Raw genomic sequence first — 108508 nt, forward strand, 5'->3', positions numbered from 1 at the left:
CCAGTCCCGCTTGCTTCGTCGTTTGTTCTTGTGGGCCATTTTGGTTTGTTGTTTCCTCCTCTCTGCCGGTCAGAGAGTGCTGCCTCTGTGGGCGGGGGAGGGGAGCAGGGTTCTGCCGAAACCTTTATTCTTATATAAAGAATGCAGTGCAATATAAATAATCTGTATCTTATGGGAGACACGGACTATTTTGCTCTACAAAGAGTTATGACAGGGCGAGGTACTGGGAAGTATCTGAGTAGTGACTTTAGATTATGGAGTCTGGGGTGACCTGAGAAGGTAAAACTGCAGCTGGGATATGAATAACAAGGAACCTGACATATGAGCCTCAAGGGAACTAGCAGTGCAGGCAGAAGCAGGAGTTATGCGGAGACATTCCAGCTGTTTCTTTATCTCAAGTCCATTTATAGAATAGTATTCACCTATGTGGTCATTGATTCAATTATAACTTGAGTCCTCATTTGACCAGGTCCTGTCCTGGGCTGTACAGTGAAGAAAACGAAAGGAGGAGCTTTCAGAGAGCTCCTAAGCCTGGCAAAATGAGAGACTCTCAGGCATGCACTAGGGCACCATGCAGGACCACAGATGCCTGAGAAATCGCCCAGATGTTGAGGCTGCAGGGATTAGATGTGGCAATTATCAAATGCTTCTTCTGGATCATAGAAAAAGTTTGTTTTTTAATATCTGAGTGCTCTTTGTTTGCAAACCAGAAAATAATAGGATCTATCAGCATCCTACTCTCATTCCTTGAACTTTACTCCAACAATTTTGCTGAACTTTATACCTTTATTGTGCTCCCTAGCCAACTTTCAACAGTCCATATCTGTATCTGTTCTGGACAACTCTTTTAAAACTGGAAGTCTGCTTTGTCCAGGTGTAGTAGGCCAAAAGAAGCCAGGGGATTATCACCCTGAGCGCTGCCCTTGAACAGTGACTCAAGAGAGATGAGAGGATATATTAATATCCCAGCTCCTCATCCCTCCATGGGGAAAATTCTGAGATTCTTCTTCTGTACTGCTCGTAGAATTCCTCAGGATTTAGCTTCCGTGCCCACTGTGTTTGATGGCTTAATAGCACACACCTTGTTGACTACCTTCCTTGTTTTACTGCCCCACTCCCTAAAGAGTTTCCTGGGACCTCTTCCCAAATCAGCAGTTTGTACCCAAAATACTGCTTCAGAGTCTTCTTCTGAGGGAAACTGAAATAACCTATCAGTTATCTTAACGTCTTAAGACGTTTGTGGGTAGACCTGGATGGACTGGCTCAACTAATGTAGCTTCCATCAGCACCAGACAGATGAAATATTTTTATCCAATCTACCTGCAAAGACTAGTGTCTAGAAAAAGTGTCAGAGCCAAAGACTCAAAGCAGAAGTTATTGGACAAAGCCAGTAAATAAGTAGGGTCAAGATAAAATGAGTAAGCATCCCTATCTGATAAAAAAAGTGTTGCAGTGGGTTTCCATATGAATCTAGTGGGATCCAAACTCCCTCCTAAAGAGGATGAAGTAGCAGACATGGGTGAAAATAATCATATTTTATAATGAGTGGCAGCCATTGCCTCATTGGCCATCTGTGTGCTGTCATATACCATGTCTTTCTCCTGGTTCCAGGCTCCACCCTAACCTGGTCAGACATAATATTTGCGCATCGTCATGGCCTTCTTGAGAGTGATCTAGGGATAGGCAAATGAACATCATCAAGCCAATCAGAATCTTTCCCCAGGATTTTCTCACTTCTGGCAGAAAAAATGCTTTCCCCTCAGATTGCCAGGCTGTAAGGCAACATGCCTGAAGCTGCAATGTCCATGTCCCCTGCTACCCGCTCCAGGAGATAGTGACTAATACCATGAAGATGTTATTCTATTGAAATTCACATATTGCCATACCCCATCAAACAGTCTACTTCTTTTAACAAAAAAGACGATCTCCAATCTAAAAAAATGTGTTTTCAGATTTTCAACATAATTAGATTTCTGTCTCAGTATTATAGGTCCCAAGACACCTCCAGGTTTGATGATTCACTAGGACGACACACAATTCAGCACACAGTCATATTCACAGCTATGACTAGCAAAAGAATTCAAAGCAAAATCAGTGAATGGAAAAGTAGAGGAAAATGGGTCCAAACTTCCCTCTTTTTAAAAAAAAAAAAAAGATTTATTTATTTATACAAGCACTGGTACAGTCAGAAGCACGGGAGGGTGAGAGAATTCACCAGAGCCAGAGCAGGGAACAGAACAGGCAGACTGACAAAATACACTGCTGAGGGGAGCAGCAGGCGGCAGGAGAGGTCTGCACGCCATGTGGGACTCACCCGGTGGCCAGGGATCGAACAGGCGCTGCAAAGACTGCGGGCAGCTTCGCAGCCCAGCGCTCAACTGCTGCACCACCAGGGGAAGCCCCAAACTTCCCTCTTATAGTAGAGTCACACAGGACATGTTTATTACTCCAGAAATGAATTGTGACAATGTGAGAAAATTCATCAGGTGTTCATTTAGGGACTCGGTGCCCAAAGTTTTTATTAGGAACTGGTTATATATTCAACCTCTGCCTAACATATAGCAAAATTCCTGATTCCAAGAAGGAAAGAGAGTATTTGGCATAAACCATATTGTTTGCCCAAGTAGTTTTAGCCACTCTTAAGTAGTGAGTCACTCTTGTCACTTAGGGAAGGTTTTCTATAAGTGTAGAAAACTGATGACCATTCCAGTTCATTGCTCCCAGTCAAAGGCCTACCTTGTAAGGAAGTCTTTCTAAAGAAAGGAACCTCATATCTACTATATTAATTTTTTCTTGTACAATTTTCCATCCTGAGATCAAGGATATCTTTTTATTTAAAAAGTAGAATAAGCAAGTAAGTTAAAATTGTATATGTATCTTCCCATTGGATTACTTTTCCTTTGTTCACCTCTTTTCTCTGGGAGGCGGGGAGGGAGGTGGGATTGTATATTATGGGGGATATAGTAAAGGAGCTGAGAGGGAATAAATAGCCAAATGCACCATACATTGGAATAACTTTCTTAACCTGTTAATGTGGTAAATGATAGTTATAGATTTTCTGATGTTGAACCATCTTTTCATTCCTGAGTTAAAGTCAAATAGCTCCTCAACACTATGGGCTTTAAATACTGCTAAACTCTATTTTTAACATTTCATCATTTCATTTTGATTTTTAGGTCCATGTTTATAAGATTGGTCTATAACTTCTTTTTTTTTTTTTCTCAATAGAGGCATGTTTTATTTATTTGTTTGTTTGTCTGTTTATCTGTCTATACAAGCACTGGGCACAGTCAGAAGCGCGGGAGGGTGAGAGAATTCACCAGAGCCAGAGCGGGGAGCAGAGCAGGCAGAAGGACCGAAGCACACTGCTGAGGGGAGCAGCGGGCGGCAGGAGAGGTCTGCGCGCCATGTGGGACCCTCCTCCAGTGGCCTGGGAGCAGCCAGGGATTGAACCGGCACCGCAGAGGCCGCGGGCAGCCTCGCAACCCAGCGCTCAACCGCTGTGCCACCAGGGAGGCCCGGTCTATAACTTCTTATTGTCTTTTTTTTTGATACCACAAGATAAGTTAGGTAGCCTTCTCTTTATTTTTTAAATATTTTGATTGAGAAAAGGATTATTGATTCTTGAGAGTCTTGGCAAAATTTGTGTGTGGAACAATTTGAAACTTGATTCTTTTGGAAAGGAAGATTATATTTGTTCTTAATGATTTTGTTAGGAATAATTTCAATGATAAATAAAAGCAGAGGCCATAGCTCAAAATTCCCCATATTCCTATTATCTAGATGTAACAACTATCAATATTTTACCACTTTGGTTTCATTCATTATCCATTTAAATTTTTTTCATTTATGAAGTAATTTAAAGCCAATCCCAAGCAGATATATGCCTTTATCCCCAGATACTTCAGTATGCATCTCTAAAAAACAAAGAACATTTCTTACATATCCAAACTTTCATTATCACATCTAACAAAATTAAATAGATTTCCTTGGTTTCATCTAATGTTTAGGCTACAATCAAATTTTCCATCTGACTGTGTCAAAATGTGTTTCACAGTTATTTGGAGGGAGATTTGGGATTGCTAATTTAATTTCTTCAATGGCTACTGGTTTATTCAAGCTATTTCATTCATTTGAGTAAATTTTGGTATTTTCTGAAAAAACATTTCATCTAAGTTTCCCCACTAGCAGTTCTGATTAGTTTTGCCAGAGTTGTATCCATTGAACTTCCAAATGCTGATGTGATTCCACTTTATTTTTTTTTTTTTAATATTTATTTATTTATTTATACAAGCACTGGGTACAGTCAGAAGCGCGGGAGGGTGAGAGAATTCACCAGAGCCAGAGCGGGGAGCAGAGCAGGCAGAAGGACCGAAGTACACTGCTGAGGGGAGCAGCGGGCGGCAGGAGAGTTCTGCGCGCCACGTGGGACCCTCCTCCGGTGGCCGGGGAGCACCCGGGGATCGAACCGGCGCTGCAGAGGCTGCGGGCAGCTTCGCAACCCAGCACTCAACCACTGCGCCACCGGGGAGGCCCTGATTCCACTTTAAAAGGCTACACACCCAGAATCATTATCTGAAGATTCCACTGCCAAGGGTTCTCTTTCATGGTCATCATGGACACCAATTTTCTACCACTCTTAAGGATGAGGAGGGAAGTAGCAGTCAATTTTAGTGGATACTAGCTTTTGGCCTGCTATGGCCCAGCAGTTTCTTCATCTTAATCACAGACAAAATAGCATACCTTATCATCAAATCACCTGAATGTAATTTTAACTCACAGAAGGAAAAATATTTTGCGCAAGAAGGGAATTTAAGATAGAAAGTATTTCATCCTACTTACTTTACACGTGAAGAAACTGAACTCCTGAGATATCAAGGTGATTTACCCCAAGTAACATAATCATTAAGAGGAAATAGACTTTATGGGCATACTGAGATAAGAATAAACTTCAGGAGATACAAAGTACTCTAAGTACATCCCAAATTAAGTATTTTATTCTTGAGCTCTAAAGGTTACTTACATTGCAGCCAACTGTCCCACAGTAATGACAAAGCTGGCAGGGCTCCCTGCCTCTTCCACAAATTTTTGTATGAAAGTTAGCTTCACCAACCCATTTCATTTCCAAACAGACATGCACATCACGTTTTTCAAACCTGTAAGTGGTTAACTGTGACACTATAAGCAAAATCATAACCAAGATCACTAAAGTTTCTCAATTTAGCCTGTGTTACAAATGTGAAACTCAGGAGAATATTGCTCTGATAAAGATATTGTACTCCAGGGAGGTACAACCTGCTATCTCTGATAGGGCTAGCACTTTCCCTGATGGTGTATAAATGCCAAGAGTCTGATAGCACCTCTCACACTTGACACAAGTGACCCTGACACTGAAATTTACTATAAAGCTTCAGTAATCAAAATGATGTGGTACCTAGGATGGTGATTTTTTTTAAAAAAAGTGTTAGAGGGGATGTTGAGAAATTGGAACCCTTGTGCATGCCGGTAGAAATGTAAAATAATGCAGTTGTTATGGAAAAAAATAGTAAGGCGGTTCCTAAAAAAATCAAATAATTAAATAATTTTAAAAAATAATTTAAATAATTTTAAAAAATTAAATAATTCCACTCCTAGGTATATACACAAAAGAATTGAAAAAGGCCTTGAAGGGCTATTTTTACACCTGTATTCCTAGCAGCATTATTCACAGTAGCCAAAAGGTAGAAATCCAAGTGTCTATCAGCTAATGAATGAATAAACAAAAATGATACATACAGACACTGGAATAATACTTAAAAATGACATGGGTAAACCTCAAGGACATTATGCTAAGTAAAATAAGGTAGTCACAGAAGGACAAGTATTGCATGATTCCACTTAAATAGTCAAACTCACAGACATAAAGGTAAAAATGGTGGCTATCGGGCTGGCGATAGGGGAAAGGAGTTGCTAACCAATGAGTATGAAATTCCAATTAGACAAGATGAATAAATTCTAGAGATCTGCTGTGTAATATTGTGCCTATTGTACTCTTAAAAAAATCTGTTGAGTGTAGATCTCATGTAATGTATTCTTACCACAATAATGTAAAACAAATAAAAGAAGAAAAAAGTAGAGGTGGTTGCCAGAGTCTGGGGAGTGTGTGTGTGTGTGTGTGTGTGTGTGTGTGTGTTGGGGGGGCAATAGGGAACTATTGTTTAATGGATGCAGTTTGTTTTGCAAAATGAAAATGTTTTGTGAATGGATAGTGAGGGCTGAAAATGAATGTACATAATGCCTCTGAACTTTACATTTAACAACTGTTGAGGTGTAACTTTTACATAATGTATATTTGGCCACAATTAAAAATAATGGGCCTCCCAGGTAGCACAGTAGGTTAAGCACAGCGCTGTGCAGCTGTCCTCAGCCTCTGGAGCGCTGGTTCGATTCCCGGCCAGGGAGCTACCCACATGGTGCGGCAGACTTCTCCTGTCTCACCTGCTGCTCCCCTCAGCAATGTATTTCATCAGTCTGCCTGTTCTGCTCCCTGCTCTGTCTCTGGTGAATTCTCTCACCTTCCCGCGCCTCTGACTGTACTACAGTTCTTGTATAAATAAATAAATCTTAAAAAAAAAAAAAATTGGCACCGGCATAAAGATAGAGACATTGATCAATGGAACAAAATAAGAGTCCAGAAACCAGAACCACACAAAGTCAAGGTAATTCCATGGACAAAAGACAGTCTTTTTTAACAAGCAGTGGTGGGACTACTTGTATATCTGGGGAGGGGGTAGAGGAGGGAGAGGGTTGAACCTCAATCTCACACAATCAAGAAAAATCCTAATAGATCCTTGAACGTAAAACCTAAGACTATAAACTTCAAGAAGAAAAACTCTTAACGAGATGGGGTAGGCAGAGCTTTCTTAGCACAGAAAAAAACACAAATCATTAAAAAAAAATTCGATCAAATGACTTCACCCAAACTAAAAAAAAAAAAATGCTTTGCAGAAGCGACCATCAAAACACTGAAAAGACAAGACCTAGGGTGGGTCCTATATCAACAAAAGATTTGTATTCTTTTTAACCTTTGTAAAAAGAACTCTTACATTCATTAGTAAGACAAAGAAAGGGATTTTTAAAAAGCCAGGGACTTGAAGGAGGCTTCACAAGAGATGGGGACAAACGGTCTAATATAGGGGTGCTGTAAATGCACCCCAAGCAAGAGAAAGCAGGCCGAAGACCTAAGGCTTAATTCCATGACAGACAGACAAGCCGGGGCCTCGCGACCGCCGCAGCGCGCGGACCATCCACCCCTGGAGAGCCGAGCAGCGCGAGCAGCGCAGGGCGGGGAGGGGGGCTACAGAATCCCAGGCTCAGGAAAAAGAGGGGAGGGGCACAAAGGGCCGCGCTCTGGTACGGGGGCGCGGGCCGGAGGCTCCCCGCGGGCCCCCGGGCACGCCCACGTGTGCGCGCCCCTGCAGTTAACCAGCCCCTTCCCGCCCGCGCTCTCGCGGTACTTGTCCCGCCTCTCGCGGGATTTGGCGTGGCAGCGGGGCGCCTGGGCCCGGAGGAGTGGGTGGTGGTCCGTTAGCGGCGTTGGGCTCCGGCCGCGGTGGCGGCGCCTTCTCCTCCGCTCTCGGGGAGCCGCTCGGGCTGGAGGCCAGCCAGGTGAAGAGCGCGCCCGCAGGCGGGTGCGCGCGGCTCGGGAGCCGGAAGGCCCGGGGCGGGAGGGAGCCGGGGTCGGCCTCCGGGCTCTGTCGCGACGGGCCGGCGCGAGGCGTCCGTGGCGCGGGCCCCGCCCAGCCCCGCCCCGGCGCCCGCCCTGACCGCTCTCCTCCCTCTCTCTCCCAGCATTTGCCGCCGCGTCGGTCGAGATGGGGGCGCAGGACCGGCCGCAGTGCCACTTCGACATCGAGATCAACCGGGAACCGGGTGAGCCGGACACTGGGGGGTGCAGCTGGGCCTGGGCCTGCCTGGGGGAAGGGGAGGGGTCTGTCCACAGCAGCCCTCCCCCCCGAGCCTTTTTGGGAGCGGGTAGGCGCAGTCAACTCTCCCTTCACTCCTGAGCGCAAACCTTTGGAGGGGAGAGTGGCCCTGACACACCACTCCCACCCTACCCGGAGGCCGGGCCTCTCCTTTGCAAATTCCATGCCCTCCTGCACCCCTGCCTGAATGTTCATACCACGCCTGGCGCCAAGAAAAGGGATGCAGTCCTTGCAGGACTTTTTTTTCCAGGGACCAACCAAACACTGCAAATTCCGGTTTCGGTGTCTTGCTCTGTGCGGTGAGGTTTGGCCTCTTCTGTACTTCCTCATGCTTGTACATCACTCATAGATTAGCTCGCCTCCGTTTTCCCTCAAGTTTCTTTAGCCACAGTTTCTTGGTCCGTGGGTCTTTTCAAAGACATCTCCGTGACTCACCTCATCTCCTTCAGCTATGTGCTTACAGTACTGACTTAGTGTAGGTCTCCTGTGATAAACCAAAACATCCTGTAAGGACAGACTTGCAGTGTGCATGCACTTAGCGTTAATGTTTTGTCTTCAGGAAATGCAGCCATTCTTTCCTACATTTTGTTGAAAATAAAATGTTTTCTTCTAAAGAGTTGTTTCAGTCTAAGCAGATCATGCAGGATTCTGAACTGTTTTCATCCCTCTTCTTAGTATCCCTGACAAGCTTTCATGGGAGGCATATATAGTGTCTTTGTGCAGCATCTTGTTCAGCAGATTCTTATTGAGAGCCTGCTACTGTTGTAGGTTCTGGGATATGGCAGTGACTAAAAGAAAGGCCTCTTCTTCCTTGTAGTTTATAGTCTGTTGGGGGAAGACAGAAAACCAAGAAGAAAAAAAAAAAAGGTGACATGTAGGGAGACTATTTTAATGATAATGAGTTGATCAGGAAAGGCCATTTTAAGCACATGGCTGAAGGAGATGAGGTGACACTTGTAGATGTCTTTGAAAAGAGCATACTGGTAGAGGAACAACTAATACAGGGGCCCCTAGGAGGAAAGCAAGAAGCCCTGGGTGTCTGGAGTACAAGAGGGAGAGTATCAGGAAATGGCTTGTAGTTGGTAGTAAGGACTTTGACTCTGAGATGTGAAGATAGGTTTTGGGCAAAGAAATGGTGTGATCTTAGAAATTTTGTTGCAATCTCTTTTTAATATTTTGATGCTTTGTGGATCTTAATCCTTAGTCTACAGTGAATTCATTCTTCAGATAACAGGGCCTATGCTTTTTTAAAAGAATTGAAACCAGATTTCCTGATACATAGAAATAAGACCAAAAAAAGGTTCGGTAGCTGTGTACTTATTTTCTAGTACATGTTAATGCCCTAGATTCACAAATAACTTTTATTGTGAAAAATTTCCAGAATATGTTTGTAAATGTTGGATGAACTTCAGTCCTCAATATACAAGAAGATTGTATACAGGAGGATTGAATACCATTCTGGTAGAAGTGACTAGCACTCTTGAGAACATTGTGTTACATATAAAACAAGGAATGCTTACATTGGTTCCATGCTTATGTGCTTACATTATCATTGGTGAACCATTTATAATAGGTAATTTCATTTGTCAATCTCACATAATAATTCTAGCACTTTTTACTGTGTTATTTCATTAGAAGAGACTTGATTTTTGCACAACTTTTAAGTATCACTTCAGTTGTTTGAAGTAAGATATGTTCTGCTTTGTGGGATTTAACCTTTAGAACATGTCATTGAGTACTTAAATAATACTTTTGACTTCTATAGTTAATTATTCACTTGATGTAAAGTGCTATCTTTGATTTATTTTGATAAGCCAAGATCCTGTAAGAGGGCCTATCCTTTCCACACTAATGAGAGATCAAGAAGTACTGATAAAAACTGAGTTGAGGGCCTCCCTGGTGGCGCAGCGGTAGAGCGCTGGGTTGCGAAGCTGCCCGCAGGCTCTGCGGCGCAGGCTCTGCGGCGCCGGTTCAATCCCCGGCTGCTCCCCGGCCACCGGAGGAGGGTCCCACATGGCGCGCAGACCTCTCCTGCCGTCCGCTGCTCCCCTCAGCAGTGTACTTGGGTCCTTCTGCCTGCTCTGCTCCCTGCTCTGGTGAATTCTCTCACCCTCCCATGCTTCTGACTATACCCAGTGCTTGTATAAATAAATAAATAAATCTTTAAAAAAAAAAAAAAAACTGAGTTGAGTGAAATGCAATATATTTTCTTTTCCTTTACCATCACTGGATATCTGTGTATTTTATAGCACCAAATTAACTAAGCTTTTGAATTATAAAACCACCAAATGAATGCAAGTATGTATTAAAGTCTAAAGGTCTTTAGATGACAAGCACACCTCCTTTTATTGCACTTTGTGTTTCTTTTTATAATACCCTCCAGATGACAAGCACACCTCCTTTTATTGCATTTTGTGTTTCTTTTTATAATACCCTCCACCAGCAAAAAGATAACTTGCTGAAGGCTCAGATGCTGGTTAACATGTTTTAGAACAAAGTAGTTTAACTTAAGATACGTTCTTTATTTCCCCAACATAATGTTCTTGGTCTCTTAATAGACTACTATAAACTATTAGCTAGACTAGTGTAAACAGTTTCTGTGCACTGGGAAACCATAAGTTTCTGTGATTCACTCTATTGTGATACTTTATTTTTTTTTCTGTTCAGAGTATTTTCTAATTACTTAGAAGTGTTAATTTTCAAGTATTTGGCTATTTTGTAATTGTCTTTCTGTTAATGAGTTCTACCATTATGACCAGAGAACAGACTTCGTATGATTTCAGTTCTTTTAAATGTGTTAAGGTTTGTTATGTTTTATTTTGGAAAATTTCCACTGTGCATTTGAAAAGAAAGTATATTCAGCTGTTTTTGTGTAGAGTGTTCTATAAATGTCAGTTAGATCCAGTTGGCTAACAGTGTTATTCATGTCTTCTATAATGGCTAATTTTCTGTCTACTTGCTTTATTGATTACCAAGAGAAGAGTATTGAAGTCTTCCACTTTTATTATTTTGGATTTGTTTATTTCTCTTTTTAGTTCTGTTATTTTTTGCTTACTTTGAAGTTCTTTTGTTAGGTGGGTACACACACATTTTAGGAGCATGTCTTCTTAGTGTATTAATGCTTTTATCATTATATAATGTATTATCACCTCTTTTGTTCCTGGTAATTTTTATTTCTGTGAAACCTGTATTGTTGACAGGAATATAGTTATTCCAGCTTTCTCACTAGTGTTACAAACTTTATTACTGCTCACATGGAAAGTGAAATTTCCATTCTTTTACTTTTAACATATCTCTGCTAGTATACGTAAAGTATGATTCTTACAGACAGGAAATAGATGGGTCTTGCATCTATCCATTGTCACAGTCTTTGTCTCTTAATTGATGTGTTCAGACTATTTACATTTAATACAATTCATGATTTATATATTTAATATATATTTTTCTTCTGTTGTTCCCCCACCCCTTGCCCCATTTCAGTATCTGCATCACTGCAGAGATGCCATCTTTTCCTTTATGAGATTTTTCTGGTTCATAAAATGTTGGCAGATGTTGGAATTTATGTATTTTCTGTATTGATGTAATATAGTTCTGTATCTAGTTTAACTCCTGGAGAAATGTTGACTGTTTTATTGTTGATGCTGTTATATTCAGTGGTTAGCCCCTTTAGGTTCAGCTGCAAGTTCCTACCCCACCCTTTGCCTTCTGGGGTTAGATTCATACATGTGTGAATTAGCCCAGGAATTCATATACAACTATGGGATTGTTTACTTGAGTTCCCTCTCTGCTGAGATCTTCCCAACACATTCTGGCCCTAAGGGTTCCCATTCCTGGTCCAGTCCTCTGTAGAAAACCAAGGTTTTAGTTTCTTTCCTCTACTGTTCTCTGTGACTTTGTCTCTGAGAGTAAGAGGCAAGAAGATAGAGAGGAAAAAGCACTATGGATCTTCATGCCCATAGTTCCCCTGCTCAGACAAAAGGGTCCCTCTCTTTTAGAGTTTTATGTGCTTGCCTGCTCCCATGGCTGTCACTTGCATCTGCCACTGTAGAATTGCTTAAGGACTAGGACGGGAGAGAATGGGAAAAAATGAAACAGAAATTGAGGTTTTCCCCATTTACTCTGACCTGTAGAAGCCCTCTGCTTCCTAGATGATACAGAGGGTTTGCACATGCAGGTTTCAGATTGCTTTTGACTCTGCGTATGGGAGGAAAAACCAAATGGGAAATTCATAAACAATTTGATGGGCTTGTGTTCTGACTTAGTTTCCCAGTCTGCCTGCTACCATTTATTTTTCAGTCTTTAGATGATTGTTCTGTGCTTTCTATTTAAGAGGTTTGAGTTGCATTCAGTGAGAAAGAACATATTTACTCTGTCTTGACTGACCTCAGAATTTCTTACAAAATTTTTAAAGATGTTAACTGGTAGAAATTAGTTGATCTTTTTTGTCTTTAAAATACGTTCTTTTTTTATTTTATTTTTTTAAAGATTTATTTATTTATTTATTTATACAAGAACTGGGGTACAGGCCAGATGCGCGGGAGGGTGTATTCACCAGAGAGAGAGTGGGGAACAGAACAGGCAGACTGTTGAAATACACTGCTGAGGGGAGCAGCGGGCGAGACAGGAGAGGTCTGCCGCGCCATGTGGGATCGAACCAGCGCTGCAGAGGTTGCGGACAGCTTCACAGCGCTGCGCTCAACCACCTGTGCCACCAGGGGAGGCCCACATTCATGTTTTTTTTTTAAAGTATTAACATTTTATATGAAAAATGATACCCATTTTGAAAGTATAGATATGAGATCTTCATTGACAGTTCATTTTCTGACAGGTAGGCTTTCTCTTCTTCAGTTACATTTAATTTTCAAGAGTTGTTAATGATTGATTAAACTGAAGACCTCCCAGAGTAGTTAGGAAATAGAAATCTTGTTTTTTCCTCCTTTGGTGCCTTAAGACCTTGCCTTTTCCTTGCTGCTTTATTCAGATCATTGTACCAAGAACTGGTGTCTGCGAACCCATTGGACCAGGTTTTAGCTATCTATTGCAAATGGATTTAAGTCGCTTTATTCAAGAATGGCCATGAGGTTTTACATTTTAGTAGATACTGAAACTCCCAATAAGGTAGTTAAGGTTTGTAGATTGCCTTTGACACAGTCTTGCTACCAAAATGTAGCAAGAGCCAATCATACTTTGCCACACATGCTTGTTAGCAAGCAAGTATGACATACCTCTAAGTCATACAACCAGTTCTGTAAGTTTGATGAAGTCCCAATTCTGGTCTTTTCATTGTTCTGACTACTTATGTGAACGATTCCTACTCTTGAAAATTGTCACATGGATCTTTTAGTATTGGATACTAGAATCCTCCCGAATCAGAACTAGACCTAGCACTTATTGCCGACCCAGCCTCAACTTCTACTCCCTAGTCGCTAAAGGGTACCTCTCCACATTCATATGTTTTGTTAGTGCAAGGGTATGGCATATCCCCGAATGTTTTTATTCAGTCTGATTGGTCTTAATACCACTAATTTACCAATAAAACTCAGTTCTAACATTTTTCTTGCTAATTATAAGGCCTCTGATTGATTAAAGATAACAAAAGCGCTTTTAGTAGCTACCTCTGGAAGATAGCCTTTTATTGCCCTCCTTGTGGGACTATCTTTCTACATTAAAGATAACTTTAAAATTCACGAGTTCTTTATATCAGGATGTCTATGTAAATTGTTTTAAAATAATAAATTGTAATGTACTACATTATAACAGAATAATATTGGTTGCTGGAAAAGTCATGACTTTTCCAACAACCCAGTAATATAGTCCTTCTGTTTGCAAATTGTGAGGGGCTTTAAATGAGACCTGTTGGGTCAAATTCCATTTTTTTTCCTACTATTCTGTCAGTGGTATACAATATTGTTTTCTTTGGGCTACATGATATGATGATAGACTGAATGCAGGAGATAGAAAGGAAAGAAATACTATGTCAGACGTTATGTCACATTTGCAAAAATGTAAAACAGTGATTCTGATCTCATTAAATTTTTTTTTCATTTTTTAAAATAAATTATTAAAAACTGATGTTAACATGCAATGAGCTTATTTTGAAATGAATTAGTATTTCTTAAAATTTCTGTTTTAATTTCTAATGTGGTATAAATGTCAGTAAATATAACCCATTTAAACAACCTTAAGTGTCTGTAACAGTTGTTAAGAATTTAGAGTACAAGGTTTGAGCCAAAATATTTGAGAACTGATGTCGTAGACACAACAGAACTCAAACACTGGGCTTTATCTGCAGACTTTTAAATTGGATATAATTTAACATTTATAGTTGAAAAGTAGCCCTGAATAGTTAAAGCAATTCTAAGAGAAAAGAAGAAAAACAGAGGTATCACACTTCGTGTTTACCTGCAAAATATGAAAAGACTCCTGTGTTCATAGCAAAACTGTCCACAGTTGCCAAGTCATGGAACTCACCTGTGCCCATCAACAAATGAATGGATAAAGAAATTGTGGAATATATACGCAATGGAATACTACACAGTTATTTAAAAAGATGAAATACTACCCTTGGGGGCAAAACTGATGGATGAAGGGATTATGGCAAATGAAATGAAGTGAAAGATATCGGATAGTTTACTTGTCTTTGTAATATAAGTAAGTAGAAAACCAAGTCTAAACCAAAATATAGCAAAACCAAGTCTTGGACTTAGAATAAAAATAATTTACTGGTTGTCAGAAGGAAAGTGGGGAGGGAGGTAGGAATGGGACAAGGAAGTGGATAGGGCACTGGCACGGGTGGTTGGGTGGAGGGTAAGTGGAACACGTACATATGGAGTAATAAAAATGTAATCCCCAAATTATTATAATAAAAAACTTGAAAAATAAAAGCAGTAAAAAAAATTGCCCATGTATCTTTTACCCAGAGTCACCTTATTTGCGTTTTATACCACTTACTTATTAATCTCTTTCTGCACATATATACCATTTCTGAACCATTCAAGGATAAATTGCTTATATCATGTCATGCTACCCCTGAATCTCTCATTGTGTGTTTAAGAATAGGGATATTGACTTATGTAATTACAATGCAGTTGTCAACATAAATTTACATTGGTGGAATACCTTTTTTTTAAAGATTTATTTATGCATATAATAACAGGGGTGCAGGCCAGAGGTGTGGGGGGTGAGAGGACTCACCAGAAACAGAGTGGGGAGCACAAAAGGCAGATCTACTAAAATACACTGCTGAGGGGAGCAGCTGGTGAGACGGACAAACGGCCTGCTGCACCATGCCGTGTGAGTTCTCTCCCTGGTTGGGGATGATAGAGCTGTGTTTTTAACCCCTGCGCCACCAGGGAGGCCCTGGTAGAATACTTTTAATCTACTGTCTCTAATCTACTTTTGTGTTTTGGCCTAAAAAGTCAATTAAAGCATTCTTTATCCTTCCAATACAAAATACAGTCTCGCATCAGATGATATATTCAGCTGTCATGTTTCTCTATCCTCTGTTTTTAGATACTCCTTTTTTCTTTTATGACTTGGGCACTCTAGAGGACTACACCCCCTCTTCCATTTTAAAATAGAATGTTACTCACATTGTATTTGTCTAAGGCTTAAAGATGGATTTCAAAAGTATTGACCAGGGTGTTTATTTAAAGAAATGCTTGATTTTAGAATTTTTCTTTATGTGGGCCTCAGTAATATCGTAAAATCTTCACAATTTATCAAAATAGATAAAAATGGGGATGTAGTTGAAATGAGTGAGTTTACTGCTTACAATTCACATACATCCAAGAAACAGAATTGAAAATGTATCCTTAGTAAATTGAATAGTGCGAAGTATTTAGAAGTGATACCAGTAAGTTAGTTTTAAGTAAAGAGGCAGAGAAATGTTTGAGTACTACTTGTGATCTTGGAAAAAAGCTTCTTGACATCTTTGTAACATGGAAATGTACTATACAATTTTATCTTAATGTGGTTCTAAAGATAGCAGTATGGCCACATTTGCTAATATTGAAAATTTTATCCTGTAAACTTCAGACTCACTCAAGATAGACTAATCCTTGGGGAGAAAGAGTGAGGGGCATATGGTATCTGATTTGTACTGGAGGAACAGAAGAAATGCTTCTTCCATCTCGGTCTTACCCTGCGTCATAAGCTTATGAAGAGTGACTGGATACAGTGACCTGCATTAATTAAATGACTTCTTCACTTTTTAGATAATTATACATTAAGTAGAATTGCCTACATAATAAGTTTACTGGGAAGAATAAATAAACAGTACAATTTTCTTACAGGTTGTGTTTTTGTAGTATGCATTTAATGGGATGGATTAGGGAGCATGATTTTAATGACACTGCTATTTGTGTTACCAATCAGCAAAGCGGGGAACAAGAGATATGGAAGGGGCTAGTTGAACAGCACTGCTCTTCTGAGTATTTTAGTTTTAACAGTAATTTACCACAAAAAGTATTACATTAATGATAGCACTGGGAAAGTAGGTCTAAATAAAATGTGTCATATTAGGATTTCCTCAGTGATGTGTAAGTTTTACAATTTACTCTTTTTTTTTTTTTTAAAGATTTATTTATTTATTCATACAAGCACTGGGTACAGTCAGAAGCGCGGGAGGGTGAGAGAATTCACCAGAGCCAGAGCAGGATGCAGAACAGGCAGAAGGACCGAAGTACACTGCTGAGGGGAGCAGCGGGCGGCAGGAGAGGTCTGCGCGCCATGTGGGACCCTCCTCTGGTGGCCGGGGAGCAGCCGGGGATCAAACCGGCGCCACAGAGGCTGCGGGCAGCTTCGCAACCCAGCGCTCAACCGCTGCGCCACCGGGGAAGCCCTTACAATTTACTCTTTCAGCTAAAAACATGCATTTATTATTGATGCTACTAAAGAAAAAATTATTACTGCAAAATGAAAGTCTCTGGCCCCAACTCCCATTTTCCGATGGAAAGTTATTTTTTTTAAATATTTTATTTTATATAATTCTTAACATCATTTTTCATCTTTGTACAATATATGCATTTTCATTTTGGTTATATTCCCCATACAATTGTACCCCCCCCCTTATTTTGACTCTAGTTCTTCCTCTCCCTGCCCTCCCTAATCTCCTCCCACCATAGCGTGTCTCTGGTTTATAGTTGCTTGTTGATTTTGATTATTACTTTGCATTGATTAGTCTTTTTCCTGGTCTCCTATTTAGGTTTTCTAAATTCCTGCTATGAGTGAGACCATCCGGTATTTTTCTTTTCCTTTGTGACCTATTTCGCTGAGCATGATCCTTCTAGCTCCATCCATGTTGCTGCAAACTGCATGTGTTTATCTTTTTTGATTGCCAAGTAATATTCCATTGTGTATATGTACCACATCTTCTTGATCCGGTCATCTATTTTGGGGCATTTGGGTTGGGAAACAGTTATTTTATATGTGATTTTTGAGAATGGCAGTGTTTCTTAAAATTCTATTTTGTTATTGTAGAGTAAGCTACATTTGCAAAACAGCAAACCTAGTATCTGGCACTGTTTAAGTTTAATTATTGCATGAGCACTTCGTCAAATTAAGGAGTTTTCAGATTAAGATTATTATGCAGACAAACTTTTTGTCATTGACAGAGGCAGAGCTCTAACCCAGGTTTTCTCTTACAGTTATATCATGACTGCAGTACAAAAGCTAGGGTTTAGTATTGTGAAGCTCCTTGAAGAACAGGTCAGGTTTGAAGGGACTGCTGCATTAGAATCTCATTAGAATACTCCTTGACCTGAGAGTGGAACTAAGATAGGAAAGGGGATAGATATGACAATAGGAAATTCTTTTTTTTTTTTTTAAAGATTTATTTATTTATACAAGCACTGGGTACAGTCAGAAGCGCGGGAGGGTGAGAGAATTCACCAGAGCCAGAGCGGGGAGCAGAGCAGGCAGAAGGATCAAGGCACACTGCTGAGGGGAGCAGCGGGCAGCAGGAGAGGTCTGCGCGCCATGTGGGACCCTCCTCTGGTGGCCGGGGAGCAGCCGGGGATCGAACCGGCGCCGCAGAGGCCGCGGGCAGCTTCGCAACCCAGCGCTCAACCGCTGTGCCACTGGGGAGGCCCCCGACAATAGGAAATTCTTACATAAAAACTTATTTATCATACTATCTTCCATTATAATTTTTTTTAAAGATTATGTATTTGTTTGTTTGTTTGTTTGTTTGTTTATACAAGCACTGGGCACACAGTCAGAAGCACGGGAGGGCGAGAGAACCCACCAGAGCCAGAGCAGGGAGCAGAGCAGGCAGAAGGACTGAAGTACACCGCTAAGGGGAGCAGTGGGCGGCAGGAGAGGTCTGCGCGCCATGCGGGACCCTCCTCCGCTGGCTGGGGAGCAGCTGGGGATCTAACTGGCGCTGCAGAGGCTGTGGGCAGCTTCGCAACCCAGCGCTCAACCGCTGCGCCACCAGGGAGGCCCCATTATCATTTTTTACAGAAAGGGATGAAAAATTCAGCTTTTGCTTCTTCCGTCCTTCCTAGAATTTTGGCTAGTATTAGTTGTTTGATTAATCACATTGGTATTATGAAACAGGTAAGCTTTTTGGCTTGTTCCCAGAAGTGAACCACATTTATAAACACTGTTTCTATTAGAGCGTGCTTTCTAAGTACCAAACCACCAATTTAAAGATGATTTTTCAACATTTAATATTTGGTATGGATAGTAGGGAATATTAGGGACAGAAAGGAATATTATGAATATTAGGGAAAGAAAGGATTATGACCAATACATAGTTAATTTGCAAATTCTAAACTATGACCCAAACTCTCGTTGCATCTGTTTGGTTGTTTTAAGTTGAAAAGAACTTATTTAGTATGTGCTCATTATAAAAATATTTATTAAAACATAAATCTGCCTTAAAATCCTGCCATGCAGAGATGATTACTAATCGTTTCTGAATATCTTACCTGAATTTTTTGTACCTGTACATACACGTTTTAAAAAATAGTATCATGCAACACACTATTTTGTGGCCTGCCCTTTTTTTTTTTTAACTATGGAGAATGTTCTGGACATTTTCCCATTTCATTAAATTAAGCTTTATATTGTTACTTTATATACATAAGCTTTATATAATTTTCATGGCTGTAAAGCTTACCACACATGAAAGTATCTGTATCAGTTAAATTATATGATAGTGTTGGTTGCTCACATAAACACTAAATAACAATGACTTAAAGCATAAATTTTACTTTTTTTCTAGCACATCTTCTTGAGAGGCAGGGCTGATAATGTTAGGAACCCAAGATCTTTGTCTTTTTTACTCTGTCAATCTTAATGTGGGGTGGATGGGTGAAGCTCTTGACAGAATAATTCAAACTTGATCAATACAGATGAAATGATGGGATTAGAAGAGTGATTTCACAACCCTCAGTATAATAAGTGATTCAGGAAGGGATACTCAACAGCGAAACCATTGGATTAAAAGTTGTTACGGAACTTGATAAGCACATTTTCAAAGTAACATCCCATTGATCATTTAAAAAGGATTGGGGAGTACCTTTACAACTGAGAGAACTGGCTAATATTTTAGCATCACCAGTAATGAATCAGACAGCTGTGTTTCCTTATGGGTGCAAAAAAGGGATAGAGATGGAGACAGACTGTTTTGGATTAAAAGAAACCAAAGTGTGACAACCAAACTAATACATAATCCTTGATTAGATTCCCACATTAAAAAAATGTTATCAAGGGCATTGTGGAGACAGTTGGGTAAATTTGAATATGGACTATGTGTTAAACTATACTGTTAATCACTATTCTATTTCGTGGGTATGATAATGATACTGGAATTAAGTAGAATATAAATTTTTAGCCACATATATGCTGAAGTAATCAGGGTGAAGTGTCATAATGCCTTTTACTCTGAGTTTGTTTCTTAAAAAAAAAAAAATACATTGCAAGAGCAAAATAAAGTAAATGTAGCAAAGCACCTTCATAGATTTAAGTTTTTAATATGAAAGTTTGAGCATGGGGGATTGCATTTTCATTCAGATAACCTTCAGGATCATCTTGTTAATTTCATTTATTATAAGTCCCCTTAGTTATTTTGCTAGAGTAGAAACTTAAATGAATATAGGTTATGTTTGAAAAATTTGACACATTTGAGTCTTCCTAAGAATAGGATATATCCTTTTATTCAGGTTGCCTTTATGACTCTCACATTGTGTAATTTTCTTTTTATGGGTCCAGCACACAGCTAAGTAGCTGGAGTGCTTTTTTTTGTTGTTGCTATTAAGGATGATTTTTTTCTGACTAGTTCTTATAGATCTAGATCAAGAATTTCAATGTCCCTATTAATATTTCAGTTCCTTTAGGTTTTCTAGGTGTATGATATATCTTTCAAATAATGATAAATTTGCTTTTTAATTTGATAAATGCTTCTCATATTGTTCTCTTGTCTACTGTATAGGCTAGAATTTCTAGAACAACATTAAATAGCAGTAATGCTAACAAGCACTTTTTGAGTTGTTCCTTACTTTAATGTTATACAAGTGTTCCACCATTAAGTGTAATGCTGGCTGTTGATTTCAAGGTGTCTGAGCATATGTATTAGGTTAAGGGATGAATGTTGGCTTTCATTAAATGCTTACAGTTTTTCCTTCACTTGATAATTTATATTAATAGATTTCCTAATTAATAGTGTCTTTTTAAAAATAAGATTGATATATAGAGTATTTTGTTTTATATCTTCATTCTCAGGCTTTGATTTCAATTTATTTTGCTTATCTTAAGAATTAGTTGATGTCATTCTTTTGGATGGTTACTTAACAGCATTTTAGTTTCTTTCCTAGACCTGTTTTTTTTTTTGTTTTTTTTTTTGTTTTTTTTTTTTATAGAGGCATGTTTTTTATTTATTTGTTTGTTTGTTTGTTTGTTTTGTTTGTACATGCACTGGGTACAGTCAGACGCGCGGGAGGGTGAGAGAATCCACCAGAGCCAGAGCGGGGAGCAGAGCAGGCAGAAGGACCGAAGTACACTGCTGAGGGGAGCAGCGGGCGGCAGGAGAGGTCTGCGCGCCATGTGGGACCCTCCTCCGGTGTCTGGGGAGCAGCCGGGGATCGAACCGGCGCCTCAGAGGCCGCGGGCAGCTTCGCAACCCAGCGCTCAACCGCTGTGCCACCCGGGAGGCCCTCCTAGACCTGTTTTTAAGTCTATATCAGCATGGAGTTAGAAGCCATGCTTTCTTATACTTCTTTTTCTTGAGTTTTAGTATTCTTTTATTTTGTTTTCCCCTGAAAAGAACTATCTTTGGGATTGATGTATCAAGTCTAATATTTTTCTGTATTCTTATTTTTAATTTTCCACTTTCGTTTTTATTAAAACCTTCTTATAATTTCCTTAGGTTTGCTTATTGCTTTTTTTATCTTTTTAGTTGAGTGACTAATTTCCCTTTAGTCATATTCATTTATGAAAATATCTGAGGCTGTATGCATTGATTGGGGTAAAGATGTTTAGGGCAAAAATTGGGATATTTTTTGCCTTGTGAAACCTAGCAGCTCTAAGATCTGACCTCGTTCTCTGCCATCCTAGTTCCTACAACTTTTTGATTCTTTGCTCTATGCTACTAACTACATGAGCCAGTAAATTCTTTTGATTTTTTGCTTGCACACTCTGCAGGATATTTAGCTGGGTGTTGATTTACATGTCATGAAAAAAACTGTATATGCCCCTGTAGCTAAAAAGTCATTTTGGGTTTTACTTTATTTTATATCTTACTTGTTTTCTTGCTATTTCCTTTGTTTTATATCTTTTTACTATGGGTTGCTCTTCCACAGTAATTTGAAAGATGCTGAATATATTTTTGTTTCATGGGTGATTCCATGTTTAAGTGTGCATAAAACTTGTAATTTCCTCTTTTATCTACTTTAGCAAAGTCTACCTGTTGGCCCCATTATGAAATATGAGATGTACTTTCACTGACTCAGCCCCTTCCTTGGTTTTTAATAATACTGTGATTACCTTCTCACTCCCTCCAGTTTAATTTAGCTTTACACTGCAGACATAAAAAAATATCCATTAAGTGAATAAAGCAAGTATGATATGGCATATATGCTACTTAAAAAATGTATCAATGGGGGCCTCCCTGATGGCGCAAGGGGTTAAGTCTCAGCACTATGAAGCTATCTGCAGCATGAGTTCAATCCCCAGCCAGTGAGCTAACTCACATGGTGCAGTAGACCTGTCCTGTCTCGCCTGCTGCTCCCCTCAGCAGTGTATTTCAGTCAGTCTGCCTGTTCTGTTCCCCACTCTGTCTCTGGTGAATCCTCTCATCCCACTCCCCACCTTTGGCCTGCAGTTCTTGTTTGCATAAATAAATAAAATAAATCTTTAAAAAATGTATCATGTTTGCTTGTTTGTGTTAAAAAACTGAACACATACACATGAAGTTAATGAAAGTGATTTATCTGTTGATGGGAGTTGCAACAACACTTCTCATTCTTTACTTTTTCCACTGTTTGATTTGAATCATGGAAATGTTATCTATTCAAAAGAAAAGGAATATTTTTAAAAGTATCTAAGAATAGTAAAAAATTTACCATTATGGAACTTCGTTTCTTAATAGTATAACATTTTTATCTTACAATTATAATTACTATAGTTATTTAGGTTTAATCCTGTGTTGTAATGGATTGCCACTTTTTTCCTACAAGCTTTTCCTCATTAACTCTTTGAGTCATACCTCAGAGTTAAATTTCAAATAGAATTTTCAGGATAAAATACAATATTTGATTAGCCATATATTGGTTCATTTTCTGTGGTAGCAATGCTCTGTGGTCTCCAGTTTCTAATCTGAGGTATCTGAAGCCAGCCTGATTTTTTATTTTTTGTGGGTGACATGTGTCAGCTGCCTGGATGCTAGAAGGAAATTCTTTTTCTTTATATCTTTGAAAATAAATAGGTTTTATTAAGCCATGTCTTGATGTTGTTCCACTTGTAACAACTTGTGCTGGTATATAGTGAGTAGTTTGGTCTTTATTCTTAGGTATTCCTTCAATTATGAAAGTATTTTACTAATCTCTATCTTTGAATAATCTTTTATAGTGCTTTTATTGCTGATATTATTATTGTTCAAATGTTTATTGAACACTTACTCTGTACCAGGTATAGTACAAATCAGTGGAAATAGAATGGCATGTGCAACAGATATGGTCATTATTTCCCTGCCCTCACACACATCAGGCCTAGGTTAGATATAAGTGCACTTTGTTCATATCACTGATGCATCATCACTTTAGTAGCAGTATAAGTCTACCATTCCCAGCTAAGATATGAGCTCCTCAAAATGGCAGTGTCTTGGAAAACCTGACACTTGGAGAGAATCTCAGTAAGTAGTATTTGAGTAGATGACCCAATTTTCTTGAGTTGTTGCACCCATCTCTTACGTCCCTTTTAGCTCTTGCTCTCTGCCTACCCAGTATAATCTCTTCCTGTCTTTGCTCTTACCCTCATCCCTTACTTGTAATTGTACAGTGATATGTGTCTTCTGTAGTGTATCACCTCCTACAATATTTTTTCTAACCAGTGTTTACTTTACCAATTATTATATATTTATGTTCAAGATATGATGACTCATTTTTCACCATTGCACATGCAATTCCAGTCTGTTTCTGAAAGGTGATGTTTGATTTTATCCAGATTCTGAGTATTTGTTAATTTTATTCCTGCCACCTAGTGGCTAAATCAGAATCTACAACATGACAGACTTCTGTCTGCAGCCAGTTAAAAATGTGTTGATCAATGACTGATTAATCTCATATCATTCTCCTGTTTTAATTATTATTAAGGATCTGCATGTAGGTATGTTAGGATTAAAGTCAGAAGTCATTCTTCTCTCTGTCAATTTTGTCCTTAGCTATGTATTTTTTTAAAGATTTATTTATTTAAAGATTTTTTAAAAAGATTTATTTATGCATATAAGAGCTGGGTACAGGCCAGAGGTACAGAGTGTGAGAGTATTCACCAGAGACAGAATGGGAAGCAGAACAGGCAGATCCACTGAAATACACTGCTGAGGGGAGCAGCGGGCAACACAGGAGAGGTCTGCTTCGCCATGTGGGTTTCTCCCTGGCCGGCTGGGGATCAAACTCATGCTGCAGAGGCTACGGACAGCTTCACAGTGCAGTGCTCAACCCCTTGCTCCAGCAGGGAGGCCCCCTTAGCTATGTATTTTTTAACCCTATAAACATCATTTACTGATGCTTACACAAACCATTTTCAGTGTATTTGTTAACATAATAGTAATACTGACTGATTGTAAAAGATACTAAATCCCACTAAACTGTAAGTAGTGTTTGTTAAATTACAAATATTTCTTTTTTTCAAATAAATTTTTATATTCCCCATGCAATTGCACTCCCCTTATTTTGACCCCAATCCCTCCCCTCCCCACCCCCCACCCCCCATAGAGTGTCTCTTGTTCATATAATTACAAATATTTCTTCACTCAAAAGCAGTATTAGTTTCCAGAGAGGCTTCAGCAAAGTTTACCACATTATAGGAGAATCAGGCATTTACTGTTGGGAAATGATATTGCTGTCACACTTTTTTTTTTTTTAAGATTTATTTATTTTTATACAAGAACCAGGGTTAGGCCAGATGCGTGGGAGGGTGAGAGGATTCACCAGAGACAGAGCAGGGAACAAAACAGGCAGACTGATGAAATACACTGCTGAGGGGAGCAGCGGGCGAGACAGGAGAAGTCTGCTTCGCCATGTGGGATTCTCTCCAGCCATCTGGGATCGAACTCACGCTGCAGAGGCTGCGGACAGCTTCACAGTGCGGTGCTCAACCGCCTGTACCACCAGGGAGGCCCTGTCACACTCATTTTCTCCATCATTTTGGGAGCCAGAGAATCTTCTGTTATGCAAATTCACTACCAGTCTTCTGTAGGTAACTTTAAAGATTATATCTTCAGAATATTTTCTATTTTGACTTTCAAAAATAAAAGTATATGTTCTAGGGCCTCCCTTTGGCTGTACAGAAGCTTTCAGTTTGATGTACTACCAGGTGTTTATCTTTGCCTTCACTATCACTGCTTTGGGTGATGAGTCTTTAAAGATGTTTTTGAAATGTATGTCTTGTAGTGTTTTACCTCATATGGTTCAACAAAAACAAAATAAACAATCCAGTCAAGAAATGGGCAGAAGAACTTAAAAGACTTTTCTCCAAAGAGGAAATGCAAATGGCCAACAGGCATATGAAAAAATGTTCAACATCCCTTATAATTAAAGAAATGCAAATCAAACCACACTGGGGTACCACCTTACACCAGTAAGAATGGCACATATCAAATAAACAAGCAACAACAAATGTTGGCGAGGAAGTGGTGAAAAAGGAACTCTCCTACATTGCTGGTGGGAGTGCAAACTGGTCCAACCACTATGGAAAACTGTCTGGAGGTTCCTCAGTCTACTAAAAATGGAGCTACCATACAACCCAGCAATTCCACTCCTAGGGATCTACCCAAATGACACAAAAACACTGATTCAAAAGAACACTTGTACACCTATGTTTATTGCAGCACTATTTACAATAGGTAAAACCTGGAAACAACCCAAATACCCCAAAATAGATGACTAGATCAAGAAGATGTGGCATATACACACAATGGAATATTATTCAGCAATCAAAAAAAGATAAACTCATGCCATTCACAGCAATGTAGATGGAGCTAGAAGGGATTATGCTCAGTGAAATAAGCCAGAAGGAAAAAGAAAAATATCGGATGGTTTCACTTATAACAGGAATATAGGTGAACCAAATAAGACATAAGTGTAAAAAAAAAAAATCACAGTACAAAACACAACAAAGCAAAAACAATTATAAATCAGAGACAATGCAGGGGAGGAGGAGGAAGAGGCATCAGGGGGAGGGAGGAGGACAGGGGACTGTGGTGGTGGTGCATGGGTGCCTTGGGGAAGGAAACTCTATGGGGACTCAACTTGAGGGGGTGGGGGGAAGCAAATATTCAAAAAAAAAAAATTTAGGGCCTCCCCAGTGGCGCAGTGGTTGAGCGCTGGGTTGCGGAGCTGCCCACAGCCTCTGCAGCGCTGGTTTGATCCCCGGCTGCCTGTTGAGGGTCCCACATGGTGCGCAGACCTCTCCTGCCGCCCCGCTGCTCCCTTCAGCAGTGTACTTCATCAGTCTGCCTGCTCTGCCCTCCCCTCTGGCTCTGTGAATTCTCTCACCCTCCCGTGCTTCTGACTGTACCCAGTGCTGGTATAAATAAATGGATAAATCTTTTTTTTTAAAAAAAAAATCTAAAATAAAAAGATAAAAATTCTGAAATGACTAGATTCTCCCCTTTGCTTTTTCCCTTAACTTTTTCTTCTTTCCCTTAAATATGATGATCAGCTTAGAAGGTTTTGAAATTGTTTCACAATCCAAAGCTATAGGCAAAAAGTGTTGGCATAATAAAGTCTTAAAGAATGAAATTTTCGCACATTTTATTCCTTAAGGATGTATATTACTCAGTATCTTGGTCCTCAAAGGAACTGACTGACATGAACAGGAGTAAATTAAAATCTTAGTGATATGATAAAATAGTTTAGTGATCTTAGTTAATCAAGTCATTTTTCATCTACTGAACGCTTGACCCACAGTTAAATAACTTTTTAAAAAAATTGTTACTTTGAGTAAATAAAAATGTTCATAATAGAAAAGCTTTTGTAGAATAAGGGGAAAGGGACTCAGGAAATTGATTGTAAATCAAAACCCCATTTCTTGTTTTTTTTTGAGACCCTTTCAGGGATGTGCATAGTCAAAACTTATAATAATAGTATGATTTGCCTTTTGCTCTCTCATTCATAAGCTGAGTTTCCAAAACCTACACTGATAATGTAATGATGTTACTGCTCTGACTGCTGATGGAACGTGTGTGTTGTGTTTTAAAAATTTCTGGGTTTTAATTTATAATACAGTAAATAGCAGTAGATACAACACATTTTTTTAATATTTTATTTTATATAATTCTTATATCTTTTTTCATCTTTGCACAATGTATGCATTTTCACTTTGGTTATATTCCCCATACAATTGCATCCCCGCCTTATTTTGACTCTAGTCCTTCCTTTCCCTGCCTCTCCCTCCACACACACCCCCTCCCACCCCCGTAGTATGTCTCTGGTTTATAGTTGCTTGTTGATTTTGATTTTTACTTTGAGATACAACACACATTTAAAAAGCAATAATATTTAAGAGTTTGAAGGAGTTCTGAGACTAAAAAGTTTGTGAAACATTTTTCTATGGCTTAGTTAAGTAGAATTTGCAGGGTTGGTCTTTGTCATTTTTGTTTACTGTAGGGAGTTTGGTTTTGATCTGCTTGCTTGTTTGTTTTAAAGCCATAACCTTTTCTCTTTCTGTTCTCATGTAATTGAGTTTTAATTGTGGATAGTGCAAATAGAGTAGAGCTCTTGTTCTACTTGTTAGTTGGCCAGTGATTGCCCAGTTAAATTCTAGCCTGTTAAATCTTTCAAAAAAATTAAAATGAATTAGAAAATTGAACTACCCAGTTTGTTAATTCTATTTATTTCTCCCATTTAAAATGTGATATATTTAATAAACTTGCTTACCTTTTTTTCCCCATCTGTTTTATTTCAGTTGGTCGCATTATGTTTCAGCTCTTCTCAGACATATGTCCAAAAACATGCAAAAACTTCCTTTGCCTATGCTCAGGTAAGTGAATTATGAGATTATTTCTAATGAAAAGTCCAGGTTTATACTTTTACTTCGATTTAACAGAGTAGATATTTTCCTTTAAGAGTAATGGACTGTAGGGCCTCCCCTGGTGGTGCAGTGGGCCTCTGCAGCGCCCTGTTCGTTCCCCGGCCTTCGGAGAGAGTCCCACCAAAAAAAAAAAAAAAAAAAAGAGTAATGGACTGTAAAATGAGCATAGCAAGTAAAAAGCAATTTTCACTGATATGAAATTAGTGAAGGATTTCTTAAAGGAATAAGAGGAGAAGGAAATGGTCTTAAAAATGAAATAGTAAGTGCAAGTATATGTAATGAAATCTCTGTACAGTGTAATTTATTACATAGTAGCTATCAAAACTGATTTGTTTTGGTAGAATTTTACAAATTTCATTACTTTGAACAAATTTCACATTCCAGGCTTCACAAGAAATTTAGAACTAAAAGATGGAAAGGCAGAACATAATGAAATTCTTTATCTAATTGCATTTATATATATTTTTTAAAGATTTATTTATTTATGCATACAAGAATGGGGGTACAGGCCAGAGGTATAGAGGGTGAGAGGATTCACCAGAGACAGAGCTGGGAACAGAACAGGCAGAATGACAGATAGAGTGCTGAGGGGAGCAGCAGGCGAGTCAGGAGAGGTCTGCTGCGCCATGTGGGTTGCTCCCTGGCCGGGGATCAAACTTGTGCTTCAGCGGCGGCGGTCAGTTTCATAGGTTGCGACTCAACCCCTTGCACCACCAGGGAGGCCCTGGATTTATATTTTAAATAAGTAGAAAAGTTGGAGAGGAAAACATTTACAATGTTACTTTAAACATAGAAAAAACAAATTGAAAATTTTATCTTATTTTTTTCAAATTGAAAATTTTAAATCCATAGGTAGTTACACACACACACAAATTTGCACCAACTCTTTGAATATATTCTTTACTGGAGTGTTAACCTTGTCTAATCTTTTTTTTCTTAGATAGCATGTAGCCTGTTAGACATAATTTAACATTTACATGCTGCTTTGTATTTGCGTCAGTGTGTGAAATTATCAATCACACTGTCTACTTGTATCTCTCACATCATGTAGGAGGAATTGATACAGAATTAATTGGACAGTACTTTTCATGGAAGGATATGTTTGTAGCTAAACTTCCTTTCTTTTTTTTTCCAGGGGAGAAAGGCCTTGGGAAAACAACTGGGAAGAAGTTATGTTATAAAGGTTCTACATTCCATCGTGTGGTTAAAAACTTCATGATTCAGGGCGGGGACTTCAGTGAAGGTAGAGCTAAAAGTTATTTTCTTTATAATTTCATCTATCAGTTTCTAAAGTATCTCATTCACTATTTTAATTGTAAATATTATATCACTTAGTATGATGTAAATATTAAGTGATCCATGAATAGTTCTTAGGTGAATGAATGTTGTAGACCAATAATGCTTGGAAAAAACAAAAACCTAAGACATTTTGTTTTTATACAATTTTAGTAATATAATAACTTGGTGAATTCTCTTATAACAAATGTCAGGGTACTGTCTGTCTATTCTAGAGTTTTGTTGGTGTCATTACTGTTTGAAGCAAATAGGTTACGGAGACCATTTTTTAAGTAGCATTTTTTCTAATAGGATTTACTTATATTTTAAAGATGAGATTAATTGAGGATCCTTAGAATTTTGATTATCTGCTACAGTTACTACTTGTTACCTCCTAAAGCAAATTGAACCATACAAATTATATGTATTAGTATGTTGATTTTTATTATAATTTAATGTAGGTCATTATTTGCAGGTAATGGAAAAGGTGGAGAATCAATTTATGGTGGATATTTTAAAGGTAAGGTTTAAATTTTGTGGTCTTTTTCAATTCTGATATTAAAGCAAGTTTGATCATGTACTTTTAATGAGAAGCGGTTTTACTCATAGTTCACTTTTTGCATGAAACTAATGCTGCATGAAAATACTTTATTTGCATGAACTTGGGGATAAAACTGTATTGTAATATATATAACTTTTAATTGACAAGATTAATTAAGGCTAACTTTATGGTTAAACATGACTTTCAGCATGGAGGTTAGGCAACTATATACATGAAAACTCCTATCTTCCTGCCTAAAACTGTCAACATATTCTTTTGTTTATAGAGAATGTGGTCTTTTGCAAAATGAAAAGGTAAGAGAACGAAGCACAGTAACACAAACTCCAATTCTGTTCCCTTGCACCCTTCCTAATAAATTTATGGACAGTCTGGGTCAGGTTGTGGCTGGATTTCTATATTGCTTGAAGACTTGGAAAACTCTGTATACTATTTCATACTTCATGCTTCTATATCTTTTTTCTTTTCCCAATGGGTTACTACTTCCCTATCAGGGAAAAGAATATAGTTGTGTTTTTTTTTTCCTAAACCAAGCAGTTTCTTTGCATAAAAGTTGGTATTTCCTCCTTTCTCAAAGGTTTGTATGTTTTCTTTTATGTACTAGAACTATATGATTATGTTTTATTCCTACAGTAGTAGCATTTGCATAAATCTAACTATTGCACTTGCCCCAAAAAGCCTTAGAAAAGTCAGTTGCAGAGTTGTATAATGGGATCCAATATTACTAGGTTTTAACATAATGATAGCTTCAGTGTTATAATAGTCTTTTATATTTCTTTTGGGGGAAAATGGATTACTACTGTTTTTCAGAAGCCTGTTCCCAAGGTAATAATTTTTAAAAATTTTTTTCTATGTTTCTGTTTGTTCTAAAGAAAGATATGTTTGTATGACTGTTAAAAAAGAAACTTAAATTAGCTTTTAAGATAATATCTATTGGAGTTAGAATCATCTTTAACTGATCTATATGACAGTTTATCCTTAGAGCTAGTAGGAAACAGCTCTTTAGCTGGTTCTATTAGCATGAAACAATTTGAAACTAATGCTCTAGGCCACTTTAATGTGGTTGTTTCCGGTGGCAGATTCTTTTTTATCTTAAATTTGTATTTTGCCCTTGAAATTTCATTTTTACAGGACTTTCTTCCTTAGATAATTTTGTGATCCTGCTGATGAGAAGGAATTTAATTTAGACATATCCCTACAACTTACGCAATTTTTTGTTCTTTTGCTCTCATAATCTATCTTCAGTTCAGTTGAGTAATAAATTTACTGTGCAGAAATTAAACACAAAGAGGATTATTAAGCTTTTCCCATGTTCTTCCATTAGTCAAGATAATTAGAAATTTGGAGGAAATGAGCTTTATAATAGAGCTATTTCTAAAATTTCTTTACCAGTTTTTCCTGAAAGTTAATAGCTAGAACATCATCTAGCCAAAGTATGTTGCTACTAAAAGTGACTGTTCTAAGGCTGTTTGTATAAAGTATTAAATATATGTTCTTTTCCTCAAGGCTTAAAGTAGTATTTTTGGTCTTTTTTATGCTTATGTTATTTGATTAGTTAAAACAATTTTTTTAAATATTCAGTCAAGTATCTTTACTGACCAGAAGAGGAATTTCATCCTTTGCTTTCTGTTTATTACTATGAACATTACACTATAAAGGTGGTTTATAATTGGACACTGACGAATTTGTGTTTTCTTCAAACAGATGAAAACTTTATTCTCAAACATGACAGAGCGTTCCTTTTGTCAATGGCAAATCGAGGGAAACATACCAATGGTTCCCAGTTTTTCATGTGAGTAGGCATAATTCAGAGATGAGCTTTTCTTAAACAGAGAAGCGCTGTTCATGAGAAAGATGGTATAGTTAAACCAAGTTTAATGGTAGAATTCTGTCAACTTGGATTTTATTATTAATTTCTCGTGTTATAGTAACTGATAAGCTCTGAAGATTGCTTCAGCATTCAGCATACATCCTGCATTTAAAGAATGACTTAAAAGATATAGCTTGAAGATGTACATTATTTTTAGGATATGTAACCTTAAGAAATTGGCTTTTTTGATTCTTACCAAATTTGGGGATTTGATTTACCAAAGTTAGCTTGGAGCATAAACTGCCAGTGAATGTTTAAAATTGTTTATAGGCTTGGATTAAGTTACTTTGGAAAGCAGCTGATTTGAATAAATCTTTGTGTGGTTGCCTTTTCTCTTAATGTTGCTCTTTGAGTCAATTTGAGAGAGGTACCATTACAATATTTTCTGATATTGCATAGAGATAGGTGATTTGTTATTGAGGAAACATTAAAAACTCAAACCTTGTGAGATTTCTATGGTATAGTTTTAGTAGAATTAACCCAATGTTGCTCTCATTTCTACCAAAATTTATGAGAGTATCACTCAGGAAACTTTAGAATGCTCATTAGCTTTTCTAAAACACCTCTATATGTACATACATGCATGCACAACAAAAACCTTAATTTCTTACCTGAAAATTCTAAATGCCTTTGGCACACTATTAGTTACATTGTTACCTAAAATATGCCCAAACCTTTGTTTCCATTATTGTCCCATGATATAAAGTAAAATATAATTCTCTAGCTGAAGTTTATTGCTTTGGATTGAAAATAAATTTCTAAAGTTGTGCTATGTATGTTGGAGAAATATTTTATTAATGGTTTATTAGAAAAAACTTTTTTTGGTCATCTTTCTGAATGGATGAGTATGAATGGCGCTTCCCTGTCTTTAAAGAAGTAAATTATTCATATAAAACAATTCTCACATTTAAAATTTGTCTGAAAATTAGATTCTCAACATGATCTGATAGTTCAGATAAGGGTCATTCTGTTCCTAAGAATGTCCTAAAAATGGAAAGCTGATGAAAATGGTAATGCTTGGAGTTGTATGGGAAAAAAGAAAGACCTATTCCTGTATCTTGTTTTTAATCCCATAGAGTATTAGTGACTACATGTTTACTTACTATAATATTTTTTTAATTTTTAACCTTCCCAAGGGCCAAAATAAAGGGAGATGTTTTGAAACTTTTTGAAAATAATAATTTCATATAGAAGTTGTTTGCTCTTTGATTGAGGTTTCCCATTTCCATTTTTAAGCTTATCTGAACTGTGAACATAATGATTCATTGGTCAAGAAGCTACCATCTGAGGGCTCTAAAGTTTCTTTTAGATTTCCTTTTTTATATCAGTACATTTAAAATTTGATTTATCAGGTAGCAGCAGCTTCTTCCCATTGTTACACACTGCTTAGCTTGTTTATAAATGTTAGATTACAAACTGGTGCACCTACATACGTTAATTAAAATCCAGTATGTGAGATTCTTCATTCAAAAAATTTAAGTATCTTGTTTCTGTATTTAGTATTTGTTTAAGTCTTTTCTAGGAATGTTTAATATCAAACAAAGATCATTGTTTTCTACATAACCTAATTTGACATTGGATTGCTGTTTTTTATAATGCCAAATGAAAATTTTAATAATAAGTTAGGATTAAAAGTTTTTATTTGTTTTCATATTTAACTGTAGGTTTCAAATTGCACTAGAATCACTGGAAACTTATGACTGAAAGAAAATTTTCATTTTGACATTTACTTCTGGAAATCATTTGCTGTGAAAAGCAATCTTGAAGTAATTTGAGTCATTTTGCACAAAGAAATTCTTGTCCCTTTTTTTAAAAGAAGTTTTTATGAGTGCATTTTATGCTGGCTGTGTTCCCTGTGGATTACAGGATAAAATCAAAACTAATGTTTACATTTCTAAACAAAATATTTCCTTGCTTTTATAGGTAGGGTAGGTAGAGTGGAGATGATAACCCATAAAAGAAAAATCTTTCAAAATCTGTCTTGAAAGGTCAGACCCTTTAGACATTGAAAGTGATATAAAAACATATTCTCTTCAGGTTGTTTATATGATCACAGTTAATAGTGCTAAACCTTGAGGTTATGAGGGTTGATGGTTGCAGAGCTATCAGATGGTTTCCCAAGGGTGGCTCCTGCTTTTTTACCCTCTCACTACACTCCTCATGTGGCACTTTGAGCAGCAGTTCTGAATTTGAAAAAGGATAGTATAAGAACTGTGCCAAGAACTGCCTAATTATATGTTCCATTTTATAGACATAATTAGGACTTTTAATACATTTTTGCACAATTGTATTTGCAGTTTATTTCCAAATCTGTTATACCGCAATTCCTAAGAAGTAATTTTGGTACTATTAGTGTATTTAGTGTAAATTTGGTGCTGTTAGGGTATTTGTAAAATATTCCTCAAGAATTCTTCTTTGTGCCTTAACTGTTGTTCATTAGTTACATATTGGATACCTCCCCTTTTGAGGCATGCATTATTATAAAGCATAATTTTCACATATTATGCAATTTCCCTTTTTGGGTGAAATGATTATGTTTACAATGAAATCAGATTTTCTTCTGTAAAGCTACTTGTCATTTTTCCAATAACTGCTTATAGCTTCTACTGTATTGGTCATAATAATTTTGCCTTTGGGGACCTAAGTAGAAGAAAACTGATTCTTTTTGGAAATACTGCTCAAGAAATGTGAAAGAAGTAATAAATATGTGGCACTACCCCATGAATCACTGAGGAAACAATGGTTTGTTCTTGTTAAGTAATTCAAACGCCTGAGACCAAAGTAGTAACCAAGTTAGCTTGGTATTTAGTCGTTTTATCCTTTTTTTATTATTTATTTTTTAATCCAAAGCTAGGAAGAAGAAACAATAAATGCTATAGTATTTAAAGAGTGGAAAAGGATTTAGAGATCATCTAGTCCAAACTTTTGTCCTATAGATAATGCTAAATAATGAAGAGAGCATATATAAAGTCCAGATATAGAGTGTTTTTAATAACCTGGAAGAAATTGAATGCTAGAAATAGAAAGTTGCACACTGTCAGCCAGCTGTATAAATCATACTCACTACTCTGCTCTTAATTTATTTTAGTTAAGTATTAGAAGCATCAAGCATTATTGGAAAACAAAATGCTTAGGGAAACTTTTTTCCCTTTGTTACTCATAATAGTCTATTAATTCTGGCCCCATTTTCATTGTCTTTATTCATCAAAAAGATAAAGAAAATGTAGCATCAACTAATCTTAAAAAGATTAGGCAGGTGGTTTATAGCTTTGTATTAAATTACATAGTTATCAGGAAGCCTTGGTTCTAATTTTACTATACCTTGAGTTAGTTTTGTATTTCCTTTTCTGTATGTAAAATATTTAACCCACTTCCAAAGGTAAACATTTTGATGTGAAATGTGAACATGAAAGGAAGAAAGTCTTTTGTAGATTAATCCTAAGTTTCTGACTGGGTGGAATGATTTATATGCAAACATTATTTTGCCCCAAGGGAATAGTTGTTCTTTCCTAATCTTCATCAGTCTGAATGAAAGGTGCTGCAGAGAAGCAGTAGGATCAGCTTGCCTAGATCAGGAGCATCATCAGTTTCTCCATCACCTGCTGTTAGAACATTGGTGTGGTGGTTACAATTGTCCCATCTATACAGGCCTTTATATCAAACTCTGGAGGAGAAGGACCTGTAGAGCTTTGGAAAATAGTCTGTCAGTGGCCCCCTCAGTGGTCGTGATAATTATAAAAATATAAGAGGGCAAGATATGTAGAGAAGTCAAACTTTGAACTTTAAACAAAAAGTGTCCTATTTTAAGGGTCATAAATAGGAGTATAGAGGAAGAAAAGACCTTCTAAACTGTGGTCTATGTCTTTGAAAAATCAGACTTCCTAGTGGCTGCTCAGCTGAGTGGAAGAAAAGGCCGATCATTTCACAGAAGTGGAGCAAGGGGAGTTGAGGGATGGTTTAATTTTAAGTGGTTTATATAAAGGGCTTACATTTTGGGGAGCAAACTGATTTTGGTAGAAATGCTTTTTCCATCCACATACTCATGAATTTGTGTAAGAGGACAGGCTAGTGTTGAGAAGTTCTAGCTTTCCCCCCTTTTTGGGGTGATACCTTCATAGGGAATTTCAAGATTTTCCATGAACAAAGATGTTTGTGAAACTTAACGGAAAGCCGAATTCTCTGAATAATTAAGTATCATCCTTAATTTCTAATCTTAATATTATATAGTGTTTATGTGATATATGTATTAGTAATATGGCAGGAATTTTGTATCTAGTTCTGTTTGGTTTGTGTTATGTTAACATTAGTGCTGAATTTTCAGAAACTTTTTTGTCTTGGTAACTTTTGGTATACATAAGTAAGCCACTATGGCCTGGCTAATTTCCATTGCTCTTGAACAAGCTTTTGTCACTTCGTACAGTTTGGTGCCTTTTCCATGATGGTGTGATAGTTTCAAGAATTGGAAGAAAGAATGGCAGGTTAAAGGTTCATTAGACAGAAATAGAAACACTAAGAGTCATTGTTTCCTACAATATTCATTAAAAACTATTATTTACAACATATTCTTTTTTTACTGTAATTCATGTATCAATGTCTTTACAGGAAATTCATCTCTTGCCTTTTTATCTTTTGGGAAGTTTCCCTAACATTCTAGTTCTTTTGCTTTATTATTTCATTGTTATTTTCAGTGGCTTAACTACAAAGTACGTAATGGCAGTGAAGAATAACTGCAGTCCACACACATTTGCTCATTAATTCCTGGTGGTGGTCTGTTGTGATGGGTGACCAAAAAGGGTTTCCAATGTAGATGCATGAAAGGTTCTATAACTATTGAACTGAATTAGAAAAAAAATTCCCTGAAATTTTGATCTGAATTCTCTTGACTAAATTCTTTCTGTTGAATTTGTTGCTTTCTACTGATAGCTCCTGGGCATTCAGATTATTTCTCAATACTCAAAATATATTATTTTCTTTTTGAGAAAGTTGACGTAACTAGTTTCTGGGATGTGCGAAAAGAAATGCAGTGTTTTGTTAATGGCTATTATTCCTACTGTAGTGTTACAGTGTTAAAGATCAGAACAGATTCCCACCTCCACCACAGGCTTTTTTAAAGCATATTCAACTCTACATACATATTCTATGTGAAAGAAAATTTAGAGCCCTCCATTTAAAAAGCTTTCTTGCTTTGCATAAAACTTGAAAATATTTAATTTCAAAGTTATATTGATATTAAAACATAGATTCAGTCTTGTCTTAAAAGTGTATTACAATTTATTTCTTGCCATTTTTGTGTAAAATTTACAGAAAGAGTGTTACATCGTGCGCTCCAAAGGTAATGTCTCATTACTCTAAGGCTCTCTTTTTCTTTCTTTGCTTTTTTCTCTTTAATCTTACTGTTATGTGCATTGAACCATTTTAATAAAAAAAACTTTCTGCTTGATCTGTATGGCAGCAATACATGTAAAACAAGTGTGTTTTATTATTCATGGTTAATCCTGGGAAGTATATTTTAACTGAGTGGCTTGTTTCCATCAAATTTCCCTACATCTTTGGGGAGGGGGACTGTATTGTATATAATGGTTTTAGATCTCATTTCAGTACAGAACTGTTAATTTCTATAAAGGCTAAAAGTGTCTTTGAAAATGGTATAAAATATAGGTTGCTCTTTGGAGTAACTTGATACTTTTCAATTTCTAATATTTACAAGGTTTAAATGAACCCTTGGACATAATATTTTTATAGTAGATTAAGGGATGAAGGAAACTGGAAAGCTAGTGCCTGAGTGATAGGAGAAAATGGAAATGTGAAACTGTTGAAAGCTTTTATAATTTGAAATGTTCTTTGAGGTTGTTTTTCCTTTAGGCACATATTTACAAGCATGTGTAAACTTACACATGTATGATAGTCTCTGGTCTTAAGATGCTAGCTTACTGAACATATGTCACCAAAATTTTAAACCTGTATAGTTTTTAAAGTTCAATAAAGTTAAGAGCTGGCAGGCTGAGATCTCCTCACCCATTTTATGTAAAATTGAATAGCTTGGACTGAGCATACCAATTCTCCCTGCTTTTTTTGTAACCCCATTTGTCAGTATCCATGTCTGGTCAGCCCAGTGCCTGTGAACCTACTTTGTATTGGGATTCCTGGAACGTAGGCTGAAAACACTATAGAGGACTGCTTTTTGTTTAGATACTTTCAGTATTATAACAGTAGTATGTAGTCTAACCTAGTTAAAGTATAATTTGTATTTCTGCATTCTGAATTGCAGATGCAGTAGTGGACTGAATTAATCACACTAATTTAAGCATAGAGAGCCAGCTGAAATTTGTTCTTGTCTTAATTTCTCTCCTTCATTATTGAAATAAAGGACCAAGTTTGAGTTTAATGTGACAAAGGTAGCTATTCCATCCTTAAATTGAGTCTCAGTATATTGTTACCTTACTGCAGTTAGCTAGAATGTTTTGTTCTCACCATTTCTCCAAAGGTTTGCCAGAAGGTGAATTTTATAAACTCCTGTAGCCAAGGTAGCAAATTAAATTGGGCTCTGTGTTTTAGAAAATCTCTAGTCTTCTTCCACTACCAGAAAATTGATAGTTGTGAGAAAGAAGAAATCAACAAAGTAGGAGGAATATATCTATCTAAACAGTAAACCATTCATTCTTTTCACTGCTACTTACCTGAGAGCCCATATATCGTAGAACATTTTTATCTTTAAAATGTTTGCTTCTTTACATCTTTCATACAATAGAAGCACTATCTACCATATGTACTAATTTCTTCCTATTGTTAGTGTGCTTTGGTAAAGTTTTATACTTATAGGAGGCACATTTCTAACTTAAAGTTAGGTCCAAAGGTAGTTGCTTCTGGTTGCTAGTTTAATAATTTAAACATTAATCTCTCACCAGTTTGCTACATTTCCTTCCTTCCTGAACTTCCCGTCCTTTCGCCTGTTTTTATTGATTTGCTTGAATTACCAGTTCTCAGTCCTTAGGAAGAGTTTGAGACAAGTGGTTTTAAAACCCAAGTTTCCCTTTAAAATTCTGCAACTTCTGAAGTTGGCATTTTAATTTTTTAAATTAAATTCTGTAGTGCTCCTAGAAAACTGAATATTCTTAATGTAAGTACAAGTGTGACAGTTTCTTGTAAAATAATGATTTTTTTAGCATCATTATTTTAGGTTAAATTTGTGTTTTGCTGACTTATGTCTTAGAATTGCCTTAAAATGAATATAAAAATTAGAAAGGGAGGGCCTCCCTGGTGGCGCAAGGGTTTAAGCACAGCACTGTGAAGCTATCAGCAGCCTCTGCAGCACGAGTTCAGTCCCCGGCCAGCCAGGGAGCCTACCCACGTGGGTAGCAGACCTCTCCTGTCTCACCCACTGCTTCCCTCAGCAGTGTATTTTCAGTCAGTTTGCCTGTTCTGTTTCCTTCTGTCTCTGGTGAATCCTCTCACTCCCTGCACCTCTGGCCTGTACCCCAGTTCTTGTGTGCATAAATAAATAAATCTTAAAAAAAAAATTGGTAAGGGAACTTCTAGTACAATTAACTGTTTTAACATGCCCTGATACCCACTGACCTTTCTCTCAAATACCTGTTTCGCATTCTTACAAACTAAGATGTTTATGGTATATACTTCTTAGTCTAGTTACCTGCTTTTGATTTTTTTCCCACTGCAATTCACATAATGTGGAGATCTGGGAAAATGCTGTGGGAAAACCAGCTTGGCTTTAAAATATCCTAACCACATGTGCTACATAGGCTTCCTAAGAGCATTAGTTTGTGACTGTAGAAGAAGACTGTTCGGTGTTTTCTGGGTCATGGAAATATAAAATGCCTGTAATGCTATCCATCATCACTTTGAGTTGGCAGATTGAAGGGGTTTGCTCCCTGTTGCATTTTCAGAGGTGCTGTGTGTGGCAGAATTTCACCTTAATTGAAGGAAGAGGGGCAGGGAGTTCTGAAAACAGAACTTCTTAAGGCCTACCTCCATCTGCCTGCCAAAAAAATGCAGACTGATTCCGTATGAGAAATAAGAACTACAAGAACCCAAATTAAGTGTGTGGGGCAGGTGTTGGTCACACTTTTCTTTTTGTAGGGAGCTTTATGTTCTTTGTTTAATTACCTTGATAAATTTAGAAGGTTTTTTGTTGTTGTCAGTTTGTTGTTTTGGATTTGAGAGTAACTTAAATGTTTGTTTATGCTGCATATTTCAAATATGTGTGTACGTATATATTCACATTGGAGAAATAGAATTTTATAATTCATTATAATCTTGTGGGATTTTTTAATCAGTAAAATGGTTACAGTTACTGTTTTCAAGGTTTTTAAGTTTAGCTGTATATAATATTTAACTTTACCCGTCTTTTTATCTTTACCTCTGTTTTCTACATGCTGTGCTTTAAAACTTCTGCCTTGTTCACCTGAACACCTGGTTTTTGCCATCATCTTTGTGTTGATGTTATTGCACCAGTACCACAAAACCTGCTCCACACTTGGATGGGTAAGAATTATGTGTTCTTTTTACCTTTGGGAGGTGTTTGATTGGCCAACCTAAAACAGATTAGATCATGAGTGAACCCTGAAGGACACATTCTTGAACCTTGGATTAATCTCTTAAAACCAAGCTCTTCCTTAAGGATGAAAGGGTACAGTAGTTTTGAGACCCAGTGGCTTTCGTGTCACTGATATCTTTACCTGGGCACATGAATGAACTTGTCAGCCATGACCCTATGAGGAAGATTTCTGAGTATCAAATGCAGTCTGTCTATTTTACCATAAAACAGTCAAAAACTTTTGTTTTAAAGGCAGAAAACTTAAAGTCCAGTTTGAGTAATTGCTTTTTTCCTTTTATGATGCAGATTTCAAGTTCAAAATCCCTTTTAATTCCTTCATATCTCAGTTTGCTTTAAGTTTTGTGAACATGTCACTTATAACCATTTTCTTGATTACTGTTCAAGTCTTAATTATCATCAAGCCAATTCTTACATGAATTTTTATTGTGACAGGGTGCATGTTGTCTTTGGACTGGTTATTTCTGGTTTTGAAGTAATTGAACAAATTGAAAATCTGAAAACTGATGCTGCAAGCAGACCATATGCAGATGTGCGAGTTATTGATTGTGGGGTACTTGCCACGAAATCAACAAAGGATGGTAAGGGCTTTTTTTTTTTTTTCTTTTGAGGTAGAGGGAGCTAGAATACAGGTGACTTGTGTTGAAGACTGTAACTTAAAAATACTTCCTGATTTCAGTATTTCAATAGTGGAAAATTCATATGTGTATCCAGCGTGATGCCTCTGTATCATATCCTGTATCACAAATCTTTATTTCCACTGCTACGAGCTTGGCCCTAACCATCAATATCTCATACCTGGACTATTGCAGTTGCCTTATAACTGTTGACTTTGCCTCTTTCCTTGCTCCTCTTTTAGCAGCAATAGCCTCCTACTTGATCTCTTTGCTTGTACCTTTGGCCATAAACAGTAACCAGAATCATCCTCTCTAACAACTCTCAGAAATCTTTACAATGGTTTATAAAGCAGCCTGACTTTCTGCTATTTCTGTCACCTCATTCATGGTCTTCTAGCCATGGTGACCCTTATTTCAGACATGCCAAACTCTTGGGGGACTTTGTGCTGGCTGTTCCCTCTATCTGCAACATTCTTCATTCAGGTTTTTTTTTTTTTTTTTTTTTTATTGGGGTAACACTGATTTATCTTTCCTTTCAGGTAACGTTACCCATCAAGCCACCCTTTAGTTGACCACCATAATCCATTGTACCTTTTCCCCACTTTGTTCTAACCTTTCTGGTAGCCTAAGTTTTGTAGTGAACTTTCTGGGATTTGTTGTTGTTTTGCCTCTATCTGTATTAGTTTCTCTGTATTCCACATATAAGAGACACAGTTCAGTATTTTTCTTTCTCCTTTGGACTTACTTCACTTAGCCTACTTTCCTTAGGTCTCTGCTCAAATATCAACCTAAACTTCACCTGACTCTCCCTGGTTCTCCTGACACTCCTTTCTGTTTTAGTACTTATCATTTGTGATTTTATACAGTTATTACTTATTTTCTTATCTAAACCAACTATAATAAAGATTTCATGAGGGCAAGGGCTTTGTCACCTTATAATCTCACCAGCAGATTGTATTATGAACTTGAAAAAGAGCACTTGAATTTTTAGTTTATAGTAATACATAAAGCATGTTTTATGATACTCAGTAATCACAGTTTTTGCTCTGAAAGGTTTGTACTGAAATCCAGTACTAATACTTTCATTAATATTTCTTGAAAGTTTTTGAGAAAAAAAGGAAGAAACCAACTCATTCAGAAGATTCGGATTCCTCTTCCAATTCCTCATCCTCTTCAGAATCATCTTCAGAAAGTGAAATTGACCATGAGAGAAGCAGAAGAAGGAAACATAAGAAGAGACCAAAAGTTAAACATTCTAAAAAGAGAAGGAAGGAAATAAACAGTTCAGAAGAGCCAAGAAATAAGCATGCAATGAGCCCAAAAGGGTAAGTGTGAAACACCAGCATAGTGTTACCTAAAAAAAGCAAACATCCTGGAATGGGGTAAGTATGTAATTCCATAAACTTTATTATCTGTTGTTGAAAAACAAAGGCCTTTTTTAGACTTTAAATTGAAATCTGGCAAATCTAGGGATAACACAGACATTTTCTGTCAAAGACTTATGTGTTTGCATGTAAAAATCCCTGAAACTCTTAGAAGAAAATTAGAATTGACTACTTTCATATTAGAATTTTAATACTGTGGGCTTTTTACTGGGTTATTTTCTTAGAGAAAATTGTATAATCTTTTTGGCTGCTTTGTAAGAGCAGCTTTGCTGTTTTAACATCTAATTTTATATGCTTTTATAAATGTAATATTACAGTCTTGATCAGTGATTTGGTTTGTTTTCTCTAAGACGCTCTGAGAGGAGTGATACCAATGAAAAAAGGTCAGCTGATTCAAATGCTAAAAGAGAAAAACCTGTGGTTCGCCCAGAAGAGATTCCTCCAGTGCCCGAAAATAGATTTTTACTAAGAAGAGATATGCCACTTGTCACGGTGGAACCTGAACCGTAAGTAGAATAATTAATCTGTATGTTTTTGTTTTTCTGATTGATGATTTTGTCAGCTCGTTGCAGTCGCATACTCATTTATTGAATATGAGCCAAAGTGTCAAAGCAGTTTGAAAAATGCTGTGGGACATACCAGAATAATGAATGACCCACACCCTGCTTTTCAGAATTCACATTCTGCTGGTAGGGAAATGAGTTGGGCAAATTGGTCAAGGGCAAAGTTTCTTATTAAAGGTCTGGAAAGATTTCATTACCTGTTTTCTTTACCTTTCAGAATTAGAGTGAGATATTTGGTTGTCAGAATAGGGAATTAATTAAACTGTTTGTATCTAAATGAGTGATAAAATACATCTCCCAGTTTGAATTGCCAAAATTATTTGCAGTGGTGACTGGGAATATTAATATTAGTATTATAAAGTTACTGTTAACTTGGTTGTGGGGGAAATAATCAAAAAAAGAATGAATTTGATATGTGAAAATTCTATGAATTCCAGTTTCAATGTCCGTAAATACAGTTTTACTGGAACACAGTCACATTTGTTTGTGCATTATTTGTTTCCTCCATTTTTGGTGCTACCATAGTAGAACTGAGTAGCTGCAACAGTTTGTGGTACTTTTATTGCTTTATACTGTTCTTTAGTACCCTACACAACAGTTTGGGCGCTATGCAGTTACAACTTTCCCAGTATTTCAAATACTATGTATATAACTCATCTATGTGAAAAGATATTTTCAAAGATGAAATATGTAAAATCGCATTACAGATCTGCAGTAGGAGAGTACTATCTATTTTGCTAGGGAACACTATGAACCCTAATTAAGTGTAATTCAGAAAAGAATTACATTTCTTTCATTAGTACGTCTGTATTAGAAAAAGTGATAATCAGGTATATTTTGAATTTGATAAAACATTTGTGAAAACTTTCTTTTTCTACATAATAACCTTAATTCTTTATTTTGGACTCCTTACAGAAAAATTTTGTCAACCCCTGCTATCTGGTGTTGTTAAGGTAGTTTATACCAGTGTAAGTGTAAGTGCACTTACAATTGATTATTAGTAATATATTTTTTTGGTCATCACTTTTCTTTGTTCATATGACATCTTTGGAAGTTATGCAGAATTATTGTAAATCATAATCGGCTGTAGTTGCGTCATACAAAAATGACAAAATTGATCTTTTAGGGCCTTTGATACTTTATTTTTTTTAAAGATTTATTTATTCGTGCATACAAGAATCGGGGTACAGGCCAGATGTGCGGGAGGATGAGAGGATTCACTAGAGACAGAGCGGGTAATAGAACAGGCAGAATGACTGAAATACACTGCTGAAGGGAGCAGTGGGTGAAACAGGAGAGGTCTGCCGTGCCATGTGGGTATCTCCCCGACCGGCCGGGATCGAACCCGCGCTGCAGAGACTGCGGACAGCTTCACAGCACTGTGCTCAACTGCCTGTGCCACCAGGGAGGCCCGCCTTTGATACTTTAATCAGTTGTTTTGGAGATAGAATTAAATGTGCTTTGAGAACTCATCATATCCAAGGATAAAATAAGAATTGCCAGCCATAACTTAGCCATCTTACTGATGTATCAGCAGTAAAAATCATTATCACTTATAATTTGCTTAGCAGAAGCTAGGTTCCACTCTTACTCTATTTATTTGTTCTCAATCTCTGCTGTACTTTAGAGTAAATTGGCAAGCTTTTTAAAATGCCAGTTTCTGAGCCATGCAACAAATAAATCAATGTTGTAAGGAGGATGTGGAGGAGGCAGCATTAGATCAGAATAGAAGAGTGTCCTAGGTAAGCATCAATTCTTGCTGATAACCTGTTAGGCAAGTCATTTGGCATTGTGTGTTTTTTTCCTTCATGAGGTAAATGGGACTAGCAGTTGCCTACCAAATATTCCTACTTAACTAGTGTGGATCAAGTGATGTCATAAATATGAAATGACTGAGGAAACTATAATATACTTTTATAGTTAAGATTTTCTGTGTTAACTGTTTCATCTGGAGCCAGATCCTTGGGACCTCAGAAAACTTTATGCAGTGGTTATAAGAATGAAGTTTCATTTCTTCCTGTGATCTTAGGCAAAAATCTTTAAATTCCTTTTCTGTAAAATGAAGATGATAGTAGTATCTACCTCATAATGTTGTGACAGTTAATGAGCTATTAAAATGCTTATTAATGCAGCAGTGAATAATCTGAAAAGGAAATTTAAGAAAGCAATTTCATTTAAAATAACATCTTAGGAATACTTAGGAATAAATTTAATCAAGGGGGTTGAAAGACTTGTGTAATGGAAATTATAAAATATTGCTCAAAATTAAAAGACATTCTGCATTCTTAGATTGAGATATTAAGAAAATATTAAGATATTAAGAAAACTTAATATTGCTAATATGTCATTACTGTTCAAAGCAAGTTATAGATTCATTGTAAACCCTATCAAATTCCAAGTCTTGTTTGCTGAATGGAAAAGTCAATGCCCAAATCCATATGGAATTGTAAGAGGGGCTCCTGAATAGCCAGATAATCTTGAAAAAGGGCAGAGTTGGAGAAATCATACTTCCTGATTCTAAAACTCTCACTGCAAAGCGGTGTGATATTGGCATAAGAATAGATAGATCATTAGAATAGAACTGAGAAGTGGATCCACACATCTGTGACCAACTGATATTGCCAAAACCATTCAGTGGAGAAAGGATAGACAATTGGATTACCACATGCAAAAGAATGAGGTTGGACCCTCTACTTCACATCATATACAAAAATTAGCCCAAATTAGGTCAACAATCTAAAGAACTAAAACCTTAAAACTTAGAAGAATACATAGGGATAAATCTTCATGACCTTGGATTTGGCATTGTATGCTTATAATTTGGCACCAAAAACACAAGCAACGATAGCAAAGAGACAACTCAAATGGGCAAAACACTTGAATAGTTTTCAAAAAAAGATATACAAATTACCAGTAAGCACATGAAAAGGTGCTTAACATCATTAGTCATTTAGGGAAATGCAAATCAAACCCACAGTGAGATTATTACTTTTGTGCTAGTAGGATGGCCATAATAAAAAGACAAAAAAAAAAAAACAACCAAAAAAACTATGTTGCTAAGGGTATAGAGAAATTGAGATGGTCATACGTTGCTGGTAGGAGTATGAAAATGATACCACCGTTATGAAAAACAGTTTATTCGTTCCTCAAAAAGTTAAACATAGATTTACCATGTAACCCAGCAACTTAACTCCTAGGTATATATCCAAAAAAATTGAAAATAGGGCCTCCCTGGTGCGCAGGGGGTTAAGACGCAACCTATGAAGCTATCTGCAGCCTCTGCAGCACAAGTTCAAACCCCGGCCAGCCAGGGAGCAACCCACATGGCACAGCAGACCTCTCCTGACTCACCCGCTTCTCCCCTCGGCAGTGTTTTTCAGTCAATCTGCCTGTTCAGTTCCCCATTCCTGTGAATCCTCTCACCCCCCACACCTTTGGCCTGTACCCCAGCTCTTGTATGCATAAATAAATAAAGAAATCTTTTTTAAAAAAGAATTGAAATAGACTCATAGATATTTGAATGATAATGTTTATTGCAACATTATTCACAATAGCAAAACAGTGGAAACAACCCTAGTGTCCATCAGCAGATGAATGGATAAATAAAATATGATCTCTACCTACAATGGAATGTTATTCAGCCATAAGCTAGAGGTTACCAGAGGCTGATGGAATGAGGAAGGATGGAGAGTTATGCTTAATGGGTAGTTTTTGTTGGGATGATGAAAATTTTTGGAAAAGTTGTATTGATAGCTGTATATCGTTGAATATAATTGTACACTTAAATATGGCTGAAATGGCCAATATTAATGAATATTTAACCCCACTAAAAGATACTTTTGTGAATCCTTATTATCATAATGCCTCACACGATAGTAAATATTCAGTAAAAGCAAGCCATTATGGTAATAATAACAGACACAAAACAAACTGAAGTATGAAAAGAGTTCATGGAGGGCCTCCCCAGTGGCGCAGCGGTTGAGCGCTGGGTTGCAAAGCTGCCCGCAGCCTCTGCAGCGCCGGTTCAATCCCCGGCTGCTCCCCAGCCACCAGAGGAGGGTCCCACATGGCACGCAGACCTCTCCTGCCGCCCGCTGCTCCCCTCAGCAGTGTACTTCGGTCCTTCTGCCTGCTCTGCTCCCTGCAGAGCAGGAGTATATCAGGATTCCCTTTGAACACTATTTTGAAAAAAGACATCTATAAAAGGATTTTGTTTAAAAGTAATACTGTACTTAAAATAATAGGTGCTAGTATTGTGTATTTCTGTCCAATTGGGTCATATTTTTCCCCTAAGTTGGGCATTTAAAGGGTTTGCTTAGAAAAATAGATTATGTGGAGGGTCTCATTCTACAAATCTCAGTGAATTTTTTTTCTACTAGAGGATCTTATTCTGCATTTAAACATTGAGAAAACTGTCTAGCATTTGCTTATTTTTAATTTTACTCTTTTCAGGAAGATTCTTGATGTTACACCTGTTCTAAGTGATCAGAAACCATCTGTATCAAAATCTGGACGGAAGATTAAAGGAAGAGGCACAATTGTATGTGTTAAGACTTTTCTTTTTAAAAACCACTTATTTAGGGAGGGGAGATGACAAAAGTAAAGAGGGAGCACAGTGGACTATGGTGGAGGACTATGGGTATCTTGGTGGTGGGAGTGGTGTGGTAACAACACCTGAAGAGGGAAATCCTATCCCCCTAAAACACAAAATATGCTGTAAACCAGTGTTGCCTCAATTCAAAATATTATTCTAAGCAGTAAAATGTCTGTAAGTAAGACCCTAGCTTTGATTTTTAGGTATAGTTCAGACTCTCTTCAGAGAGCTAATTGTGTGCGATGGTACTGCTGTTTGTTGTCAGTTTACTGCTATGTTTGAAATGAAATTGTGAAATGAACTTGAGTGGGTTGAGAAACTTAGGATGTTCACTAAAGTAGACTAATAAATGTAACCAGTGTAACTCAAAGAGGAAATTTTCATGTGTGGTTACTGGTGAATTTTAGTCTTTTCCCCTTTCTTTGAGTCCCCTATGCTCAAATTAACTTTATATACCTTCTGTATTTCAGTCATTGGTGCCTTTGAATGGGGTTTGAGCTTGGGTCTTATATCTAGCTCTGTCCTATAAATGACTGTAAATGAGAGGTATTTTAAAAATAGCTATTCATTTGTTTTTAAAGCGCTATCACACACCTCCAAGATCAAGATCCTGCTCTGAATCAGATGATGATGATAGCAGTGAAACGCCTCCTCACTGGAAAGAGGAAATGCAGAGATTACGAGCATACAGGCCACCTAGTGGAGAAAAATGGAGTAAAGGAGATAAGTAAGAACTTTGAGTAAAAACACTCCTATTCCTTAGAAGACTATAAACCTACTAAATTTCTTATTCAATTTTAGTAATAACCAGAAGTTAACATTATATAGCAGATTCTTTCCTGGACATGTCTTTTAGTCACTGATAAATGATAGGAAAACCTATATCTAGCGTAGGCATTAACAACCCCAGGGACTGTTGCTTTTTTAGAAGTGTACACATCTCTTAATCCTCATTGACATCCACATCGGAATATCTATTTTAAAAATGAACTGACCCCAGAATAGTTAGTGAAACTTATACCAATGTATATTCATATACATCAGTGTATGTATAATTGTTCATGGTAGAATTCTTTTTTTAATCTGGGTGTCTAACAGTACAGTTTGAAATTGGAAGAGGGAGGAATAGGTATGCATCTGTTGTGTGAAAGTGGTTTAGAAACAGTGGTACTAAGAATTCTCAATTTTGAGCCCTGACATTACCACTAAGATTGTAATGCCTACATCTGTTTTCTTATACTTTTTTTTCCTTGCACTTTTCTTGTAATATTCATGTATAATTTCTGTAATAGGTGGTTTAACTAAAACTTCAGGAGAAAGTTTTTATTACCTCTATGGGGGTGAGATAAATTGGTAGTTATGCTTACTTCTTAAAAAAAAGAGGCTTCTCTTAAAGTCCAGGCAACTATTCTGTATCTGCAGAGAATCAACAGAATTGTTTGGGAACTTGATTTGACTCTCCCTCAAAAACTTCCTGGAGGCACAGAGGGCTATAAGCAAATCACAGCCAGGAACTTTTATGTCAACAATGCTCTTGTGATTAGTTTAGATTTCAAAACCAGTTAGTATCAAATTTGGATTTCTTTGCTTAGTTTTGAAAAAGTCCTTTTGCAAGTGAATCTGTTGGTAGATGTCATTGTGTCTCTGTGAAAGTATAAGGTCAAGATCAGGCTTATCAGTTTTTGATTTATTTTTCCTACATGTGCTTAAAGTGTTGATGGAGTCAATACTCTGTTGTTACCTAGGTTTATCAATACATTTGTTTTGACAACAGACATATTGTAATTTTAAGGCATAGAAAACATGCTTATATATAACTGCACGCATATTATTATGTTCTTTTCTATAGGTTAAGTGACCCTTGTTCAAGCCGATGGGATGAAAGAAGCTTGTCCCAGAGATCCAGATCATGGTCCTATAATGGAAATTACTCTGATCTTAGTACAGCAAAACACTCTGATGGTCATCATAAAAAACGCAGAAAAGAGAAAAAAGTTAAGCATAAAAAGAAAGCTAAAAAACAGAAGCATTGTAGAAGACACAAACAGACTAAGAAGAGGAGGATTATTGTACCCTCTGACATAGAATCCTCAAAATCTTCCACCCGACGAATGAAACCCTCTTGTGATAGAGAAAGGAGATCTCGTTCCTCCTCATCATCATCTCATCATTCATCAAAGAGGGATTGGTCTAAATCTGATAAGGATGACCAGAGCTCTTCATCCCACTCTAGCAGAGACTCATATAGGTCGAAATCTCACTCCCAGTCTTCTTCTAGAGGAAGCTCAAGATCAAGGACTCCATCAAAATCTTCATCACATTCTCGAAGTAGATCAAAGTCCAGATCTAGTTCCAAGTCAGGGCACCAAAGGACAGCTTCAAAGTCACCAAGAAGGACAGCCCCTCAGTTAAGTGAAAATAAGCCAGTTAAAACAGAACCCTTAAGAGCAACTGTGCCAAAAAATGAAAATGTTGTAGTGCAGCCAGTGGTGGCCGAAAACATTCCTGTAATACCACTGAGTGATAGTCCCCCTCCTTCAAGGTGGAAGCCTGGACAGAAGCCCTGGAAGCCCTCTTATGAGCGAATTCAAGAAATGAAAGCTAAAACAACCCATTTGCTGCCTATCCAAAGCACTTACAGTTCAACAAATATTAAAGAGATTGGTAGTTCATCAACCTACCATAAAAGAGGAAACAATTCAGAAAGTGATCAGAGTGCTTATTCAAAATACAGTGATAGAAGTTCAGAGAGTTCACCAAGGTCTAGGAGCAGATCTTCTAGGAGTAGATCTTATTCCAGATCATACACAAGATCTCGAAGTCTAGCTAGTTCACATTCAAGATCTCGATCTCCCTCATCTAGGTCTCACTCACGAAATAAGTACAGCGATCACTCACAGAGTAGTAGATCCTCTTCATACTCCTCTGATAGCAGTGATAATGGAAGACGAGCGAAGAGAAAATTTAAATCCAGTGGGAAAAAAAATAACACTTCAAATAAAAGGCGTAGCAGCAGCTCTGAGAAGACACTTGGCAATAAATATGTCAAAGGCAGAGACAAGTCTTCCTGTCAGAGAAAGTATAGTGAAAGCAGGTCATCTTTAGATTATTCTTCAGACAGTGAACAGTCAAGTGTTCAGGTTACACAGTCCACCCAGGAAAAAGAGAAGCAGACTCCCATGGAAATGAATAATAAACCAGAGAAAAACAGAGATGAAGAGAAACCCAAGTCTGAACGGGAATGCTCCTGTTCAAAAAAAAGAACTCTGAAAGAGAATCTTTCTGATCACTTTAGAAATGCCAGTAGACCCAAAAGAAAGAATTATGCTGGGAGTAAATGGGACTCTGAGTCAAATTCAGAACGAGATGTAATGAAGAACAGTAAAAATGATTCCCGGCAATCTTCCGATAAAGAGGAAGGTGAGGCCACATCAGATTCGGAATCAGAGTTTGGTGAAATTCACATCAAAGGCAAACCCACAGCAAAGTCTGCAGCAAGTGCTTCATTGCCTGATAGTAATGGCACTTGGAAATCGGGCAAACAGCAGTCATCAAGCTCTGTTTCTGAGGATTCCTGTTCAAATTCAGAAAATAAGAGAGAAAAGCAACGGAGGCACAAACACGTATCAAGGGAAAATCTTAAAAGGGACCACAGCAAAAAAGTGAAAGAAAAATTGAAAGGGAAAAAAGACAAAAAGCACAAACCTCCAAAACGAAAACAAGCATTTCACTGGCAGCCTCCACTAGAATTTGGTGAAGAGGAGGAGGAGGAGGTTAATGAAAAGCAAGTTACTCAGCAGTCAAAAGAAAAAAAACAAGTTTTTGAAAACACTGAAACCATAAAAGAAAATATTCCCCAAACTGAGAAATCCTGTGAAGATGGCAACCTTCCAGCCAAGCATAATATGACAATTTCATCAAATACTGATCAGCATGCTAAAGATGATAGTAAACTGAGCACTTCTCCCAGAGCCGTAAATACTGAGGAACATGTAGCCACTTCTCCCCCAGACATTCAGCATATTGAAGAAAGTGTCCCCAGCAGAGTGGAGGATGTGCTTCAAACAGATGACAACATGGAGATTTGCACTCCTGACAGGAGCTCCCCAGCAAAAGTAGAAGGGACTTCTCCTCTGGGAAACTCAAGGCTTGCCAGCACAGATACAAGCATTGTTCTAAAGCAGGACAAGCAAAGGGAATCCCCTGAGGCAGAGTTGCTAAAACAGGAAAGCAGTACGTCTGACAGCAAAGCAGCGGGGGAAGTGGGGAAACCGGACAGCAGTGCTGGAGAAAGCACTGTGAAGAGGGAGGGGACTGAAAAGAGCCAGATCGGCCTCATGGATAATAAATGGAAACCCCTACAGGGCATAGGAAACCTGGCAGCACCGACTGCTACCGCGTCCAGTGCTGTGGAAGTTAAGGCATTGACTACTGTGCCTGAAATAAAACCACAAGGCTTGAGAATAGAAATTAAAAGCAAAAATAAAGTTCGGCCTGGGTCTCTCTTTGATGAAGTAAGAAAGACAGCTCGCTTAAACCGGAGACCCAGAAATCAGGAGAGTTCAAGTGATGAGCAGACACCTAGTCGGGATGGTGATAGTCAGTCCAGAAGTCCAAGTAGATCTCGAAGTAAATCTGAAACCAAGTCAAGACACAGAACAAGGTCTGTCTCCTATAGTCGCTCAAGAAGTCGATCACGAAGTTCCACATCATCTTATCGGTGAGCAATAATATTCCTTCCTTTTTTTTCTTCAGAAGGAGGGTCTGTTAGAGTTTAGCCTGAAAGAACATCAGAATTAGGACCAGATCACTATTTCCAAATATCTGGAAGGAATAAAGAGAAGTCTTGTGCTATGTGACTCAGAGAGCAGATTGAGGATAAATGGGGAGTGATTTCAGGGTAAGAAATTTGGACTCAATATGAAAAAACGAGCTGTCCGTTCAAGCTTTCTGGCAGTAGAAATGAGCTACCATGATAGGTGACGAGTTCATCTTTAAAGGTGTGAGGCTGCTCTCTTGCCTGTTAGTGATGCCTCAGCAGGGATCCTGAAATTACAGAATATAGGGGACTTGATTCTAACCCACCATTTTACACATATGGAAGGTGGGAGCCAGAGATGCCCAAGGCGCGACTTGTAGTAAGGGGGAGAAAGGGTAAAAGCAGTAGGCTTTAAATTTTGTATTTTCTTTGGTTCAGGCTGTATCTTAACTTTTATCTTCGTAGACTATATTGGTGCAGAGCATGAGAATTTTTAAAAACAAAAACTTGGTGATGGTAATAAGAATAATGATTTGTTTACTTTTCCTTGTAAATATTTCATGGTTTTACGTCATACCAATAAGTATATTGTACTTCATTTTCATCATTTGAACTTAAAATACAGTAAGAATCTTTCATTTTTTTTCCTTTATAGCTATCAGGCTCTTTCACCCTTTATAGCTCTTTCTTCCAAAGCTATCTCTCTAGTTCAGTTTCCTACCTAGGAATATTTCAACTTCTCTCTGCTTTGATTTTTTTTTAATCCATCTACTGTTAATGGATATTTAGATTATTTCCTCATTTGTTACTAAAAATAGGGTTCTTATGAACATACCTGTGCCAGCCTTTTCTATTTTTCTAATTCTATTCCATATAAAGCCTCATTCTCTTTCGTTGTCACATGCACTGTGAGGACTTAGTGAGACCTTTCCAAAAACCTTTCTTGTGTTTCCCCCTTCCTTCCTACCAGCAATTAATTTTAACAACACTGTTAATTAATATAATTACATTTTTTCCGCTTTTAATTTAGATCCAGAAGCTACTCTAGGAGTCGGAGCAGAGGGTGGTACAGCAGAGGGCGCACAAGAAGCCGGAGCAGTTCCTACCGCAGCTACAAAAGTCATAGGTGAGTGTGGGGATGCACCCTCCCTACTGCTCAAGGCCTGCACAGGTAGAGTGGGGCAGCTATTGAGAAGAGTCTTGTCACTGCTAAAAGCTAGACTGGCCTGTTTCCTCATCTGACCCTTTCTTTGAAAAACTATTGGCTTCTTAATGGCTATTCTCAGGATGGCATCTAATCAAAGTGAGGAATGAGAAGTAGAAATATGTAAGAGATGCTCTAACTACTGCCTTCCCTCCCTTACCTCACCCCACTGCATATTCCTTAACCTGCGTTCCCCTCTGCAGTCACCTCTTGACTTGGGCTAGAGGCTGAGATAGGAGGATTGTTGGGAAATGGGACCAAAGTTGGAGAACCCTGGTTTCTAGTTCTTCCATCTTCTTTCCCCTTTTTGCCTCTCAGGTATTTTCCACTGCTGCAGCTTCATGTTATGTCTAAGTGTCCTGCCTGTGCAGACCTTTCCCCTCCCCATCCAGTTAGAGCCTCCCAGTGACTTTCTTTATGTGTACCTCCTAGCAGACCTGCAGAAAATGAATTTTTTCTTATTAAACATGCTTTAAAATTTATAAATTTATGCTTTGGTATAAAAATAAGATAACTATAGCTATTAGAATTCATTGTGCCTTCTCCTTGATGGGCAAAGAAATGCCTAGATTTTTTGATACCACCTGTCCTGTCCTGATCCACAAGATGATGATTCTTCATGTGGTTACTACTAGGACATCCAGTAGGAGCAGATCCAGGAGCAGCTCTTACGATCTCCACAGTCGATCCAGGTATGGACAGAGGTTGGGTAACTACTTGTGGGGGCAAAATTAAAAAGGCCTTATTTATTAAACCCTTCATTAATTCCCCTTTAAAAAGTGTTGTATTTTATTGAATAATTTAAATGGATGTATTTATCTCTCGAAATCATATCCTTTCTAAATGAGGTCTTTTTGATAGTTTTTACCTATTGGCCCATTAGACTCCAGTGTCATGTGACAACTGATGTCAGATTATAATAGCAGGTGTTTATTTAATATAATGACTAATAAGATCAACCTAATTCTTACAACTCAGTGCTTATTTTACGACATTTTTCAATGCAAAAAATAAATAACAGTTTTCTGTTTAATATGATAAGTCTGACTTTGGGCAATTGTTAAATGTTTTCCACTACTTACTATGCAGATGTATCCTCAAGTTGTTACATAATGTTTATGTTCTAAGCTAGAATACTCTTAAGATCCTAAAAAGAAATGTAATATATGAATGTTTGAATTGGAAAACAAGTGTTTGTTGTTGCTGTTAAAGCAGGTCCTACACTTACGATAGCTACTACAGCAGGAGTAGGAGTCGAAGTAGAAGCCAGAGGAGTGACAGTTACCGCCGAGGCAGAAGTTATAATAGGCGATCCAGGTGGGTGTCTCCTTCTGAGCACTGTAGATTACTGTGGGCACTTGGCGGGCCAGGTGATAAACTAGAAGAGAACACATAATCATCTTAGGACAGAGATGCTTCTGTCTATTCTTGAATTTCAACAGCTCATGGGCAGCTACTAAGAGTAGCCTTTGTAGTAAGAGTTGCCAGGTAATGTTTTGGGTTGTTTTTTAAATTTAAAATGGATTTTTATATATTCATATGTCCTTGGAAAGACATTTCTTTTTAAGGAATAAAGAAATAAAGTCTTTAAATAAGGCTAGTTGCTAGAAATGGAAAAGCCAGTTTGTCAGTTTTTGGTTTTTTGTTTTTTTTTTTTTTTTTTTTTTTCAAATGATTAAGTTTCCATGCTTGAAATTGTAGGTCTTTAGCTTTTTCTTTTTAAAGATTTATTTATTTATTTTATACAAGCATTGGGTACAGTCAGAAGTACGGGAGGGTGAGAGAATTCACCAGAGTCAGAGCGGAGAGCAGAGCAGGCAGACTGATGAAGTACACTGCTGAGGGGAGCAGCAGCAGCAGGAGAGGTCTGCACGCCATGTGGGACCCTCCTCTGGTGGCCGGGGAGCAGCCAGGGATCGAACCGGCGCTGCAGAGGCTGCGGGCAGCTTCGCAACCCAGCGCTCAACCGCTGCGCCACCAGGGAGGCCCAGTTTGTCAGTTTTTTAAATAAAAAATGTAAATCATAATAACATGTCAGTCAGTTCAGCAGCAGGATTGATTTGTATCTTCTCAATTATTAGTAAACATTTTTTATATATTATAGATATCTATAGATATTATATATTTTATAACATTTTGGGTACTACTGCAAAAGTGTTTATTGGTGACTTTTTCTAATGTCCCTTTTCTGGTGGCTTCCAGTCTTACCTTGCATCCATCATGACTACAATGATCCTTGTAGAATATCAGTGTGATCTGTTGTTTGAAACTTTTCAAGAACTCTCCACTGCCTTAAGGGGCAGGTCTAGACTCCTTAGCACACATGTCCTCTCTACCAACCAATTCCAGGTGGAACTTTTCTATCCTCTCTCCTTGAATTTACTAGAACCTTTCTTCTGACTAGAAACATATCATCTCCCTTCTTGCCTCTTGAAGTGACCCCCTTGGGCCTGCAGTTCTCCATTGTACCCATCACCTCTGGAAAACCCTCTCTGACTGCTAAATTTGAGGCACAACACTCCCACCCCACTCTGTGTGCCTCTGAGCAAGCCTTTGCCTATTTCAGGCCCTTTCTGCTCCTAACTTCTTGTCTTAGCCTTTATTTTGTATCATCTAGGATCCCCATGGAACTATTTTTGATCTATTTTTGTTTTGCTGCTAGCATCTAGTAAAGTGACTGGCTCTCAGTAAATATTTTTCAAAATAACTGAGTGATGACCATAGCCAGGTCCTCTTGGCTTATTATCCTAGTGTTCCTTTCCCTGCCCCTTATCTTCGCCTCTTAGTGAGCCCCTATTTTGATTGCCTTATCTTTAATGAAACTTTTTTCATGCACCTTCCTCAGTCTAAATTAATTCCTCAGCCTAACTAATTGTTGTTCATTTTATTTTTTTTAAAGATTTATTTATGTATTTATTTATACAAGCACTGGGTACAGTCAGAAGTGCGGGAGGGTGAGAGAATTCACCAGAGCGGGGAACAGAATAGGCAGACTGACGAAGTACACTGCTGAGGGGATCAGCGGGCGCAGCAGGAGAGGTCTGCGCAGCAGGAGAGGTCTGCGCGCCATGCGGGACCCTCGCCAGCAGCCGGGGATCGAACCAGCACTACAGAGGCTGCGGGCAGCTTCGCAGCCCAGCACTCAACCGCTGCGCCACCAGGGGAGGTCCTGTTGTTCATTTTAATGTGGAAAATTATTCTTAGTGAATTTCAAGTAATTACCCAAGATACGATGTTTATTTTATGTTAACCTACCTACCATTTATCACCCAAAACATTTTTGCAAAGTTCACCGTGTTACCACAGTCAGTACACCACTCATCCTACACCGACTGTGCTGTGCCAAATCAGTATTGCTTTTTTAAGCCACTTACATCAAAAAAGATGCTAGGTGAGCAATTCAGAGGGTTGACATTTTAAAGTGGTTTTGTGTATTTGTTTTGCTTTGTTTCACCCTTATCTGCAAATGCCTGTACTGTCTCTAAAAATCTGTTTTATGTGCTTTTTTAATATACAGGAGTTGTAGATCTTATGGTTCTGACAGTGAAAGTGACCGAAGTTACTCCCATCACCGGAGCCCCAGTGAAAGCAGCAGATACAGTTGAAATGTCCTTTTTTTGATACAAATTATATCTTAATTGTAAATATCTGGTAACTTAAAAGTTTAAGAAACTTAATGGCAATCTGTTCTATTTCAATATTAGCAATGAATTTCAAAGATAGATACTTGTTACTTGTTCATTTACAGTGTGCAGAATTTAAATACAGCTATGTCTCAGAAATATTTTTATGCCATATTCTACAGTAGCCAACTATGGAAATTAATTTTATTTTCTTGAATCAAGAAATCATGAAATTTAAATATAATTTACAATATTATTTTAGATACACTATTTCTCCTATCTCATGTATTCCCTAGAATAAAATTCTTTTTGATTCGCTATTAAGGCTTTAGCATATATGCTGCCAAATATCGAATCGTGAAGGTGAACTGTTAAACGTAGCCAAATATTTATATATCACTTACACAGAGTCTTATACATATATGCTCCGAAAAACAAACTGCCCAGAATTGATACTACTGGTTGCAAGGAGTATAAGACAGTAGCTCTGGGGTTCTTAATTCATTCCTTCCTTCTTTGTTGTCTCAGAGGATCAGGAAAGTTGTCATCATATATCCCACTGTCTGAGTTACTGCAGGCTGGCGGGAAAGTTCAAAATAATAAACCAGCCTTAACTATAAATAGCTGCATTGTCTCTAAGGACCCAATGTTTTATGTGCTTTTTTAATAAATACTATCAGAAGTTTTGATTGTAAAAAATTGTATTCCAGTTTCATGCTTTGGTGCTTGGCACTTTTTGGTGCCCCCTTAAGCATTGTTCTTATCTACTATACATTAGAATCTCATGAGAGGGAGAAATGAATTATTTTTTCTTTATTTACTAGCACCAAACATAGTTCCTTCTGGGCTGTAATCACTTTGAATATTTGGAGGGTTTCTGCAAGCACAGGTATGGACTGTGGGGCCCCCTGAGGCAGGCAGGATTGGCATAATAGCCACTCAGGGGTACTGCCCATAAGTGATGTGTATGCCTGCCTCTGAACAAGTGATTTGAAGAGTGGACTTTAAAAGTAACACCAAAATCTAACTGCCACCTTCCTGAAGACATTTCACAGGGCTGTATTTCTAAATCTTTTAAGGAAGAGATCTGCCACAAAGCAGTTGAACTGTTTGAGCACCAGCATGTTTGTTCCTGTTTCCATCGTGACCCACGCTCACTCAGCGAAGCTTTGCCACAGGAATAAACTGGGATAACAGATGACATAAACTACACATTTTCAGTTTTGGGTGGTTCCTCCAAAGATGATTTGATCTGTAAAAACTGGTGTGGGTTTGTTTTTGTTTTTTTTTTTCTTAACCTTTAGTTTGTTTCTTTCCCCAAGTGTACTTAATCACCTTAGTGCCAGTCCAAACCAGTTATGCAGAAGAAATTCATATTGGATGCTTGATGTAGAACTCTGTGCCATCCTACCTCAGGCCTCGCCTGGGAAGTAGGAAAGAACCCTCATTTTGAGGGATCTGACAACCCTTGATGGATGAAGGGGTGACTTTGGGGGATAACTATCACTCATAGAAGGTTCATAAACAGGGTTATGCAGTTAGTTGTTTGCCAAGTTGACAGGCAAGAGTACATTAGACTAGAGGGTTTAAATCAAACATACTTATTAGCGAATGTAAAACAATGTGTGATTCCTACAAAGTGTTTTCAAAAGTTGCCTGCAAAGGAGAATATTGCTTAATAATACTCAGTGGGGGTGGTGGGGACAAACAAACAGAAACTGCCAAATTAAGAATAGTTATCCTCGGGCAGTATAGTAGTGGTCTGTTGCTGTTTAACAAATCACCCCAAACTTAGATGCTTAAAACAACACCCATTTCCTAGCTCACAGTTCTGTAGCTCATGAGTCCAGCAAGGTGTGGCTGGGTTCTCTGCCCAGGCTCCTCACAAGGCTGCAATCAAGGGTCAGCAGGGCAGCATTCCTTTATGGACACTCTGGGGAGGACTCTGCCTCCAGGCTCATTCAGATTACTGGCAGAATTCAGTCTTGCTGGCTGCCAGCCAGGAGCCTCACAGCTCCTTAGACTGCTCACTTTCGCACTGGTATGCTCCCCTTCATCTTCAAGCCCAAATGGCCCATCACGTCGTCCTTCTCATGCTTCATCTCTCACTGCCTTCCTCCTCTGTAATAAAGGTCTGTGTGACTTGATCAAATCCACTGAGACATTCTCCCCATTTTAAGGTTATCTGTGCCATAGAATGTAACATCAGCACACGAGCGATATCCCACTTCCTGGGATTGGGGCAGGGAATGGGAGAAGCATTTTAGAATTCTGCCTGTACTCACAAAAACTTCGCCCATCTCAACTGTGGGTGGAATTTTTCCCTGAAAAAGCGGGCTCTAGAAACCTTGTTTTCTCTCTTCATGGAACAGAAGAGCCCTGAGCTGCAGCATTCAACTTGTGTGTTTACTGAGTGAACTACAGAAACAGCTTTTCTTCCTAAATGGGATTGTTCTGTATTTTGAGGTATTTTTAATAAAACTGAATTATGTTGTGTATTGTGCTTCTTAGAAAATGCATTATTGGACTGTTTTTGTAATGTCCTGTTTACTGCAGTGAAACATGATATAGCTGGTATTGTTCAAAAACTGTAGAAACACTTTTGTACATATTGGCAGTGTCTTAATTTGTATACACTACATTCAAATTTCCCTAAAACTGAAAAGGGGGACCCTTGTAGAAATTAAAATATATACTTAGTCTAAGGTTGAGTCTGTGCATGTTTCATCTTCCTGTGCTCATCCAGACTTCAGTAGTCTTTCTGAAATGGAAAAGAAAACAGTCTCCTCGCTGACCCAGCCAGTTTGAGATTTCATCTTTCTGCAGCTTATTTTCTTCTAGCCGAGTGGACGGCTGTTAGCATGCCATTCAGCTAGAGACAACTTCAGGCGGTGGTGTTCACCTACCCACAGAGGTACAGATGGCTCTTGGTCTCCCTCCCCTGCAGACTCTGGATTCCTCCAGGCTTTGATGTTGCTCGCTAGCTGAGGTGACCTGCAGACAGATGTCTTTGCTGAGCAAGGAATATGTCCCCTCCCACTTATGAGTTGCCGTGTAGGGAAAGCATAATTACCTGCTGACCCAACGACAGCCTCCACATGCCCTCCCTGACAGTGGCACACCGGGACATAGCACTCACTCCTGGAGAAAACATTCATGGTTATATTTTTAGCATCCACTTGAGAATTCATAGGACAATTACAATTAATGTTTTTTTCCCTCAGAACTCAAAGGAATTGGTATTTTTTTTTAAGTGAATACAACATCTACAGCAAGACTTGCGTTGTGGATAGTCTGCTTTCAAAATTAATAGTGGACCCCAAAGGTTGGCAGTTCTTGAAAATAGTTAAATTTGGGTGCATTGCTTTAAAATGTATAGGAAATTTTAGAGTCAGTTTGCTATATGGGAATCCCTGTACGCTGTCAGGGGCTTATTTTTCACGCAGCTCCAGGATCTTCATTCACATTCTCATGGTGATCATCTTTATCAGCTGGACAGTATTTGGGAAGGTGTCAAAGGCTTTGGTCAGACTTGCTCTGAATTAGCATGGCACTTACTAGCTAAGAGAAATCAGAGAAAATGCTCTCCCTTACGCAACCTTTGGTGCTGGCTGAGCACCACCAGAAGGGACCAGAGGCTGTAGAGGTAAAGTGAGAAACCTTGCATGCTGGTTGTGCAGACTGGCTACATAGGGTCTGGAAGCCATGTGTACACAGTTGAAAATCTTGGTTTCAGATTGCTGATTTCCAGAAGAGGAAATCCACTGCCTGCTGCCCAGACAGAGGGGAGAGAGCTCTGCGGGACTAGGATAGAAAGAGCTAGGAGAGTGCTGAGAGAACTGCTGTCAGAAGTCCTTTTAATGTTGTCAAGGGTTTGAGGGCTGTCTCAGGAAGGAGCTGGGGACCCTGGAGGAGGCCTGTACCTGCTGGCCTCAGGATGGCCTATGCAGCTCCAGTCAGTGCCTGATGGGTACAAGGCAACACCTGCCTGGCCACAGCACATGCATACAAAGGGGCCTGCAGCTTTAATGGTCTGGTTTGGGGACAAGTTTTGGTATAAAGTAAATTAGTGCTCACTTGTCCTTGCCTTCCCTCCTCCCTGTCAATCAAAGGCCTCTAGTGAGGCCAAGCTTGGGAACAAGCACTTGTGTCTGGTGGAGGCCCTCAGGCTCACCACTCGCTGTCTATGGCCCATCAATCTCCAGCTCCACAGACTAAGCCAAGTTCCAAAGCCTGCAGGACCCAGGCTAACTTGGGGAGGGTTTTATCTCTTCAATCAGCCTGGAGTCCTGAGGATATTGTTGTAAAAAGGAGTGACCTGAGCTACGGAGTCTGCACCTGGAAACCTAACCCTGGGCCTCTCACTGTTCATCTGTCCTGAGAGGCACGCAGTCCTTAGATAAGCCCCGAGAGAAGGTATTAACATGGTAGCCCAGACATGAGGACCAGCGTGGAGATCTGGCTTGCCACAGGGCCAAAGGAGCATAGGGCTTCTGTTGGCATTTCAGCCCCCAGAGCACCCAGGGCCTCCTGCAACTAAAGTCTCTACTAGGTCAGGGTCTCCGAGAGGCTGAGAAGGGCTCCCACTGAGTTCATTGCCTCACCTCCCACATTTGATTTTAAAGGAAAGCCCTCTGTTCTGTGGTACAGTGATTGGGGCCAGAGCCAAACCACCCAGGTTCAAATTCTGCCCTGCTGCTCCTAGTTGGGTAACTAGATAAATTCTTTATAATTAAGTTCATCTGAAAAACTGGGATACTAGGAACTCTCCCTCCTAGAACTGGTTTGAAAGAAATAGAGCCCAGCATACATCAAAGTGGCTGGGGCGCTGGCCCCTGGGCTTGCCTCCAGGAGGAGGGGAGGAGTCCTGCAGGCTTCACGTGGAGGGCCAGGCTCAATCACTCATGAGGCCCAGTCCCTTGAACCAACAGGGTGGGAGAGGATCCTGGAAGCTGCCAGGGAGGCCTCGAATGCCAAGGCCATGACGTGTATGGGGTGGGGAGTTAGGGGCAGTGGGGGGGGGGGACTGGGCAACCTGCTGGTTTGCATTAACCACCCTCCCCCCAGCTCTGCCCCTGCAGCTGTGGGCTGTTTGTGTGCCAAGCTCAGTGGAGGCAGGAGACAGAAGCAACACCCCTCCAACCCCATACCCAGAGGTCTATGCTCCCCTACCCAGCAGGGTCCTGGGCAGTATCTAGTGGGTAGTTTGAACTTCCCTGCCACCCCACTGACCCCAAGCTGTCTTACTGGCTCACATTTTCTGGCACTGCCCACTCTGCTTTCCCTCCATGCCCCATTGGCTACAGCAGCTACACAGTTTGATGTCACACCAAATCACTTCCAGTTCCAGATGCTGAGCCGTCTCCTGCAGCCTGGTCTTTGTGGGTGCTATTTTTTACCTGGAGCACCTTCCTTTCTTTGCACTAGTTAATGTTAACTTACATGCTCCAGCTCTGTGCAGCCCCATTTGAACCCACCAGACTGAGTTCCTCAAATAGCTCCTTCCTGTGGAGTCTAGTGGGATCCAAGGGCCAGTCTCACAGAGCTCTGCCTGTGGCTCCCCCTGTGGATGGACTGTAAGCAAACTGGGATCTTCAAGGAGAATCGGCTTCTCTTTCCCTCTTGTCTCACCCAACCTCCAGCCCCCTTCCTTGGCATGACTGCCATACCCCCAACCTTGCTCACGCTGGCCACACCCCTTGCTAACTAGGCCTTGGCTAGGAAATGGACTGAGAAGTGTCCTGTGCAGGTGTCTCAACCAGGCTCCACCCAGCCTGTGGGAGAGGCCGCTGTCCTAGCCGCTCCTATCCCTGGTTCCCATGCTGGTACTTGGCTGTGTGATTTATCCTGCTCTGGGCCTCACTGTCCTGATCCAGCCAGCAGGTACACAATCCCTCCCTTGCCACCTTCCGGGCCACTATGTTAGATGAGGAAGTGGGCTGGGTAGGAGGATGAGGTAGAAGGCAGTCTTGAGGTGACAGGCTGGGTAGGCATGGAGGCTCTGTGACCTGGTCTCAAGCTTGAGACCCCCAAGAACTGAGTAAGCTATCTCTGCTTTCCCTATGGCCACTCAAGTGCAGGATATTTACTGTGCCCACCTCTATGTCCCTCTGTCCCCATCTGCGCCCCTTGTCTGTTCCCATCTCTTTTTCCAGCATGGTCTCCTCACCCTTCACCAGGCTGTGTGCAATCCTCCCCTTCCTCTTGGCATTCTCTGATCACTCCTGGCTTTGCCCCTGATAGGTTCTCTCCCTGGCTCTTGGCTGCTTTGTCTTGCGGGCCTCCCCATCCTGGCCTCAGGGGAAGTCCTTGCAACGTTACAGGATGGCGCATCAGACTATACATGTGGCCTGCTGTGATCTTGGCCTCTGCCCTATTTACCACCCTGGCACCCAGAACTGAGACACCTGGAGCAGTCCCCAGAGTACCTGTTCATTCATAAGGGGGCATACCCAGGAGATACTGTTCCAGCAGGGCATGGGCTGGTGTGCAAGCATAAGTGCATGCACGGGGGGAGGGCCAGAGGGTACTGTGTGGTATTGCCAGGATGAAGGCCATGTGAGTGACCAAAAATGGGGAGTAGTCAGCTTGGGGTGTGGTGGGGGTGGGGACATGGAACCGGCATCTGAGTGCATAAATCACATGAGAGGCCCAGAGACCCCCTCCCCACAGCGGGAGCCCAGTCACCACCTGGGTCTGCCGAGTCTAGCAGCCCGGTGGTCCCCCACCCTGTTGCCTGCTCAGCCTGGCAGTTCCTTTGCAGCCTCCTGCCAGCACAGCCAGCCCCCTGCCCCCACTGGTGTCCATGCCAGAGCAGCATTCCGCAGGCCTGGCTGCATCTCCCCAGCAGAGCTGGAGCTGGGAGGCTACTCAGCAGCAGTTGGGTCAGACAGTTGGGGGGCACAGTGGGGCCCGGGCCTCTGGCCTCACTCCTCCAGCGTTCTCTTCTCTTGGCCCTGTCACCATAAAGGATTTGGCGGGGCCCACTGGGGTCCAGGTTCTTGCAGCTCCTGCCCTGGGCGGCCCTGTGCAGCCAGAGGAGGCCACTAGGTAGGTACGGTTCCCCCACTACCCCGTCCTGCAGAGAGAGAGCCCTGGGTTGCCCTAGGGTAGAGACAGGGGGCTGGGCCAGATGGAGATTCACACTCACCCTCAAGCCAGAGCAGCCCAAGCCAGAGGGGGATTCGGCCCCTCAGCGTTGGATCGCTCACGGGAGCAGGTGGAAACCTTTTCCGCAGCTGGTTGGGGGCCCGGCGCGACCAGCCTCGCCATTTCAGGGCCGCCTCTGGCTCCGACCCCGCCTCTGTGGCGCAGCTGGAGGGCACGCAGGTTAGACTCCCGGCGAACTTCCCGGGGCCGGGGCTCGGCGCGAGAGTGAAGCCGGGGCGCCAGCGCCGGGGAGGGCGCCGCGGGGACGCCGGTCTGGGCGCCCTGGCGGCCGGCGGCAGCGCGGGCTGCCCCCGGCCGGCGCCCACCACGCGTGTCCGCGCCCCCCGCCGGCGCGCAGGGAGGCCTGGCCCTTTAAGCGTCCAGACGGCGGCCCCAGCTGACGCGCGGGCTCCAATCGGCGCCCCGCGCCCCCCGCCCGCCGCGCCGGAGGCTCTGGGGCCGCAGCTGCTCGGCGGCTGGACTCGCCGCGGCCCTGCGCCTCCGCCCGCCCGGCCGCGCCCCCGGGGGCCATGGTCGCGGGCCCCTGCGCGGGGGCGGCCCCCAGCGCGGCGCTTCATGGAGCGGCCCGGGCCCGGCCGCCGGGGGCAGCGCGATCCCGCAGGGCCCTGTGAGCCCCCAGCGCCACGGCACCATGGTACGCAAGGCCCTGCCTGTCCCCCCTCTTATCCGCCCACCTGCGCGCGCCGCCCTTCCGGGCGCCCCGCGGGCCGGCGCGCGTGGAGGGGCCGAAAGCATCTGCCCCCGCTCCCTGCCGCCCCGACCTCGCCGGGTCCCCTCGGGCCGGGACTGCGGCGCCCCGGCGGGGCCCTCGGCGGAGAGAGGGTTAAATTCCTGGGGTGGGGGCGCCGGCGCGAGCGGCTGTGGCCGTGCCGGGCACCGGCGGAGGGGGGCGCTTCTCGGAGCCCGGGACGGCGCCGCCCTCCGGCTGGGTGATGGGGAGGGGGGAGGTCGGATTCCCGCCTGGGCCTTGGGCCACGTGAGCTCTGGAGCCGCCCTGCCTCGGATTGGGGCGCCCGGGCCAGGCTGGGTGGGGGGGCGGGGACGCCCGCACTTCTGGTCCAAACTCCTGTGTGACCTTGGGCCGGTCCTGGCCCTCTCTGGGCCTCTTTCTCCGGGAAGGAGTTGGGGGGGCAGGAGCGCAGAGAAGGCTGACATAGACACCTCCTTCCCCAAAGGAGGAGCCTGGAAGTCATGAGCCTGTGCCCCTTGCTGGCCCGAGAGGAAAGGTGGGCCTGGGGTTGGGTGTACAGATGGATGCCAAGGAAGGCCCTGAGACAGGGTGGAGGGCTTGTGGTGTCCAGTCGGAGGCAAGGTACCCCTCGGATTTAGAAGGTTGTGACCAGGTGAGCAGCCTCAGCAGGTGTCCCTGGCACCCGGTCTCCTTCCTCTCCCTCATACCCCAGCCTTCCTTGGAGAGTGGATTTGAGGACATGAACCCCCTGGTAACTGGAGTGCCTGACCTCTCCTCTGGTCCTGCATCTTAACTTTGCTGGCCTGGCCTGGATGTGGGGTGGGGTGCACTGACTACAGCTGGCACAGCCAGATGGGGAGGGCTGTCTGTAGCTTCAGGGAACTGGCACATCTGGCTGGGAAGGCAGGCACAGCTGGTGGGCCCTGTATGGGAGGTGCCAGGCTAGGGGGCGGCTGTGCCCTGCTGAGAGGCTGCCAGTTATGCACTTAGGCAATATCAGTGTGTCCTGTCAAGGAAGTCCCCTCAGGCTGTGAGGTTCTCAGGCCCTCCAAAGGCCAAGGATGGTGCTCCTTGCCTGGGGGTGCCATCTTGGGGATGTCTTTTCCCTTGCTGAGGTCAGAGGCTTCACCTGGATCCTGAGACCAGATCTGCACCCAGGAAGGTTGTGCATTGCCCTTTCCCTATGACAAGCTGGCACTGGAGGGCATTCCATAAAAGGGGAGCAGGATGGACTGGGGTCCTGTGGCCTGGGTGAGATCCCACAACAGGCGTAACTGACAAACTACTTTGCCTGCCTCTATATGACCCCTGGAGGCTCTGAATTGCCTCTCTTACAACCCCAGTTGTACCCTGAACCCTCAGTTCAGTACCCTGAACCTGCAGGTCACAACAGCTCTCAGGGGAGGTGGCAAGTGGGGTTGGGGGCTGAGTAGTGACAGGGTCTGGGGAACATAGGTGATCCCCTGGGAAGAGGTTCTCTAGATGCCTTCTTCTGCTTTTCATGTCATTAGAGGGCCAAGAAATCTAGCCACGTGAGTAGTGTCCATTCTTAGCAGGGAGGAAAGGGGATCTCAGCAGTGCTGGGAGTCAGGGGTTCTGCTGCTCACCATGAGACCCTCCCATTCTGAGCCTTGATTTCCCCATCTGTGCAAGAGTGTTTGGTCCCAGAAGATGAATCAGAATGAGTCAGAGGAAAGAGATGGGAGGGCCTTGGCACTGTATTCCCCGTTAGATTGGCCAAAACTGGATGGGCCTATAGCCCTGAGACAGGGGCACATGGGTGGCTTCTTGGAGTAAGTGGGGAAAGGTGTGATGGTGGGAGAACTCAAGGAAGATGGTGTCTGTGGCTGGGGACCTGTGAGACTGAGATCTGAGGGAGCACGGGCAGGCGCTGCCCGGGGACGTTGGGTGTGGAAGGTGGAGCCCAGGGCAGATTCTTACTCAGGTGACTGAGAAGTTGAGCACAGGCACCACACTGGCCATCTTATGCTCCACTGGCATGGGCGGTAGGAGTGGACTGTGGTGGACAGGGCCAGAGTTTCATCCCAGGGCTTCCAGGGAGCAACTTGGGGGAGAGGAGCTGATGGCTTTGTGGCAGCAGGGCAAGAAACGCCTGGTTGGACACAGCCTGAGGAAGGTCAGAACTTGGAACTGGAAGGCTTGGTCCAGCTAAGCAGGTAGTCAGCAGATATTAATTGGACATCTGCTGTGCTGGACTGATGCAAGGGACTGGGCAGCCTTGCCTTCTGTGCTGCCTGCCTTCTGGGGCTGCTATGGTGGATCCAGAAATAATTAAGCAGCCACTGTTCTGAGCAATTCACAGGTACAGGACTTGGCCAAAGGGCCTAACAATCTGATCTGTCAAACTTTGAGGGCCTTCTTGAGGCTCCAGAGACCTCAGGTGGTGTGACCTCCAAGATAGAGCCATCTTGGAGCCTCTTGCTCTGGACTATCCCTTATCTGGGGGCCAAGCAGTAAAGGGTCTAGGGCAGGCCTTGGGGGCCTCCTGCCTCCTAGCATGGCAGAGAGGTATCACAGTTGTGTTCGCCTACTCCTGCAGAAGGCCCATGGGGGGAGTCGCTGGCAGCCAGGTCTGAGGCTACAGGCAGGGGGAGGGCCTGGCCCAAGCACTGGCTGAGTAACGAGGGGCTGGCTGACGTTCACCATTCACCCTTAGCAGGGCAGCAGGACCAGGCTGGGGAGGAGTTACAGGCCCTGGGCCTGGATTTTGTCACTAAAGTTTCTCCTGTAGCACTCGGCCTCGGCCTTGGGGCCCGCTGCTGGCAAGGTGAGGTTCCCTCAGTGGTAAAGTGAGGGAGTGAGCCTGATTTCAGTTCTTGGGGCAACTGGGGTTGGACAGGCTTGACTTTATTTGTGAGTGTGAGGGAGAGAACCCACAGTGCTCAGAAAACGCCCAAGGAATTGCTGTGTCCTTTCTGGGGTGTCTGCCTAATCCTGATTTGCCCAGAAAGGTCACCCCTGGATGGTTGGTCACCTTCATCCCTTTTCCTTCCTCTTCCCTTCTCTTCTGGAATGACTTTTTCTGTTTCACGGGGAAGAGCTAGAGGCCCAGGAAAGTTAACCCACTAAACCAGGAGTCTCATGGTCAGAGGCCGGGCTCTATGGGACTCAAATCCTGGTCCCCCCATGTCCTTGCTTGAGCGTGGGCCCTTTTTGTGCCATGTGGAGCCAGGAGTGGTGGGTGGGCTGCTTCCCGGATGGGGGCACCGGGCGCGGCCGGCCAACCTGACGTGTGCCTTCCGCCCCGCAGTTGCTGGTTGAGAAGACGACCGACTCACCGGCGGCGGAGTTCTCGCTGGTGGAGGACGTGGCACTGCACTTTGCCTGCTTGATGGGCCGCCTGAACGAGCAGCGCCTCTTCCAGCCTGACCTCTGCGACGTGGACCTCGTGCTGGTGCCCCAGCGCAGCGTCTTCCCAGCGCACAAGGGCGTGCTGGCCGCCTACAGCCAGTTCTTCCACTCGCTCTTCACCCAGAACAAGCAGCTGCAGCGGGTGGAACTATCCCTGGAGGCTCTGGCTCCTGGCGGCCTGCAGCAGATCCTCAACTTCATCTACACGTCCAAGCTGCTGGTCAACGCAACCAACGTGCACGAGGTGCTCAGCGCTGCCTCGCTGCTGCAGATGGCCGACATCGCCGCCTCCTGCCAGGAGCTGCTCGACGCCCGCTCCCTGGGCCCCCCGGGCCCTGGCACTGTGGCCCTGGCCCAGCCTGCCGGCAGCTGCACCCCAGCCGCGCCGCCCTACTACTGCGACATCAAGCAGGAGGCCGACGCCCCGGGCCTGCCCAAGATCTATGCTCGAGAAGGCCCTGACCCCTACTCGGTGCGTGTGGAGGACGGGGCGGGGGCCGCCGGGGGCACAGTGCCTGCCTCCATCGGGCCAGCCCAGCCCTTCTTCAAGGAGGAGAAGGAGGGGGGTGTCGACGAGGCCGGCGGGCCCCCGGCCAGCTTGTGTAAGCTGGAGGGCGGCGAGGAGCTGGAGGAAGAACTTGCAGGCTCTGGCACCTACAGCCGCAGGGAGCAGTCCCAGATCATCGTGGAGGTGAACCTCAACAACCAGACACTGCACGTGTCCACGGGGCCCGAGGGCAAGCCGGGCACTGCCACGGGCCCGGCCGCTATGATGCTGGGGCGGGAAGACGGGCTGCAGAGACACTCGGAGGAGGAGGACGAGGAGGACGAGGACGAGGAGGACGAGGAGGAGGAGGACGAGGAGGAGGAGGAGGCCGGGGGTAGTGGAGGAGACGAGGAGGAGGGGGAGGAGGGAGAGGAGGCTGGCAGTCAGGGAGAGGAGGAGGACGAGGAGGAGGAGGGAGAGGAAGGGGAGGAGGGGCACAGCGGGCAGGAGGAGGACGAGGAGGAGGAGGAAGGACACAGCGAGCAGGAGCAAGAGAGCTCGGAGGAGGAGGAGGACGAGGAGGAGGAGGGGGACGCAGGGAGCAGGCAGGGCCCCGGGGGGCCCCGGGGCGGCCGGGCAGAGCCCCCTCCCCACAGCCGCATGGCCACTCGGTCCCGGGACGGTGCCCGGCGCCGGCCGCCCCCTGAGGCTGAGGAGGCCGGGAGGCGGGGTGGGAAGCGGCCCAAGCCACCCCCGGGAGTGGCCCCTGCACCGGCCCGAGGGCCGCAGCCCGCCGACGGGATGGGGGCCAAGGTGAAGCTGGAGGAGAAGCAGCACCACCCGTGCCAGAAGTGCCCCCGCGTCTTCAACAACCGCTGGTATCTGGAGAAACACATGAATGTGACCCACAGCCGCATGCAGATCTGTGACCAGTGTGGCAAGCGCTTCCTGCTGGAGAGCGAGCTGCTGCTGCACCGGCAGACGGACTGCGAGCGCAACATCCAGGTGGGCGGCGGGCGAAGCCGGGCAGTGCAGAGCGACCCTGGGCCCCGGGTGTCCTGCTGCCCACGTGGCCCAGGGGGTTTGGGGAGATCAGACTTACCCCCCAGATGGTGAGCACAGCCCAGGCCCAGGATGAGCCAGGAGAGCTGGGCCCAGGTTCTCAGGGCGCAGACAGCTCGGGGACAGCATCAGGAGAGCTTCCTGGAGGAGGGAGTAGACCGGGCTTGGGCAGGCAGAGGAATGTGTAGATAGAATTGAAACAAACTGCACCCTTGGCCAGAGGGGCAAAGGGGAATGTGACTTGGAGAGAGGACAGGAGAGTTGGGAGCCCGTGAGGCCCAGGGACAAGGAGGAGAAGCAGGCCTTAGCACAGCCTCAGGCAGCCCAGCGAGGCCACTGTGAGTAGTTTCAGACTGCGCAGTGCACAAAAGCCCTGAAGACAGGAGAGAGTGTGCCTGGGGTGGGGTGTGGGGCATCATTTTCCACTTGCCACAAAGGCTGGCTAGAGCAAGGGCTGGTAGGAAGAAACCCCTACATTCAGTTCTGGTAAGATGCCAGCTGGCCTGGGCCTAGAGAAGGGCTGGATGAGAAATTTGGGGAGAGTAGGTGGAGCTGGGGGAGCCCGAGGGCTGCCAGGCCTTGGGCCAGCCTGAGTTATTTTGTGGCGACCTGGCCTCCCAGGGCGGGGCTCACACAGGGCTGCCAGACAGGGTTTTACCTTTTGCAGCAGGGAGAGGTATGGGGGCAGGTAGGCGGGTGCTAATTACTTGGAGTAATTGCTAATTGCAGTGCTCCAGGGAGAAAGTGTTGCTGGAGGGGTTACCTGGTCTCTGCCCCACCCGTGTGCACTTGCTCCCACTTGCCTGCCCTCACGGCTACCCTCTGACTCTACCTGTCATACACCTGAGCCTGCCCCCTGAAGGGGAACGACTCTTGTGCCCCTTCCAAACCGGGCAGTGTCATCCAACTTCGGCCAAGCCGCCAGGCCTCTGGAGTGGCCCTACTGGCATGGGCAGGACAGGGGCCCCAGGGAAGAGGAGCAGGGGAGTGTGCGCCCGATGGTTTACACCATCCTCCACTGTTTGATGGGCTCCAGTGCCTCCTGCAGTGCCCCCGGCCTGCCCTTTGGGCCTCTCTCCTTAGGGATGTCTGTGCTGAGAGGGCATCAGTCCCCACTGGGGGAGACAGTGGCGATAAGGCACCATGTGTGCCGGGACCTGTTACCGGGGAGGGTCTTCCAGACTGCATAAGCTCCACACTCACTGTGGCCCTGCAGCCAGTCAGTGTCTTCCTTCTGTAGAGATGCTTGTTGACTTGAGAACAGAGGACGTGGTCCCTGACCCCAGTTGAGTTCAAGGTTGAAAATGGGCCCAGGCTGCAGCCCTGGGTGAGTAGGAAAGTGTTCAAGGCATTAGTGTCCCCAGCTCAGACATCATGTTCGGCTGAACCTTGGACATTAAGAGCTCTTTCCAGCTTAGTTCGGGGGCTGGGGGGGTGAAGGGGACAGGGAGTGGCGTCCTAGAGAGGGGCCATGACCTGCCCTAGGTCACATGGTCCTAGTTCAGAACCCAGGGCCTAAAGTGCTCTCGTCCCACAGTGTGTGACATGTGGCAAAGCTTTTAAGAAGCTCTGGTCCCTCCATGAACACAACAAGATCGTGCACGGCTACGCAGAGAAGAAATTCTCATGTGAGATCTGTGAGAAGAAGTTCTATACCATGGCCCACGTGCGCAAGCACATGGTTGGTAAGTCTAAGCTGGTAGGGATGGGACCCGAGGACAGGACTGGACCAGCTGCTGTGTGTGTGCTGGGGAGGATGTCATATTCAAGGGCAAGGTGAAGGGGCGAGAAGGCCCTGTCAGCTGGGAGGCTGGTTGCAGTGGCAGGCGTGCCTGGGCGGGCTCTGGGGCCAGGACTGCCGTGTTCGGTTGGGCAGGTTGCACACTGTACAAGGGCTCTTGGAAGAGATGACAGGTGGGGGCCAGCATCCAGCTGGCACACTGCTAAACAGACTGTGCATCCCGGCGTGGGGTAAGGAACACCTTTTCCTAAATTACACCAAGTTCCGTGTGGGCTGGCACTGGCTCTGTCTCAGTTTGAGGACAGCTGCACCTCTGATTCTCACCTTCTAGCCCTCTGTAAAAAGCTGCTTAGCCTTGTCTGAATGCAACTCTCCTCCAGGGGGTGACACCTCGACATAGGAAGGAGGCCCCCCAAGTGTATTGGGCCACCCCTCTGCCATAGGCCTGGCTGGGAGTCTGGTATTCAGTTGACCCTCCCTTCCTTGCCTGTGCAGGAACTGAGGCTCAAGTGAGAGGTGACCAAGTTGGCAGTGGGTTCCTGGCCAGGTCTTACCCTGTTTCTTCACCAGACAGTGCCAGTGGCCTCCAGTGTGAACTGACTAAGAGCTGGGGTCCTAGGGTCTGAGTGATCCAGGAGCATGCTGGGTAGTCCAGAATTAGGGTCCTTTCTTGCATTGGACTCTCCAGCTCAGAGTTCCAAGGTGGCTCTCCCTATCTCCAGTTGCTTCCTCCCATTTCTTGAAGAGTTTGTTGGTCCTCACCATGGTTCATGAGACGCCCTCTGAACTGCTTAGAGCCCGTGGCTGGGGCCCTTACGAGTGTCATTCCCTGTAAAGTCTGGCACCTTCCCAGCCTCTCTCATAGAAGAGGATACTGAGTTCCAGAGACCACATAGGGAGCCAGAGGCTGGGTCAGGATTTTTTTTTTTTTTTTTTAAGATTTATTTATTTATTTATTTATTATTTATTTTATTTTATTTTATTCTGGGTACAGTCAGAAGCGCAGGAGGGTGAGAGAATTCACCAGAGCCAGAGCAGGGAGCAGAGCAGGCAGACTGACAAAGTACACTGCTGAGGGGAGCAGCGAGTGGCAGGAGAGGCCTGCATGCCATGTGGGACCCTCGCCGGTGGCCGGGGATCGAACCAGTGCTGCAGAGGCTGCAGGCAGCTTCACAGCCCAGCGCTCAACCGCTGTGCCACCGAGGAGGCCCCTGGGTCAGGATTTAAGCTGAGGACAATCCCACTTGAGATCCTCTAATCTTTCTCAGAAGCTTTAGGGGTGAGGCAGCCTAGGCTGTTTCCCTTGGCCAAAGGCTAAGAACCAGGAGGCCCTCCCTACTTGTCTGAGCCAGACTTCAGAGCAGACAGAGAGACGCAACCCAGAGGGAAGGGCAGGGGTCAAAGGCTATGAGACAGGTTCCAGGGGAGGTGGTGCCTAGGAGGCTCCCACAGGGCTGCCCCAGGAGGTGGGGTGTGGGCCCACTGTGGCGAAAGGTCAGGCAGGGATCCCTTGGGAGGAGTCCGCGGGTCCCCCTGAGACATGACTGCCATGGTGCCCACTTCATAGCCCACACCAAGGACATGCCCTTCACCTGTGAGACCTGTGGGAAGTCCTTCAAGCGCAGCATGTCTCTCAAGGTGCACTCACTGCAGCACTCTGGGGAGAAGCCTTTCAGATGTGAGGTGAGTTGTCTTCTCCACCTGCCCCAGGGGCCACCCTGACAGAGCACAGCAGGGAGGTGGGGGAACAACTACTTAAAAACCAGAAGGGTTAGAGGGAGTTGAGGACGGGGTTCAGAAAGAGTGGTGCACTTTCTTTCACCTCCGCCTCCCACCTTGTCCTTACCTGGTGGTCCACTTACCCTGCCTCGCCCTGTTTCCTCACACCTTGCCTGACCCTCACACAGTCCGGGTGGGACATCTGCATGGGCTGGAACCATGGGGCAGGCAAAGGGAGGAGCATCTCCAGCAGAGCCCAGAGGTGGCGCTGCAAGTGGGCATGAGGGGGCCTTCCCTCTAGGAGGAGGAAGGAGAGGTGCCTCCTGCCTTCAGCATGAGACTCCCCTGAGCGGCAGCCCTTCCAACTTCCTGACTCCCATTCCCACTTGGGCCCTGTGTGCCCAGGGCCTTTCTCCTGCCTGTTCACCGCCCAGCCCCAGGAGCACCTCCTGGCCCAGGATCCCCTCCCCTGTGTGTCCTTCCTGAGCCCTGCCCACAGGAAGGGGTGAGCCCTTCCCTCCCTGAAGGGGCTCCTGCTTCTGCCCCTGGACCTCACCCCCACCCCACCCTCAGAACTGCAACGAGCGCTTCCAGTACAAGTACCAGCTGCGGTCACACATGAGCATCCACATCGGCCACAAGCAGTTCATGTGCCAGTGGTGCGGCAAGGACTTCAACATGAAGCAGTACTTCGACGAGCACATGAAGACCCACACAGGTATGGATGGGCTGGCCACGCGCCTTCCCTGCTCGGATCCTCCCTTGACCCTCCTCTGGGAGGCCCAGCGCCCAGCTCTCCGCCTCCCAGGGTAGGGACAGGCTGGTGCAAACGTGCTGGGGACAGGAGGAGGGGAGCAGGGGGGGATGCCCGCCTGCGCCCCGGGGCACCTGGAGGCCAGGTGTGGCGCCCCTCCCGCCCCCCGTGACGCCCCGCCGCCCATGCCGACCCCAGGGGAGAAGCCGTACATCTGCGAGATCTGCGGCAAGAGCTTCACGAGCCGGCCCAACATGAAGCGGCACCGGCGCACGCACACGGGCGAGAAGCCCTACCCCTGCGACGTCTGCGGCCAGCGCTTCCGCTTCTCCAACATGCTGAAGGCGCACAAGGAGAAATGCTTTCGCGTCAGCCACCCCCTGGCCGGCGACGCGCCCCCCAGCGCCCCGGGCCTGGCCCCCGCCCAGCCCCAGGCGCACGCGCTGCCCCTGCTCCCCGGGCTGGCCCAGACCCTGCCGCCCCCGCCCCACCTCCCGCCCCCCCCTCCGCTCTTCCCCACCACTGCCAGCCCGGGCGGGAGGATGAACGCCGGCAACTAGCTGCCAACCTGCACCGCGGACCTGGAGCCCAGGGGCCCACCCGGGAGCGACCCGCCGGGCCCTCCCCTCCCTGGGGAGGCAGCAACACGGGCCTGGAGCCTCCCGCACCCCCTTTGGTGGCTGGACTTGCTCTGCTTGAGGCCTGTGACCCTGGGGGCTGTGCTGGCTGGAGGGCCCCCTGAGCTGGTGGGGGACGCCTCACTCCCAAGTACCCCCCTTTCAGTGACTCCTTGAAGCCTTTACTTTTTTGGGGTTTTTTTTTGGGAAGTGAAGGAAAAAGAGAAGAAACTATTTGCAGCACACCCCTCCAGGTGAGGGGGTGCGAAGGTGGCAGGTACAGTGGGGAGGAAGGGGTCTGGGCAGCAGGTGTGACTGGTCACGCCTGCTGAGGCCTGAGCCAGAGGGGTTGGCCAGGTCGCCCCTGAGTCTGTGTCAGCAGTTCAGCCCCACATCTGTACCCCCTAAACTGTCCCCTCATCCTAGAGGGTTTGGGGAGAACTTGGGGTGCCAGCCCCCCTTGGAGGATTTATGGACCTGCTCTGAGGGCTGTGGACACAGAGACAAGGGCTTGAGACTGGAGGCTGGTGAATGTGCTGGGTGGGGAGTGGAAGGGTGTGGGGACTGTGGGCCCAGCTCTGTACCTTGTGGAGTTGGGCAGGCAGGGGCTGGACCCCAGGGATTTGCTTTCTCTACCCACACCCCTGCTAGCAGGCACAGGGGACCCTGAGGACCCTGAGTCCTGGCGAGGACATCCCCAGAAGCTGCTGGGCCTCAAGGTCCTACGGGCCAAACCCTGGGTAGGCAGACGGGCTGGCTCCCGCAGCACGACTCCCAGGGCTGCAGTCAGAATCCCTGTGGAGGGGACACCCCAGGGGCAGGGCCCTAGCAGGAAGCTTGCGCAGATGTTTTAAGGTTTCAAGGTGCTATCAGTGAGGGCAGGGGGTGGGCTGCTGTACACAGAGCACCCTGTCCCTCACAGCTGCCCTGCTATTTCTCCCGCGCCAGAAGGAGATGTGTGTGTGTTTGTGTCCATCTCCACCCCCAAAGGCAGCACCGGGGCGCATCCTCTCCGTGGGCCTGACCACAACCAGGCTCTGGCTGGTGTCCAGCGCCCCAGTCCCTCCTGGGCCTCTGCACCGGCGGGGGTGTGGGGCGGGCACCTGCAGCGCTACCTTGAGAGGAGCCTGCATTGCAGGCCCAGGGGCAGGGTGGAGTCCCTGGGGGGGCCCCCCTTCTGCACCCAACTCTTGCCCCCACGAGGCCAGCACTAATAGGACACCCTTTTTTGTTGTCATTTAACGTCCTTATTTCCTGCCTTTAAATTGGGGAGGAAGATTCCATAAGCTACATGTTTCCTAGTTAAGCTCTCTCCTATTGTGTTTATATGGTTTTGTTTGTTATACTCTTTGCACCTTAACCCCAGGACTACCCCACACACCACCTTCCCAGCTTGTCTGGAGTGGGAAAAGGCCTGACCCCAAGGGGGACAGAGGGGACACTGGGCCCCAACAGCTCGAGGGCTGAGGGGGTCGGAGCCCCACTGACCTCCTTGTGAGGCCCATGGCACTGGGGCAGGGGGCTGGGATCATTTTAATCATCAATAAACTAAGCACTTTATTCTGTACAGATGTGGGCAGGTCCAAGGAGCCCGAGTGATGTGAGGATTTATAATCCAAGCTGCACAGCCCCGACTGTTCTCTGGGCTTGGAGGGGGCAGTGCCCTGGCCTGGTTGAGTTTGGGGCTGCAGAGGGTGGGTACAAGCCAGAGCCTACAGACTCTCTCAGGCTCCCCCGCTGTCCTCTGGAGACAAAAGATGGGCCCCTCCCTGGAAGAGGATGGCCCCCTGCCCTGCAGCCCCCCTACCCCAAGGCTAGGGGTCCAATCTCTCATGGGGTCAGGCTGGGCCTCCCAAGCTCCTGCTTTACTGTAGCTCTTCCCCCCCTTGCACCCCTTGATCTCTTGGCTTCCATGACGTCCTCAGGGTCCCCCCTCCCCCGCCCATCTCCTTCCCTTTGCAATTTCTAACCTCTGGTCCCAGTGCCTGGCAGCTCTTCAGAGCTGGCTCACATTTTCCAAAAAAAAAGTTGATCTCCCCAGTGGGCTGTGAACCATGACCCTCATGGTCTCCAATCCCTGTCACTGGCACCAGGGTCTCCCCTAGGGGATGGTGGCCTCGTCACCTGCTAGCCTCCCTGCGGCCTTTGAGAGCCTGGGGGGGGTCTGGTCTGTCAGGCCAGACTGACACACAGGCCAGAGATGGGTGTGGTGGGGCTGGCACACGTGAAACCCTGTCCCAGGACCTGGATCTCCTCTTCACGTGCACTTCCCCACAAGGGCAGGAGAAGGACCTAGATGGCAGGATGGGCACCAGTCAGAACGGTCACATAGCTGCATGAGGCGTGGCCAGTCCCTCTCCTGGAAGGCCCATGTCCCAGTGGGGACAGGAACCCTGTGTCCCTGGTGCTAACAGCTCTGCCTTTGGGTCAGTGTTGCTGGGAGCTCCTTTCTGGCCAGACCACAAGGGTCTGAAGCAATAATGGAACCTCAGCAGTGCCAGTAGGGATAGGGATTCTTGTTTTACCAGCCTTTACATTTACTTTTTATTTTTTAAAAACAATTTAACAAGCACTTGGATCTTGGAGTGAGGCGACTACAACATCACCCCACTTTTCAGGGCTGGTGGGGGCCAGGGGCTCAGCATCATGGCTTCCTGCTAGAGATCTGCTGGGGTTAGGTTTCAGGTCCAGAATCTGGGCCTTCCCCCTCCTTAGCAAACTCTGGGCTCCCTGGTCCTGGGCCAACTTGGTGAGGGGAGTGACCAGAGAGAGGTGGGCCTCAAGCCCCATATCCATCATCTGGGATGGCACGTGGGGTCACAGCTGCCATGATGCCCCTCACAGGGGCTCAGCAATGAATAAAACCTGCGCCCAGGCTTGTGGACCCTTGATGTCTGGTCACACGTGGCCACCCCACAGACCCCGAGAGTGTGGGGAATGCAGGCGGGTGAGTGAGGAGAGTGGAGGGGAATAAAGTCAGTACAACTGTCCCTTGGTCCAGCCTCTTCTTTCCACTCTGCCTGCCTGACTACTGGCTGGAAGGATGTGCAAAGGCAGCATGGAGCCCGACAGTTCGCGGCAGAGCACGTGGACATGTGTCCTGGAACATCTGCACGCCCCATCTTCCTCCCTTAGGGGTGGTGGGCTTCAGGAAACACCCAGAGTCGGGAGCTGAGGCTAGGACAGAAATGCACCCCTGAACAGATGCTGGTGCTTGGGCAGGATGCAGGCAGAGGGTCGTGAGGGAGGAGCGGTTCTGGGGCAACTAAGGTTGAGGCCCCAAAGACAGTGCCCCCTGCAGGCCACGCTCCCTGCAGGTGCGGTTTTCCCTGAGCACCAGGCATGTCACCCAGGGGCCCCACGACAGCACGGACCAGCTTCTCCTTTCATGTGCTCTGCTCTGGAAGTGCCCGCTGGGCTATATGAACCCATCAGAAGCCTGATGTCAGAGGTGCTGACGTGAGCACCCGGCAGGACAAAAACAGACAGAAGACAGAGAGGCCTCCCCAATGAGGGAGAAGGTGGCGCCCTCTGGGGACCTCAGGATTCTTTCATTGTGTGGCTACTGTATGCAGCACTGGCTGGAGTGAAGTCTAGGCCCAGGAGAGACATGGTACATGGGGCTCCTGTGTCTGACTTAGCCCCAGATATATGGAGAGGTCCCCAGGACTGGGAAGGGGCTGCGAGAGGAGGCTGCTGGGTGGCCCATTAACCAATTAGGCCAGGTGCAGGTTCCCAGGATGTGGACACCACCTTTCCATAGTCCATGTCTTTGACTGGAAGGAACTGGTCACCCTAAAAAAAGGGGCCTGACTGCTCCTGGTCTCTTGTGGGTCTCTGCTTCTCTGTGTGTGCTCTCCTCCTTGCTACCCACCCCTTTGCATGAGGCCTCTCTCCACATTCTTTCTCCTTCAGTGCCACCGCCACCCACCTCTTTCTCCTACTTCATGCTCCAGAGAGTCTGGGACACACGTCACTTTAGGCTGGGAAGCAGAGGCCGCCAAGTGGCCATGGGCTGTGGATGCAGGCACCAAGGTGGCATCTCTCAGGCACTCACTGTCTCCAGTTTTGTTCTTTGGGACGAAATGGCTTAACTCCTCGTGCCCTGGAACTCGAGTCAGAGCAGCGCTGGTCTGCTGGAGAAAGCTGGGCTTCCTCCCCCGGACAGCACAGCCGGGGTCAGCGAGATGAGGAAGCAACATACCAGCGGCTTAGCTGTGCCCGTGGGCTTACCCGGAATACATGGCTTTCTAGAGCCCTGACTGGAGAGTGAGTCAGGACAGACTGTGTCCTGACAAACCACTTCCCACCTCAGCACTCAATACCCAGCAGGACAGCTTTGATCTGGTGTCTCCACATGGGCAGATTCTCTTACTGACCACAGCTGTCACGTCCTGAAGATACCCTGCAGTTTCTCTTCACGCACAACTTTCTGAGGAAGCTGACGACCTGAGGACACGGAGTCTTGGAGAGGTAAAGTAACTTGTGCTTGGCTGGGAAGTGTTGGAGCCAGGACTCAAACCCAGGTCTGCGTGATTCAAAAAACCACTGAGCAGGGCCACATCCCCACATTCAACTGGGCAGAGTGTGACCCCCAGCAGCCTTCAGAAGAGCATGGTACTGGATGGTGACCAGCGACTGGTGGCAAACGGGGCCTCTAGCCAACCTAAGCAGAAAACAATTTAATGAAAATATGTTAATTAAATCTCCAAGAGAACCAGAGATTCAGCCAGGAACAAACCCAAACCACTCTTCAGGGCTTGCCCCAAGGGAGGTGTGACTGCCGCCCCAGCTGGGAACTAGTGATGCCAGTGGCTATACACAAGAAGCTGTTTCTGCTGTTCCCTACATCTACACACCCCTTCTGCCACCTCCCCAGACCCTGCAATCTATGTGGTACCTATTTCCTTGCTTTCCTCTCCTCTGAATCATGGCCTTGCATGGGCGTGACTAATTGGCATATTCAGGCCTTTCACCACCTGATAGCAGCATGCACCCTCTCCCATTCAACAACAAAAGCCCTTAACAACTCCCCTCATATAAATAAAAATGTGCTCATCCCCTTCTTCAAAGGGGACATTGCTTTTTGTGTACACTGACGCTGTCTAGCCCCAAATCCAGGATCTGCAGTGCTAGCTGCTGTCTCTGTATTCAGCTGTGATTCTGTTCTGGTGTTCTTACATGTCTGGACTGTGTTGTACATGTCACCATCACCACCAGACCCTTTATAGAACAGAAGAGGAAGGGGAGGTGGGAAGAAAACTAGTTCAAATATCTGATACATGCCTGCATCTTACCCAGCAAGGAAGAAGACAGGAAGATGCTCCATCCTCCTTTGCTCCAGGCATGAGGTCAAGATGGTGTTGATGCTTTTTGCTGCTCTCCCCCTTTCACGTTCCCCTCGGAGCTCACAGAAATGCAGTCTCGAAGGATAGGAGGCCCGGTGGTTCGGTATCGGGGTTGCTCTGGTTGCCCACTTTTTTCCATTTTTATTGAGGTGAAATTCACACAACACACAAGTAACCATTTAAAATGAATGTTAATGACCGTAAAATTAAAGTGAACTTTAGTGGCAGTTGGTGCATTCACAATGTCGTGTAACCACCATGTCTAACTAGTTCCAAAACATTTCGTTGCTCCAGAAAGAAACCTCATAACCATTAAGCACTTGCCCCCATTCGCCTTCCCTTAGTCCCTGAAACCATCAATCTGTGTTTTCTCTATGGATTTCCCCATTCTGAATATTTCACTAAATGCAATTATACACTATATGGCCTTTCATGTCTGACTTCTCTCACTTATTGTGATGTTTTTAAGATTCACCTATGTTGTATCACCTAGATCAGTATCATTTCATTCCTTTTTATGGCTGAATAGTATATGCCTTTGTCTTTCATCTCTCAGTATGGGGCAAGAGGAATCTCCCAAGAGGGTCCAGACTTGCTGCTTCCTACCCCAGTGTGGCAGCAACCAGATTTCTGCTTCAAGGCCGGGACCAATTACAGTCCTCACAAGACCCTATTTTTTGCCTGCTTTTCCAGTGTCGGAGCTCAAAATCACTTGGGTAAGTGGATTTCTCAGCTTCCAGCTGAATGGAAACATGATTGAGGCCCCGTGGAGAGTCCTCCCTTGGTTACTGTGACCTCTCAGTCAGCAGAGTCCAAGATGCAAGAACAAGACGCCAAGTTCTGGGAGTGGACTGTAGCTCGAGGAGAGAGCCAGGCCCTCCTCTCACCACGTCCCTTGGCCTGGGCCTTAGCCTCGCTAAGGAACCCACACCACACGTGTACCGTGCCTGGGCTCAGAGTGGATTATGTGTCCTGTAGGAAGTTCCTCAGCCTTGCAAGGCAGAGTCTCTGTACTGCCGCCATAGCTGACCCTTCCCTGGCCCACGCCACTTTCTACAGCGGCCTCTCTGGGTGGTGGGCAGGGCCTGTGCTCGCTGTGTGCACCAGGCCACGCCACTGGCATTGTTTTCTATAGAATCCCTGGAAAAATACTGATTTTTTAAAAATTTAAGTCTTGAACATAATCTAACAAGTCAAATATTTCTAGAAAGATTTTTTAAAACAAAAAAATGCAGTCCCCTGTACCTCCTCCTGTCCAACTCCCAACAGGCAACAAATTCCGATTCAGTTGGTAATTTTGGTATTTTCATGCCTATAAAACACACTTCCAGCAGTACTTCCTGGCTTTGTCAATATTAGGCATTAACTATTGATTTATTTCCTCACCACTTCTCTCTCTCTCTCTCTCTCTCTCTCTCTCTCTCTCTCTCACACACACACACACACACACACACACACACAGTTTCCCCCTCCTCTTTCCCCCACTATAGTTGTGTTATTATTTTGAAGGTAGATTAATATTCCATGTATATATTATAACGATTTATGTAAACACTGATCTCCACTGAGCCATCTAATAGAAAATGGCTCCATTTCCTTTCTTGCACAAATTTTCATTTTTATCTCTTTTTAAAAATTATTTACTTTGGTTCCTCCATGCTGCATCCCAAACTCGCTGCCAGAATGTAATTCTCCTTCCAACACGTGCAAACACAGAGATGTCCCATCCGTTTCATCCTCGCATTCTCTCTTGCTTGGATCTGAGCTGGCTGATGTCTCCCCTGTCAGCCTGGGATCTCCCTCTCCCGCTCCTGAGGAGTTTTTGCCTAGTTCCCAGGTGGATCTGTCATTCCCCCAAATCCTCCATCTTCCTTTGTCTGAGCTTGCTCCTTCAATTTGATGCAACACTGCAGTGGCTGCCAGTGGAGGTGTGGGGGGCTTGTGAAGAGTTGTGCCAGGCCTGACGGGACTGCTGCTTCCCAGGCCTAGGAGCAGGGGAAACAGCAGAGCTGGTGGCAGCATCACGCAGCTGCAGGGTGACCACACAGAGGACACTGGGCCATCACCAGAACCCACGAGCAGTGCAGCAGGAGACCCCGAGGTACAGGAGTTTGAACCCATTTCCCACTAGGAGACTTGAGAAACCCCTTCCCTGCATCCCAGCCAGGTTCCCTGTCACACTCTGCTGACATGGTGCCCCTCTACGTTCATCGCAGAAATCTCTAATTTCTAGAGCCTTATGTTGCAGTTGACTTCATGGAATTAAATTCTAAAGATCCTGACAGTTTGTTTTACCCTCCTTACACAGGAACGAGTTTGCCTGGGTAGAGAATCTGGATTGGAGATCATTTCCCCTTAGAAGTTTGGATGCTGGTGTTTCTGTTGCCATTTTGATTCCTAATCCTATCTGTGTGGCCTGTTTATTTTCCCTCTGAAGCTTCCAGGGCCTTTGTCTGTCTCCAGGGTCGTCAGTTCTCACAACCTGGTGTGAATTTTTTCTCATCCGTTGAATTGGATGCTTGATGAAGTAGTCCCCTCAGGTTGGAAACTTTCTTTAATACAGTTGAAAAATTTCTTTTCCCTGTGTTTTTCTCTGCTCTCTGTTAAGCTTCTGTTATGTAGATATTGGACTTCTCTAATTCTCTTACCTAGTCTCTTATATTCTTCATTTATGGTTTTATTTCCTGAGAGATTTCCTCAAATTTACCTTCTATTCCTTCTATCAAATGATACATTAATTTCTGTAATGACAGTTTTTAATTTCCAAAAACTCTTCTTTGTTCTATTTTTAAATAATGCTTGTTCTTTTATTATATAAGCATCTCATCTTTCTGATAACACTAATAGCAATATTTGAAGTTTTTTTGTTTCTTGTTGTTTTTTCTTGGTTTCTTCTAACTCCTTTTCTTCTCCTGTTTGTTTTTTATGTAGAGATTTCTAAAAAATTTTGTTCTGTGATCTTTAATCATTTTTTTAAAGATTTGTTTTATTTATTTATGCATACAAGAGCTGGGGTACAGGCCAGAGGTGGGGGGTGGGGGTGAGAGGATTCACCAGAGACAGAGCAAGGAACAGAACAGGCAGACTGACTGAAATACACTGCTGAGGGGAGCAGCGGGCAAGACAGGTGAGGTCTGCTGCGCCATGTGGGTCAACTCCCTGGCCAGGGATGGAACTTGTGCTGCTTTGGCTGTAGATAGCTTCATAGTGCTGAGACTTAACCCCTTGTGTCACCAGGAAGACCCCAATCATTTTTTTCTTTTTATTGAGGTGACATTATTTTATAATGTTCCAGGCATATAGCTTCTCATGCCAGCTACTGTATGTATCACACCATACCCACCACCAAATGTCCAATTACCACATCATCATTTTAATTGACAGTTTTATTAAGGTAATTATAGATTCACATGCAGCTACATGAGAGTTTTCCTATACATTTTACCAAATTTCCCCATAATATTCTAGTAAAATATACAACCTATATAAAACATTGATAAGGATATTGATATTGACACAATTCACCCATTTTATCTGATTTTCCTAATTTTACTTGTCCTCATCTGTGTGTATTTCATTCTGTACAATTTCACCATGTGTGTAGGTTCATGTATCCACAACTATAGTCAAAACACAGAACCATTTTATCACCACAAAGATCCTTCTCTTGCCTCTTTTATAACTACACATAACTCCCTCCTGTCTCTCTCCACTCTGTTCCTAACCACTGGCAGCCACCAATCTGTACTTTTAAAATCTCTAGTCCTTTCAAAATGTTATATTAGTGGAATCACATAGGATGTAATCTTTGGGACTGACATGTTTTACTTGGCCTAATTCTGTTAGGGGTTGATCCAAGTTATTGTATATATATATATATCAGCAATTTATTTGTTTTCATTGCTGAGTGCTGCTCCATGGTTCTCGTGTACAACATTCTACCATCGAAGGAGGATAGGGCTGTTTCCAATCTTTTGCTATGATAAATATAGCTGCTAGAGTTTTGTATGAATATACATTATTATTTCTCATGAATAAATAATAAATAATAAATGCTCAAAGGGGCAATTGCTGGGTTAAATCGTAGTTGCATATTTAGTTCTATAGGAAACTGCCACAGGATTTTCTACAGAAAACACTGGCCATGAGGGTTTGTTTCTGGACTATGTTTTCTATTCCACTAGTCTATAAATCCAGCTTTGTGCCAGTTAACACACTGTTTTGATTACTTTTGGCTTGTTGTAAGTTTTAAAACTGATCCTTATTTGCTGGCCATCTAAATGTCACTTTCAGTAAAATGGGGGAGATAATACCTCCCTCATAATTTTGGTATGAAGAGTAAATGAGTGAAAATTAAAAGGATGAAGTGAGGTGACATTTTCCTAGGACTCAGCTAAAAGCCGTGAGGTCATGCTTTCTCCCCCTCTGTCCTGTACCCATATCTGATCCCTGCGCATCTCCCTGGCTGAGCAACAGAGTGGGTGGGGACAGAGATGAAACAGTATTCGTCACCGCCAGATGACAACATCGAAATGGGGTGATGGATGCATGAGAGGTCAATGCATTATTCTACTTTTGTATATTTTTGCTTTCCCCAGAATTATAATTTAAAAATAAATACTGGCTCCCACTTCACTGTATACTCACCCACATGGCCTTACATGATTCCCTCAGCCATTACTTCTCTTTTTTTTTTAAGATTTATTTATTTATGCATACAAGAACTGGGGTACAGGACAGAGGTGCAGGGGGTGAGAGGATTCACCAGAGACAGAGTGGGGAGCAGAACAGACAGACTGACTGAAATACACTGCTGAGGGGAGCAGCGCGCGAGACAGGAGAGGTCTGCTGCGCCATGTGGGTTTCTCCCTGGCTGGCTGGGGATCGAACTTGTGCTGCAGAGGCTGTGGATTGTTTCATAGTGCGGTGCTTAACCCCTTGCGCCACCAGGGAGGCCCATCTATTATTTCTCTTATCTCCTCCTACTCACATCCTTCTTCAAAGCCTCAGTCCCACTGGCTTCCTCACTGTTCCTGGAATTGGCCAGGTGCTCTCCTGCCTCAGGGCCTTTGCTCCAGCCATTCCCTGGCCTGAAATCTTCTTTTCCCAAGGCGTGAACCTGCTCAAATGCAGTCCTTTTAATGAGTCTATCCTGATGATTCCAGCATCAGCGCCACCTTTCATTTCCCATCCCCCATCTCCGATACTTGCCACCCAAGCTGTTATCATCATCTGACATCCTTCTGTATAACTATTTATTTGTTGTTATCCCCACCCACCCAACCCCAACCTCCAATGAACATAAGCTTCATAATGACAGGAATTCTTGCCCGATGTATACACTGCTCAGTCCTCAGCATTTTAAGCAGTGCACAGTAGGTTCTCGATGAATGAAGGAGCCACATATAAATATTCTAGTGAAATGCTTTGGTAAGGAGATAGCACTATGGGATTCATCATGATCTAAAAATACATCATTGAGTCACTTGATAAATATCAGTTAATTGTTCAGTCAGTACCTTCTGTCCTGGTCTTGGGAAACGGCACTATGATTAATGGACATTTTTGGGTTCATTTGTGGGAAGCAGGTAGAAGGATTCCCAGTCTTGGGAGGCAGGCAGATCTGCTTCACCCGTCTTGGCCACTTGCCAGCTGTGTGGCTTGGCCAAGTCACCTGGTCTCTTAGAGTCTTCACATGGAAGGTGCTTGTGGGAAATGCCCTGCAGCCAGGGCCCAGCACCTGCCCTCTTTAGGTGGGCCTTTGTCCTTTCTGCAAGGTAATGAAGGAGCCACAGAACTATTTCCAGGACCTCGCTGTGTGCTTTTCTCCTGTTAGGCCTGTTTGGGCCAGCGGGGGTGGAGGGGCGTGCGGGGGAAAATGGGGATACCATTCAGCAGGGACAGGCAGTGATATTGCTAAGATCACAAAGGGGAAGGTGACTCAGTCCTGGCCCAGCCTGAGAGATCCCCTCTGCAATCCCCCAGACAGCCAAACCTGAGGTTATAAACAAATGACTCAGAGGAATGATGGGAGAATGCCCCATAACAGTTCCACCAGCACCCCGGGGGCTAAATTTAACCCACAGCTGCAGCCTCTGGCACTTTGGGAGCAAGTTAATTTTGGTGACTGAGGCTGGTATGTGTGTGTGTGTGTGTGTGTGTGTGTGTAAAGGGGGGTTGTCAGGAGTCCAGAGTAGGGTGGTTATCAGGACTGGCTATTCTGGGGCCCCTATTCTGACCCCTTAGACAGATGTGAGGGCCCTGAAACTAGGCTGGCTCAGGTCAAGCTCAGTGTGGAAGGAACCATGAGCACAGACAGCTAGAGTCCTATCAACAGAATATTACACTCTTAGAGTGTTACTTTTTGAATACTGGAATCTAGAAGGTCACTTCCCTAGATAGTTGAGATGTCTACGAGAATCAAATACTAGGAAGTTAGTTTTCTAATGTGTCTGACACCTTGTGATGTTAAAGCCACGTGAAAGGGAATCCACAGGGACACATGTTTCTGGATTTCAGCAGAACTAAACTGAGGTCCTTAGAGCCTAACTTGACCTCCTCATTGTTCAGGAAGGGACACAGTTTCAACAGGGAGATCTGACTTTGCCCCAGATCCCAAAGGAAAATGAAGACCTTGTTTACCTAGGGCACCTTCTTGCTTTTCTACACAGTCCAAGGAGGGTCTCGGAGCAGGTGGAGAAAGCAGTAAAGGATTTCCATTTTAAAGGTGGGGCAACCAGGTCCCCAGTGAGTGAATGACATGCCCCAGGTCACTGGGCAGGAAGCCCAAGCGCACTGTAACAGCAGCAGCTGGAGTGAGTTATTCCAGGCGGGGAGAAGAGGCATTCACGGGGAGGCCTAGAAGGTATAAAGGAAGGAAGATATTAGAAGAGGGACTCTAATGCTGCCCGTCCTTGAATTGAGGGTCATCTCTGTCCCTGAGAGGCACTGCCCTACCAAAGAATGCAGAATCCCAAATAGATAGATAGATAGATAGATAGATAGATAGATAGATAGATAGATAGATAGATAAAAGAAACAGGATGCTCTCTTTCTTCCCCAGTGGGCCCAGACACCCCTCAGGGGGCCCATGAGTCCTGGGGGCTGAGTCAAGCCTGCTCTGGGAAGGGGCATCTGACCAGCTGTCACCTCTGTGTCATGTGCAGAAGTCAGGCAGCTCATCTTACAGGGCCCAGCCCACCTCTATATATATCCCCGCGAAGAAGACAGCTGCCTAGACCCGGGGAGACCCAGCAGGAAAGCCGGGGACTTGGGAGAGGAACCCGCTGCTAAGGTTGCGGCACCCAAGGCCACCCACCATGGCACTGGGCTTGGAGCAGGCGGAGGAGCAGCGCCTGTACCAGCAGACGCTCCTGCAGGATGGGCTCAAGGACATGCTGGACCACGGCAAGTTCCTTGACTGTGTGGTGCGGGTGGGTGAGCGCGAGTTTCCGTGCCACCGCCTGGTGCTGGCCGCCTGCAGCCCCTACTTCCGAGCTCGCTTTCTGGCAGAGCCGGAACAGGCGGGCGAGCTGCGGCTGGAGGAGGTGTCCCCGGACGTGGTGGCCCAGGTGCTGCACTACCTGTACACGTCGGAGATCGCGCTGGACGAGGCGAGCGTGCAGGACTTGTTCGCCGCCGCACACCGCTTTCAGATCCCTTCCATCTTCACCATCTGCGTGTCCTTCCTGCAGAAGCGCCTGTGTCTCTCCAACTGCCTGGCCGTCTTCCGCCTCGGCCTCCTCCTGGACTGCGCGCGCCTCGCGGTGGCCGCCCGCGACTTCATCTGCTCGCGCTTCGCCCTCGTGGCGCGCGACGCCGACTTCCTCGGGCTCTCGGCCGATGAGCTTATCGCCATCATCTCCAGCGACAGCCTCAACGTGGAGAAGGAGGAGGCCGTGTTCGAGGCGGTGATGCAGTGGGCTGGCTCCGGCGACGCCCAGGCGCAGGCGGAGCGCCAGCGCGCGCTGCCCACGGTCTTCGAGAGCGTGCGCTGCCGCCTGCTGCCGCGGGCCTTTCTGGAAAGCCGCGTGGAGCGACACCCTCTCGTGCGGGCCCAGCCCGAGCTGCTGCGCAAGGTGCAGATGGTGAAGGATGCGCACGAGGGCCGCCTCACTGTGCTGCGCAAGAAGAAGAAGGAGAAGGGGAAGGAGGCAGCAGGTGCCAAGGCAGACAACAAGGGCACGCCTGAAGCCAAGGCCGAGGAGAATGAGGACGACGCGGAGCGAGTCCTGCCCGGGATCCTCAATGACACTTTGCGCTTTGGCATGTTCCTGCAGGACCTCATCTTCATGATCAGTGAGGAGGGCGCCATGGCCTATGATCCCGCGGCCAACGAGTGCTACTGTGCATCCCTCTCTACGCAGATCCCCAAGAACCACGTCAGCCTGGTGACCAAGGAGAACCAGGTCTTCGTGGCCGGGGGCCTCTTCTACAACGAGGAGAACAAGGAGGACCCTATGAGTGCTTACTTCTTGCAGGTGCCTGGCCAGCCCCGGGAGGAGGCAGCCAGTCCTGGAGCCTGGTCATAGGCAGCAGCCTTGAAGCCCAACAGACCCCGCTGTCTACTTGTTGCACAGCGTCCCTGGGTCTAGGGTGAGCTGTAGACCAGGGAGGTTCACTGACAGCCGGTTCCCTAAGACTGAAGACCGTCTTAGGTGGTTGATGCTAAGCTGCATAACTTTGGTGTGTCAGTTCAGGAGGATGTTAATCCCACAAGTGTCTGATATGGAGGCCCTAGCACTGAACAAAGGCTGGGGGCAGGCCCAGCGAGAAGGAGGCAGAAGGGCAGTTTAAAGGGCAGGGTCCTTACCTGAGGGCCAGGATAGTGTCCTAAAGGGCCTATCTTGTAGTCCTCCCATTGTACAGATGAGGAAACTGAGTTCCAACAGGGAATCATTAGGGTGGGGTGCCCAGGGTGACTGTGGGACCTCCAAGGGCAAAAATGCTTTTCTGAACTAGCTATGTAGGTTTCAATCTTGTCAGTTGGGGGAATTAGGAGGCAGGAGAGGAGAGCGGTAGTGCCTGTGGCCAGGAATGGTGAGCAAGGGACAGAGATGGGAATGAATGAGCTGGAGTGCCCAGGGACAGCCCGCCATGTGAGAGGTGAGGGGTAGCTTGGTGACAGGGTTAGCCTGGGGGTGAGGGTGGGGTGCAGTTCCACTATTATGAGTCAAACATCGAGGTCCATTGTTTATTCTTTAGGAGCCTCTTTGTGAATAGGGGTATTATTCCTGCTTGACAAGGTTGTTTGAAAGTTAAATGATGCTTCTAAAGTATTCATTAGCGGACTGATCAGCCCTCAGAAAGCCTTCCAAGAACATAAACCACTGAATCACTAGTATAAGGCTGTGGAGTGGATAAACTTGCCCTGCAGAGCTTAAGGGCTGAGTGGCAGGGCTTACTGGGAAGTTCCCTCTGAAGCGGCTGATGGAAACCCAGAGTCGCCAGCCCTCACTGGCAAGCTGGGCTGGGGGAGGCCTAGGGCCTCAGCTGGACCTTGCTCTCAGACGCCCCTTCTCAGCTCTGACCAAGGATCCCAACATGGTACTACAAGGGCCGTCTCAGCGGCCTCTACCTTGTGTGGGGAAGAGGGGCGCCCTTGGCTGCTCTGTTTTATGAAAGGAGGGCGCTTCTCCAGGGACAGCCTCCCCGGGAGGCACATGCCCTGCCAATAGCCCCTCTCCTCCTGTGACCAGGGTTGGGGCACGGGCTGGCCTTGGGGGTGGGGGGGGCTGGAGCTGGGGTGGTAGCTGACTCCACGCCCGGTCCGCAGTTCGACCACCTGGACTCCGAGTGGCTGGGGATGCCGCCGCTGCCTTCGCCACGCTGCCTCTTCGGCCTGGGAGAGGCCCTCAACTCCATCTACGTGGTCGGCGGCCGCGAGCTCAAGGACGCGGAGCTCAGCCTGGACTCTGTCCTGTGCTACGACCGGCTGTGAGCGGGGCTGGGGCGGGGCCGAGGATCCGGGCGGGAGCCTGGAGTCCCGGGGCGGTCCGGGGCCGCGGGGCGGGGCCGCGGGGCGAGAGCCCGGGGCCGGGGCCTAGACCGGGTAGGGGCGGGGCGGGGCGGGTAGGACGTCGGGTGGGCGCGCGGCAGCGAGGGTCGGGGGAGTTCCGGTGATGCATCGGGGCGCCCTGAGCTGCCTCTTGTGGGTGGTGAATGCAGAGGCTGGAGCTGCGCCTGAGGTGGGCGCTCGCCCTATTCTCGTCCCTCCCAGGTCTTTCAAATGGGGCGAATCGGACCCTCTGCCTTATGCCGTGTATGGCCACGCCGTGCTCTCCCACATGGACCTGGTTTATGTCATTGGTGGCAAAGGCAGCAACAGGTGAGGCGCAGACCTGGAGGAGCGCTGCAGGTGGAAGACGCTGGCCCCGAGGCTGAGGCGGGTCAGGAGGCAGTGCAGGGTTGGCCCAGGGGAGAGGCTGCCCTGCTCCTGCCACCTCCTGTTTGCTCACTGTCCCCCACCCCACAGGAAGTGCCTGAACAAGATGTGCGTCTATGACCCTAAGAAGTTCGAGTGGAAGGAGCTGGCACCCATGCAGACAGCCCGATCACTCTTTGGGGCCACCATCCATGATGGGCGCATTTTTGTGGCTGCTGGGGTCACAGACACAGGGCTGACCAGTTCTGCAGAGGTGTACAGCATCGCTGACAACAAGTACGGCTCCTGCCTCTCTCTCCCCAGCCAGGACAACCAGGCACCAAGGGTCCTATAAGCTCTGGGCTGTGGGACTCTGGGCCTGGCTTGGCCTCCGCGTCTGCCCTGTGGGAGCCATACACACTGTCCTGGGTCTGCACTGTTGAGCCTGGTCCTCTGCATGCGTGCACGAGAGGGCTTCCCCAGCAGTCTGGGGCGAGGGCTTGGCAGACCTGGTCTGTGGCACAGAGCACCCAGGTGTCAAGTAGAAGACATCAGGCTCCTCTTTCTGACTCACACCAGGCACTGGCCTGGTGCTGAGGAGACCTTGGTGAACAAAACAGAAGCAACGCTGTCCTGGGAGGTCAGGAAGGAGAAAACTGAGCTGGCAGCCAAAGGGGTGGTGAGAGAAGGATGCTTCAGGCAAAGAAAAGTCAGTGGCAAGACAGGAGAAAAAGGTGGGCCCTTGGAGGCAATGTCTTTGCTCAGGTCCCATGGGGTGTGGGGAGGGCGGGAGGTGGGGCTGGAGATGGGCATGGGGCTGAGGGGCTGTATCCTGAGGGCAATGAGATGCCTCTGGCAGGCTTTCAGCTCCCATCTATGGTGGCAGCTGTTGTAGAGCACAGAGTAGGGATTGGGGGAGCCGGGGTGCAGCTGCACAGCAAGAGCTGATGGTGGCTAGGGCTGCAGTGTACAGTGGAGGTGGGGCCGAGAGAGGCGCTGACACCTGACCCCGGCTTCTCACACTGGGCAGTGAGCCCAGGTATCTGCAGGGGACCCAGTGAAAGTGCAGATTCTGATTTTCAGGTCTGGGGTGTGGCTGAGGAATCTGCGTTTCTAACAACCCCCGAGGTGGCGTTGAGCCTGCTGGCCCACATGCTATACTTTGAGTAGCAAACGTTTAAGAGACAGAAGAAATAGAATTTAGCAATTGATTGGATGCTGCTGAGAGAAAGTTGGGGATGCTTGTCAGTGAGGGTGGAGGGCCATTTATTGGAGAACCGTCTGCTTAGGTAGGGAAAGTGAGGGTCTACTTAGGACTTGTGCATTTGAGGTGCCTGGGGGTGTCCAGGAGGAGCCCACGTGGGCAGAGACAGGTCTGGGCTGGAGGGAGAGATGAGGTGTCAACAGTGCACAGATGGGAGAAGCTGAGGCCCAGGCCTGAGGGACAAAGGGGCGGATGACTCATCGGACGGAATCTGAGATGGTGACCTGGTGGGAGGTAGAAAAGGGCTCAGCAGAGGTGTGCGCTGGGGTCCTCTGGTGGTTGGGCCCCGGAGGGTGGGAGCCAGGAGAGAGGAATGAAGGAAGCTTGAGAGTCAGGAAACAGAGGTTGTGCAGGGAGCATGGGAGCGGGGTGCAGCGGAAGCTGTGGGTGCAGCTGAAGTGGATGCTGAGGGCGGGAGACAGCGACTTGACTGGCTGAGACCCCTGCCCCCTTGATATTCCTCACACGCTCTTCCCTCCAGGTGGGCACCCTTTGAAGCCTTCCCGCAGGAGCGGAGCTCGCTCAGCCTGGTCAGCCTGTCGGGCACCCTCTATGCCATCGGCGGCTTTGCCACCCTGGAGACAGAGTCCGGGGAGCTGGTTCCCACAGAGCTCAATGACATCTGGAGGTGAGCCCGCCCTGGGGAGGTGAGGGAGAATCAGGGCACCATGGATGGGCACCCGGGTGCCTAAAGCTCCCCTGGGGGCAGAGCTGATTCCTCTTCCAGGGAGCCAGCAGCTGGGACAGCATCTGGGACAGCAAACCCGCCCGGCTCAGCCCTGGCTCTGCGGCTGGGTGGGAAAGTCTGGGCGTGCACACACGGCACTGTGCCCGACTGTGGCGCTGCCCCTGCGTGGGGCACAGACCCATGGAACTAGGCCCGGGGAATAGAGGGGGCCACGGAGAGGCAGCCAGGCCTTTCCTCTCCCCTCTCTCTTGGATGCTCGCTCTGGGGACAGGGCTGGGGTCAGGTTTGAGAAGTGGCTGGACCCCAGTTTCTCCAAGCCGAGGCTCTCCATGGCTGGTCCTTCCTTAGGGTGGGGGGAAGAGGTTTTGGGAAACTGGGCACCTTTGGCTGTCCCTGCAGCCACCCTGCACAGGGGAGCAGCACCGCCAGGAGAGTGGGGCTGGGGGGACTTCTTAGAGGGTCGAGTGGAGAAATTCTCAGGAGCAGGGAGGTGCAAACCTTCCTAGAGGGAGACGGACTTCATGGAGGTGGGAATCCTGAGAGTGGCCCTTCCTGGAATGTGGACTGGGTGTCCTTTGGACCCTGTGAGGGGATCCCTTCCCAGAGCAGGAGAATTCTCTGGGGACAGACCTTCCTGGAGATGGGCCTGGGGCTGCGGGCTGATCCTGGGGTGGCTTCCTGCACGCAGCCATCCCTTCCTGCTGGGCCCCACTCTGGACTCTGCTGACCCAGCTCTTCACCCCTGTCCCCGCTGCGATCCCCAGATACAACGAGGAGGAGAAGAAGTGGGAGGGCGTCCTGCGGGAGATCGCCTACGCCGCCGGGGCCTCCTTCCTGCCCGTGCGCCTCAACGTGCTGCGCCTGACCAAGATGTGACGGACCCAATGGGCCTGAGCTAAGCTCCGCCGCCACCCCAGGCCGCACAGGCCTGGCCCTCTGGGGCTCCAGGCAGGAGTCTGGGAGAGGCCGGAGCCCATTATGATGCCTGAGGGGCTGTGTGAAGGAAGGGAAATGACTGCCCAATCCTAGCTTTTTGGGCAGGGCCAAGAAACCTCAGGCCTCTCCATTGTCTCCTGTCACCCGGTTTTCTTGAGCCAAAACCACAGGGACGAGTGTCAGGCTGCGTGTGCTGGTAAATTTCTCCTCAGGACTATTTCCTCACCTGTCTGATGGTGTCCCCGTCACGTGCACCTTGCAGCATGAGTCATCTCCTTGAAGAAGAATAAAGTGCCTTTCAAGTCAGCAGCTCAGGGTTTGGAATCAGGTGCTCTGAGAATCAGTGACCAGGTGTTTGCAGGTCTAGGGCTTCCGTGCTTAGCTGCTGGGTGTGGGGTCCATGGTCTCTGCCTTCATGTGGGTGCCTTCTCACACTCTGTGTACCAAGAGCCTGACCCCCCCTTGAGGCCCAGAACCTTCTCTCCTTATCCAGCATGGACCAGGAGCCAGAAGACTGCCTGGGGCAGGACAGGGAACAGCCAATCTGTGGTAGAAAAGTCTTTTATTCTACTGGTCAGGCCCCGTCCCCCTGACCTGAGCCCTTTGCTCTCCCCCCTCCCACCTACTCTGGCTTCTCTTTGTCCTGCTTCTCCTCTTCCAGTGCCAGGGCTCGCTCTCGCTCCTTCACCAGCTGGACACCACAGTAGGTGACAAACAGGAGGGCCAGTGTCGTCTGGGGGAACCCTGTGTGGGATGGGGGCTGTCAATCCCTGGGAGCAGCACGCCTCCTCTCACATGTTTCTTCCCATGCCTCCCCCCCTCACCTGGCCCTCCCTGCTGGGTCCCTGGAGTGCCGGGGTGGGGTGGGGGCATTTCAGAAGGTCACAGCCCTTGGGGTCATGCCCAGCACACCTGTGGGTAGCACCTCACCTGTGAGTAGCAGGCGCCGGGCGACCAGCTCTGTGAACTCGAGGCTGTTGAGGCTCACGAGGTTGTACATGATGAGGGCCCAGAAGTTCACAGCCCCAAAGAGGGCCCGGACCCTGCGGGACATCTGCCCCGACAGAGAGGACTGCCCAGTCCAGGAAAGCATCGGCGATGGGGCAAGAGGCAGAGGAGAAAGAGGACATGATTGTCAGAGACCTTGCCCACATGGCCGCCCAGGTCCTGAGCCTGTGCCTGTGTCTCTGAGAGCCTCAGGTCAGCTCTCCTTTGTTAAAGAAGGGGAAACAGGGGCCTCCCTGGTGGCACAAGGGTTAAGACGCAACCTATGAAGCTGTCCACAGCCACTGTAGCACGAGTTCAATTCCTGGCCAGCCAGGGAGCAACCCACATGGTGCAGCAAACCTCTCCTGTCTCGCCCACTGCTCCCCTCAGTAGTGTATTTCGTCAGTCTGCCTGTTCTGTTCCCCACTGTCTCTGGTGAATCCTCTCACCCCCACCCCCCACCCTCCTGTGCCTCTGGCCTGTACCCCAGCTCTTGTTTGCATAAATAAATAAATCTTTAAAAAAAAAAAAACGAAGGGGAAACAGTCCTGGAGAGAGGGCAGGCCTAGCCAACACAGGCCTGAGTGTCCCACAACCCCAGAAGTGGGGAGAGCAGGATACCCACTGCCCTGACAGCCAGGAAGCTGGTGGTGAGGAAGTTCTGGACTGGGGGCCAAGTATGACTGGAAGACTCCGGAGAGCAGTACCACCCCATCCAGTGACCCAGTAAACCCCTCTCCAGTCCTTCCCTGCTCACCTCAATTTGTGCTAGGGGCTCCCACTCGGCCAGCTTCTGTACCCAGAGCTCAAAATTGAGGCCAAAGCAGTTAAGGAGTGACCACAGGTAGACAATGTCACAAGGCCCAAGCCACAGAGTCGTGACGGCAAATGTGGCCACAGAGGCCACCAGCTCTGGGATCACCTCAGAGTGCTCCCCACCAATGTAGTCATACACATACCTGTGGGAAAGGCAGAAGAGGGGACAGCTGGGAAAACATAGGTAGGAAAAGAGCAAAGGATACATAATAGGAGAGCTCCTCTCCACACCATCAACACTTTCAGCCTCCCCTACCCAGCTTCATAACATGGAGGCTCAGTCTTCAAGTTCATCTCTTCTCTAGTTATATTTGTTCACTTCTCAAATGATCTCATCTAGAACCAAGACTCTGAATACTGTCTCTATGCTGATGAGCACCAAATCTGTGTCTTTAGCCCAGACCCATATATCTGACTGTAGCTAGACAGCTCACTTGAATGACTGATGCCCCATCCTCGCCAAGCCCTCCTCATCCCCATCTCAGTTAACGATACTACCATTCATTCAGTTGCAGGCCAGAAGTGTAGACACCATCTTGGATGCTTAGTTCTGGTGTCCAGCCACATCCAAGTCAGCCAATCCTACTGGCTCCCCTCAGTCTCGACCACTGCGTGCCACCTCCACTACCACCATCCTAGTCTGCGCGAGCCCCTCGCCATAGATTATTGCCAGTCTTTTAAATCATCTCTCTCCTCCTGCCTTCATTGCCCACCGCGTGTTCACCACCTGGCAGCTAGTGGCATCTTTTAAGAATGCAATAATGGGGCCTCCCTGGCGGCCTAGGGTTTAAGTTTCAGAGCTATCACCACAACAGGCTGAGTTCAATCCCCGGCCAGGGAGCTGACCTACCTGGCGCAGCAGACCTCTCCTGTCTCACCCACTGCTCCCCTTAGCAGTATATTTTAGGAGATCCACCTGTTCTGCTCCCCACTCTGTCTCTGGTGAATTCTTTCACCCCCACACCTCTGGCCTATACCCCAGGTCTTCTATGCATAAATAAATTAAATCTTTAAAAAAAATAAAGAAAATCTTATAAAAAAACTCAGTAACTCAAAACTCAATAACTCAAATCACATGATCAATCTCCTCTCCCCCCAGTAGCTTCCCATTACAATCAGACACTTAATCCCCTCATTATGGCTAGAAAACCCCACATTGTCTGGTTTCTGTCTCCCTCCTTGACTGTACCACCTGCCATTCTCCCCACTCATTCATTATGCTCTGACCTTACTGGCTTCTGTCCCTCCAACACACAGCGGATTCTTGCCTCAAGGCCTGCGGACTTGTTGCTTCTACCTGAATTCTCTTCCCCAGATTTCCTTATCACTCAGGTCTCAGTTCAATCTCATCTCAAAGGCCTACCTAGATCCCAACCAAAGAAGCTTCTGCCCTGTGGCCAACTTCTGTCCAATCCCACTGTTTCACTTTCTTCATAATGCTAACTACTCTCTGAAAGTATCTTATTTACATGTTTGTTTGCTTGTTTATGGTCTGTTTCTCCCCACTAAGCTATAGGCACCATGAGGTCAGGATCTTTGCCATGTTCACTGCTCTATCTCCAGTGCCTAGAACAATACCTGGCACATAGCATGTGCTCAATAAATATTTGTTAAAGGAATCTGGTAGAAGACCCGTGAGTCACCGACCTCTCCATTCCTTGACCTCATTTCCAATGGTTTCCTCTCCACACCGCCTCAGTCACTGCTCAAACCACAAATTTGTCAGCGCTTGAAATTTCACTCCTTCCTAATTACCATTCCCTACCCATCCCTCCCTGAACTGTAACCCCAGCTCCAGTTATTTAATCTCATTGACACATCCCAACATCTTCATATTGTGACCCCTTCTATCTTCACCACCCTCTTTGCCAGGCTTATGTTTAATGAGCCATTGTTATAAATAATCTGAAAGACTCACTCTTTCCGTCTCACCCCTTGGGGGAGACCGCTCACCTACTTTTTCCTCAAGAAGCTAAGCCTTGGGCCTCCCCGGTGGCGCAGAGATTGAGCGCTGGGTTGCGAAGCTGCCCACAGCCTCCACGGCGCCGGTTCGATCCCCAGCTGCTCCCCGGCCACCGGAGGAGGGTCCCACATGGCGCTCAGACCTCTCCTGCCGCCCGCTGCTCCCCTCAGCAGTGTACTTCGGTCCTTCTGCCTGTTCTGCTCCCTGCTCTGGCTCTGGTGAATTCTCTCACCCTCCCGCGCTTCTGACTGTACCCAGTGCTTGCATAAATAAATAAATAAGTCTTTAAAAAAAAAAAAAAAGAAGAAGCTAAGCCTTGATGGGGAAGATCTCACACCTTCACATATTACAGACCATGAATTTACCATTTCTAACTTCTGCCTGGGTTCTCAGTACCAAGATTTCTCTTCTCAGCTTCTCCTGCTGTGCTCTGCAGTGGCTTCTTCACCCTTTTCTCCTCTTGCCAATCCTGAGTGGGTGTGGTGGGGGATTAGGCAGCTACATGGGCACACAGATGCTGCCTCCTCCAACCTTGCATCTCTCAGCTAGACCTTGCCTCCTTCTTCAACCTCTGGGTAGAATCCCTCACCTTTCTACACTTGCCTGCCACCCTGCCTCCACGCTGGCTTTTCTTCTTCCTTCTCAACCTGAGTCCAGGCCTCTGCTTGGCTCTGGTTCCATGACCTCCCTCCTCAGGAACCTCACTCCATCAAGTACCCTCAGTCCTGTATCATCAGCAACTTCCTCTCTGTGCGATAATTGCTCTTGGCTCCAAGCATGTCCATTGTTCCCTATCTTTAACGTACCCCATTTCTTCCTTCAGCCACTCCCCCCGTCTTTCCCTTCAGTGCCAGACTTCTCCCAGGAGTTGTGTGCACTGGGACCCTGTGCAGTTCCTAGTTTCCTTTCGCCCCCGCCCGCCCTGCCTCTCCAGTGAGAGACTAGCCACCACCACTACTGCTCAGTTTCCCTAGCTCCCCTGCCACAGCTGCCCCCAATAAACCTGGATGACCCTCCCTAACTTGGCCTTCACTTTCCTGTTCCTCTACCACTCCTGTCAGTCCCTCACAAGCAGAGTCATTCCAGGCCCCACCTCAGCTATCCCTTCTCTCCTCTCTGCTCTCCTTGGGACTTAATCATTTCCAGGGCCTAAAGACCATCCACCACATTCATAGTGCTCACACCTACATGAGTCCTCCAGACTTCCCTGCACCTCAAGCCCCCAGACTCTAACACCTGAACCTACATGAGGATGTCTCCTAGATTCCAACAAGGCATTTGTCAAACGGATGCCCCCTCTGAAAACTGCCCCACTATCCCTCCTCCTTCCTGATACCCCCAGTAGTCAAGTCCTCCCTGCAGCGCCACTGTGGCCAAGTCCTGTCCAGGCTGCCTGCTGTGCGTCTCTACTCTGAACATGTCTCTCCACCTCTAGGGCCTGCACGCAAGTCTGAACCTCTATGTGTCTTTTGCCCCAAACCTTTGCCAAGACCTCACTACCTACCTTGCTTCCTCTGGGCCAGAGGTGAACTTTAAAATGGTGGCCCCAAGGCCTCCCAGGTGGCACAGCGGGTTGAGCACAGCGCTGTGGGGCTGTCCACAGCCTCTGTGGCACGGGTTCAATTTCCAGCCAGCTAGGGAGATTCCCACATGGTGCGGCAGACCTCTCCTGTCTTGCCCGCTGCTCCCCTCAGCAGTGTATTTCAGTCAGTCTGCTTGTTCTGCTCCCTGCTCTGTCTCTGGTGAATCCTCTCACCCGCCCGTGCCTCTGGCCTGTACCCCAGTTCTTGTATAAAAATAAATAAATCTTTAAAAAAATAAATAAAATGGTGGCCCCATCTGGCACTGCCCTGCTCAGACACCTGGCAGGTTGACCATCCCCTATGCCACCCCCCAACTCACTTGCAAAGCCAGTCGTTGATGCCGCGGTCAAAGTGCCTATGGAGGAGAGCAGAGGGGTGTGTATTAGCCAGGAGCAGGGCACCTGGGGGGTTGGGGAAGGGGCTAAGGGAATGTGAGGATCCCAGGGGCACAAGCCCACGACCCTGTACTCACGTTTCAGAGAAGACATAGAGCGCTGTGATGCACTTGGGGGCCTGGGGCGGGTCCAAGTGGTCCAGGCGTGCCACTGTGTTGACCACGCCGAAGAGGACTGCTGCCTTCACCCAATCGTATACCAGGTTTGAGTAGGCCAGGCCAGCTGGGAACAGTGTGATGTCACTGCCTGGGGGTCATGTGGCCTCCCCTGCCCAGGTCCCAAATCCCAGTGGAGGCACTGAGCCCAGAACTCCCTTTGGGATACTCTCCCCAGGTCCTGGGAGAGGTCTTTGCCCCTAGACTGCTGCCCAGAGACCCTACCTCCCGCTTCCAAGGGGTGGAACTGGGCCTGGCCTACCCCAAGGAGGTCTCTTGAGGGCTCTGGAAATCAGGCCCAAGCCCCAGTGCAGTGGAGTGAGTGACTCTGCAAGATGCCCCTTGCTCTGGCCTCACAGGACAAAAATATCTGCAAATTCCCTGCATTTCAAATTGTATATTCTGCCCCCACCCCAGGTGCTGTGCCCTCACAGCAAGTCAGTGTTCCCAGCTGTGACACGGGGGAGCAGTTCTGTGTCCTCATACCCACCGAGGGCGCTGTCTGAGAGGCGAGTGGCGAACTTGAGGTCATTGGGAATGGTGAGGATGTAGAAGAAGTGAAAGAAGATATCCACGGCTATGATGGACATCACACTGAGACCCGCCTGGGCCTGGATGCGCCACAGCTCGCCCTCGCGCCTCACCGGCTCCACCTGGCTCACCTGGGTGATGCGAAGTGTCTGAGACGGGCGGCAGGCCCTCCGGAGGGGCCTGTCTGAGTGGGGAGTCACCCATTGCCTGGGAAGGTCCCGGCAGTCCTGCCGGAGACTGCAGTCAGGGCTCTCTGGTGTCTGAGTTGGTTCAGGGCCTGCCAGGGGCTACCCAGCCATGTCTTGGGAACCCCATGAGGGGAGGCAGGGCCCTGTCTGAGGGAGATGTCGGAGGGGAAGTGTGTCCCACCCCAGGATCTGAGGAGGGAGGGAGTCTGGCTGGGCTCTGGAGTCCTGCTCACGGATGAGGACGCACCCTCTCTGCCATGGGAGCCCTGTCTGCAGAGGGAGGCGCTGCCCGGCTTTGGGCGGCTGCAGGATCTCCTCTCACCTGGTCGTGGAAGCGATCAAAGGTCATGATGGGTCCGAAGAAGAAGAAAGGCAGGTAGAAGTTGTATTTGAGCAGGTCCGCCAGTGAGTAGCAACGGTCAGGGTGGGCACACCTCTCCAGGGCAAAGCTGGCGCAGCGCAGCACTGTGAAGCAGCTGCCCCCATGAAACAGCACCTCTTGAAGATCAAAAGTGCCTGTTACAAACCCGCTCTGGATGGGAGAGAACAGGCCACCAGCTCACCAGGCGTCCCTCATCTCTGGGAAGCTCACCCAGCTTCCCGCAGGGCCCAGCCTGGTCCTGCCCCTTCCTCTCCTCCAGAGTAGTCCCACTGGCCACTGAGGGCCAATTCATGTTCCATGCTGAGAAGAGGGAAGGTGCGGGATGCGTCCCCGCTGCGATGGAGACGACCCCAGGTGGGTGAGGCATACTTCATGGGCCGAGACTTGGAGGCAGGTGGGAAAGGGACGGAAATGCTTGGGGAGATTTGGGAGGCAAGGATTTTGGACGGGGTGAGAAGTTCAGGGCCCTCTCCCAGCACCCTGCACCCCTGCTCTGCCCTACTGCACACCTGCCAGGAGATTAGGGGGTCCAATTTGAAGGAGGCAAGGCTGGCCAGACCAAGGCCAAGGCAGAGCCAAGGCTGACCCAAGAGGGAGGCCACATAGAGACCCAAGCAGTGACCAAGCACCAGTAGCAGGTACCAAGGGCCCATCGTGCCCACCACGGCCAGGATCCCGTACACAGCATACATCCAAGAGCGGAGCTGTGGACAAGAGAAAACCTCATGTACCTGTGCATACAATTGGGACCCCACGGTGGATCTCCCATCAACCCTGTAGCTGGGGAGAAGCTGGCAGGGCAAGATAGGGGTTGCTCGGGTCTGGCTCACCTGGGGGGCAACCATCGTGCAGAGTTTAGCAAACAGCACATGTCCAGAGAGGGCAAAGACGATGACATTGCGGAAGGAGGTGAACCACATCACCCATTCGAAGTCAGCCACGTCCTGGCAGGCCCGGGCAGGAGGAAGCAGGCAGGTTAAGGTGAGGCAGGGGGCAGGATGGGCTGGCATTGGGCTGGTGAGAGGCCCAGCACCTTCCCGGTCCCCATGCTCTTCTTATGAATTTGAGAGGGCATAGCTGGAGGTCCCTGCCTTTCCCCTGAGGGAAGTTCCAGGCAGATAGGTAGGGAGGAGCAAGGGCACCATGAGGCCCCCACTGCCCCTCTAAGATCCTGGCCTGCTCAGCGCGTTGTTGCATGGTTCCTGGGAAAGGTGGTATACGAGGCCCCTGTGGAAGCACATCTTGATTTATTTACTAAACGAGCAGGACCTGGGGTAGAGGGCACAGGAGGGGCCAGTAGAAAAAGTAAAAGTCCTGAATCCCAAGCCAGAGCCCCTCCCCCTCATGAGCCCTCTGTTCCATGGGACCATCTGGGGTTGGGGAGAGGCGGGGAGGGCTTGGGATGGGAGTGATGGGCCAGGGGCCAGGGATCTCAGTCAGGCACCCTGAGGTGTGGGGCACGTACCATCTTCCGGCCAATGTACTCCCAGCCAGGTCGCACAGACTCCCGGAAGGCCTTCCTGTGGGCCCCATCTGAGAACAGAGTATAGTTTCAGGGAAGAGGGGGCTACACATATGTCCCCAGCCTGCCCTTACAGCAAGGGTCACCCCCATCCTAGGGGGAGAGGAGCGGGTCTGGGGTTCTTTCTCTGCCTCTGCTGTTCTCTGGGTCTCGCTATGAATGTGGGTCTCTGTCAGTGCCTCTGACATATTGGTCCCTGGTGACTGCGCCCAGCTCAGTCCACCCTCCAGGGCCTAGGAAACAATACCCTGGGTCTGGAGCCTCTAAGTTTCTGGCCTTGCTGGCTGAAATCCTGCAGTCTCCAGGGGAATAAGAGCCCCACCGCCTACCCCAGGGCCCTGCTGTTACCTTGTGAAGCCTCAAGGAGGCCCTGGCCGGCGTAGGCCAGGGCCCCACTCAGCACCAGGGAGTACAGGCCCAGTTCTGCCGCAGGCAATGCTGTCTTGATGCCCATAGCCTGGATGGGGCTGGGGAGACGGCTGGGTGAAGCCACTGCTGTCCTCTGTACTGCCTAGCCTCACCTCATGGCCCCCCACTAAGGTGGTGGGGACCCCATTCTAGAGACAGACCTCATGCCCCTTGGAGATCTTGTGTGATCATTCTCCCCTCTTTCTTGCCCCCACCCCAGGTCTCTCAGGTCTCCCAACATCCAGTGCCCCCTCACAACTGCTGTTCTAGCTCCTACTCCTACTGAAGAGTCTTAAAAGGCATCATCTCACTCTCAGCCTCCCTCACCTTCATCTACTCCTTCGTACCTTTCGGGTGGGCTCTACTCAAACAGCTCCTGCCAAGTGCTCAGAAGACCTTGGTGTGGAGAAACCCCATCTGCATCACCCCAATCACCATTCTGACCCCCAAGGCTCCCCTTCCCCTCAGTAAGCCTCTCTCAGCTCTTCACAAAGCCCAGGCCTTCTCCATGCCTCCCTCTCTGATTCCCACACCCCTTGCTGAGTTCCCTTTACTTCCCTGAGCTCTCCTAACCACACCAGGTCTGTCCTCCGGTGCTCAGCCTTCCTCTGTCTCATTCAACCTCCAGCCTCTCCCTGAGCCTCGCTGCCCCAATGCGTCCCTGAGCTCCAGCCTGCCGTATCCCTGTGTCTGTGGCCACACCAACCCCCTCTCCGTGCTCCATGCATTCAGGTCCTGGATGCTGGTTGAGCCTGTGCTGCTTGAAGAGGTGCCCTGGGGTAGTAGGTGTGGGGCCAGGCAGGGCCAGGTGGGCACCAGGGAAGGCACTGGATACTGTCCAAGGTGCTGATCAGTATCAGGCTCAGGGTGAGCCCAGCCACTCCTTCCTGCCAACTCATCCCCAGGAGACCCGATGGCCGTACCGAGAACCGCAGTCAGCAGCTACGCCCTTCCTATCCTGCTCCAGCTTCACCCAGGCAGGGCCTTCCCAAGGACCTCACCGGTAATTCGGAGCCCAAATTACAGGGAGGACATGCCTAGGGGCTCTTCCTGGCTAGGCTGAACCAAGAGGTGGCCTGTCTCGCACCCCAGACCCTCCCCCAAATCTTCCTTTCCAGTCCTATAACCAGCTTTCCTGGGCCCCCACCTTCAGCGTTCTCTCATTACACAGACGGAGGGGTCATGGGTCAGAGAGGGGCAGGGGTCTGTCAAGGTCACACGGTCAACCTGGGAGGGGATAAGTGTTCTCAGTGGGCCCCTCTGGAGTCTCAGAGAAGAGAAGACCGTCTGGGGTTCCTGCCCATGTCAGGGGGCTGCCAGATCTGACTTCTGCATTGCTGGCCTGAGGGCTGTGGCACCTCCTCACCGGCCAGGTGGGGGAAGGGAGGCCCTGAGGATCGGGTTATTGGAGCAGGAGCTTGAAACCGGAGCAGAGTGAAGAGCCCGCGAAATAGCTTTGTCAGCTGCCTCCCACTCGCTACTTTCCAATTTTAGCTCTCCATGGCCGGTGCAGGGTGTCCCCGGCGAGGCCTCTGTGAACAAGGCCAGAGCTGGCCCCCAACCTGGGGCGTCTCCTGACAGACCCACGGACCTGAGCCATCCTATTGATGTAGGGGTGCCCCTGGCCCCCCGGCCCTGCCTGCCTCAGGTACACGTGGGATAAAGCCCACCTTGGGGTCTGGGTGTAGGGTGGGGTCTTAGGTAGATTCCATGGGTCTCAAGGACCCTAGAATGGCTTCATCCCCAGTTGGCACTGACCTTGAGGAGGCTGTGAGGGACCCTGGCACACTGCCCACCTCAGGGCTCCGGGGTCCTGCGTCCGACCGTGTCCCGTCCGACCAGCTGAGTTCTGGGGCTATGCTGGGGTGTGTCCAGCTCCGGGGTCCCCACCCCCTTGAGGCAATGAGCGGTGAGTGGTGACAGCAGGAGGAGGGAGAGGAGGAGGGCAGGGAGGAGGTGGCCTTCCTGGAGCGGAGCTGAGCAGAATGGAGCAGAGCCGAGTGCTGCAGAGCTGCTGGCCACAGGGAGCCGCAGGGAGGATCGTGGGGGGGTGGGGGAGGGTGAGGGTAGAAAGCAGTGGCCAGTGGCATGAGCTCAGACAGGGATACCTGGGCTTCACTTCAACCTGTCTCACCTGGTTGGTAGAGCCTGTGCCTCCCACTCACAGTGGGCCTGGACTTCTCTCCTCCAGGAAGCCTTCCAGGTGGCCCCAACTAGCACCTCCAGCCTTATGAACCCTGCCCCAGGGGACCCCAGGAGACCCCTCAGCTCTGTCCCATAGGGAGTTACCTAGGTGGGTGGATGCTAATGGGATCAGCTTGAGTGGACACCTGGAGTGGCTGGCATCCCCTTAACTGGCAGAGAAGCAGATAGGAATGTCCCTAACCAACTTGGATTCCTCTGGGAGGGACAGAGCCCCCCCACTGCACAGTCACAGGTTCAGTCCAGGCTACCTGATTGGCAAGGGTATCCTGAAGCTCCCCCTAAAGGGGTGAGGACCTAGTCCCGCTTTGTGACGAGGACCTCAGTGTCTGGGGAACTGTATGTATTTGTACGTATTTGCTGTATGTATTTGCCAAGTTCGTGTACGGACAGTGGGACAGGGCTGGGGGCTTGGGGTTGCAGAGAGCTGTGTGATTGGAGCTCCAACTGATCCCCACCTCAGCCACAGGCTCAGCTGAAGACTGGGGGGGAAGGGGCTGCTCTCCCACCAGCCAGGTGCTTCTAGGGCCTGAGAAGGCTTAGGAAGGAGAGTCCTTTCCCTCTCTCCCCTCCCCCCATGGCTTTCCAGGGTTTCTCCCTCGACATGCAGACACCTGCTCAGAGGAAGATGGGGGGACCCAGCATGCTCACACGGAGTGAGAGGCCTGCCTTGCTGCTCCTGAACCTGAGAAGCGTGAACGGCATCCCTGCATGGCGTTGGACAGGCTGGGGGCGGCTGGAGAGGCCAGCACTAGGGCAGGGTGCCCACGCCAGACTACAGAGAACTAAGGAGGGGTTCAGAATGGGGGACACGAGCAGAATCCTGAAGTGGACTCAAGGGGTGTCAGGACTAAGTTCATCACAGTAGCCAGGCTTGGTTCTAAAACTACGCTATTAATTTTTAAAAAATAATTTTAAAAAATGTAGCCCTTAGGGGGGTTATCACTATCCCTTGTTGATGGATAAGGAGCCTGATGCACAGAGGCCCGCTAGTTGCCTCAGCCCCCAGCTTCTGGAGCTGCCTGCCCTGAAGGGTCAAGAACCCACTTCACTCACACCAGGCACTGGCTGAGACCAGCCTGGACTGGCCATCTGGCTGGTGCCCTCCACAAGTTCCTGGAGGTTGGCCCAGGGAAGCAGCCAGGCAGTTTAACTCCCAAGTTAAGAGCACAGGTTCAGCCAACTGACCTGAGCCTGAGTTGGCCTTAGGGTGGGAGCCTCAGCCATTTGCATTGCTCAGAGAGAGGCTGACAGAGCTGGGACCCCTGTCTGCACAGGCCTGGTGAAGTGGGACACACACGCAGCAGGAGATACTCACCGGTGACCCCAGGCAGCAGGGCCTGCCCGGAGTTTGGCACCTGAGGATGGCAGGAGGGCTGGAAAACTAGGGTGCCCCCCTGGACTGAGGGCTGGATGGCCAGAGGCTGGCGGAGTGGGGGGTTCCCGACTGGACCAGCCTACCAAGGGGCAGGAAGCTGACTAGATTAAAACCAGTAACAGACCTTGGGTCAGCTTCCCAAGTATGGCCCAGGGCCATTGGGAAAGACATTGGGGGTGGGGGGGAAGCAGTTCTGTCAAGACTCAGAGCCCCTTCTCTCCGCTCAAATTTTTGTTGTTGCTTGAAGCAAAACTGTGGGGAAAGTATCCCATGTGTGTGTAACTCTTGTGTCTGTTGGGTGATGTGTTATTGATGGCGTGTGTTGTGGAGCTGCGTGTTGTGTGGCGGCAGTGCCTGTGCCGAGGGGTTAGGCAGGCAGAAACTTCCTTGTGGGGTGGCTGTGGGTTGAGGAGGTGGGGAGAGAAGGCTGATGGGGAGGAGAGTTCTGGTAACTGAAGTGGGGGTCCAGAGGACGACCCCTGCTGCAGCCCACCATCCTGAGCTTCTGGGAGCACAGGAGGGGCCCACAGTAGTGGAATGTGTTTGGGGCTTGGATCAGCCGGAGTCAGGATGCACTCTTGCCCAGCTCAGCTGTGCTACCCCAGAGGCTCCCCTACAGGGACAGGGGCCAAGTCACGCCCATGGCTCAGCCAGGTCTCACCTGTCAGTGCTGGAACCTGAGCTCCCAGGCCCAAAGCACCTCACGTGGAACCTCCCCACTGCCCGCCCTCTTTGTCCTTGCTCCCCACCCCACCCCTATCCCCATACAATCTTAAGGCTCTGGCAGGCAGTGTCCTCATTTGTGCAAAGCACATCAAACCCACCTGCTGCCCACGTGCCTGAGGGCTGGAGAGGAGGTGCTGCTCAGGGGAGGCCATGGGTACTAACCCACTTGAGATAGATCCTTCAGGGCCCAAGTCCTTGGCCCCTTTGATGACCCCTAAAAAAATCCTGCTCCCTGGCTTTCCTGGGAGAGCCCTGGGTCTTCCCCTTGCACCCTTCCCCACCCAGGGAGATCCAAAGGACAGATGACTCCCTGACAGGCCCTTTCCGACCGACATCTGGGCAATGAGCCTGGGAGCTGCAGCAGGGAAGGTAGGAGGCTCTGAGGTGCCACCTTCTGTCCCTGTGTTCCCCTCCCCCCATGCCCTCCCACCCCATCTCTTTGGCCCTCAATTTCCTGCATGTCTCTGACAAAACCAGGAGGTCCCTAAAAGAAACAGCAAGTCAGATTTCCCCTCTGGGCCACTCGCGGGCCTGGAGAGGCTGGCGTGCAGTTGGTGTCTAACCGCTGACTGGCTTGTGGATGGGGGCCTGTGAGTGTGTCTCCCAGAGGACCCGGGGCTTCCTGGAGACCAGAAAGCATGTCAGCCTCACCCCCGGACCTGGGATAGAGTTGCTGCTCAACAAATATTTGTTGAACAGAGGAAAGACTAAGAGTTACCATTTATTGAGCACTCACTGTGAGCCTGTTGTTTCTCCAACATTTGACACTTCTTTAACTCAATTACTCCTAAAGAAGGGTTTTCAGGGGGGTTGGGGAGTAGACTTGGTCTCACTAAACTGGGGTGCATATGGCAGGTGCCAAAAGCTGTGAAAGGACCCTGACACACAACTTCACAACAAAGCCCTCGAGGCTGCCTGGAGACTGTACATTGAACAGACGTCTTTGTGTCCACAGTTGGCCTAGGCAAGGACTGAATACCCAGACTGGCTTCCAGGAGAGGCCAGCCAATCCAGCTACCTAAAATAAGGTGCAAAGAAGATGTTCTAGACCTGCTGCAGTTTTCTCTCTTCTCTACTCTATAAATCCTCTTTTTAAACTTGGTAGAGTGAATCCATCTATTGATACCATTCCCCTGTATAGCAGTAAACTACGAGCTAAATGCCTGAGTTTTTTTTTGACACATGTAATAGTCCTTGGAGATTTCTATTACTGTTCCCATTTTACAGGAGAAGACATGGAGGTTCAGAGAGGTTAAGTCACCTTCCCAAGCCCACACAGCTGGTGAGCAGGGAAAGAGATCTGCCCCAGACACCCCCATCTGTTTAGATCCCATGATCTGATGCCCTTTCCTTTTTAGACCCAGCCCTGAGCCAATAAGGGCAGCAAAACTGCCCTGAGTAGGCAGCAAAACCTCCCTGAGCACATCACCCACACTCCCCTGGACAACCATTGCCGCCGTGCCCATCTCCAAGGGAGGCTGGGTGCTCTTCTGCCTGCCTCTTCCTCCCAGGCCCCCACTGCACCTTCTCTGCCCCCCACCCCTCAGATCACCCTTAGGCTCCCACACCTGCAGGAGGATGGTGGCGACTACTCAGCCTGGCTGGCTGACTCTGCCTCTGGCCCACTCCCGGTCATGCAGGCCCCGCCAGCCTGGGCTCTGCCTAGCGTTTCCCTTCACAAGGAATCAGAGGAAAGCTCTTCGTTCCCCAAGCCCTGAGGACCCCATCAGAACCACAGCTTTGTCCTGATGCCCTTCAACCAACTCGCAGGAGTGGGGATCTAGACCATGTGGGTCAAGGGCTCCCTGGCTGGGGTGTCAGCACCAAGTCCCTCCACAGCCCCACCCCTGGGGCGGAGCCTGGGCAGAGCGCCCCAGCAGCCCCCCATGGCTTCCCTGGGAAGTGTGTGAGTCACTGCGCTGGCCTCTGCGCGGGGGCTGTGCATCTGCATCCACACGCACGCTCGTAGGCACACACCTGTGCAGGGCCCGTGAATGTGGCGCGGGCACTGTGTGCACATGCACGGCTACACACACAGCCGTGTGCTCCAGACCTTAGGTACTGCGTGCACGGCATCTCTTGGACCTGTGAGAATCTGGGGTCATGGTGTGGGGCTACACGTGACCCTCCTGAATGCCACCCTTCCCATGGCAGTACCTGTAGTCAAGGACAGGGTGGGAGGGCACAGTCTTCACAAAGGAGCCTGAGGCTCAATTGCAGGCCCCTTGCCAGCTCACCCCTGTGTCTGTAAGGGAAGTGTACCCCAGCTTTGTATGGACCCACTGCCACAAAATCCCAGTCCAGGTGCAACACAGAGATGCCT

General features: G+C 46.3%; 4 protein-coding genes and 1 long non-coding RNA gene across 18 annotated transcripts; 3 read left to right on the forward strand and 2 right to left on the reverse strand.

The window, feature by feature from the left end:
• The first annotated feature begins 7490 nt into the window (after positions 1-7490).
• NKTR (natural killer cell triggering receptor) lies at positions 7491-59996 on the forward strand. 8 transcript variants are annotated; one of them, XM_037526889.2, is made up of 17 exons: positions 7491-7647; positions 7831-7911; positions 27594-27668; positions 28855-28962; positions 29470-29514; positions 31258-31345; positions 39893-39922; positions 40428-40573; positions 41712-41934; positions 42345-42500; positions 47010-47097; positions 47733-47878; positions 49001-51871; positions 52941-53036; positions 53750-53806; positions 54330-54431; positions 56632-59996. In XM_037526889.2, the coding sequence occupies exons 2-17, from the start codon at positions 7854-7856 to the stop codon at positions 56717-56719; spliced, it is 4377 nt and encodes a 1458-aa protein (XP_037382786.1). In that variant the 5' UTR covers positions 7491-7647; positions 7831-7853; the 3' UTR covers positions 56720-59996. The 8 variants fall into 8 exon arrangements, with proteins under 8 accessions (XP_037382786.1, XP_037382783.1, XP_054549326.1 ...); XM_037526886.2 differs by having other exon boundaries at positions 7614-7647; positions 54327-54431; XM_054693351.1 differs by lacking the exons at positions 53750-53806; positions 54330-54431; positions 56632-59996 and adding an exon at positions 53674-53721 and having other exon boundaries at positions 7614-7647.
• Positions 46075-64106, reverse strand: LOC119258710 (uncharacterized). Of its 6 annotated transcripts, none has more exons than XR_008551179.1 (6): positions 63888-64106; positions 59434-59878; positions 54343-54492; positions 53699-53830; positions 47746-47847; positions 46075-46735 (listed from the first exon to the last, which is right to left on the reverse strand). It is a non-coding gene; the product is annotated as an uncharacterized LOC119258710 (long non-coding RNA). The 6 variants fall into 6 exon arrangements; XR_005128291.2 differs by lacking the exon at positions 63888-64106 and having other exon boundaries at positions 59434-59498; positions 59644-60710; XR_005128295.2 differs by lacking the exon at positions 59434-59878 and having other exon boundaries at positions 53699-53827.
• A 378-nt stretch (positions 64107-64484) lies between these two features.
• Positions 64485-80308, forward strand: ZBTB47 (zinc finger and BTB domain containing 47). 2 transcript variants are annotated; one of them, XR_008551122.1, is made up of 7 exons: positions 64485-64541; positions 67870-69462; positions 71057-71204; positions 72828-72943; positions 73553-73697; positions 73932-78823; positions 80255-80308. XR_008551122.1 is itself a non-coding variant. In XM_037526923.2 (6 exons), the coding sequence occupies exons 1-6, from the start codon at positions 64539-64541 to the stop codon at positions 74291-74293; spliced, it is 2367 nt and encodes a 788-aa protein (XP_037382820.1). In that variant the 5' UTR covers positions 64485-64538; the 3' UTR covers positions 74294-78952. The 2 variants fall into 2 exon arrangements, 1 of the variants encoding a protein (XP_037382820.1); XM_037526923.2 differs by lacking the exon at positions 80255-80308 and having other exon boundaries at positions 73932-78952.
• A 6709-nt stretch (positions 80309-87017) lies between these two features.
• Positions 87018-93251, forward strand: KLHL40 (kelch like family member 40). The gene is made up of 6 exons (XM_037520110.2): positions 87018-88178; positions 89474-89634; positions 89918-90025; positions 90173-90358; positions 91807-91953; positions 92778-93251. The coding sequence occupies exons 1-6, from the start codon at positions 87018-87020 to the stop codon at positions 92887-92889; spliced, it is 1875 nt and encodes a 624-aa protein (XP_037376007.1). The 3' UTR covers positions 92890-93251.
• Positions 93252-93515: 264 nt separating this feature from the next.
• Positions 93516-103649, reverse strand: HHATL (hedgehog acyltransferase like). Its single transcript, XM_037520120.2, has 12 exons — positions 103638-103649; positions 101820-101938; positions 101415-101482; positions 100780-100893; positions 100459-100653; positions 99890-100099; positions 99339-99510; positions 98771-98915; positions 98618-98653; positions 94694-94895; positions 93880-94021; positions 93516-93693 (listed from the first exon to the last, which is right to left on the reverse strand). The coding sequence occupies exons 2-12, from the start codon at positions 101923-101925 to the stop codon at positions 93572-93574; spliced, it is 1512 nt and encodes a 503-aa protein (XP_037376017.1). The 5' UTR covers positions 101926-101938; positions 103638-103649; the 3' UTR covers positions 93516-93571.
• Positions 103650-108508: the final 4859 nt, after the last annotated feature.

The sequence above is a fragment of the Talpa occidentalis genome, unplaced genomic scaffold, assembly GCF_014898055.3.
Source record: "Talpa occidentalis isolate TD23 unplaced genomic scaffold, MPIMG_talOcc4v2.1 talOcc4.10, whole genome shotgun sequence".
In the NCBI taxonomy this organism is placed as follows: Eukaryota; Metazoa; Chordata; class Mammalia; order Eulipotyphla; family Talpidae; genus Talpa; species Talpa occidentalis.

Excerpts from the sequence above, each read along its gene's own strand:
- ZBTB47 (XM_037526923.2), top strand. Across the intron at positions 72,944-73,552 it reads AGAAGCCTTTCAGATGTGAG|AACTGCAACGAGCGCTTCCA; the intron begins GTGAGTTGTCTT and ends CCCCACCCTCAG. Across the intron at positions 73,698-73,931 it reads GCACATGAAGACCCACACAG|GGGAGAAGCCGTACATCTGC; the intron begins GTATGGATGGGC and ends TGCCGACCCCAG.
- HHATL (XM_037520120.2), bottom strand. The coding sequence starts at position 101,925 with ATGGGCATCAAGACAGCATTGCCTGCGGCAGAACTGGGCCTGTACTCC. Across the intron at positions 101,483-101,819 it reads CCTCCTTGAGGCTTCACAAG|ATGGGGCCCACAGGAAGGCC; the intron begins GTAACAGCAGGG and ends CTCTGTTCTCAG. Across the intron at positions 93,694-93,879 it reads CCGGCGCCTGCTACTCACAG|GGTTCCCCCAGACGACACTG; the intron begins GTGAGGTGCTAC and ends CATCCCACACAG.
- NKTR (XM_037526886.2), top strand. The coding sequence starts at position 7,854 with ATGGGGGCGCAGGACCGGCCGCAGTGCCACTTCGACATCGAGATCAAC. Across the intron at positions 29,515-31,257 it reads TTATGGTGGATATTTTAAAG|ATGAAAACTTTATTCTCAAA; the intron begins GTAAGGTTTAAA and ends TTCTTCAAACAG. Across the intron at positions 31,346-39,892 it reads AATGGTTCCCAGTTTTTCAT|TACCACAAAACCTGCTCCAC; the intron begins GTGAGTAGGCAT and ends TTATTGCACCAG.
- KLHL40 (XM_037520110.2), top strand. The coding sequence starts at position 87,018 with ATGGCACTGGGCTTGGAGCAGGCGGAGGAGCAGCGCCTGTACCAGCAG. Across the intron at positions 90,026-90,172 it reads GGTGGCAAAGGCAGCAACAG|GAAGTGCCTGAACAAGATGT; the intron begins GTGAGGCGCAGA and ends CCCACCCCACAG. Across the intron at positions 90,359-91,806 it reads TACAGCATCGCTGACAACAA|GTGGGCACCCTTTGAAGCCT; the intron begins GTACGGCTCCTG and ends TCTTCCCTCCAG.